The sequence below is a fragment of the Poecile atricapillus genome, chromosome 1 (assembly GCF_030490865.1).
Source record: "Poecile atricapillus isolate bPoeAtr1 chromosome 1, bPoeAtr1.hap1, whole genome shotgun sequence".
Classification (NCBI taxonomy): Eukaryota; Metazoa; Chordata; class Aves; order Passeriformes; family Paridae; genus Poecile; species Poecile atricapillus.
In genome coordinates this window covers 48846821-48965016 of record NC_081249.1, presented here as the reverse complement: position 1 = coordinate 48965016, position 118196 = coordinate 48846821, and the positions used below count along the sequence as shown (strand labels likewise).

Sequence of the window (118196 nt, the reverse complement as noted above, 5' to 3'; positions counted from 1 at the left end):
TCTAAAAATACAGCAAGGAAAAAGGCATTTGTCAGCTTTGAATTGCTAACAGAGTAAGCTAATGAAAGGAGTTGGCCAAATAGACTCTATTCCAGTCTTATAACTAAGAAATGATAATTTGTTTAAATGTAAGACTTTTAAAATTCACTTCTATTAGCATTACATGAGTGGATACAGCCTGTTAGAAAGAAATGCATTTGGAAAGGAAAATGCCATATATACATGTACCATATCCCTTTGGACAGATATAAAGCAGAAGTCTAACCATGTAAGTCTTTGGACCAAGTATTTATGTGATTATCATGAGAGCTTTTTGGGACTTCACAAATGACAGGAAGATAATACTCTAAAAATAGAGAATTTAAAGAGATCAGACTGATGAACATCAGCTAAAAATCTGAATGAGCATCTGTTGCTTCAGTAATTCTGAGGAAAAAAAGTAAAAAAAGAAAATCAAGGAATAGCTTTGATCAGTGGGAAAAAAGAGGTACGATCTTGAGATAAAAGTTCTTGAATAAATAATCTACTAAGAGTTGTTACAATCATAACAGCACAGGGAAGTGAGATCCCACTTGGGATGTGGAGTACATTTATGTACATCAGATAAAATGAAGAGAATATATGTGATTACGAGTGGGATGGAGCAGTCAAGTGGGTAACATTTTTCAGATTAGGTAGGAATTAATGCTTTTTCAAGGGGCAGAAGAAAAGACAATGTGCTGGAACCATGAAATAATAGTGGTGAGAAGGCAGATTAATTCATTTGTCCAAATTCCTGGCACTGATATCTTTATAAACCTTTATATCTATATAAATCTTTATATCTTTAGGTTGTATGGATGCTGCCAGGAGTCATCTTAAGCAAGTATGTAGCTACATAGCTTCTGGAGTAAAAATGAGAGCTCAACTGGCATTCCTTTTAGTGTACATAGCTATTGGTAACAGCCCACATAGGTACAGATAAATTGAATATAAGCAGACTTGTAGGCAGGATGGCTTTGTATTCATTACCCTTAGGTGATGTTCTTAGTCTTAGGTTGACAACTGAACAGAGGTGAGGTTCATTTCTTTCACTCGAGTTTTCGTTGAGGCTATACCAAAGATGATGGTACATTCTCAAACCTATGCAAGAGCAAAATTTTAGTCTAGATTAACAAACGATGGCAGCATAAGTTTCCAGGTCAGTCTTAAAGGTTTAAAATAGAAAAGAGGAAAGTTACTGTGCCATAATCGTGATAGAAAGGATAAAATTGTATTTTAAACATTTTAGGTGTTTTATCTAACACAGCAGGATAGGTTTTGATGAGTATTGTAAAAATGGTCTGATGTCTTAGTACACTAATGAAATAATAATTTAACTTTCATTATGGAAAATTAGTTCACAGATTTAGAATAGTAGGTAGATTGTATTGAAAGTAAAGTTTTATTTTGAATGGAAAAAGAAGAAAGAAGATACTACCTTTAATATTAAAAAAAAAAATAATACATGTAAGGGTATTCAAGCCCTCCAAATTCTCATAGAACATGTTGAACCTAATTGGTGTCATGGTGTAATCCCAGCTGGCAGCCAAGTCCCACATGATCACTCATTCACTTTCCTTTGGTGAGATGTTGAAGACAATTGGAAGATAAAAGTGAGAACACTTGTGGGTTAGGATAAAGACAGTTTAATAGGGAAAGCAAAAGCTGCACATGCAAGCAAAGCAAAACAAGGAAATCATTCACCACTTCCTATGGACAGGCAGGTTTCAGCCATCCCCAGGAGAGCAGGGCCCCAGCAGAGAACAGTGACTTGGGAAGATAAACCCCATCAGTCTGAACATATGACTCTGAGATGAGCTCAGATGGTCAGAACATGGTGCTAATAACACCAAGGCTGGGGGATTGATCCCTGTGTGGGCCATTCACTGAAAAGTTGGACTCAATGATCCTTGTGGGTCCCTTCCAACTCAGAATGTTCTGTGATCTGGAAATATTTACAGAACATGCCTCTCTTCCTCCTTCCCCCAGCCTTTTATACTAACATGAGGCCATATGTTGTGGGATATTGCTTTGGTCAGCTCTCCCAGATGTTCCCCTCCAAGCCCTTGTGCAGCTTCAGCCTCCTCGCTGGTGGTGTGGGTGAAAACAGAAAAGACCCTGACCCTGTGTAAGCCCTGCTCAGCAGTAACTAAAACATCTCCATGTCATCAGCACTGTTGCCATCAGAAATCCAAACCACAGCCCCATACTACTGTGAAGAAAATAAACTCTACCCCATGCGACCCAACACATTCAGGGGCCAGTGACTAAGGGTTATTTACCTGTGTTCAACCTGTGTTTGAGGTCTCCAGTAGAATATAAGCAATGTTGCATATTGTGCTTTTTAAAGGGGAACTACCAACTAAAAACAGGAAGATTGCTAATTTTTTTGCCAGTGAAAAACTTTCAGCTCTTCAGACATTGGCTTGCAAAGAGATAGAACAGAACGGTTAAAGTGAGGTGATGGACAGTAAGACTTGCTTGAGCTTGGTTGTGGCCAGTTGGGAAGACCTTACTGAGAAAGTGAAAGTAGAATAATATGGAATATGAAAATATGAAAACATGAATTTTGAAGTTCTTTTCTCTTAAGATGGAGAAAGCGACTAATATGATTTTTTTTCAGGAAAGCAGACTTCCATGAACCCAGAGACACTTCTAGATAGATAAGAAGCTAGGGAAAGTGAAGTTACAGGAACAAAGACCACAAAATCTGATCAATTCTTAAAAGCCATTTACGGGTCACAAATACAGAACTCAGTACAAATAAAGGCTAGAAAGTATGGTGTGTCATGAATTTAACTGGGATATGAACACTTCAGCAACCTCACCCATCAGAAGTGATTTATCAGAATTTATTAAGGGTGAGTATAAAAGAACAACATGAAATTGTAGAGACAAAATCAAAAACACTATAAAATGACATGCAGTTATCAGGATGCAAAAAATAGTCTGTAAACATATTGGTTTACACATTGGTCTAAACATTTAGAAGAGTAAAGAAAGATCTCTGCACAAAAGATAGGATATCAAATTCTGAGTATTTAATGTCTTTTTTTTTCATTCTTCAGGAAAATACCTAATTGGTTAACACAATTAAGACATATAGAAATAGAAGTAAGAACCACTGTACTATAAGTAAAAAAAGGAGGAAGATGAGTCATTTTCAAATCTGTTCAGCCAAGTAAAATTCCCAGCAGGAAATTCAGCAAACTGAATGAGACCATCTCAAAGCCGTTAGCATTTATATCTGAGAACTCATGCAGAATGGATGAAGTTCTAAAAAACTATAAGAAGCCAAAAAATAGTACGAATCCTTGAAAGCTGGAGGGGGAGGAGTAAACAAAGATACTATATACAACTAAACAACTTAAAGTAAGAGCACAACAACAACTAAAATTATTGAAAGCAAGATGTAAAGTAAGAGCTCCCATCAATTTGTCCATTACAGATAATGTCAAACCACATTATATGTCTTTTTGACAAGGTAATGGGCTGATGGGTAAAGAAGGAGCAGATATGATTTATTTTGACCACTGAAAGGCTTCAGGCACCATTTCACATGACAGTTTCATGCAAGAGCTAGGGATCAAAATAATCCTACTGTAAGGCTGCACAACTAGGTGCAAAAATGAAACTCAGGAGAATGGTTTCAATTGCTTACTGTCAAACTGTAGGGATGGATCAAGAAGGGCTGCACAAAAGCCTATCTGAGGCTGGACACTACTTAGTATGACTCCTAATGTCTCATCTCAAGGACAGAGAGGGTGTTTTCTACACTTGTAAGCAATATAAATTATATTATATATATATATATTATAAATTATTATACTATGTATGCTAAAGATAGCTCAAAGTGATACTGATTGACAGAAGTCAGTCAGACTGAAATAGTTATGTTTGAATTATATAATGAAGAATGAAAGGCTTTACATATTGATAGAAAAAAGCAAGTGCAGAAATATAACATGGAGATGACTGTCCTAGCCCTAATTTTTCTATTAAACAACTGGTTTGCTGATTAGAAACCAAATGTAACTTAATATTTTATATGTTAATTCATTTTTAAGACAATGTTAAATGGATAATATTCATGGCTGGAGAATATCTCTTTGTGCCCAGGCCTTTAGTCAGATATAACCTCTCCCCTCCCCTCCCCTCCCCTCCCCTCCCCTCCCCTCCCCTCCCCTCCCCTCCCCTCCCCTCCCCTCCCCTCCCCTCCCCTCCCCTCCCCTCCCCTCCCCTCCCCTCCCCTCATTTCATCATTCAGCAGTGGATGGACCATTTCTTCTGTTGTTTTCTGATGTGTGCCATAATATCATAAGCTTAATTTATCTTTTCTTCAAAAAAGGTGAAGCAAAATGAAGCAAAATCTTTTATTCTTGGATGGCCCTTCTTCACCAACCAAGAAAGGTAGCTTGTGTCAAAATTCCTGTTTATTTCTAGTTGATGGCTACAGTATTTGCTTGAACCTCAGGCTACTTAGCTGGTGATGCTTGTGAAGTACTGCTGTGAATATTACTACTTTTCCAGGACAGTGGGGCCACTCCCCTGTCAAACATGTAGAATGAGTTAGGCTTAGCTGATCATTTCTTGGGATATAGGAAAGGATTAGGCAGTTGCTCGAGGTCAAATCCAGGGACCTACCCCTCTATAAAGTTCCAGACCCTGGCCCTAAAAATGCATTTGTATAAAGAAAGAAAGAAACAAATAAATGTCTGCATATCTAAGTAATTCTAAGTAAATCTACTCTGTAAGTTTGTACAATTTCTAGACATATATGTATTTACATTTTCATATATTTGGCATATGCAGTGTTTAAAATTGAGGAGTGGGGTATCGCTAAATATCTGAACTGATTGAAATCTAGAGACAGAGTTACTCAGCAAAACTAAGCAAATTAATGACATTTAAGATGATTATCTGGAAAAATGCCTAGGGTTTGAGATCTATTGCACTACCATGGTCATTCTTAAATTAGACTAGACAGAGTAGGAATAAAAACATTTTAACAGTGTTGAATGCTTCAGCGTTAGGTCCATAACACATACATATGTACGACTAGTGAGAGGGTATGAGGGAACTGTGAAGTTGCCCAGCTGTCATTATAGTAATGAAAGTGGGTTTGCACCATAGATAAGCTTTCACAGAAGACAGACTGCCTATGATCTCAGACCAACAGACTTATAATTAAGCTAGATTTTTATCTATTTCTGGAATTAAGTCTGCTCTTATGAAAGCTGTCATGTATCTAAATGTCAGGCCTTTGATACATAAGCATTTTTACTACTTGTGTTGATGTTCTAGTGAGAGTTCTTCCTAGAAAAATTAGTTTGCTCCACTGTGAGTCACACAAGTGCCTGAGGAGTGTAAAATATTTAGTATGAGCATATTAGCTTTATATACAATGACATAAAGATGAAGGTGAACTGCACACAAATTATTTAAATTGTTTTAAGGCAAGTATGAAGTATTAGCATTTTCTTAGTTAGAACAGAGATTGTATTTACATAATTTGTCTTGATTATAAATCTTCATACAAGGCTTTAGGAAATAGTACTGAACCATCTTCAGAAATGTTTTCACTGTCCTAGTATTGAGAGGTATAGTGACAGTGTGAGAGTGTTCAAACAAGGTATAGCCTAGACAAGGACTCAGTGAGGTTTAAGCTTTTACTGAAGCTTTAAAAAATCTATCATCAAGAACGATCAAGATTGGCATATCTAAATAATGGACATTTCATATTCACACTTAATTCAAATGGAGCAATACTGAAAGTATATGCACTTTTAACTAGGATTGAATGGCATCTGCAAAGTCTGTTATGTTCCACTGATTTTCTTTGTAAACATGTTTTAGCTTAATTCCAATGGCAGATTTTTTATGAGCAAGACCTTTCTTTCCTTAAATAATGACATCATAATTAGGATCATATGCACATCAAGGTAGTGTTTCAATTCTGATATTCTTTTTAAACCTAACTTCTGTGTATAGTTACTAATAGTTTTTTGTGTTGACACTTGCCTGTGAAACTAATAAAATAAAATGCAAAAACTGAAATATTATCTACAGAATACTTTTGTTAGTGAAGTCTCTAAAGCACAAGCTTAACATTTGACAGATCAGTGACTTTTATGAATTTTAGAATACGACATGTAAGGAAAATTATGGTCCATTGACAGCTTTTTTGTTTCTTTGTTCTGTATCAACTCTATGCCCCTACATTTTCTGAAAGATCTGAAGAGAGAATAAGTTTTGTTTCCTTACAAGGAAAATATTCTAAGTATATTCTAAATATAAGCATAACTATTATGTGTGTAGAAATAATCCTTGTAGGTAATAATCAGTGCCATGAGCAATTGAGACTGTATTGTCCCAAGACTTGCTCAGCTCCTAACAAGGGCTGAGTGACATTTAATGGTACAAGAGCTCTTTAAAAAATGTGCTACCCAGAATTTACATGACTATCTAATTGAGATACTGGACTGTGAGGTCACTAAACTCTACCCAAGCCCCTTAGAGAAACCCAAGCATTCAAGCATTTTAGTCAAACTTAATCCATGCAAATTGTACTGAGGCATGCACAAAGGTCAGTGTTTTCATTCTCAAAAAACGCAGTGGGCACAACAGTGCCTTTTTTTTCCGCTGAAGGCTCATCACCGCAACACATACAAAAGAAATGGGAAACCTGAGCTCCTATCTTCTCCAGACTGAGGTGATTCATTTGCACATAGGTCCTTTCATGAGGACACCTTCACTCCTATCAAAGTGTCTTGGTTTGCCTGGGGAGTGGTGCCTCCATTCTTCTTGAAACCAGGACATATTACAGCCAAAAATGGGAAAAGTATAGAAGATGACATCTCAGTAATCCAGGGGCTGGAGGCATCTGTACAGTTTTTTAATCAAAGACCTATCTAAAGGAAAATGTACTGGTGGCTAAGTCCTTATGAAAAAGACTATATATATGTATATAATTTTATATATATATAAAATTAGCTATCTACTCTTTAAGAAAAGTCAGGTTTTCTAGGTTCTTAGTGGCTATAGGTGTCTAATGTACAGTGTGGAAGACATATTTTTTGTGTGTGCCTTTATCAGACTGTCTTTTCACTCCTGTGAAAGTTACTTATTCCCATCAACTGCACAGCACCCATCTCACCTCTGGCACCCTGAGTAATTCCAATTGATCAAGGTGCTTAATTGCTGGACAGTATTGTGCCAAAGCATCTCTGATCTCAGGCACACAAGGGAAAAAAATATGTGCCTTCTACATCTTAAAGGCTCTGAAAGGTTAATACATAGACACACACTATTGGAAACACTATACTGTTACTATAAAGCACTGTGAATCCCATGTGGATGCATGGGAATTCATGCAGAAAAGACCAGAGCTTAAAATATGCAGCTTTTTTTTAGGCTAGTTGGTCACTGCTCTAAATCCAGGCAGCTCTTCCTGCACTCTACATTGAGGTCTGAGCACTGTTCTACTTAAGGGTGACCTGCTGCACTGTAGCCCTTCCCCTAAATCTCACCCTAATCCCCTTTTCAGAATAGAAATAGAAATAGAAATAGAAATAGGAATAGAATAGAATAGAATAGAATAGAATAGAATAGAATAGAATAGAATAGAATAGAATAGAATAGAATAGAATAGAATAGAATAGAATAGAATAGAATAGAATAGAATAGAATAGAATAGAATAGAATAGAATAGAATAGAATAGAATAGAATAGAATAGAATAGAATAGAATAGAATAGAATAGAATAGAATAGAATAGAATAGAATAGAATAGAATAGAATAGAATAGAATCATCCTTTAAAAGAAGCTAGGAGAAGCACAGAGTCAGCGAGGCCTGTCCATTGCCTGAAACTGTTTCTAATTGCCTTTTAAAGTCAACAAGAATCTACATTGGCAGTTATCAGTTGCTCAGACGTTACTATTTTAAAAAATTCTCAGATGAGATAAAAAATAGATAAGGAATCTTAAAATATTTCATAGAATTTACCAGGGTTTCTAGTTCTTTAGGATTAGACAACAGTCTTAAATTAAACTGAGCACTAGGAAAACTACAAAACAAAAATCCATAAGGGTGAATACATGAAACTTTTCAAGTGTACTTTTCAAGAAATATGATTACTACTAACGATGCAGTAAGTGCACGCTGGACTTGGTGATGTATGAAAAAATACACGAAACACCTAGGAAATTAATTTGAGCCACACTATGGCTATCTTGTAAATTAGCAGCAAAACAAAGACATCTTTTATCGCTCTAAATTTTTATCTAGTATTTGGATTTCACAAGTTTAGTCTGGTGCTGGCACCTCTCTCAGTGCAGCCAGTTCTGTCCCTATTCCTTTGACTGAAAGAAGTGGTTGATTGTGTTACCCATATGAGCAGCAGGCTGAATAACAAAGATTAAAGGGCACATGATTGTGTTCTTGCCAATGATAACAAAAGAATAGTGGCATGTTGCCACCTTCTATCGTTATAAGCCTGCCTGTGATTCTCCCCGTGTAGTTTCGAAAGAGGAATTTTAGCTTTACTTAAAGCACAAGGTGAGTTTTTGTGGACTCATTCACTAGTGCCAAATAATAATGATGAATGTATTGCAGAAGTTACTTTATTTCTTTCCTTCAAATTAAAGATATTTTCTTACAGTTTTTAATCAATGTAAACAGAACATCCTGTTGGTAAGAGATTGAGCTGCTTTAACTGGAATGCAGTGCAAAGGAGGTGTGATTGGCTCCTGTAATCTGATCAAAGCAGGTGGAATTTTTTTAAGATCTTGTGGATCCTGTGGTAAAAGGCTGTAAGACTGTATGCATAAAATATGTTGATACTTGTAATAATTCTGCTTCTATCCAGCCTGAATTAATTTGAAGTCTCTCATGCAGTACCTACAGAATAATTTCCACAGTTTGTGAGATGGGACATAGCAGATTAGGGTGGTCTTGGCATGAAATGATATGCACATTCCTGGTGTGATATGTGCTTTGTAAAGTTTGTTAGGAGAAAGGTGCCATGGTGATATCAGATTAACTTCTTCTGATGATCCAAGTATCACCCTGTAAAATGAGTTGATATTTCTGTCTGCTATAAATAAAGGTTTGTGTTTAGTTAAACATTTTTGTTGCATAACAAAAAAATCTTTTTATTTTTCTCATGGTTTTATTTTATTAAAACATTCTTGGTTGATATTGATTTATATTTGTATTTATATAAACTGTCTTAAGAAATTAAACTTCAGATGAAATTACTTTTTTTTCTGTTGCTTATTTATAAGCATCATAATTTGCATAAGTGTATCAGTCAAGGTTAGCCAAGCTACTGCCAAATTTTCTGACTTGCTACTCATGATTGTCTATGATGTTGGCAACTCAAATCATAAAATGTCATTTTTGTTACCTAATTAAAGTCTCAGAAGTAACAAGGAGTTGCTGCCCACAATCAGTTTGCTCACACATGCTTTACTGCACTTGTGATTAGAGGACATGTCATACATACAAATACCCATTCTAGTAGGAAATCCTTCATGAAAAGCTTCATGAACATTGAACCATTAGATAAAAGCTTGACTGAGCAAAACATCTGTTGATGAGCGCCTTCTAGGTGCTTAAAAAAATATTTCACTGAGCCAAGCATCCACTGTGAGATCTAATTTGCAAGAAATGTTGTAAAATGTAAATAAGGCTGCAGTTTAATACGGAGCTTGCAAAGAGGCTGCTCTTCAGTAGCTGAGTAGAGTGAACAGACTAAATAGGCCTGTCTTCAGGAACCTGAGAAAAGGAAAAATTTTGGTTAAATATTTCTTTTCCTAAGTAATTTTTTGCATGAGTAACTATTTACCTAATAGGTAAATATTCAAATTATAAAATGTGTTTCTATCCAGATGGATTTGTGCTCTTCTCTACCATTTTCTGATTAGGTAAGGAAGTGATCCCTAATATCTAAAAATTTGCTGTGCTAATAATTAGTAAATAATTCCCTTTCACCTTTTATTTATGTAGCTCCTAGTTCAAGGGGATTTTAAAGAAAACTTGAATCCAACAATGTTAAGATAAATTATTTCCTATTACATCTTGAAGTTGAATAGACCAGAAAATACAGTTACTTATGTCTATTTTGTTATTCTATGTACAGGGCATATTCCTGCTGGGCTGGGAACTTCAATATCTTCAATAATTCTCTTGGAACAGTCATTGCATTAGCAGTTAGAAGCAAAAGGTGTGGAAGGAAGCTCTTAAGTACCCAGCTGGGGTGAGAAAATATTGAAGAGCTGAGCTGGGAGATTTGTGGGGTCCCTCAGGCAGTTCAAACCTGTATCTCCCCTTTTTAGGATAAGGTTCATAACACCCATCTAGAAGAGTGAGCAGACCTGTATCCCATCATAATCCCTGATTCTGGGTCATAATGACCTTTATGCTTAAGGATTTGCCTGAGGAGTCCATGTACTAAGAATTTCATGACAGTGCTGAAGTTTAGGAGCAGAGGATGTTTCAGAGTACATCTTTATAGCTTTGCCATTCCCATAGCTACTTCTTCTGAATAATTAGATAGCAGGACTTCATTAATGACTTAGCAGCTGGGTAGCTTGTACCTTTCTCTAGGAATCACATTAATAATGAAAAAATGCAGAAATTGTATACACAAGATGATACATATTTATATTTTATGTTTCAAATCTCTGAAAATCTGATGCCAAGTTTCAGCAGAGAAGCTGAATCATGTTACTGAAATAAGACTTTCTGTATGTGGCATCCCCATATCAAATAAAACAAACCCAAATGAAAATATAAAAATAGCTTATATTCAGAACCCTATTTACATTCATTTATGTTTGGTGAGAATTTTGCCTGAAGTGCAGCTAAAAAGCTGATCTTCGTGAATGGAAATCATTGGTCCCTACAGAGGAGAAGAGGAAGGAGGATCTTTGAAAGTGACAGCTGATTTCTTCAATCTATTAATGATTCCCTTGGAGAGTTTTTGAAAGCATCTTGGAGACAAATTAATAAAAATTACAGCATCAATAGTTTTTTCTGGGAAGGTACTCTTGCTGCAAAAATTTCTTGTTCAGACAGAGTGGGAGGTGTAATTTGCATTCTTACTCCTCAGGTTGCAGGGAGTAAGAATGTAAGCATTCTTACTCCCTGCAACCTGAGACCCCTCAATGTGGACCACATTAGCTGAGAGAGAATGCCCACATCCCTATGTACTGAGCTCATATGTCAGCAATGACTTCATTGCCAGTCCATTCAAGTTTGGAACATAAGTAAACAAGCAGATGAGATATCTGCACTTTAGTCAAGCTTGCAACTAGAGGCCACCCTACTAAGCATCCTTGGTGGAGCTGAGTGAACCAGTGTGAGGGTAACAATATGAAAATTCTGATTTAGTGAAAAAGTAAGATTCTTTTTCACACTCAAATTTATTACAAAGCGTTTGTAAGATATATCAAAGACCACTGCTAAAATCTGATTAATCAGAAACTATAAGAATGCAAAGAATGAGGTCTTTGGGTAAAAAGTGTATGTGGGGGGAAAGGCATATCTTTGTTGAACAAGTTCTGGGGTATTTAACTTCTGGAACTTTAATAAATAGATAATTATCACATCTTGTTCTTATCCATCCTCCTGAAAGGTATTGTAGTCTAAAAACTCATCTGCCCATCACTTGGGGAAATGAATTGTCACCTTTATCTCATCTAGTTTGTCAGATTTTGCCCTGTGGGTTTGTTACGAAGTTTTCCAGCATTAGTAATGAAATAATTTCATGGAGTATTTTTTTTCTGGGAAGTTTCTGACATGATGTTTATGCAACAAAATCACCTTGAATTATCATAGTCTGTGGGCAAGGTAACCTAAATAATTTCCAATTTATTTTCAGCATCTTTTTCAAAACTTGCAGATGTCTTCCTGTCGGTACTCTGCATTATGTTCTACAGCAAAAGTTTAAGAAATTTGAGCACCCAATCTAAAATATTTTCATGCCAAATCTGACAAAAGTAGTTTTAAAGCTCAGCTGAAATGTTCTGCATAGACCTAAAAATCTGTTTGGGCTATAAGATCATTTGGAACTGCATGGTTGAAATAGACATTCTGACAAAAGTGGTCATTTTTTTTGTACTATAACTGGTCCATGTAGCATAACCTGTCTTTCCCATTTTCAGAGAGTTTTAATGAAACCTATGTAATGATTCCTCCTCATTTTCAGCCAGAAACTTGAATTTAAAATTTATGTAAAATACAATAACTATTTTCCTTTTTTTAATGAATTCAATGCAGACAGTAAGACAGAGAACTTCTTGGTAACTGGAAGACCAAAACATCCACAGGATTAATTTATAAACCAACTAACCATCTATCTGTAATTTCTCTTCTAAAATGTAGGTCATATTAAACGCTTTGCTTGTGGTTTAAGTTCCAAGCTCTAATTCAATAGATTGCTTCACTTTTAAGAAGTTATCAGTAAATTTGAAATATGTTTTAAATATGCAAGTTCTTGCCTTGGGATTTCAATATTCATATTAAGACTCAAAATGGAAATTATTTCAAATACCTAATTTAGATCTATGAATATTTTAGAGACTAAATTAATGTGTAGGTTGTAACACAGAGCCTAAAAACTGTTTGCAAATGACTGAAGTTAAATGAGATGGTTTCTGTATTTTCATTTGAAGTAATTTTAAAATATAGGTAATTTTTATGGAGTACCACATGGAGCTTTTTAGCTTATTTTTTTTAATTATAGCATATATATAGATACATATTTAAATAATACAAATTACTGAGCATTTATTATTTTCTTAACACAGTAAACTGATGAATCATGACTACATGGGGCTTTGGTGTGCTGTTTCAACCAAAAATGTGCACAAAAGCACAGCCAATACTCATATAAAATATTATAAATAATTATCCATACAAAAATATTTAAATACTTTTTGACATTAACATTTTAGGAAAAGGTACAGGAATTAGGGAACATATTTTACAGGTTTTACTATGAAGGCCTCAATCATTCTCCCAGGTTGCTACTCACGCTGTCAATAAATTCATGTTTGTCTGTCACAGAAATTGTTAAAATTATAGTCCCAAGGCTTTCTTTCAGAACTGAAATAATGGTATATAATTACTATGATTGATAGACTTATTTAATGAAATAAGAAACAGAAATCTAAAGCAAGAGAACTGAATTGCAAATATTATTTAAATCATTTTGAATTACAGTTATAATAAATAATAATCCAGGTATTTGACTTCTTTGTCTGCACAGCTGTAAATGCTATCAATCATGATGACATCCATGTATTGCTGTGGACACAAGGAAGGAAATAATGATCAGCCACAAAACATGGGCTTTTCCAGCTGCTGAGCAGAGAAATGCCTTTATGGTATTTCTATAAACTTGACCATGCAGGTAACAGCACTGTGCTGAGTACAGCTCTGCTACTGCCTGGCTTTCCTCTCTTGGTCCAGAAAATGCTCTCCTAGAAAACACAAGAGAATAAAATGGTTTGGTTAAGGTGGTGAAAACTGTTACCACGCATGTCAGCCGGGAGGATGCTCTCAGCTAACTCGCCCTGCCCTAGCACCTCCTTTCAGTCCCATGGGGTTCTCCTTCCTTTGCTCATAAGACAAACACGATCATTTTCCATGATGTTTATTTTGTTCTAAGTTGAAAAGTTCTGAAACCATGAGAGTACTGCATTTTTAAAATATGAAACCAAAAGCATGAATCCAAGCAGTCCCACAGAAGGCTTTTCAAAACAAAGCAGCCTTCCAAAAGGTTTGTGTCTTACCTACCAACCTGACGTGGATGTAGCATATGCTATAAGGCATCGGAAATAGCACTACATGCTAATGATTGTGGGTTCAGTACCAAATTCTCTTTTTCTGAGGGAAAGCACATCTTCAAAACAGTGTTCTAAAAACTGGCATACTGCATATGCATATTCTTGCTGCAAATAAAAAAAAAAAAAAGAAAACAAGAGATAGCCAGTAAACTTTGTCTTTTAAAATAACAATGATAACATAGTCACTCACTTCATTAATCTTGAGATGTTAAAAAAGGGAGAATAGCTACAACTACTACTACAAAATTTGTTCTTAGAAAATCATTCTGATTAACATCCCATTTCAAAATTCTGACCAACCCTTCATCTGTTTTCTGACCAAAATTTGTTCATATAGTATATTAAAAGTTGTTATGGAGATTTCAAAGCTACAAACCATTTCAAACAGAGTGATTTAAACATCGATAATCTCATATCAAACTCAGATTTCTTCTGCCTTTGTGTTTGTACTCCAAGAAGAAAAAACATGGAGTGTAGCAAAATTAATTGAATGAGTATTGAATACTTTCTTGGTATTAACTGGAAAGCATACATAAGTACAAAAAAGTTTGGGTTTTTTTAAACTAGGTTAGATAAATACTAGGACAGTATCGTTGCAAGCAAGCCATACATATGATAAAGTGTATATTATGAGCAGACTTTCTTATTCTTATTTCTTATTATGAGAAGATTTTCTTCTTTCATTTGCATTAAATTTTCTTGTATCTCATCATATTTGGGATGCCCTGTTCTGAAATAATTCCAATTAAATATTTTCAGGTTTTTTGAAGATAACTATATATCATACCATTCCACCACAAAACAATTTTAAAGAAAATCTTCCATTTTTTTTAAAATGCAGGTATACTATTTCATTTATCTAAATGCCTACACATGTATTTCCTTACTCCCTACACTTTTCTCAAACCATCTAATTAGAAATGGTTTCCATTTAAGATGCATTACATCTAGCAGAATTTATTACCTTACTTAGAGGCCCTAAAAAATGGGTTGTCTTGTCCTTTGCATATCCACTAACACACAACTCACATATCAAAAGAGCTTTTGGAGTAGTTCCAACAAACATAATGAATCAGGCTTCTCTTAAAACTTAGTTGAAAATGTCTCATTTCTTACTGAAGAGAGCTAGAAGAAGGAAAGGAAATAATTCCTTTTGCAGTAGCCCAGAAGAATTGCCATCCACCCAACCTATGTGACTCTGACCCAGTGGTGTGCTTGAAGGAGGTAGAATCTATTTGTTTCATGGCAATGTCTTAACAACAGGCTCTAACCTGCCCCATATCAAACCTGAAAGTAGTTCAAAACTTTGGGAAGCAAGAAAATAGCAGAGAAAGTAACACTACAACATACAAATGCCAAGAATAATCATTGAATGTTCAAAATCTGGCTATTGTGATCTAAGGCTGACATGATTTTACTTTTAGCAGTCAGGTAAGTATGAGTCTTGTTGAGTAGTGACAGTGGCGTCACTAAAAAAAAAACAACTTTAAAAACTTTAAAGACTTTAAGAAGTCATTTGCAGTCATACAAAGTTCATTGAAATAAATAATGTGAAACTATATTTTCAAGAGAACGTTATGCAGATCAAAAGACCCTGAGCTTGAGCAATGGGATTTGAGATGTCTTTTAGTTAAGTCTAGACACTTGCCTGCTTAGCATGCTGGCTGTTTTCAGTTCCATTCTGAGACATCTCCCTTTACTGTGACAATGCAGGTCATTCTCGGGAGATGTTTTATTATCACATGACTTTTAGGCCTCTAAGTTCCTTCTATGGATTAATCTTAAACTGATCATCTCTGACCATTTAATGTGAATTATTATATGCAAAATGGAAGCTAAGCATCATTCTGAAAGGAATAAAATTGCTTTTTGCCATTCTACTTCAAATATAGTCTGTTGTACTGACAATCAGTTAAAGCTACAAAGTCCAAGGTATTTCTAAAAACAGCATGTATTTCAACATGAGGCAAAATAGCCTGTGCTGAACAGAGGTGCCATGATACCACCGTCAGAGATTCAGAGCTATGGGCTAAATGAAGCCTCATGAAGGACCTCAGTAATGAAACCTATTCTTGCTTTGTTTTCTACAGAAAATGCATTTCTGAGGAGGGGAAACTCTGTACCTTTATTCACAAATATTTGTTTTTTGAGCTTATGGGTTATGGACTTTCTGAGCTTAGCTTTAAGGGTTTGAGAGCATGACCATGTGTCCTGACAGCTCTGTCAGATGTGCTTTATGTTGGTCCCTCAACAACCAATGGAGACAATTCCACTTCACAGAATCATAAAATGGTTTGGGTTGGAAGGGACCTTAAAAATAATCTAGTTCCAAGACCTCTGCCACACATCTTTCACTAGACCAGGTTGCTCAGAGTCCCATCCAACCTGGCCTTGAACAACTCCAGGGATGGACCATTCACAGCTTCTCTGAGCAATCTATTCCAGTGCCTCACTACCCACACAGCAAAGAATTCTTCCTCATATCAACTCTAAACCTACAGTCTTTCAGTTGAAAACCATTTCCCTTGTTTCTCTCCATCTTTCTCATAGGCTCTCTTCAGGTACTGATAGGCCTCAGTTAAGTCACCCCACAGCCTTCTCTTCTCTAGGCTGAGCAATCCAAATTCTCTCAGCCTTTCCTCATAGGAGAGGTGCTCCATCTCTCTCAAAATCTTGGTGTCTCTCCTCTGGACTCACACCAACAGGTCTATGTCCTTCCTGTGCTGGGGACTTTGCTGGATCACATCCAGCCTCTCATCTACCAGCACTCCCAAGTCCTTCTCAGCAGGGCTGCTCTGCACCTGTTCATCCCCAGCCTGTGTTGAAACCAGTGGTTACCCCAGTCCAGGTGCAGCACCTTGCACTTGGTCTTATTGAACTCATGAGATTCCTGTGGGCTCAGTTCTCAAGTTTGTCTCTGAAGGCCATTCCATCCCTCAGGTGTGCCAACTGCACTGCTCAGCCCGGTGGCATCAGCAAATTTGCACTTGAACTCCTTGTCTATGTCATTAATGAAGACATTAAACAAGTTTAAACAGTATGGGCCCCTCAGGGACAACACTTGTCACTGACATCCATCAGGACTCTGAGCTGTTGACCACCACCCTCTAAATTTATTCCTATCCAAGATCTACTTACGATCTAGTTCCTATCAATGCAATATTTGTAAAATCATTTGTCTGGGCCTACATCTAATATTAGTGAAGTTCAGCACTTTTTCAATCCTCTGAGCCATGCCAGATATCTAGCAATCCTATGATTAAAAAACTAATGCATTGAAATTACTGTTTCATTTACAGCCCATTTTACCTGCAAAATGTTTATTGCAATACAGTAAAGACTTGCTTGGATATCTTAGAGAGTTAAGCATGTCTTTGTTTTAGCAAATAATTTATGATGTTGTACTATTTCTGTGAAATATCACCAGGAAAATAATTTATTTTTCACTTTTTCACTTTTCTATTACATCATTTATAAGCCTTTGTCTGTACCATGACCTTGTAACAAGTGTGGATAACTGCTGTCTGTTTTAAGTCCAAACAGTCCTTTGAAGAGTAAAAGCAAGTGTCTAATTTGTACCTCACTATTTATTAATCTGCTGTATTATTGTGTCAAACATATTTCTGAAATTTGTTAAGTGTTGTGGTTTAACCCCAGCAGGCAGCTCACCCCCACAGTGCTGCTCACTCACTCCCCCACCTGCAGGATGGGGGAGACAATCAAAGCTGTGAAAGTGAGAAAACTCATGGGCTGAGATAAGATAGTTCAACAGGTAAAGGAAAAGCCACAAATGCAAGAAAAGCAAAGCAAGGAATTGATTCATTGCTTCCCACAGGCAGGCAGGTGTTCAGCCATCCCCAGGGAAGCAGGGCCTCATCACACAAAATGATAACTTGGGATGACAAACACCACCTCCATACTCCAAATGTTCCCCTTTTTCTTCTTTTCCCCTGGGTTTATATGCTGAGCATGACACCAGACAGTAAGGGATATCCCTTGTGTCAGCTGGTATCAGCTGCCCCAGCTCTGTCCCTTCCCAACATCTCCTGCACCACCAGCCTCCTCAATGGTGGGGTGGAGTGAGGAGCAGAGAACGCCTTGGCTCTGTGTAAGCACTGCCCAGCAACAAAAAAAACATCAAGTTATCAATCTTATCAATCTTGTTTCCATCAGAAATCCAAAATATATACCAGCTACTACACTATCAAGAAAACGAATTCTATCCCACACAAAACCAGCACAATATGTTAAATTACAAAACTCAAATCCCAATTTCACCATATTTGTTATGCCTCCCTTAAGGACATTCTGACTTTTTAAAGCCAAATCACATATTTGACTTTGCAATTTAAATATAAATGTATCCAGGGTATTTCTTGCTGCAAAATCAGAATTGCCAGGTAATTTATTGATTTTTCTTCTCCCTTTTTTCACTAAATTTGATCAGGATTTGGCATCGTAGACTCCTATATTCTAAGGCACCTTTCCCTCAAATGAGTCTCACTGCCAGTTTAGGACAATGCAATGATAAAGCCAAAGTAAGAAGGTTTGAACTGGCAAGATATTAAAAAAAAACCAAAAAAACAACATTGAAGTTTCAAGAAATAAGACCTGAAATATTTATTCAGAGAAGTGTGCCAACTTTTGGGCTTTTGCTCCTCAGTCAGAATTGCAGGTATAGGTGGCACATACCCAGGAGTACTGACTTCTGTAGAATCAGAGTAGGCAAATGCAGCTGTAAGCCTGCTATCCACTCAATAAAGTACCTCGGTTTCTGAGGGCCACATAAATATGCTGCTTCTAATAAGCACCATTTTTAAAAAAAAATTTAGTTTCAGAAGGCTAAACATTTTCCTATAAGCAGCAAAGACTCACACTGTGATCCTTGCTACAAAGTTAGAAATGCTTAAAATAAACCATGTTTTTTTTTTAAATAGAATTTTGAGACACTATAAATGCAGAAAAATGGATCATACTTTCTTAAAATCAGTTTCAACATTTAAATGTGCTCTGCTAAGCTGTATTCTTTTCCTGGGTTTCCTCATTTTTAGTTTCTCTGTGCAACTCAACACCTCGGTATGATATATAACCTCACCATATATTACTGTTTTCCTTTTGTAATAATTTTCAGTGATACATAATATCAATTTTAATTTCTTCAAAATAAAAAACAACAAAAAAAATTATAATATTGACCTAATGGGTTTCATTTTGGTTATGGTTTTTTTTTGTAGAAAGGTAAAACATAAGTTTTGTGACAAATCAAATAAATTATTAAACAGAAGCTCTGGAAAGATTCAGCATAGCTGTAAAGGTAAAGGTATGCATTGTACAACTAGGAATAATTTGGTTCAAGATATGGTGAGGCTTCTGATAAACACTGGAACAATCTCCTGTACTGGATTTTTCAAATAATTTAAATTAAAGCAACAGTAATCTGTCAGCAGTGCCCCCATCCACAATAACTAATATATATGTGTTAAAATGACACTAATATATATGTGTTAAAAGGTTACATATTAAAATTGCATTTCAGATGAAAATATGTTCTTGGTTACAGATGAGTTATTATCGAGTAATTTGACTGGATGAAGACATTCTAATGAAAGCAGCTATAAAGTGGTTTCACAGGATATTGGCACCTGTTGTAAGATAATGTGAGACTTCCCATGTTTCTCCCTCCATCATTACAGTGGAGTTGAGAGGTGAGAAAAAGCTTGTCCACATAACAGATAAAATAGGTATAAAACCACGTTGCAAATGGAAAGCTCAGGGATTCAACTAATGGAACAAGTTCTCTACAAGAAAGGTTTTCTGTCTAGTTTGAGATATATTTATGTATCAATATATATTGATACATATCTTAAAAATTGCAGAGGACTTACTGTTGCACTTCCGTCCCAATTATTCTATGGAAGCTGAGTATGTTTGTGGTAGAGAGCAGCCTAGGAGACACACAATCAGGGAGCAGAATCAGAGCCTTATTGTGCTAAACAACCAACAGATGAATCAAGCTGACAATTGAGAGGCGACTATTTGCATTTGAAAACAGAGTGAAATGAATTTGCTACTCTGAGGTCTTAGTCTTTCTACTTCTAATCCTGCAGGTAGCTTAATTCAAGTCAATGGCATCAGTTGCCTGATTTAGCTCTTCCTCAGTGCTGTGCATTAATTAAATGAGGGGCAGAGAGCACTAAAACAGACATACAACAGGCTTGCCTTCAACTCCTTTGTGTTTGCCTGAGAGGAAGACAGACACTCAGAATTGCTGTGTTTCCTTTCAAAGGGCAGATTGTGCATGCTGTTCTTTTTATATTTTAGTCTTTCATCAAGAAGTAATGAAAGACACTGCGCTTTCCTCTACAAGGCTTGTTTGCAGAGGAAAATTCACTAGTGCATTTATGGTGGGATATAATCAGACCAGTGTAACAAACCATTGCTAATATTGTTATGCCAGAATAGTTACATCAGAAATTTCTCCATTTTAGACCTTTAGCAGCTTCGTTCTGAAAGTATGAACATATGACATGTGGCTGCACTGCTACACCTACAGAAGTCTTCACCCACTGCCTGGGATTATTTCCTACGTATTTTAAGTGTCCTCCTGCATGGTTGATGCTCTTGTTGCAATACTCAATTCTATATTTACACAAAGATCTCCAACAATTGCCATGAAATCCCCTCTAGTTGAACTTATCACAGGCATCCACAACGCCTCCTGATAACATAATTAAGGGATTAATCCCATCCAACAGAGATTTTGGAGTTGCATATGCCCACCATATAATCAGGGCAATTATATGACCATCAACCTTGACCTCTCTCCACTGTGATGCTTGTTAGACCTTTTTTCCCTTATCTCCAAAGCTACCACTTCCCTTCCGGCTAAGGGGCAGAACTAACTCAAATCTTGTGACAGTGATGAGCTTTTCCAGAGAAGCAGGTTTCTAGGAAGATCCCATGGGGGTAAGAGGTGAGAGAGGATGATCTGTAAGGCTCTAAGGAAATGACCAATAGATAGCAAGAGAAAAGGGGTATGAGATGTTGTGGAAAGGAAACTCCCTCATTCCTCTCAATGGCCACTGCTCTCCTTCGGACTTTTCTCATTTCTGCAGTAGTCTGGACAACTGTGTTGCTTATCTCTTTTTACCCTCTAGAGTCTCTGAAATTGTAGAAAAAAGCAAAGGAGGCAATGCTATTCGATGGAAGAAGGAAAGGATGTAAAGCACAGCAAAGCCAGAATGACACCATATAGTTATAGGTATATATTCCCCAGGTGGAACACAAGACTGTGTGGGAAGAGACTAAATTTTTCAGGGTAAAGAAGCTCCATCACTATCTCAAGAAAAGACAAAACAATCCATCCTGCCATAAAATAGCTGCAGGATAATATTGGAAAGTACTGGAAAGAAGCTTCGTGGAGAAGGACCTGGGCATCCTGGTGGACAACAAGCTGTCCATGAGCCAGCAGTGTGCTCTTGTGGCCAAGAAGGCCAGTGGTATCCTGGGGTGCATTAGGAAGAACTTTTCCAGAAGGATGAAGGAGGTGATCCTGCCCCTCTACTCAGCCCTGGTGAGGCCATATCTGGAGTGCTGTGTCCATTTTGTGGCTCCCTAGTACAAGAAAGACAAGGAACAAGAAGATGATCCAGTGGAGCATTATTTTAGAGAACTGGAGCAATTATTTAAAAAGTTATGAGAGAGCTGGGCCTGTGTAGCCTGAAGAGATGACCGATGAACTATCTTAAGGGCAAGGGTTGAAAAGGTGGGGCCAGGTTCTTTTCAGTGGTGCTGTGACAGGACAAAGGGCAAGGGGTAAACACTGAAACACAGGAAGTTCCATGTGAACGTGAGGAAAAATTTCTTTGCTCTGCTCTGTCATCCTCCGAGAGATCACGGAGCCTCTTTCTATGGAGACGTATAAACCAGCTCCTGGTCACAATCAGTGCAGCCTGCTCAAGGTAAACCAGCTTTAGCAGGGGGTTGTACCAGATGAACTCAGAGGTCCCTTCAGCCCCAACCAGAGCTTGAAGTATTCTGACGTACAGGGGAGCCAGTAACAAATCCTACTTGAAACCACAGGGCAAGAACTTCAAATGGAAAGATAAGAAAAAGTGAAAAGAAGAAAAGATCAACACCTTAGCTCACCCTTATTTATCTTGCCCACTCAATAATTTTCTCCTTGTTAATTTTTCCACTTCATCTGCAATGCCAACAAAATATCTCCAAGACAAGCTTCACACCTGCCATCACCATGATTCTCCCCTTTACTAGCTCCTTTTAAATCTCAGATTTGGAACAAGGGGAAGAGAAAATTAGAACCAACAGTAATTGCTTCTGGGCTGTTTCCTTTTCGAAGACGTAAATGCATAATACGAGCCCACATGTAATATTTTTTATTAATTTTCAATGTTATAGTAATTAGGTTAAAAACAATAAGCTGGGAGTCTCAATGCTGTTATCTAATGTGATGTCTCAGCCCTGTAATTCTAACAAAAGGCAGGGCAAGAGGTATTGTGAGTCATTTTAAGGCATCCTTAAATAGGAGTGGAAATAAAACACAGAATTTTTTTTTGTCTTGTCTTTTTTGTAGTAAACAGCAGAGCAAATGTTCTTCTAACCTAAATGGGAATGTAAAATGAGTGCTGTATCATAGCAACAGCCAGAGGTTTGTCTCAATATTTGAATGATTATGAACATCCTTGTTAAGTGTGCAGTGTACTGCTATGTCATAAGAAAAACCTAGTAAATTACTGCTATAAAAGTGAGCTATTGAAGCTGAGTATCTTATATTCCTTAATGATGGTATTTATTTAGCACTGTAAGAGTGAATTCCTATTCCCCGGCATCCTTTTAATGACAGAAGACAGATCATAAGAAGACTAATAATAAGTCTTGATATACTGGGAGCAAAAACCCTCAGATGTATTTTGAAATTGTACTTCACAATTTTCAAATCAATGTGCAAAGTAACATTTTCCAGGAATAAGTTTTCATGTCTACTGTTCAAACTGGGTGAATTGTCAATGAGCTGTAATGGGGAAAGCTTGTTTTATTGACGTTTGTGGCAAAAATAGCATCTTTTTTAGCATTTCATCTGTATTTGTCCAGAACAGGGTTTATGTGGTACGTTGGATTTTGTTTTTTAGATGATTTCTTGCACCAGGTTACTTAAGTCTGTTTTGTCCAGTTCTTAAATATTGTGTGTTGTAACCAAGCAACGCAACTAACGTTTTGAAAAGCACCTAACTAGGTTCTTACACCAGGGCTGCGTTCAAAGAAAAACGTGCTGTTACAAAACATGCCTTGCAAAGACACTGCTGGCTAGGGAATTCACCCTGCAGCACCATGGGATGAGAGCACCATGCATGCCAGGAAAGGTATTTCTGTGCTAATGTGCATGTGTGTATAGAATCAGGGCTTTTGAGGGGGAAGCATAAAACCTCATCAAGACAGATAAAGAGCTATTACAGCTGCTGGACAGTAAGACACACAGGGGAAGGTATCTTTAAAAGACAGTAACACGACCCTGCGTGAAGTGCTTGTACTAATCTAGGATCCAGAGTAATGAACCTAATTGGACAGCAGGCTTCATTTGTGTGCTGACACTCCCAGTCACAAGTTAGTTGTTTTATTCAAGGTAAAAAATATTCAGCAGGAGGAATTGAGAGTATTCCCTCTTCCCTGGACAACCTTCTTACTGCCTGAAAAATGGAAATGGTCATGAGGAACATGGAGAGTGCATCTGAAATCACCTAACACAAGTCGTTACCCTTCAGATGTATTTTAAGAAACAAGAATGTTTTTTGAGATATGCCCTTAATCTTTAGGAATCAGTAAATATTTCCCAATGGTGAATCCTGACTGGAAAAAGCCGCTTGTTCCAGCTGTGACCATGCATCTGCTTGTTCGAATTGAAGAACTGGCAAACAAGGTTATTGTTCTTCAATGGGAAGTTTGGAGGAAGAAAAAGCATCCTCTTTCTTTAGACCCAGCAGCTTAATCAGTTTTTCCCTAAAGCTTCATGAGAACTGGTGCTCTGAGCACATCAGACTAGTCATAGCTTGGCAGCACCCCCATGGTTAGACCATGAACACCAGTGTAGGAGGGGAACCTCACCACTTCATCCCATTTTGGTGTTGAGTGCCAGTCTCTAAATTCTAGTTTGTGGATAAGTCTATTTTGTGAAATACTGATTGCTGATTTTGGGGATTTATCTGCTTTGGCATGAACTGTCTGCTCAAGATTGGCTTTCTCTGTGGCAATTTTCTTTTTTTTAAATTTGATTCTAAACTAAAACATATTGATTTTGCTAATGATGTGGGCCAAAGTCATCTAATATGCTCCTTTATATAAGGTCTGACAAATACAGAGAAAATGTAGGGAAAGATAATAGAAAGGCTAAATAGGATATGCATGGAATATCTTAATTTTGCTACAAACTGGGCTAATTAACTCTAATTTCTTTTAATGAAAGAGTGATAAATAAAGCTATATTCAAGCTCTTGTCTCTTATCCTTTCCTTGCTCCAATGATGGTGTTACTCTATTGTATTTCTCCCCTAGTTTCTGTAAGTGTAAGAGAAGAATCTGGCCCTTTCATTTTAAGGAAGAAATTCTTGAAATCAGAACTCTGCTCTGGCACTAAAAACTAGTGCAGAATACAAAAGACAACAACTTCCCTGAGCTGGTTTCTGGAGGTACTTGAAGGTGTTACCCCACCTTGGAAACAGCTTGTCTGCACTCTTTGGAAAAATGGGTATGTTCATTTTTCCTGAAAATGAAAATTTGATATGTTTGAGTCAAGTTTATTTTTCCCGTGACCGTCCTCTCCCCTCAAATTGCTATCATAGAGGTAGATTTTTCTTTAAATTAAAATGAGACATTCAGAGTGCCCCGCTATTGTGTAATAGCAATGGACAACGGCCTGTAGTCCTTTGTTACTGAAAAATACATGCTTACTGCTGAAAAGATGCACTTTTCTCATCCTTGGTCTCCCCAGCCACTTTGAAATCTGAGAAATGATGCAGCAGATGCTGAGCTGAAAACTAGAAGATATATATGATTTAAGTGTCAGCTGCCTGGTATTCACTGCTCTTTTAGTTCACTATGATAGAAGACTGCAGCTGTGCAAATTAAAATAGAAATCTTAAAAAGATCACCATTTAAATTTCTTTTTTTTCCCAACTATTTTTTGCATTTTCAAAACTATATATTCTTCATCAAATAAAATCAATATGTATCTTACTATACTTTTTTACATGCTAATTTTATTGTTGCCAGGGGCAACTACAGAAGAAATAAACACAAACAGCCAGTGTGTTCCATGCTTGTTCTCTATTTGTTACTGTGTCATGGGCAAAACATTTGGGAGGATTAACTCATCGTCATAATTTTGCTCTGTTAAATTGGGTGATTTTTGGTTCTGTTCACAACAGCCTCAACAGATTCCAGATTCCAGGGAGAAAGGGCTGCTGGGCTACATTCTACTTTGTTTCCGCGTGGGAATTTTGGAAGGGGGTGGGGTTTTATAGTTGATAACATCATCTATATACCAACACAATGATCACCTGTACTGTTTAACCGTGGGCCATTAGCTATTGCTTAGGAATGTTTTAAAAATTAAAATTCTGGACAATGCTGCTATGTGGGTTTTCTTGAAACTCACCCTTCTATGTAAGGGGTCGTATATAATGGAGTCAAAATAAAGAATTTGGCTGTGTAACAGCTTAACAGTCTGTATGCTGCATAAGGGAAGCTTCCTGCACTGTTATGTACTTTGATGATTGCATTTTCTTTTAATCTGCTCTCCTAAAGCTGCTACAATCACTACATCAATTTGGTTTGAGTGTCACAATTCAGTCCTATAGCTCAAGAGAGAGACTCCAAGGAATGATGAGTTATAAAGCTGAAAATTCATTTGGATGTTTACCAGTAAATACTTTGTAGCCTTTGCACTTGCTGCTTTCCTGTTTCAGATTCGGTTTAAGGGTACAATCCAACCTGAATATTTTCCCACTCAATTCACCTTTTCAAATTTTGAGCACAGACTCCACTCCAAAAATGAGCAGCCCAACAGTAAATTTTACTAATATCAGAAGAGGCAATGCCTGAAGCAGTTGCAAAGATAAATGAAGAAGCTTTGGAGACATGACTAACAAATATTTCAACTATGGAAAGGAATGAAAACTACTGAAGAGGGAAAAACTCAGACTAAGGGACCAGAGACCTCTAAAACAAAAGGTTCAGCTCCAATTCTATTGAAAATACATTAAAGTCATCGTGATTTTTCTGTAGTCTACAAAGAAGGCTTAGGCTTCAGTTTGATACTTTGTTAATAAAAGTCACTCCTCCATGTATAAAGAATAAAATGTTTTAAGAAAGGTGTAATATTTTGCAATATTTTGGTGCTCTCTTCAGGCATTCTCACATCCTCCATGTGCAGATTGATTTTTGCCTCCTTTTCTTTACCGATCGCCTGATTGTTTTATCCATTGGATGGATTAGAGATTGTATTGCTGTGATGGTTAATCACTTGTAGTCGAGGATAAAAATATCACAGTGGAGCTGGATGAGTTAAATTTAACAGGTGTGTAACTGACAGGCATGTACAGGATAAGCACTTTTATTACGTATTTCTCAGCGCCACTCAGCTCACAGCGTGCTCCACAAATATTGGCAAGGAAATATGTCATGTGCCAGGGAATGAGTAATAGAGATTTGTGTGAAATATGGATGCCAGAGAATGACTAATTATAGCTCATGAAAGACCAAACAATAACCAATAATAAAACCCAACAGAATCACCCCCTCAAACCAAAGGTGGATTAATGATTTTTTGCAGACAACTGACAATACTAATAGTCACCGAAATTCCTACGTGGTCAAGAACCCATGGGTAAAGAAGTGGCCTGGATCTGTGGAAAAGAGGTTCTTGTCATGACAGAATGCAGGATGAAATCATCTTTACTTCTGCAAAAGGCACTCCAGCATCTTAAATATAAAACTGTGTGCTAAGATATGTTGGAATCAGTGAAGGAGCAGCTTTTCACCAACTAGAAAAAATAAATCTGACTTGTGCTTCCAACATTCAAAATAAGGCAGCAGATGGAGTTGCTAGGAGACAGAAGGCAAGGAACAAGAGCATGAATGTGCTCTAGTGTCTCCACACAATAGCAAAGAGTATATGAAATAAGCCAGAGCTTTAGATCTCACCATCAGCTATGATTGTTACAAGTGATGAAATGCAGTCTTTGTGCTAACCAGGTAAATGCTAAATCTGAACAGTTTTAATAAGAGGATCTATGAGAATTGCATTATGTGATATTTAATGCTGCTCTGCGGGAAATCCTTGTAACCACGGAATTACAGTATGATTCAGAGAGGAGGAACCTTGAGAGGTCTAGCCCTGTCTTCTGCTTAAATCATGACCAGCTCTGAGGCCAGACCAGGATGCTCAGGGATTTATCTCGTCATCTCTTTCATGAATGGAGGTGGCGTAACCTCTCAGCACAACCTTCTCCTCCTGACAGCATTCATGGGATGAAAGTCTTTCCTCATATCCTCTTTGAAACACCCTTTTATTAATTTGTGCCTGCTGCCTCTCAGCCTCACACCTCTCACCATGGCTCAATCTCCTTACTGACATCCCTGCAGATACTGGGGGCTTCTGTCATGTCCCTCCAGAGCCATCTCTTCTCCTGACTGAGCAAGCCCCAGTCCCACAGCCTTTCTTCTTGGGACAAATGGTCCAGCCACAATCATGCTGACTTGCCCCTACTGAACTCATCCCTGTTTATTGCTGCATCCTGTGCTGAAGGCCTAAAACTGGACACTATTATTCATGTGACCTAAGAAATTCTGCCTCTTCTCCTACTAATCCAGTTCTGGATGATGTCAGCCATCTTCGGCATCTTTTGCCAAGGTGCACTGCTGGCTCGTGTGTGGCTCACGCCTAATTTTGAATCCACCAACACAGCAGGTCAGCAAGAGCCTGCTGCCACTCAAGGGATTTTTGTTGACTAGCCAATATAAGTACAAGAAGATAGTGCAAGGTGGAAGAAGCAGCAGGGTCATGTGCATTGTTGATGAAATGTGAAGTGAAAGTGAAGCCTGGCTGAGAAGCTGTCTTGGGAAAGATGAAATGGATGAGGAATGAAAGAAATGTCAGCAGGCTTTGATTATAACACACTTAGAGTAACAAAGATTTCATAACAAATAATTTTCTTGTAGAAGAATCTCAGGTAATTTGACCACCGCTGGATAAGAAATCATCATGAAATGGGCTTTGTTAAATAGATTAGAGAACAAGTTTAGAATATAGATATTAAAACATCCATTGAATGCTTAATTTCTTCATCTACTTTTTATGATAATTCTAATTGGTGAGAAAAAAGAAAAAAAACCCATCTAGTTGTAGAAAAATACTTATATTTAATAATAAATATAAGATGAAAATAGTTTATCTGTTATAGTATTATGAGGTCATCAGATTTTGAGACAGGTGTCTGTAGAACAAAGAAATATGGTGAGAAATATTTAAGTCGGTACTTAATTGGTTCTATGAGTGGAGAAAAATTGTCAAAGAAAAAAGTTTGCTGGAAAAAAACCCACTAGGTAAAATGCATATGGTATAGTTCTTATGTGAATTTTAATAAACTACTTGAATATCTATCAATTATTACTTTAATATTTATTCCAAAAGCAATTTTCAATAAATTGTCACTTGAATAACAACTCACAAAACTACAAAGATTGCCACATTTGAGCAACTTATTGAATGTAGATGATGCAGAACTCTACTAGTCCTCTGTTGAGTTCAGAGTTATTAATGATCAAAGAAAATCCCCAAACCTTGAACAATGTGTTTGTGTTCTTATGCAATAGGTTGCAGGTAATCACAGAGCTGACATAAAGAAAAGCCAAAAAAAAAAGCCCTAACCAAACCAAACCAAAGCAACAACAACAGCGACCACCCCAAAACAAACAAACAAACATACAAACAAACAAACAACCCCCCAAAAACAAAACAAAACAAAACACCCAAAAACAAACCAAAAAGAAACCCAAAACCCAGTAAAAACGAAAGTAGATAAAAATAACAAAACATTTTACAGATCCTAGAAAATGCACATAATAAGGCATTTGGACAGAACCACAAGCAGGACAGAAAATAGAAAGAGGCAATTGGGGTGAAAGTGGACAATGAATCTGGGAGGAGTCACCAAACAAGAAAAAATAGGTTGTGCATGCAGGAATTTGTACACAGCACAAAGCCCCAGGGCAATGCTGGTTAACCAAACCTGATCTACAGCATTCAGCACAGTCTCTATCAGTGGTTAAAATAAAAACAGACAACACCTCCCCCAAAAACATAGGCAAGTAAGCATAGTAAGTAGGGCATTCAGTGCATGACTGGCTGATACTAGTTCTCAAGCTGAGACTTAGCAGGAAATGAGCTTCAAATAAGCTTCAGTAGTTGGCATAACCAGACTTTTCTCAGTTGCAACTTCTCTGTGTTTGGCTTGCACACAACCTCTGTCTGAAAGGATTCAGCAGTGAAAGGATGATTGTGTCTGTGCTGGTCCCACCACCTGCTCTAAGGATGGATTCCCATTTCTTCAATCAGTGAATTGTGTTCTACAACTTGCTTCACGCCCCCTCGAGCAGCCTGTCCCTATCTATAGCACTAGGATATGACAGATGCAGCAGCTATCCCTTGCAGCCACTTACTCCCAGGCATCTCAAACACTGGTGTATTTGTGCAGGATGCCAAGGGTGTGTTTGCATAAGGAGTTATGTATTATGACAGCTCACTGCCTGCTAGGAAGGGGTTTGAAGCCTGGGCCAGGTGGAGGTGATGGGAGCTGGCTTGCTTCCACCCATAATGCTTATTGGAGCAGGCTCTGAGATGGTTTTGTCATTGCAGCATTTCCAGGTTTTAGCTGGTTGGAAACCAAGTTTCTCCGTGAAGGATCCAGCATGTGCACGTGGGCAATAGAAGCAGGCCCAACTGACAGCTCAGATGTACCCAGAACTTGCATTTGCCAGGTACTTTAACTCAGTCTTACCACCTGGCAAGCCTTCAAAGTGAAAGTAGGCACATCTCATCTAGGAAAGCAAATGTTCACAGTCTTCACTGCAGAATGGAAACCTTCTTTCTACTGATTTTCAAGTCTCCTCATCCAGAGTATTATAAATATTTACAATGTTTTCCCATGTGCCTCTAGAATGTAAATACCAAACTTGTAGAGAAATTATTTAATGAGATTCAGACCTAGGACATGCCTTTCTAATACCAGTATAAAAATAAATAGCTGATAATATTCCCAGTCTTATTATCCAGGGACATTATATCTGTGCTTTAAAAGGCAGAAATTCTAGGATGAAATTAGATAAGAAAAAACATTGACTGAGTGGTGATAACACTTTGTGGTGTGAGCATACTTTGTGAATGGAACACAAAGTTGGTTCACCAAGTTAGATTTGAGGGGAAGAGCAAGGCTCTTTGTGTCTTGGCCTAAGGAAAGGCAGGAGCAGAAAGAAAAGGATGGACAAAAACTTCCCTTGTTGCACTGCAGTTCAAGAGTTCCTTGATGCCTTTGCAGCTGTGCAAAGGTGGTGTAGGTTTTCCATTACTTTCCTGAGGGTAACAGTTGTTCTCTGCATTGAGCTGGCATTTAGAGCCAGACTGGCTGGCACGTCATGGCATGGCAACACCAAGCCAAGGACAGCATCTGAATTGCCACAGCATGTGCTCTATGAGTCTTTTTGTGCCTTGCTTTTTTTTACAAAGCCTTGTGATGTACTACTAGAAGTCTTCTCCTGAAGACTTTTTTTTTTTTCCTTCAGGGTGGGCCCACTCTTAATTTTAAAAGTTGAAATCATAACATGGAGTGGTTCTCTTTGCTTTTTTCTTTATAATTTCAGCTCATGCTCAAGCATTGAAACCTAAGATTCAGATCACTACTCTGCTGATGGAGAGCTCAACCCCACCTTCTCCACATCCTAGAAAAATCCTTTCTCTGTCAGGCTAATTGGGTTCAGACATTCCTTCCTTCTGTTTCTGGATCTGTGCCACTATACATTGCTGCCATTCATTCCTTTTTCTGTATGACTCGTAGCCCCATGGTTAGATTACCTTTTCAGAGAAGGGAGATGTGGATTTGAGTCTTCATCAGCTTCAGGAGAAAAGGTGGAATATGTCCCAGGTTCTAGTGAGTGGCCCAATATTTGTATCATTTGACATAGAGTGGGTAACACCACTGTCTTTGCCTTTGGAGGTACATAAAGAAAAATGACAAATTTCATTTGCTATTTTTATGGAACCAAACTTTATTGCAGCTTGTCTTATTTTTAGATCAAGTACTGGATTGAGGTCTTTGTGGAGGTAAAGCAGATGTAAGGTATCAGGTTATGGCTGGTGAGACACTTGGGATATGTTTGTTAAGTCAATCATCATAAAGCAAATTAAAAGCAAACAAGAAGGTGATTGGTGAGTCTTTGTGATTTTAGGGGTAGGGTGCATAAAGCAGACTTGCAATGTTGGACACAGAGCCACATATTTGCTCCCAATACTGGTTCCACCCCAGGCCCGTTTAGGTAGAAAGAAACCAAATCAGTTCTGGAGAATGTCTCAGTTCATCTTTCTCTCCATTTGCACATCTCTGGTGTGTCTGTGGCACTTGGCACATTGTAGTCTGTCGTCATTCCACAACTTGGCTTCCTGTGGTGTGAAATCATTAGCTGATTTCGACTCATCAGGATTAGCTCCGCTCCGTGGTGCAGTGGGAAGACTTCCCTGTAGAGATGACTCTGAAAGCAGTGCTGCCACCTAGACAGCAGATGCCACGTCTAGTGGCACTGGAAAATTAGGACACAGACTTTTCTCTCCTCTGACCATTTTAGCACAACATTCAAGGTATCTCTACTATATTGTTAACTTCATGTGATTCTTGATGGAAACAAAATTTGCTTGGGGGCCCCTACATTCCTTAAATTCGTGTATTCTACATGTTGTTGTCATAAGTTGTTATATGGGTGTGGCAGTTTAATGAAGATGGAGTGAGGAGGTAATGGGTGAAACAACTATTTCATAAGGCAGTAAGAAATGCTGTAAGATGATCTGTCTTTCAGTAGAATCTAGTGTGTTATTTATCAGTGAAAATGCCATTGCAGAACAGGTCCACACAGGAAATGAAACTTCAGCAAAAGTAGGTGTCCGATAAAATCAACATTCAATTCAGTTCACTCTATGTAAAAGAAAAATACGCACATAATTTTGGGCTCAGGGACATGAAAAACCTTTGCTGGTTTAGGATTTAAATTAACACCTACATAAAATGGCTGTTAATATGCTTTAGTGATTCAGTGTACCAAAAGTAAATTTATCTTCTAATTAAATGAAATAGTCAAAACCTAGCATTTAATCTATCTTACTGAATTCCTAAAGAAGGGGTACTGTTTAATACCCTCTTTTGACTTAGTTGTGGTAAGAATGATAAAGGGAAGGAATTAAAACTGATGAGTCTAAATGAGGTTTTTTTTTCATTTACAAGTGCAATTGAAATAATCCTTATTTGTTTCAAAGTAAATTTGAAGGTGATAGAAACAGGTTTTTAACCTGGCCAATTGGATAATCTCAGAAAGGGGTAATGATATAAAATTGCCACTCCCTCCTCCAACACAAAGTAATTATTAAAATTTGTCAGTCTGACTTCTTGGGATTTCTTGCCTCTTACTGCAGAGGCAGTGAACCTTACCAGAAAATTCAAATTAATAAAGAGTTCTTATTTTTGCTGCTGAACTTGATGGTCAGCTTTGTCTACAGATAGAAAATTCATTTGAAAAATATTATAAAGCATGGTGATTTAGTAGACGTGCAGTTGCTCCTTTCCATTCAGCTTGATTAGCCTTTTATACTTCCCAATAGTTTATCTAAAAATAGGCAAATTTGAGGGAGTTTTCTCAGCATTTTGAATTTATACAAAAGCCCATGACATGGAAAAGCAATCTTATTTTGCTGTAATGCCAACAGCTCCCAAAGCCATGAAATATAGTTGACCAAGATACAAAGGAACACAAAAAAAATCTTGGATCTTGAAAATACTGAACACATCTGTAAACACTGAGGAATAAAAAAAGAAAACCATTGGACTTTTAATGTCAAAAATGTGCTGGGAGGAGCCCATTTCCTCTCTCCCCTCTGAATAGCATGTCCATTCTCTCCATCTGCTTTCCTCCCTACTCAAATCAGCATTACTGCTCTACGGGATATAAGCTGTTTTTCACCTCTCTAGGTCTCTCTAGGCACTTCCACAAGTGTTATTAATGTCAGGAGTCATACTGATTTCATCCCATTCCTAGTACTAAACACCATAGCTTTTTTCTCATCAACACAGGGCTATCCCTGTGTGCAAATGCAGCAGTGCCAGGATCCATGCTTCAATCCTCTCTGGCCAGCTGGCATGGACTAGTCTAGTTCTTACAACTCATAAACAAGCTTGCTACATCCCAGCTATCTATTGGGAAATAGTGCACAGCTTTTCTCTAACTCTGGGCCTGTACTGAGCATTTGTTTAGGAATTGGTTCAGGGCCTAAACCATACCAGGGACTGTTTTACTTTTTAACAATAGAGATGACAAAATCACAATGTCAGCATTGGTCTGCCAATGTAGATATAACCAGGTGGACGTCTTTTCAAGATCTTCCTGGCTCTCTTTCTGGATCCATAGTCTCTTCAGGAGCTGGTGGGGCACCTTCTTGTAGGGAGCCTTCATCTCACTGCTCCCAGCCCAGGCAGTGGCAGTACAAGCGCAGAGGGGAACCCTCAAAAAATATTTCTTCAATATCCTTGTCCCAACTGTGAAAAAAGGAGAGAAGTCTGACTTTTGTTGTACAGGGACAGTGTTGCCTCTTTTTTACAGACAGTGGCTTTATTGTCTGTCCCTTTTGGGAAATCAAAAATTGCTCAGGGGTCAGAGTCCGAAAATTTTTCAGAAGGGGAAACAGCACAGCACAGAAAGAGATTAATTTTTAGAAGATTCATTTCAACTAACACCTTTGACAATCTGGCAAAATCTTACATGTTTCCTAGTAAAAGATACTATTTATTTTATTTCAGAAAGACCAGGTTAACAGCCTGACATTTCCAGCCCAATGCAAAGAGAGCATTATGAGAGCTGAGGAGGCACTTAAGTCAAACGCAAATCTGACTCTCTGAGATTTATTTCTGTAAACTGACAGCCAAAACTCCAAATCATGAAACCAAAGTGTAAAAAAAAAAAAAAATCCTCTATTGCAGAATATCTTGTAAAATATTAAGCTTTCAAGATTTCTGTTTCTAATTTTATCATAGCCTTTTTTTTTTAAAAAAAAAAAAAAAAGAAGGGCAGAGTTGCCACATCCTTGCATCTTGTGATGAGGTATGTAAGTCAGCTGAGTCCTAGTGTGAAAAAGAAAACAAAGCGTTTCTAGTTTCCCCCAAACACTTATTTTAATTGTAGTAAATTTAATTAATCATGGTCCTGTCAGATTTCAGGCAACAGAATAAACAGGCTTTCAGAGATGCTGATGGATCCAAGTGTGACTTTTTTTTATTGAAACAGTTTTTAGTTCTACTAATACTCTTTGTTTGCTACAGAGTATTTTCCTCATGTTGTTTTTATGCTGAACTGAGACTTGGCAGTGTTTTCCACTGGAATGTAACACTGTCAACTAAGGTCAAAAGGAAAAATGCCAGTCAGTATTTCCCAGCGATTGTACACATGTAACCTTATGTCCTTTCACTGAACTCAGCTTTTATTTCTGAGAAATAACTATTATTGTAGCTTGCATCACTGCAGATATTATTAGTCATAAACCTATGCAGCTATTTATGTGATATGTTCAACAGTCAAAGAAAAATTAATTCCTTCCTTCCTTCCTTCCTTCCTTCCTTCCTTCCTTCCTTCCTTCCTTCCTTCCTTCCTTCCTTCCTTCCTTCCTTCCTTCCTTCCTTCCTTCCTTCCTTCCTTCCTTCCTTCCTTCCTTCCTTCCTTCCTTCCTTCCTTCCTGCCTTCCTGCCTTCCTGCCTTCCTGCCTTCCTGCCTTCCTCCTGCCTTCCTGCCTTCCTGCCTTCCTTCCTGCCTTCCTTCCTGCCTTCCTGCCTGCCTTCCTGCCTGCCTTCCTGCCTGCCTTCCTGCCTGCCTTCCTGCCTCCCTCCCCCTCCCCGCCCCCCCCCCGCCCCCCCCCTCCCTCATTTAGGATTTTTTCAGGAGATGGACAGATAGGGAGGAGTCTAGCAAGGCCTATACTTGGACTAAGCTTTGCCAGTGGCTGCCTGTATAACTGGTTCAAGTAAAGCTCCATCATACCTTTTGCTTCTAAAATAGAGATGGAAAATTCTTATATATGCAAACTCTTCAAGGAGTATCTCTATGCAAATCTATTATAGCCTCTGCTAGAATCCCTCCAAGTAGTGTTTAGAAGCCTTTAGAGAAGGAGAGGGTGGGATTCATTCATTCTTTGAAGTATTTTGAATCACAGCCATTTGAATGACAGAAATGCAATGCCCATTGCCTTGGAGATGGACACATCTGCAAATCTGTTAAATAACAGAGTACTGCTTGCACAAGCTGTAATTTAAAGGTTGAAAAACCTTGCATCATCCCTGAAATATAAAACCACAGATGCTCAGTTTCCCAACACTGCACTTTACAAAGCTCTAAGCCAATTCCTTAAGTAAGCCCTTATGTAGTCCTATTCAGTCCTTTTGAAGTGAAATTAGGTGTATCTTTTTTTTATTTCAGCATGAATTCATCTGAATGGAGACAAATTAAGAATATATCTCTTTTCTTCTGTTTGATTGAACTTCAGTGGGAAATGAATCTTCTTCATTACAAAATAATTTCCCTTTCACACATGACCTTGTCTGAGTACATTTTTAAGCACTTTGCACTTACCTAGTGCTATATCACCATAGGTCTCTAGCTGCAATAGCCTGTGGGTTTATATCAGAGGTGAGATGTCATAGGACTCTAACTCCCTCTGATAATAGTGAGGGTTTTAATTCTTTCTGAAATGTTCTTTAAATCCTATTAGAGACAGAGGTCCAGCTACAAAATTGAGTCTCACATCTCAATTCTTGATAAATGATCTTGATGTGATTACTCTTGGCATTCAAATTCTTGCAAGAAGAAATAAATTTGCTGCAGGAATGTCATTAACCACAGCTGAAGGAGGCTTGATTATTGTTTCTATTATGTTCAGGTACTATGTTTATACATCTGAGCAAACTCACCAATGAATTTCAGTGAAGCACAGTGCACTTGGAATGGGCAGGTATGGCCCAGTAAATATCCCTGTATGCACACCAGCTCTGGTCCTACAGGAATAGATGTGTGCTAGCATGGCAGTGGCCCAGGGTGAGTATTCCCACCTCTGAGGAAGGGCTATTCCCATAAGTGTAGTGCTACATTGAAACTGCATTATATTGCAATTAGTCTAATGCAAGCTGAAATATCTTTACACAGCGCTGCATTTCAGATATTGCACACCCAGATACGTGCAGCAGATACAAACTGCTCATTTCCAAAACTGTATTTATGCTACAACATTGGTGAACCTTGTGTTTATCCCAGCTTCTCCAACATCTTGTATTGTAGATGTGTTTAGTCCAATGTGGAGCAGAGTGGTTCCTTCAGGGTGATTTGGGATAGAACTGAGAACGGCTTTGCACTGCAGTCCACATGATAAAAAATGGATATAGGGCTGTCTATACCCTATCCCTGCAATACAGGAGCCTTCATGCATTGATTGGGGTAAGGGAGACAGATAAACTATGTCCACTCTGTGTTATAAAAAAGCTGTCCTTTGTTGGAAAGATTCTTGGATCAAACACCAATTTAATCTGCATCATGTGGCCATTTAAATTTTCTTTCCTCTGCCAAAAATAATCAAATTTTTATTTAGGTACCAGTGAGAGGTGGGTGGTTAGAAATACCTTGACCATTGAACAGCTTGCAAATGGAATACAAATAACTTTCATTGATTTGGATGGCAAAAGCCAGGACTCTGACTTCTGAAATTTAGCTTAAAACTGGAAATCAGCTTCTCTGTTGCTACACTTTGCAGTGAAGTCATAATTGTCTGTTTGACATTAGTCTGTTGCCATGGATAGTAGGAATCAGGGTAGGATGTGATGACATTAAAAGGTCACTTCAATCTCTAATACCTATGGTTCTGGAAATGACTAATGGCATTGTGCTGCTACAAATGTAGAGCTCGAGCAACATGATGAACTGTAACTGACTCTTGTATAAGCATAAATACCTCTGAGATTTAGAAGAAAGGATGACAGAGCCCTATTAAAAAGTGAATGGGTTTATTTTTCATCTTGTTCTTTCTGAGAGAAATTACTTACCTGGTCATTGGAGTGGGTCATTTCTTTGGTACAAAAATGTAACAGCAAAATGAGTGTATCAATAAATGTTATTTCTGATATAAATCTACGATTGTAATTAAACAATTAACTCTAGATAATTATTTATAGGGCATTTTCTTGGACCAATAAACATCACTATTTTGGTATCTTAGAAATTTCAAGACTCTTTTAAGATATGGCTTGTCTCATCTCATTGTAGGAAATAAGGCATAATGTTTATTTTCAGAAGAACATATTTGAAGTGTCTAACTGAAACCATGGAGTTCCTGCTTGATTTGGAACAGTTAGGCTTGATCTGGCAGAAGAACATGACCGAGTCATTCTGAATTGTTAACGCAGTCCCAGTGGTTATGTCAAAAAATCTTTAGGGGATGGGAAAGAGATGGAGCACAGATTTCTACTACAGCAAAAACTGTTAAAACAAAAAGAGACTCAGAATATGTCAATTGTAAAGGCTGTTTTGTAGAACTTTTGTGATTCTCTAATATTAACTTTTTATTTATTCATGTAGTTCATCAGGAAATTTAAAAAATAATTTAAAAGTATTTATAGTAAAAAAATCAAACACAAGCCTTTCCACCATCCCTCTCTCTTTTGTTTTATTTTTTCTTCCACTTCCCTTCCTTTTCCTTCCATTCTATTCCCTTTCTCCCTCCTTTGCTTGCTCCCTTCTTTCCTTCCTTCCCTAAATTTTTAAAAGTGAAGGCATTCTATAATCTGTCCTTCTATCAAGCTGGCTGTTTTACCACTTAGTTGTGTAATCAGATTCTAGTTGCAATGTGTTTATTAATCACCCAGTGTTGCCACATGTTTCATTGCACATTTTGCGTTCCTGAGAGCTGTTTGTAGATGGTTTCCTGTGTTTCCAAATCTGGGAAATCCAGCCCAAGCTGCTATTGACTGCTGCTGAGAAAAGGTGGAATCTCTTGTTCCTTTGCAGAGGCAGTTGCACCTTGCCTGCAGCAGGAGAATAAACAAACGAAGAGTAAATCCTTTCTTTAGTCTCAAGTGCAGAGGTAATTTTTTTCTCCAATAATAAGTTTCCTTATGAGGGTGCTCAACTGCACCATTGGAGCATTTGTCTTGTGTCTTGTCACATGCTAGAGATGATCAAAGCAGCAGCTTTTGTTTAAAGAAATAGAAAAGCAGAGCTGCAGAACATCCAGGGATGGATATAACACCACAAAGCAAGGAAGAGTTAAAAGAGCCAAAATGTATTAAATGAGCTTTTTTCAGCAGTCTGCCAGTGTGCAAAATGACAAGGTAGGTCAGGTGACACAGTTCTGAAATAGTTTAGTCACTTGTATAGAATTTGGGCATGTAGATTATTTTTGGTATCCATTTTTCAGTTCTGTAGATAGTCAGTCCAGCCATTAAAATAATGTTGCTATTTTCCATGGCAGTGAGAAGCAGCATTATTTTAGCAATATTTTTTTGTTACTTATAAGACAAATTTAAACCCTGCTATTAAAAAACAATGAATAAACCTAGGCATCTGTTCATGAGAAAAAAAATCTCAAAATGAGGCCAATTCCATTCATACTCTTTCTACTTTTATACAAACAGAACATTGAATCAAGCAAGGTGTTTCCACAGTATTTCTATAAATCATGAGTTAATTTCGTGTCATCAGTACAGAGAAGGGAGACATTCTCAATACACAAATAATTATTGAAATGCATGTTTTAGGCATGTGGCTTTTTCAGGAACTTGAGCTCTCAAGTATTGCTTGTGAGTTATCATCAGTATCAGTAATCTCCACATGATTTATTAATGCCTTGCTAAAAAGCACTGATGTAACTGTCCAGCACTGTTTTCCTTTTCATATAGGGAGTAGAAATCCCAAGCTCTATCATCATCATCTGGCTTGTGTCCAATAATTCCAAATTAATTTAAGTGATCAAGAACTGGGCGTTAACTTCTCTTATATGTCAGGAGAGTAGGTAATGAAATAAAACCAATCAGTCAAAGTGTAGCAGCTCTTTACTCTTTTCTAGTGGGAGGAGAGGGTGAGATCAGCGGTTCTGCAAAGCTGAAGTGACCGGCTGATTTCTTTGTCTGCTCGCCTGTGTGCTCTCCCCTGGCACTACAAGAGACAGCCATTGCTCCCTGCTACTTCGTGGATAAGGGGCTTTCCCATGGAGCCCCTCTGCACAATGAAGCTCAGAGACCTGCTGACAGTTTATGTCTCCATCATTTTATTTTTCTTACATTGCACCTGTAGAAGAAAACAGGTTAATTAATGAGAACATTGTTAATGAGTGAATTCTCATTGTTAAGACTCTGAGCAAGGCCCCGTGAGAACACTGGAAGTAATTACGTTATATTTCCTTCTGGTTTAGCTACCAGGCCTAGATTTGTTCACCGCAGATTTTACAATAATTTCTTGCCTCATTAAGACTGGCCTTGTCCTTTATGTCTTGGAATAGTTTAGGATGTGTCATTTCAATACTGAAGAACAGATTTGGGCATTTATTGCTGAGCTACCTTCTATGAAAGAAACAATTACACCTCCTGGGAGTTTTCAATTTTTTTCTCTTAAAGTTTCATGTGTCCATACTGTGTTGTAATGGACAACTTGATTTTGTGATTTCTTTATTCAAGACGAAAAGCAGTTAATTTCAATTTATATATAATATGAATTTTTATTATTTGTCTTCTTTACAGCGATAGAAGGCAGAGTACAGTAGATTAACATAAAATGCTATGAACTGAATTCTTGAAATACAAGTCACGCCTCTATATATTGTGTGTAGTGAGACAAGATTTCCTTTTTCATGTGCCAGATAGGCTTCTATTTAAAGCACAGCTATGAGAAGATATGCTATCAGTCAAAATTCAGCTTGGTTTTGGATTGTTAATCTAAAAAACATCTAAATGAATTAATCTAAATAAAACAGTGAAAGAGGAGTTGTGTCTACTTGTAACTTAAAGTTTGTTGTGGTCCTCAGTAACTTGAGGAAACACCAGTCAATGAGAATTCCTCAACAGTTCCCTTCATTTCAGCTGGAAAGGAAAGTATTTTTAAGAATCTCCATCTAGAAACTACAGAGAGAAGCATAATACACTGTAGTTACTCTGAATTAAGATTAAAATGTTGCTTGATAGACCCTGTCTTTTTTTAGTAGCAATTATTCTGAGTGCATGATAATACTTGTGACTGTGTGTGCTTTAAGTTCTCCACTCCTTGATATGCTCTTGAACTTGTGCCATTTTGAAAGGGTCACTGAATCAAAGGTTTTGATGGGGTGACAGAGGACTGACATTACAAAATTTACATGTCCTGAATTACTATCCAAGAAACACAGACTCACAGGCAGTGTATATTTTTAGAGTTACACTCACTGTTAACTGACATTAAATATACTCTTGTCTTATTAAAATGCAGTTAAGGCAGCTACTTAATGATTCACTGTGATTTTATGATGGCATATGCTAACAAATTTCTAGTTATGAACTAGTTCAATAGGAAAGGATGGTATCAACCTAATGTATTATTATATAAGTGGCATTTTTAGTACTGTTCACTGACCATTGTCAGATACTGGTCTATTTAGTTGTATAATATCATTACAGTTTATGATATCCAAGACTCCTAAGAGAAATTTGATGTAGAGAAAATTAAACATGAGTATGTTCATGCATGTGCACACCTGTGAATACAGAGCTTATAATTAATTGTTTTCAGTACATTTTAGTTACCAAGAGGGAGACCAGCATCCAAAAGATAAGCAAGCCACATAGATAAACTACTTTTTGCTTTAGATAAATCTTCAAGTTCTAAAAGTGTCCTACAAACAGCTCTGCATCTAAGATGCTTACATTTTAATCAAGTGCTGTCAAACTTTTTGATGACTAAGGGAGAGGTTACCCTGTAGCTGGTTACTCAAAGATACAATGGCAAATAACATTTACAGTGTTAAAGAATGATGGAAAACTCTCTGAGAACCATTTGAGAATTCTTTCATGCCCTGCCAGTTTGATGGCCTAATTTGAGTAATGAGCAAATTTTTTATGCCCTGTACATGGATTCTGCAAATACCTGTGTTGCAGATTTAGCATCACTGCAAGGATCCAGTTTTCTACTATCTGTGATAAATATATACTACAGTGTCTAATTATATATCCACTTTATCTTAAAAAAAATTCATTCTAAGATAAACAAAATTCAGAGCAGTTCACTGGGCTGATGACCTTGAATGACCATCCATTTACAGGATGCCAATGGTCTTTACAGGATGTCAGAGTAAAGCTCAAAGGGTTCTTTTTAATCCTAAACTGTTATATGGACAAAACCACACAGATTCATAAGTAGATATGTAGGTGATATAAGTAGCCTCTCATGGAGGAATCCTGACTTCACTGGAATCAGTCTTCTTATTTCTTTCTATCTTCATATCTCCTTGAATTTTCTTAATAAACATTTTAAAAACTGTGTTGATGTCTGTTTCTTCTGCTTATTAGAGATACCAGGATTAGGCAGAGACTGCAAAGAATATGGCCATTTATGTCTGTTTCTGTCTATGACCACCTTATTTCCAAACACTTGAAACACAAATTCCTCATGTCCTCTCCTGCAAAAGCACAGTAGCAGTTTGCTTATTGAATAAATTCCTTTAACATTTCATATATGTGTCGCCCTGAAAACTCAGCTTCTGAGCTTGCTAACATAGTTTTCTAAAGACTTTCCCAGGACAGTAACTGTAAACATAGATATGTGTACATTCTTTCTGTTACACGTCTTGTGATGGGCATCTCTCATGGCCAGTGCAGTGAGAAAGTGTTATCCTGACCATCCAATCCCTGGCTGTGGTCAGGAGCCTATAAATCCTGGAGGGAAAAATAAACTCTCTCTTCCTTTCACCACACCTTGACCTGTGTCCGTGTGATCTATTCATCTTCAGCGGCAACATATATGAAATTCCATTTTTACTGTGCTATTGACATAAGAGCTTCAGTGAATGACTACAGCCTACCTGCTGGTCACCTGCTTAAAATCCAGTCTGTCTGCAGAAGATAGTCTGCACTGCCAAGACCGTATGTGGTATGTGTGATATTAAACCCAGGAAAGCAATTGCTATCCTCCTGATGTGTAGCATAAAGACATACTCTAAAGAACTTGTCTGAATGACTCTTGCTTTAACACAGCTATTCACCCAGAAAAAAAATAGCAGTGTGTAAATATTCCAGATTACAGTATTAGCTGGAATTTAACTTGAACAAAACAAACAAGAATATAAAGGCAGCCTGTTTGAGGAAGCAATGGAAACAGGATGGGAAAATTTGTCATGAGGGGTTTTCTGGTAGAAGAGACTGGCTCTAGATGGAGAAGATTTAAAGATGTAGCCAGAACAGTACAATGGAGAGGAAAAAAATGGGTTCTATGGGAAGTCTCCTCCACTGATCTGCAGTGTTTTGAGGCAATGCCATTATTCTGCTGAGATAAATGGAATTTTTCTCTGGGCTTTACAACAGCCAAGATCTCACTCTTGATGCTTATCACTCATGCTTGACCTTGCAGGCAAGGAAGTCATCGCAATTTCCAGTGCCTCAAAAAAGAACCTGTGACACATGACTATTGGGCTGAGAATGAAGAGAGTCTTTATGTGTCAGAAAGGCAGAGATCTGAAGTGCTTTAAAGTCAGATTTCTGTATCAGATCACTTTGTTTACAGAGCAGGAGGAAAGCTGGGCATGTCTGGATTTATCCCACATGTTGACTCACAGCTATCCTATTCAGAGCCAAAACCACTCCTAGTAACACTTCCAGCCACCAACAGTAACTGCCAGCCAGCAAAAGCAGATAACACCAGAGGTAAACTTCCAGTCTGCTTTAGCCTGAAACTTGAATCTTGGTGGAAAAGGGATTTTAGCTGTTGGGAGTAGTAACAGACAGCACATCAGGCATCCTCTATTCAGTGGTCAAGTCTTCAAAGGCTTTGTGAGCAGTGGAAGTTTTTGCATCTGGAAAGCTTTCCTGAGCTACACTCTTCAGTGCCAAAATTGGTGAGTCCATGTTGTAGCAATAAGCTTACCTGAGGAACTTAAAATGGAAATTAATTTGAGATAAAAAAAAAGAACATCTGTGCTTGACTTGCAGTGTTTTCCTTATAATCTCTGTTTAATTTACAAGTAGAACTTCCCCTGTGTAATGGGAGAAATTTTCACCTCGTCTCCACGTGTGTAATGTGGGTTCTGATTGTACTGAAAAGTAATTTTTTTTCTCTTTATTTCAGAACCAATATGTGAATTCTTTAAGTTGCCATCATGAAACTGTTCAGTCATGTAGCTAGACTACTAAAAAGTCCCATTGATAGAAAATCCAGTGTCTAATATCTGGCAGATTTGGAATAATAGGATAAATTGAATGCATGCCAGTATATTCTGACACTATTTCAAGCAGAGATGTTAGTGAATGTACACAAGAACCAATTAAAGTCGTGTTTAACAATTCCTGTACTTTATTTAGGAATTCATCACCTTTCAGTTGTAAGTGAGTGACACTCTTTTATTATATTGCAAGGAGATTTTAATGCTATTTAACATGTCTTCTCTAAAAGATGACCATAATTATAAAGACTGGGATAACCACCTCATGAGGGAAAAGGACTAAGCTAAACACTCACTATTTGTCCTACGGAGTTTATTTATTTTTTAGACTATTTTCAAAAATCTTCAAGGAATACACAGTATCCCACTGGCAGGTTTTATTTAATGGCTACTGGCACTGAATTACTCAAAACCTTTCCAGAACCAAAGGTTTTACTTTACAATTGCATTTGTATCTTGACCTATCTAACCTTCATTGCACACATCATGCACAAACTTCCTTCAGGAGCGTGGACAGTAGGTTTATGCACCTATCCGATATTAGCACTTTGAGTTTAGCTTAGCTGTTGTTCCTATAGAGTTTAGAAAATGTATTTGAAATAACTTCATCTAACTTATTGAATATATTTAGCCAGTAGATAGAAGATTATATTTTCTTGGATCTTGAACAATAATCCTAGTTACCCCCAAGTTTCAACAGGTTTCAAGTTTGGTTCAGATTTTGACTTGCATTCCATCAGTATGAATACTTGCTCTGGCATCTGAGCCAATTGACTAAGTTACCTCAGGCAGTTGAAATCTGCTTCAATTCTTAAAATTGGCTTGAGATATGAGCTGTCTGGTCTCTTCTTGATTAAAAAGCAGTCATAGATGAAGAACTTGGACAATGATGCATAATGAAGTTGAGCAACTTATTGGTAATGACCAATGTTTTAGCTAAAGAAAAAAAAATAGAATTTGGAAGAAGTGAAAATGAAACAGGGTAACAGTCACAAATGAAACAGCATGTCATGAACTCTAAATAAAACTAGGGATCTCCCTTGACGTCCCAATAGTACCAGCTTCTCAACCCAGACCTTTCAAGCTCTGCAGACAGTACTGAAAAGGTGAGGCTAGGTGACTAGGTCAGACTCTTTTGAGGCTGCCTAAATTATGACTATATCCTTTTAATTGGATGGTCTTACACCATTGAACTTGAAAGTAAGATGAGAAGGCCTGGATGTCCCATCATGACCACAAATGCTTGGACCAGAACTGCTGTTGCGTGTGTCTCACTTCTTCTTTGTGGTTTCCGGTGTAATGCCACATCATTCCTCCTCGATTCTGTGGGCTTTTGCTGCAGTTGCACGTAGACTTTTCTGAAGCAAATTTTCCACAAGCAACATAATATATAAAATATGGCTACCATCCAAAGCTAAATATCATTCCAGTTCTCTTTCCTGAGATGAAAAAAAATCCCAAAAAACATTTTGATAAGGAGCCTCCTAGAACTGTCTGATAAAAGGAGCAAAAGTAGGGTAACTTTTCTAGCTCTGATTTTCTTGTTGCATAAGCAAGTGAAAGGAAAACATTACATTTCTATTTTCACTATTTTATTTGCTCAGAATCTGTAACAAGCAAATGTCAGCAGACAAAAGCAGCAGTATATGCTCAACATAAAATTTTGCAGAACTGCATTAGCAATAGAGGAAAAATTTCTATGTGTCTATTTTCCATGGAAATATTTGAAGAATAGCCAACATAAATGTATTTGAGCACTCTGAATAAAGTATCCCAAAAATTAAAGCAAGACAATTAAAAATCAATTTTAAGAAGACTAAGGATAATATTTTCTCTTAATATTGTGTGAAAGAAGAGAGAATGATAGAAGCCCCCCAGCAAATTTTAGCTTTTTAGCTGCCATTCCTCCCTTCTGGGATCTGTCATGTTTGTCGAGAAAAGCTCTTCCATTTGTTATGCTGAAGGGTTGAGAATGGGTCTAATTTTCATTTCTCTGTTTCCACCTAGTGCTCAAAATGCACATTGCACCACGCTGTACGTATGTTCTAGAATCCAGAATGGCAATTCGGCGCTCTCTGTTTTCAGGGAATCTGCTGTACAAATTTCATTAAGATTAAATATCATTTTTATAAAAAGCATCGGTTCCCACAATAAAGTCTGTCAAGTGTCTATGTGGTTTTCACTGCACGATCTGCACAGAAACAGGAGTGTCAGTTACTTGGTTTAACTCTCAGAATCTCTCCTGTGGATGCATTTTTTGGTGGTAGTTCTCTTGTTAACTGAAGACAAATGAATGCATGTGAATAAAAAGGACTACACCACAGTAACTGAGAGACATTCATTACTCTCACAGAAACAAGTGTGTGCTCAGGATACAGACTAGAAAGGGATAGCTAAGACTCATCTGGACTCATCTGGATATCCTTTCCCCATATAGCTTAGGTTATAAACCACCTTTCACATTTTATAACAATCATAACCTTTTATTAACACAACTGGGGGATTCAAAAAGTCGATGGTGTTGCAGAAAAAAAAGGAGAGATCTTGTGATGGATTATGAAATCTATATTTTTTTCAGGAGTTTGAAAAGAGCTAAAGACACAAGTTGTAGATTTACCTTGCCAAATGTAGAAGGAGGCTTATGGACAGATACAAGCATACACAGACAGGGCAAGTGATGTTTTAAATTGCTTTCAGGTTCCAAGACAACATTTTTACAGCATATATGCTTATAAAAAGAAAAATAGCTGAATAACTCTTAGCTGTACCACAGGCACGATCTGAAAAACACAGGATGGTTATTTCTTCTGGTGTCTGATGTGTGGGAAGATGGAACCTCTTTTTCTGCAATTTGTAGTTTTAACATTTTCTGTAGAAAAATGGCTTGAGTGCCTGCTTTTCCCTTGTGCTTTCTCTTTGAGCGTGTGCAAAATATGAATGAGTAAATGCCCAGACAAAGAAACTGCTATGTCCTTGGTTTAGTAACCTCTGGTTTAACAGGTAGGAAGCAGCACAGCTGTGGCCACCTTTTCCTGGGTAAAAGCAGGGTATCAATCACAAATGAAATAACATGCCATAAACTGTGAATAAAACAAGAGAGGCCCCTTTGTACTACACCAGCTGTGACAACATTTGTTTTATAATAAAGCTTCTGCATCTCCTCTGGTTTATTAAGTGCCCAGCACTGACTGCTTCATTAGGGCACCCTGAAAACCTGTGTTGCACCAAACTCCTTTTAGGTCTTCTGGATACTCCTCTCCCAGTTTAGATGTAAGGCAGACACCGAGCTATTTGCTTTAAGCCATATAGATACCTCTACAGAGGCATATACGTATGTTGGTAGGGAACTCTGAATACAGTGACCTCCCTAAAGAATTTACATTTTTCTGGGTAGATGCAACAGGTGGGCTGAGGTTTTTTTATACTTCCTGTTTTAGATTTAAATTTCATTTTGCAGAGTAGCTTGTTTAACCTTTCAAAAGACTAAGTGCATAGGACTGTATAGGTCAGCATTTTTCTAGCAGAAGCTCCTTATTAAAATACTGTATCCTTTTTACCATTGTGAACATTGCTATGAACTCTGAGCTACAGAATGGTTCAAATTTTCACCAGTTTCTGTTATGCAGCCTTCTTGCTTGAATAGTAAAATAAAAATTTATTTACAGTCAAATTCTCCTTATTAGTGAAATAATATTAATGAAATAGTGCTTTTAACGGAGAATGCATGGGGAGGTGTAAGTGAACAGTACCATTGTATTATATTGTCTGTACCTGAGGCCCCCATTCCTGAAAGTCTCCTGCATTGAAGCATAGATTTTCTTTGGTTTGAGTCCTTAAATGATCTGGAGGAAATGTAAACTAGGGAAGGGATTGCTGTGGATGCAACTCTGCAGTACAGAAGGCAGCCCTTGAAGAGGGCAGGGTCTGTATGTGGGGTCTGCGAGAAAGTCCCACCTGTCTGGAAGCAGCTGTTCTTGTCTTGGATCATAGTAAGGTGAGGAGCTCTTTTATTCTCTACAGTTGCCCAGTCAGGTGAAGACTATCTGAGTCTTTGTATTATTACAGACAGAGTGTGTCTTTCCAAGGGGATGGAATATATGACTTTGTTACAGGAGAAAGAAGTACTGCCTGCATCTGAAAGCAACTATAAAATGGTGCAAACAGAATAAATTAAGTTTTGAAAGAATGGGAAGCCTCAGTATTATCCAATATAATTAAAATTAATACTTTAACTTCTAAATAATATTTTGTAGTAATATCTTTAGTATTTATTTCTGTATCATCCTTCAAGGAACTGCTCTTGGCAAAATAAAAGCTTTTTTCCTTGGAGGACTATATTTATGTAAATACTTAATACATTGTGATTAAACTAAATTAGCACTATGTCTCCTCTTCAGACTTGTCTATATAGTCCTGTGTTGCCGCTGAAGATGAATAGATCACACGGACACAGGTCGAGGTGTGGTGAAAAGAGGAGAAAGTTTATTTTTCCACTCAGGATTTATAGGCTTCTCATCACGGCCAGGTATTGGATGGTCAGGATAACACTTTCTCACTGCACCGGCCATGAGAGATGCCCATCACAAGACGTGTAACAGAAAGAATGTACAAACAGAAAGAAGGGGCAACAACAGCTGGGGCAGATCCCACTCCAACACCTGTAACAATTCACAGGTGGGGATGCCAGACATGCTTACTAAAAATCCCTATCCACTGAGAGGGGTGAGCTGATATTTCCTTGTGTCTGTTACAAGGGAGTAATCTAATCCCTTGTGTTTGGTGCTGCTTTGTGATGATTTCAGAACTTGCACTTTTCTTGGTCTTAATATCAACTTTCTCCCTGAATTTGTAGGTAGAACTTTCAAAGGTCTCAACAATAAAATTAAAGAAGTTCGAGGGAGGTCAGACATAACCAGAGGGTATGTGACCTCACCACACCAGTGATGTGTCTGCCACTTACACTCAAAGCTGAGTCAGGCCATCTCTGCCTGTCTTAAATAATTAATGGAGCCAGAGATGCCTGATTAAGGAGCCACCTGAAATTCCCTTTCTCTTTATGAAGTCATCTAGGAGTGCTCAGTGCAGAATTACTGAGGGCAGAGTATGTCTTACATCTGGCTTGCAGGTGCCTTATTCTGTACTATACCCATCTGGAACTGGAGACAGGTGGGTGTTCACCACCATTTCCTCAAGGTAATGCCTAAGGACCACTCCATTAACTACAAATTGATGAGAAAATAATACAAGGGACGTGTGGCCACCTTGGAATCAGAGACTCTGCATGAACAGCCCAGGGGCCAGAACTGAGACTCCTCCCGACTGGATGGTGGCACACTTTTCGGAAAAACTATAGAGAAAGCTTGTCATGTGGAACTTTAATTTTGTACGTGACCATATTTAATCTCAGTAAACTAATATTTATATTATACATACATTAAATTTACTGTGAAATTAAAACACATAAAGTATTGCTTAAAGTTTCACTCATCTGCGTACTATCTATGAAGTCTGCTTCTACTGTGTGGTCATATATTTACTTGAATGCATATTCTGTACCTTGTTGATAAATCAAAGCAGTTGTGTACTTTACCTTCCATAGTAATACTGCTAATGAGATACAGTACATCTGTACTCAGATTAGCTTGGATGCTCGTCACAGAGCAATTTCTCTAGTACTTACACAAAACTGCAAGTGATTAAATACCTTAGTGGAAATACTGCAGTAAAACATGCCTATTTATTATGTTCATCTCCTTTGCTTCTAATATAAATTTATGCTTATTTCAACATCTTCCTGGGTATGAATTTGGGATTTTGGGCTTTTAATATTCTTTCTTTTTTGCAAACTTTTTAATAGTAATTTCTGTCACAACGGAAGAATGAAAATAAATAAGTACATTTTAGTAATTACAAGAAATTATTTAGAAGGCAGTAGTGAAGATGGTTTACATTTCATTGACTTTATAATTATAGAGTTGCCAATGTATGGGTGATTACCTCCTTCCTTCTTGTTTGTTATTAAATGAAGTGTTCAAGGAAGCCCTTAATTTTTTTCTACATGGTTGTCAGAGGTGGGATGTGGCAAGAATGGGAGAAAATGAGGAAGGAAGCAGGTTAATGCTGTCACATGAAAAGAAGATGTATATAATTAAAGAGAGAAAGCATGGGCTTCTTTTTAAAGTTATTAATTCTGGCTTGGTCTTCCCTCTGGGGTAGTAGCAATTTATATGGCGTACATGGTGCTTAGGGAGAAGAGAAATGGTCTTTCATCACAAGAAGCAGGATGGTCTGTGTTTTAGATGGCTGAATCTAATCTGGTAAAGCCACTAGTGCTGTATCCCAGGGCTTAGCAGTGGCTCTGATACTGTTCTCCATATTTATGAGCGATCTGGAAGAAGGAGCACAGTGCACCTTCAGCAGGTTCACCGATGATACAAACTGGGCAGACTGGCTGGTTGTGCCACCTTTCAGAGAGACCGCCACAAGCTGGAGAACAAGGCGGGGAGGAATCTCAACTTCAATAATGGTAAAGGCAAACCCTTATATCTGTGGAGGCATTACCCCAAGCACCAGTACATGCTGGGGACGCACTGGCTGGAAAGTTGCTTTGCTTAAAAGGTCCTTGTAGTGAAAGTTTTCAGGAAATGGAAAACCAGATAACCATGAGCTACTAACACACCCTTCATGGAAAAAAGGGCAGCAGCTTCCTGGGCTACATTTGTAAGAGAATTGCCATCATGATGAGGAAGAGAATCCTTTTGCTCTTCAACACTGGTGAGGCCACATCTGGAGTACTGTGTCCAGTTCTGGATTATCCAGTAGAAAAATGCTATGGTTTACTGCAGTGAGTCCAGTGCAGTGATGATTAAAGTACTGGAGCATATTTGACTACTTTGGAGGTCAGATGGTTTCTTTTAAACCTAAAGTGATAATAGTTTCTGTCATTCAAATCCCATCCTCAAATTTTACCCTTCCCAGCAGTGCCTGAAAGATATCAAAGACCATTGATATGAAAAAAAGTTGATATCAGACAAAGTTACTCCATGTGGAAAAGGACATGAATTGGTAATAATTGGCAAATTACCCATATACACCAAATTATGTTTTTACTAACCTTTCCCATATGTATGCATGTAGAGATCTGAACAAAGTGTGACTTGCAGATGAGAGCTAAGCTAATGCAGTATTTCAAGAAACTTTAGACACCTTCAGAAAGGCCATTGATGGTTCCTTCTAAGTGTTAGAAAGTCCTTTCAATTGAAATCCTGTGGGAGACCTCTTGTATTAAAAACACTGCAGCTGTTAGGGCAGGGAAATTACTACTAATAATCACTAATAACAATGTGACTGGATTTAGAGAGAGGTAAAAATATTGGTTTTGAGGGGATTTTTTTGTTCCAATAGTTACTAAATTAAGGAAGGTGTTAACTCAAAAGAGCTGGTTTCCTGACTGATGTAAACCACCCAATCACACTCTGGCAAGGGAATGGACTTGGCCTACCTGGAATATTTTTTTTCTCCACATGCTTTATTTCAGTTCTTTTGGTCATGAGACTCGAAATGAATTAAATCTTGATGTTTGGTGATCTGACCAAGGCAATCTACGGGACTAGATGGTCAAGGGCAGGACAGGCCAGGCACAAATGTTACTTTTGGTGGGAATGTGGTACTAGATCAGTTTAAACTGATAAACAAACCGCACCCTTGCTGTTCACTGCAAAACCTATTGTCAACACCCATTTACTGGATCACTGCACTGTACAGTTAGATAAATGATAGAGATACTGATTCATGACAATCTCTGTGGTGTTTCCTGAACATGTAGTCCTTGCAGTGATACCTTTTGCTGTTTAGGAGGCTGACCTTGCAAAACCCAGAGAAAAAATTGTATTGAGAGGCTATAACTGCCCTTGCCCTCATGCCAAAACTTTTGAGTTTTGCTTGTTTGTGGCATTGTCTTCAAATCACTTGGTTCCCTTGTTTGTAACTCATCAGCCCTCTTATCCTCTGTGTTTGCTTTTATTTGCTCCTTCTGCAGCATAATTCAGATATTCATCTGTCCCAAACACAAGCCATGTAGATGGAATAGCTGACATGCCATGCATTGTTCATGACATTGTTCTCATGCAACATCACTGCTCATCCTGTCTCTCTTAATTTGACTGCAGTTTTTCTAAAGTGTGCAATTTCCAGGCAAAGAATTTTCTGTTTTTTACACAAACATCTCTACCATTGCTTAAAAACCAGTAGGATACATTAATCTTCATTTACAAGGACACTGCTCTTGAAACTCTTCATGAACACTGCCATGGAGGATTTGCATTGTCAGTACAGGAAATCAGACTGATCTTTGACCTTTGAGATCCTTTCTTGCTTACTTCCATTTTTAATTTGACATATTTTTCCTTCATTATTATTTCAAATTCTCTTCAGTTACTTTGATACCTGCTTCCAAATTTCAGCTTTCCTCTGCTCCGTGTCTTCCAAACAGTGGCACTTGCAAATCATAACTCCACTCCGCTTTTTTCATGGACTAAGTGTTGTTCTGGCAAACACTGATTCGTGTGCATATCATGGTGCTCCCTTATTACCTTTGGAAGGGAGAATTTAAAAGATGTATTTGCTCAAAATGCTAAAGACTGAACAGGTTTCCTGGGAAGAGGTCATGACACAAAGCCTGCCAGATGCAAGAGGTGTTTGGACAATGATCTCAGGTACGGGGTGTGGTTCTTGAGGATGTCCCACGCAGGGCCAGAAGTTGGACTCAATGATCCTGTAGGTCCCTTCCGGCTCAGGATATTCTATGATTCTGCTGTACCTTTTGGTGTTGAATGCTATTTTATAGAATTTTGAATAGCACTGTAAGTACTGTAGCATAATGCCACAGGAGAGATAAATAAAATTAACAGATTTACCGGCTTTGAGGAGAAAAAGTGATTTCAAAATGTTGCCTAGAATCCTTCTAAACAAAGACCTTAGTGTTGTTTGCAATAATGGCAAATAGTTGTTTGTATATACAGAATTTTGTATATACACTCTTCTCAGCTGATTCTGTTCTCCTACACTAAACAAGCTATCAAAATGGATATCTCTTGTGAAATCTGTTTAAGAAAGTTTACTCTCATTTTCAGTTGGAATTATCCTTAGTTCCAGTAGGATATCCAGAAGAAGGAAATATCCATTAGGTCTCCAAGGCTCAAAATCAGTGCTATGTGTATAAAAGACTTAAAATTATGTCCATTCTCCATGTAAAACTTCTGAGAAACATAAAAGATTTAGGTTCAAAATCATGTGAGTTTTCCAAGGTTCCTGGGAACTTGCAGCCCAGACTTTATACTGGGGAGTTTCAGACCTTGAAGTGGTGGCCCCAGCAACACTACCAAATAACTTACTTCTCAAATAACAACTCTGAGCAGAGAAATTGTTTGATCCAGAAGCTGCTTGTCTTCACCACAGCTATTTTTTGCAGAAAACCACAAGATTTTACTGGCTGAACTCAATGGCACGTGTACTGAGCTCTCCAAGGAGTGCCAAGAACAGCAATTCTGGCAGTTTCGTTTCCCCACTGATGGCAAAAATAAAGACAAAAAGGGGAGCAACAGTGTGACACATAACTGCTACACTGGGTTTTGTGGTATTGCTTAAACAGAGAGTCAGTGTGCAGCTCAGCTGTTTGTAACCACAGAAACAGAAAATGTTATTTGGAAAGAGGGAGGATGTACACCAAATCTACTATGTCTTAAACCTGACAGTGTTTCTTTAAAATGTTCTTAAACCTGTTTAACACACCCCTACTTTTTACCACTCCCTGGGAACATGCACCACTTATAGCAACTTGTAAATCAAGAAAAACCAAACCCAGCAATTTATTCTCCAGTGCGCACTGGATATGTTCACACACCCAGCTTGGCCATATAATTAAGTTACAACAAAGCTCACTAGCTTGGAGCTTTCTGCTTCAACCTAAAATGAGTTCAGCACTCTGAGTTTAGAAGTCTCAAATATTCTGGAGCAGAATTGCTTATTTCAAAATTATATTAAGAAAACGAAGAAAATATTTAGAATTCAAAGATTGTGATTATGTACAATGCTATAGGTTCTATTCACAAATTCATAGAAGATGCCAAAACTCATTTATAGTGTTTTATCTGAAGATTAGGGATCTGAACACATTGAATATAGACACCCACAAGTAAAGCAGTTAAACTCCAAAATTCAAGTCTTACTGTTGCTATAGCTGGAGGACTTAAATACAGGAAAATATGAAATATTCTTTCTAAGAATAAAAGTAATATTTCCTTAGTACCCATGACTGAAATGGACAAAACTGTCAGGAAAGCAGTTTTTTGTTGTCATTATTTTTCTGTCTTCTCTTTTCTCTCATCTTACAGTTTCTTTGTGTGTCAGACTCCTACACAGACAGATTATAGTTTTCTAGATGCACTTTTTGTGTAAGGGGCCACAGTGCAGTAGGGGAGCACATTTTTACAGATGCAGTGCTGTTGAGGCTGCAGCATAATCTTTGCAACTTGAACTTTGTCCAGACAGAGAGAAAAAACTCTGCATCCTTGTTTCCTTTTAATTTGACAAAAAGCCATTGCTTTCTGCAAGAGGTAAAAAAATGGTTTGAAATCCTGCCATTATATGGAATTCATCTGACATGTATAGGTACCTACAGTGTAGATGCCTATATCTGACTTGTCATTTTTAGGCTTCCTTTCAAAACAGTGAAGAGAAATAGTAACTTCCACAGCCTAGTCCTCTGACCTACTTTGATCTGCATTGGTGTGAGATTACATTAGGGGTGTCTTGAGTGATAAATTTAGAGATAGAAGCCTAGCTTCTGATGTAGCCTAGCTTTTTTTGCTAAATGGGGCCTGTGATGGAAAGTCTCACCCAGCTCTCAGGAAACAAGTGTTTTGAAAATAGATGTCACTGGTCTAGCGTCTCCTTCATTGAGTATAATTCAAATTATTTACTTACACATGATTTGGCATTTAGCTCTCTCAGGATAATAGCCTGCATGGAGATCCAGAGAAGCCTACACCTGAAATTACTGTGTTCCTCACATTATGCTCTTACTGCACCATGGCAGAATCTGGAACCTGAGGAACTTATCTGGGCCTCTGTGATTACATCTAGATAATTATAATCATTCTGTTCTGATTCTTTCCCTTGTAATATCACACAAATTATTTAAAAATCATCCCATTTCAAAGCCCAGTCTTGTTTTCATTTCATTTAACAAGAGCAATAAAAACAAATGAAAAGCCTTCAGTTCTTTTTCATGTATTGAACATTAAAACGCATGTAAACGTTTTTTTTCTGCCAACATTTTTTCCAAAGTATTCATAGTTTGGAAAACAATTTTTAGAAGAATATAATTTACTCAAAATAAAAGGGAAAGAGAAGTTGATATTTAAAATGTACTGATTTCAATACCAGTCTATTGGCCAGTTTATATCAAAGGACAAGTATTTTGAAAAGGCAAGAAGAAAGCTCAGTTATTTCTTCAGCTTCCTAGCTCATAAAGCCCTGTTTACAGAAGCATTAATTTAGAAAATGTGTTCTCTTTTCCTTCACATAATTTGTGATTGAAATCTGCACCTGAAGTTTATTCCTTGGAAGATTCTTGGAAATGCTATTAAGCCTTCTAATTCTGTGGATAAGGGAGAGCAAGCTGAATTCTTTTCCAGAGAAGCTGGAAGGGGAATGTGGAGGGCTGATTCCACTTCCATTATACCATTTCCAGTTTTACTCCTGCAGATGAACTACATTTCAACACATATCATAAATCTGCTTTGCTATTTTTTCTGTTATTTGAACAGGTGAAAAATTTTACTGGTTTGCAAAGGCATTTATTAGTAAGGAAAGGGTCTTAAACATGTACTAACAAAGTAAAATCCTCTCCATGTTTACATATATGCATAGTCTCCACATCTGTCATGTAAATAGAGAATAAACTCTGAAAAAAGTAAAGTGACAAGGCTGTATGACTCTCAGTTGAGGGGCTGAATGACAACCCCTTCACTAAGGCTTATTTTAAAACCTGACGAATTGGCATTCCACAGAAAAATGGTATCACTTTGATTGTATTGCTAATTGTTTGCATTATCATCAAAGAATTAAGAAAGAATTTTAATGAAATTTTAGTTATGTGCCTTATAAAAATTTTGACCATAGGGGCATAACATGACAGTGTCACTTCTTAGTCAGCCTGTATTCTGTCTCCAAGAGTTGCCAAAAGCAAAATTCAGGAGTTCAGGAAAGAGTGGAAGAACAGGGAGAACATTTAAGTTGCTTTCCTTAAGTGTCCTTAGAGTCTCTATCAATTTGCTTGTCATGCTCTTCTTTAGCCCAATGGAGTTTATGTTTATTTAGTAATCATCACTGCTTTTCTCTTTAACAAGCTTGTGTCTCATTGAGATATTTGATGTGTGGGTACACACATACCAGTATAAGTACATACATGCATACACACACATATACACATGCACAAGTACAGACAGACACATACATAAATAAACTTGCATTTCATAAACTATTGGAAATACATCTTCCTGCAGAAAGGACAGCTTACATCCTACTTGTAGAAAGAAACATCTCTCCTTTTTTCCTTTTTCTCCTCTCCTCTCCTCTCCTCTCCTCTCCTCTCCTCTCCTCTCCTCTCCTCTCCTCTCCTCTCCTCTCCTCTCCTCTCCTCTCCTCTCCTCTCCTCTCCTCTCCTCTCCTCTCCTCTCCTCTCCTCTCCTCTCCTCTCCTCTCCTCTCCTCTCCTCTCCTCTCCTCTCCTCTCCTCTCCTCTCCTCTCCTCTCCTCTCCTCTCCTCTCCTCTCCTCTCCTCTCCTCTCCTCGAGTCTCCTCGAGTCTCCTCTCCTCTCCTCGAGTCTCCTCTCCTCTCCTCTCCTCGAGTCTCCTCTCCTCTCCTCTCCTCGAGTCTCCTCTCCTCGAGTCTCCTCTCCTCGAGTCTCCTCTCCTCGAGTCTCCTCGAGTCTCCTCTCCTCTCCTCGAGTCTCCTCTCCTCTCCTCGAGTCTCCTCTCCTCGAGTCTCCTCTCCTCTCCTCGAGTCTCCTCTCCTCTCGAGTCTCCTCGAGTCTCCTCGAGTCTCCTCTCCTCGAGTCTCCTCGAGTCTCCTCGAGTCTCCTCTCCTCTCCTTGAGTCTCCTCGAGTCTCCTCTCCTCTCCTCGAGTCTCCTCTCCTCGAGTCTCCTCTCCTCGAGTCTCCTCTCCTCAAGTCTCCTCGAGTCTCCTCGAGTCTCCTCTCCTCGAGTCTCCTCTCCTCGAGTCTCCTCGAGTCTCCTCGAGTCTCCTCTCCTCGAGTCTCCTCTCCTCGAGTCTCCTCGAGTCTCCTCGAGTCTCCTTTTTCTTCTTAATGTTCACTCCAACTAGCTCTTGTACTGGGAGGAGAACTGAAATATACCCTTCTCATACTGTTTGTGATGTTTTTACACTTACACCTCATTTCACCACACTAAGACAGTCTTACCTGATGCATTTGTTCTGTGTGGGGAGAAGTACTTATGAACCTTCAATCATCTTTTTTTTTTAATTCTCTGAACATTTTAAAGTTCAACTCCACCCCTTTTGATTCACATTTTTGGTCTGTGTCTTATTTTTGCAGGTATTGATTTTAGAACACATTTTCTAACAACTCTTCTACAATAAGCTCTTCTGTGCTAACTATACCACAGCCAGCATCTTCCAGGAACAGGGAAAAGCCTTCCTCTCTTCCATGCCCATATTCAGCTTTGATGTGGCTAGAGAACAGGATCACCATCTGTAATATTTGCCTATCAAGCACAGCAGTTAAGTATGCTGATAACACCAGTATGGAATGTACATCAAAGGAAGATTTCAATAAATAGGTGGGATATTGGTTCGTTGGGTTGTTTTGATTGGTATGGAATTTCTGTGTAGGTTTTCAAATGACAATCAAGTTCTTAGTCAACTAATTTAATCCAATTAATAAAAGAAAGAATTACAAGAGAAGGCTGCTTAGCCCTAGCATAAAATCCAAACACAATACCAGGGCAAGGAGAGAAGAACAAGTCTATCAGATAAGTGTAATGTGAACTTCCTCACATGGATATCATTCTATGGGGCAGATACATCTCCTTATCTGCACTATAAAAAAAACAGCCTGTGGGGGTTGTCTCCTATGTATTTACAGTGCCCATGACCAATTAAATGCTGTAAGAAAATTTCAGACAAGGAGCAGGAAAACCTTTCCTCCTTTTAACTTTGTCTCTTCTAACATCTTTTAAAGAGATGGCTTTTCCTGAGATCAGCACTGTTTGTTCTTTCCCACTGGGTTCTCTCAGTGGGGATTTGATAGAAATATTACAAAGTCACTCTTAAATGAAAAAAGCACATCTAATCATAATTCTCACACTCCCTCCATTACTATTGGTCACAATCTGATTCTCATTTCTTTAGCCACCTATGTGAACATTGCTTGTTTATTCAGTACTGGTAACAAATTAACAAATAAGCTATTCATCAATAACACAAGCAACACAACTGGTTACAGCCATTCAGCTGGTACCACACGGGTGTCATTTGACTTGGCCAGGTTTTCAGCACAATTTTCCTCAAATAACTGATTTTATCAGTAACTGATAAAGCTAGTAACTGTGTTCTTTAGCTAAGGCAGTGATGGCAGTGGTGCAAGATCAAAATATGCAAGTTTAGCATGCTATGGATCAGACTTTTGGGGGCTTCTGAAATATATTTCACTTATTTGCAGAGTAAGGACCTATTCAAATTGTGGGGAAATCAGGCCAAATAATATGTACCTCCATGAAATGTGTTGGTGCCTGCTATAAGCAGAAGACACTGCTCAGACATTTTCTATGGCAACTAGAAGATATGAAAAGTTTTAGACATTTTACATACTATTTATGGCATTTTTTCTTCCTCCTTTAGTTTATGAACTTTGCCACACCCTTTGGGAGAACAATGGACTGAAAATATGTCTGCATTATGACTAAGGTTTTCTTAGCATTCAAAAAATGCATATGAAAAAGCTCTGACAGTGCTCCTTCCTGTATTCAGAAAGGTGTGGTTAAAAAAAAGATTGCATGCCTTATTTTAACTGGTTGAAAGGATTTCCCCAGGATCAGCAACCTACAATAACTAAAGGAAATGGTTTGGATGGCAAAGGTTATTCCATAAAACACAGCATTATCTCTGGTGCATTACAGTATTTCATATCAGACTTCATGAAATGCTGTACTCACTTTGGCAGTAACACAACCGAGTGAAAGTGTTAAAGTTCTGTCTCTGCACAACACTTGTTGCTACATAATATTAAAAATAAGTATTATGTCTACCTATTTTAATCAAGTGATAAAATGCTGAGAAATTACAACATAAAAAGAAAAATGTGAATTCCATACCTAATATCTAAATATTCATTTTGACAGTAGTGAGGCCAATATTTGTATGCCATAGTAAAAGGGCTGTAGCATTATTCCTTCTCCAGTGACTACTTAAACTTTCAGGAGGTAGAAAACTCCAGGTAATTGTGTTCTCTCACACAAAAAATTATCACTCAGTGGTTAAGGTAGTCTGCTGGTAAAAATAAGCTGTTATCAAAAGGAGGAATGATTTGAACTTCAGTTTAGTCATATGCTAAGTGATCCAATTGGTAAGCTGTTGCTTTCTTGATCTGTTCTTTGAGAGAGTTAAATGTGTGTTGTTAAAGAGTACAGTTGGCTGTCTCAAATTCTGTAAGGCCTCAGAAGGAACTTGCCATAAGATAAGCCACCACAGTGCGCACAGAAGGGAGGAATTTGAGACAGGACAGCCCCAATTCCAGGCCTGGTAGAGGCAAGGTCTGGTTAGCACATCCTGGTTAATGGGTCTGAACAAAAATTATCACCATGGCAAATGAAAAGAAGCGATGGCTCATACGCATATCATCGGTCAAACAAGGATCATCCCAGTTATGGGACAAATAGCATCTGTGACCACCAATGGCCACCAGGGCCCCCCCAGATATGTCTCTGTGGATACCTGGAACTTGGGCTGTATAAAAGTGGTACTGTTGTCTGCATGTTGGAGGGTAAATTACTTGTCTGTAGAATGCACTAAAGTTTAGGGCTTGACAGGCTTCAGTGATCTCAGGTCTAGGGGAAGGTTAACAAAGCTTAGGAAGAAAAATGTATCACTGATTGCAGACACAAAGAATGCAGAGTTTACAGGCTACAAGGACATTTGGCAGAACTCCAAGTTAAGAAGAACCTAATAAATACAATTCACAGGAGGAGATCATGTCCACTGACCCGTAACCCACTGACCCAAGAAACCCACCAACTCCAGAGAAAGACTGGGCATGCAGACTAATTAGCTCCAGAGTCGAGGGAACCATTTAACCAATAGAAGATAGACTACTCATTAAAGAGATGTAAAAATGGTGAAAAGTCACCCCCCGCCCCCATCCCCTTGTGCCCCTCACTTCTTTTCTATTTCTTTCTATCACTCTACCTCATGCTCATAGTTCAAATAAATCTATTATTGACTTGGGCATGTGGTCTCATCTGCACCTAAACTTGGGCAGAGGCATCTCTGAATCATTGGATTGTAACAGCATGAGCCTGGTATGTGATTAGGCAGAAGAATTCTAATTTTTGAGCATGAAGGAAAGAACAAAATTGTTACAAAGTACCACAGGCACTGGGCACTGCCAGTAGTTGCCGTTTGCAAGGCAGCCCAGGACATTGCTTACCTAGCTTTAAAACCCATATCCTAGTAGGAGCAAGGCAGCCCATGAAGGAAGAGGCTTTCCATCTCACATTAGATCATTAGTATATTTTATTTTAAGAAGTTTATCTAGGAGCAGGAGGACCAGAATCTTCAGGGGGAATTTATAATGTTAGAATAACCTTCCCACGGGAAAAAGTCGTACTTCTGATATTTCCCTCTCCTCTGTGTTGCAGCCATGAATGCTTCTAGGATTCATAGAGACATTCATAATCTGGTTCTGAGTCACACATACCTCTTGGTAAGGGTGTACCCGTAGGCAATATATTCCCTTGGTCAATTATTTTTGCCATAGTGAAAAGTAACTCTGTATAAAGAGGTAGCACAGGTCCTGACCATCATCTTATTTTATGTGGGGCTGGACTAGGAATTTAGGGAGGACGGTGCCTTGTGCTATTCACCTTCAAGAGGAAGATGTCACCCTATGCATGAGCATCACTTTATTTTCTATTTGCTGCACTGGGTTCTTTTTTGCAGAAGTGACCCCTTCCTTTTTGACTTAACCTGTTGGAAGTGCTGTCTACATACACAGGTGAGCTTACACTAAGCTTAAGCAAGAAAAATGTGCAGGTGGCACAGATGTGGAACCTACCTCCCTGATAAAGATTACACTAAACAGCTGTGTCAGTCTGCTAAATGCTGCCTAGCAGCTGGGCACCATCCACTTCCTACACCTATCTATATGTTTCAGAGTGTTTAGTTTTAGTCATCTTTTGACATGAGCTCTATTGAACACAATTATATTTGGAGAAATCAAGGCAAATTAATAGGACCATACTAGTTAACTCAGTAGAAGTAGGATCTGGACCTGAGCAATATCCTCTGTTTGTCCATACTATTATCATGTACATTCCTTGACACAGTATTGTTCATGCTAATTTTCTGTCTCTGAATAAAGACTTAGGCATGGACAGAAGCTTTGGACTGCTTTCAGTAGGATGTAGATGAGGCCACACAGTTCTTTTTGAAAAACAACTTTAGTGATACAGGTAAAGAACATGCTGTGCTCCTTGTCCTCAGGCCAGATATTGGGCTTTGATATGTTTCACTTAATAACATAAATGTAGCTGCTTTATCCTATCATGAAACTAAAAAAATTCAACATTATTTGCTAGACTGTCTTCAAATCTTCTGGACATACCAGTTATACAATATTATAACCCATAACACCACAGTTAACCAGTGCTACTTGGGAAGTCTGAAGTATTACAGGAATTCTCTTTCAGAGGACTAAATGCATGAAGAAAATGTAGTTATTCAGTAACATATTCCTCCCTTTATGGGAGGAGTTACAGAATCATATTTATCCAAAAATTGTCTTCTGAGTCACTGCTCATTCCCAGCTCTGTGTTGTGAATCTACATAAAAACTCAATGGAGCTAGGCTACATTATGCTATTTTCATGATGCCATTAAAATAAAGGTCTTATAAACCTTAACAAAGATGGGGAGATAGCACAATATTTTGTGGTATGTTTTGTACTGAAAAATGGAAAACCAACAAAGATTGGCAAGAAAATCATGTAGAGAAAAATACATTTTACTAGCAATCTGGGGACATAGACTTTTTAGAAAAGTGTATAAGCTGAAGCTAAGAACACTGAATGCAATCATCTTGTTCAGAAAACTATGAGAGTTGGGAAGTATGGTAATGTATTGCCACTCTAGGGTGCTATAAGCATTTGACTTTAATAACACTGAATAAACCATTCAAATTTAAATTATGGCACTTCTGAAATACTTATGCTCATTTTTCTGCCAGTGCTACTCTATTTTAAAAGACAACATTCCCTATTGGCAGTTTCTTAGCGGGCATTGTGCAAATTCCTTGGATGGCAAATAAGGCTCCATTGTAGATGAGGTATTTAAAATGAGTCTGCTTGAAATGTCCTCCAAACTGTGTTAAAAATCTACACTGCAAGAGACAGTGGCCTCTGATTACTGATCACTAATGTGTCCCTATTGCTGGTTATTAATAAAGGATAAAGAGGATTTATTGTAGGGAGGAATTCTAAGATATGTCTTGTTTTCTATCATAAATTATGACAGGCCACACACTGTGCTAAATCAAGCTATCAGAATGATTTTGATGGGGTTATATCCAGTTACATAAGCCTAGGATGTTGCCAGTTATGTTTGTATCTGTTCTTCAGAGAACTTCCTCTTTTCTTCTTGAGAGAATGACAAGCAAAACCTGAGTATTTACTTAAGTCCCACCAAGTAGACTATTGATTGATAAATACGAAACAAGTCACTTTTTGCATCAAAGCACCTTACTGTTGAACTAAAAAGAAAAAAAAAAGTCCTTGAAATGTGATAAATCAATAGCAATACTTGGCCCAATGTAATGATCAGCTAAATCACATACTCAATTGATACTCATCAGTTGTCAACACAACTTGTTTGTATTTTTTGCACTGCTCTTTCCTGACACTATGGAAAAATCTGTGTCTAGAATACTGTCTGTCCATGCTTCAATTTGGAGGTTTTCTTAAGAGCGAGAAAGGTAGTAAGGGAGATATAATTCAAGTTCTGAAATAGTCTGAAAAATTACATTTTGCTGTATTTCACTTCTGTCCTTCCTTCAATTTAATATGGACCTTGTACTAGAGAAATAAAAGAGAAATGAAACCTGACAGCAGAACACTTTGGGCATGGCTGGATTTGTGAGTGTTACTTGTTATACTGAGATCCAGAGGCAAAGTTTGAGTTCCTCTGAATTTCTAGAAGCTGAATTTCTTTACAGTATGGGAAGTTTTTTCATGGAAAATAGCTATGGGTCATTTTCACTGTTATGGTTATGCTGAAACTGTTCAATTCCTGTGGAACAGCACTGCATCATATATTCTTTATTCACAGGGAAAAATGCTTGCATGTGGTTACAATACAGAAAATGAGACAGACTTTATCAGTAAGTCAGACTTGCTTTAGTCTAAAAAAAAGTTTAAATTATTTTTTACAGTTTTGAAATATTAAGTAGTCAGCACAGCTAACACGAAAAATTCACCATCCAATTAATATACTCATTGTCACAGACCAGTCACTAAAAGACAGCTGGCCTGCTTTATTCCTAGGCTGAGGTGAGCACCATTGTTGGAATTTCATATGTATGCATCTTCCTATAGACTGTCTATTCTGTCACATCAGACACCAAAGACTTAGCAAGGACTTCTTAGTGTAAGCCTTGGGCTTCTTTTGGGTAGCAGAACTGGCCTGTTCTGTTCTATAGTTTCTTCTCTGTGTTCAAAGGCCATAAATACAGGAAAATATCAATTGAACTTCTCCAGACTGTATTGTTTGCATCTCTATTTGTGTTTCTCAAACACTTTGGCTAAAGAAGGCAGTGTTGTGAGACAGGTTAAGTGTATTTCTGATTTACGAACGGGGCTTGTCTGGTTGAATGGAAAATGATAACAAATTCATATCATGTAGCAGCTGAATTTTGAAAGAAAAATGTTTCAAAAAAGAAGATATTCCTAGCCTCAGGTTTTATTATAAATAAAAGCTAGATGTCCATTTAAAATTAAAGTGTATGTAGATTTTTTTAAAGCTAATTCCCATATAATGCTAATTCCTTGTTTCTTATGAGGAAAGACATCTGTTTCATATGGGAGGCAACCAAACTCTCAAAATGTCTCAAAATGTCTGTAAGACATTTCTTCTTGACTGTAGAAAGATTAACACATAATACCTGAAAATTCTAGGACTGCCGTAAGTATTTTTGACTTTAAGGGACACAGAACTTGAAATGTACAAAATTTAGAAATGTATGTGTGCTTGTATTAATTAATTCTGAGATTTGTGGTAGTTAGTAGTTTATATGTGGTATTTTCTTGCCTGCAGCTCTGCTTCATCAGCTGTATTTTATCAGATAGAACCAATGTTTGGAGAATAGCTTCATATTACTAAGTACCAAGCCTATGAAAAGGTAACAATGAACAAAAATACAGGCAATTACTAAGTCAGTTCATGTCAGTTTGCTTTTTCTGAGTTGAAAGAAATTCTTAATTTTCACAAAAGACAATAGGACTAAAGGTTGGCCAGCATCTTGCTAAACAACCTCTCACATATTTCATTATAAATTTCACTACAAAAGTTCCCCAAATATAAAATAAGGTGGATTTGAATAAGATATATTAAAAACAACCTCTGTACCTTAAACAGAAGCATGGAGTTGTATATAGTGTTCCTATAAGAAAAGTATTGATTTCATACTACTGTATTTACTAATATTAAGGCAGTTCTTAGCCTATGAACTTATCTGCAGCCATTTTAAAGAAAGAAAAAAAGTAAATACAAGTTCTTCCCTCCTTTGTTTATTGCCGGCAGTACTGAAGGAGAATGCAAATGTGCAGAGATAAGAAAGATTTGCAACAAGATCTCGTGTGGGAGGGATTTCCCCCCAGATCTTTTGCCTCTGCCCACATACCCAAATGGCGCAAATACTTAATGCAGATCAGATTCCACCGTGTGTTCTCTACGTAACACTTCTGCAGAACTTCGGTGAAATACGGTGTTACTTCATGTTCACCCGTGTAAATACCTGCAATTCTGTAGCTGAGAGGCAGCCCTACAGCTCTGCAACATGTATTTCTGTGGAAAATCCAAATGACTCTAGTATATTTTTCCAAATGGTAATTGCTTGGTTTTCTGTTTAAAGGTCTGTGAAGGCAGTTCATTTTGTGAAACCCAACCCTACTGCACTTGAAAAGAACAGCAAGCAGAGAAGGATAACAACTCACCCGTACTCTTAATTGATCTGGTATTTCTACAAGGTGCCACCCTTTTCCACACCTCCTACCTCCTCCTTAAGTGACTCAGCCTCTGAAGGAGAAATCTCTTGACTTTTCAGACAGCTGGATGGGGAAGAACAGTTCAGCTCTCTGTCTGCTTTGATTGTGCCTCCCTTCCAGGCTGACTAACCACACTGAGCCACGCTAGGACACTAACTTCTACCATACCTAGGTAAGGATGTTTACTGTGCTGGTTTTATGCTGTTCCCTACCACATAGGGAAACTCCTGCATTTTCAGATGTTCTGTGATTTCTTAATGTCCAGTTCAGGATGCCATTTCAAAGGATCTGATTTTCAAGAAGGATGGAGAACTTGACTATGAAAATGCAGCTCCAAGAGTTTTAGAGTTTAGGCGTTCAGATTCCCTGGACCTTTCTGACTTCTTCTGTCCATACTGTCTTAATTATTTTATTATTCACATTATATTGCTAATTGTATTTTATTCTAGTGATAATTCTCTGATGATAAATTCACTGTTCAGACCACTTTTCATGAATAGCTGTTTTAATGTCATTTTTGGTCTTTGGTTCATTTTACTGCTTGTTTTCTTCTTTATCTGGAATTTTTATCTAAAATTAATGAGTATTTACTCTTTTCTCATTTTCTTGAATTATCTTTTCATTATTATTTTGGAAAAAAACCCAAACCCAAAACAACAGTTCCCTTGCATTTTCACCTTTGCAAAAATACCTATTCTACTTTAATGCAAGGACTTATCTATATAATGACCCGAACACATGTATAAATAGGAAGGGTTCTTCACCAAAAACCCAGTGAATTGAATGACAGAGCTGAATAAAGAAAATTAAAGTTATTACCCCATTTTCTACACTCTATAAAAAACCCCAAAAATTTACAACTGAATGTGTATTTCTAATTTGAAAACACATACAGATTTGGATTGTGATTTGGTTGATTTTACATTAGTGACAGTTCCAAAGCTTCTTTCAAAACAGAATCTCCTCCGCCCACATCTTGAAAAACCAGTTTTGAGAGCTCTTTCAGCTACAAATAAGTGAATGATTGCTGTCATACATTCACGTGTTCTCTACTCCTACCTTGCCTGTTTTCTTTCTTACACAAATACACATGTTATTTCTATTTTCTGTGTGAACTCTTTTCTGTTTTATTAGTTCTGTGGATAAAATGGTAGAGTAAAATATTTATTTAAACACAATGTATTATTTCCAGAAGTACACAAATGTATTATATGGCTATTGCTCTGATGTGTAACTCCTGAAAAAAAATCCATTTAGGAATACATTTTTGTGATTGTTTAATGTCTGTAAAATAAATGTAGTAATTTTCAAATGTAGTTTTCACACACACAAAAAAGACTAATTACCAAACAAACAGAATCATGTTACTGGCGGCAATTGTGTAGGGTAGAAATTAGAGCATCGGTTATACATATAGATCTGCACCTGACAGAAAAGGCCTTTAAGACTATTTTAAAGAGAACATATTTTTGTCTGTAGTAACAAGTTTGGATGTATGAAGGACTGTAAAGCCTTGAATGGTTCTGGCTGTGATGGTGATTTGCAAAACAGCCTTTATCTTCAATCAGGAGATTCTTATTTGAGTGTAAGTATAGGTAGATCTGACAGTGCCAGCCACAGCACTGTTATGTGAGGGAAGAAAGGATGGATATAGACAACAGCAAAATTGGTATTGACTTCCAAACCAGAAAGATTTTACCTCACACACACTTGCGGGTGCCTGTCTAGAAGAACAGATGCAATTATGTGTGTCCCCAGTGTCTTAGTTATAGGGCTGGGACATCTTTATCCTGGATCAAGTCAGAATTACTTAATTCAGTTGCTTGCTCACACTATTTGAGAGAAATGATGGAGGAATAAATGAAGTTTGCTGACTTGAAAGTTGTTAACTGAAAGCAAGGAAACAGTGTTGGGTGTTTCATAATTGTGATTAAGATCAAATGTTTTAATCAAATGTGCTTTTCTTTAAACTGTCATATTCTCCACATTCAGGTCACATAAATTAAAGATAAGCCACACACTATAGAATTAAGATTAATAATTACAAGAAAAACCAAAGCAAAACAAAAAGTAGAGCTGAAGTAAGTCTTCAGTTCTAATGGAATAATTCTAAAATTTTGAGCTCTGATTGCTCACAAGAGGCTGACTGTTCAGCTTACTTCAGAGCAGAATGGTCTTCAAGAACATGAAATTTTGGTGGCAAGCTTCATATTTGGGATAAAGGAAGAACAAAGTATAGGCCTATTTTCTTTTTCATGTGGCAAATATTAAACACTTTTAAAAAGCTGGAACTTGGTCATGTAGCAAACAGTAGCCAGCAAGATGTGACTGTGTAGAGCCATATGTGAAACCCATTTGCTCCAGCTGGTGGGTTCATGTGGACATGCCAATCTGAGCAACTTGTCTGCAACTTAGGTTTAGCAACACCGCATGAGAAGCTGGATGACAAGAAAATTCTGAAACATTGCTTTTGTTAAATGAGTTGTTCAGCTATCACTGTTTCAATCACCCAGTTAATAATAAAAGGAAATTTGACATTTTAGGCATTTGCACTTGGCAATGCTTTATATGAAAAATCTCACTATAAAAACAAATATTTACAAATATTTTGACTTTTAAGAGAAGAAGGTGTATCTCTCTCTCAACACTCCTTCAACATTTACTGTGCTGAATTCTTTATTTTACAGTGTGATGATAATGCAGAGGCCTCTTGCCTCTAAGCTGTGGAAATTAATATTGTTTTATTAGAAGCAATATACATATCAACTGACTACTTATGAATATGGTCTTAATCACTGTCATAGCTAGAAGCCAAAGAACAAAGATATTTTTTGTTGGAACTAGTTCAGTCTGATGTGGAAAACATGAATCTTAAAGGAAATGCTTCTATTATTATGTATTATTTTAAATACAGCAATGCATATGTGTGAAGCCTAATCACATAACTACAGCCAAGAGCAGAAGTACGGCAAAAGGGCTCTCTAATGGAGGAATGGGTGTGTTCAGATGATCTGAAAACTAGAAGGTCTAGCTTTCAGAATTTAGAGGCAGGCCTGAGGTATTCTGCTAACCAGTCACTGCAGGAGATGAAAAGGAGATGTAGAAGTGTGAATATAGGTATTTGTGATAAAAATAGTGTTGGAGACTTGTGCTGCTTGTGGAGTAATTTTTTGCCAGGTTAGATGGACTTTTGACTTTCCCTGAAGTAATGTCTGAAGTTTTTTCTGAATTTCTTGGGATAATGTTTGGATTTGCCACAAAATGTGTGAGGGTCTGAATCTAGGATTGGCATGTCATTAAACCATTTGGGAGCTGCTCACTGGACTGGCCAGGGCAGTTTTAATTTTTGTTTAGAGTTTCCTGACGCTGTTTTTAAATTCAAATTGCACTGGAGTTGCATTCCTGTTTGTTTTTGTTTTGCATTCCAGCTGAGTTGTTTTGCTTTGGTGGTTGGGATCTTATTAAGAAAGTCTGAACATAATTTACTACTCCAGCATAGTATAGAAAGCTATAACCCTGCTTTCTCACAGTCTCATTTACAAAGTTAAAAACTTTTTTTTATCTCCCTATGGTCTGAAGATGAGCCTGTGTGAATAATGTGACAGTTCCAGATCTTTATGAGCTGATATTTTTAAACTAATGTGATCCTCCTAATCTCTTGTCCCTTTTCAAAGGGACTCCCCTTTTCAAATACACAGATGCAAACACACACAGAGTTCAAAATAGCAAAGGCCTAGGAAAAATGCTTTGATGAGCTCCGTTCTGCCTTTTTATGCAAGATTCTTTTCATTTCTAAATCCTAAAATTTAAATCTCACTCTGATGATTCTTGATTGTCTGTGCTACAGATTAAAGTAATTTTTTTTTAAATTTGTATTTTAAATTTTAATGGATTAATCTTTGATTTAAAACTTGAAAGCTCAGAGGTAAGAAAAAAGCCTTAAGGACAAAATGTCAGTATTCTGTAGGACTAAAATGCCTGGGTTTGAAATTTCAGAATACCTGGCACATTTTCAGTGCTGACTTTAAAAGGGAGTGTACCTGTTTCTTATATTCATTTATGCATACTACTTTTGGGTAGGGAGACTGTGGAGCAGTTTATTCTAGATGCTGTACACATGTGCAGCAGAAATATTGTTTTGCCATAAAAATATTAAAAAAAAATTCAGGATGAGAAAAAACACAGTTTTAATTAAATGTTGGAAGATGAAAGAAACACGTTGGACTCTCATGCATACAAGAGGAATTGCAAACCTCTTTATAGTCGCTTTTCATTTGGTTTAATTTTCACAAAAGAACTCTCCTTTTTCAAAGTTTTATGATTCATTTCCCTTAGAAAATGGCTTAAAAAGTACTTAATAGAAAATAAATCCAAAATCCTTCTATACAAACTACTACTTGAGATGAAGAAGTGCGAGTTCTCATTGCTTAAAAATATACTGAAATATCAAACTTCCTATTATCCTGGGACTGACTACATCAGATACCAAGATGTACCTAAGCTGAAAAAGTAAATCAGAGAGTTCTCTATCATCCTGAGACAGTTCAGGAAAATTTATAGTGAAAGCGGTAACTATCTAAAAAATCTGATTGCTTGATAACCTACCTGAACAGTTTCTAGGAAATTCAGTTCACATACGCTTGAAACCTTATATAAATATTTTTAAAAGGTATTTTATAAAGTATTGCAATACATATATATAAGGCTCACCATAGCCCTGAGCATATTTTTATTGTGCGGGAACCAGATCCAGCAGTCACAGGTTTTCTACACATCCTGTGCCAACACTTGCTCAATACCAACAACTAAGGTTAAAAAAAAGCAATGCAGATAGGAGGCTTTCAAAATGCCAGAATTTTAAACTCTACAGAATATTTGGAATTTCAGAACTGGTTAAGATACATGCAGACTTTGGACCCCAGTATTAGTTTTATATCTTTACTTTTTAAAAATATCTCTTGTTGTTTAATGCTTCTTTTTGTTTGCTTGCTTGTTTGTTTGTTAGGATATTTTTGTGAGGTTCCTTTTGGCTTGTTTTTTTTGGGGGGGACAACTTGGGATTCTCTTTATGTTTTTTGTTGTGTTTTGGCATTTTATTTTGGGTTTTTTTAATAATAAGCTTTTTTCATTGTTGGGCAGCAAAAGCATAGAAAAGAAAAATCTGCTCTAAGTGCAATCCTTTGTGGCATCCACAATGTTTTATTGTCAGAATAAGCATTATTGTTAAGCTTCTGCCAGAATGCAAAATCTACACCTTCCATTAATAAAGAAACAGCCACAGGCCTTGGCATCTCCACTGTTTTAGGTGTGTGAGCAATACACTTTATGTCTGCAAAAAGAAAAAAAGGATAGCCCTGTCATCCAGAGAACCAGGAATGTTCCTGATTTTTAAGGGCTGCTTCTGTCACAGAAACAGTTTCCTGGTGCTTCTGTAAATTTCAGCAGACTGACAATGGAGCTGGTTATGAGCTTTCCAGCAAAACATCGTTTTCTTGGAAAATGCTGCTTTACCAAATGGAATCCATTTGCTAAAGAGGGTCAGTTTTGGCCAAACTCTTAAGTCAATGTAAGCATTTGGGGCTTCTTTAACTTAAGGGGGAGTTTTATGTCCTCAAAATGTCATTATGTTCTGCTTGATGCTTTCTCTAGCAAAGCCGGTATTCACAGTCCAGTTTCAAAGCAAAACATGAAATATTTTGAGTGGCTCAACTCCCAAAACTCACAAATAATGTGTGTGGGTTTTTTTTTTTTTGGTTGGTTTTTTTTTTTTTTTAATCATCAGTGTTGGAGGCTTTTGACCTGATTTGAAGTAAGGGAAGAAGTCAGTGACTGGAAAACTGTTGCAGGGCAGCAGGACTGCGTGTCTTGGCCCTCTGTATTAGCTGCTGAAGCCGTCAGCAGGGCTGGATGAGCTCACCTGAGCTCCAGGCGCTGTGCCAGGGACTGATACCGTCTTCCCATGAAGCTTATCACCTTAAGCCATCCTTCGGTACTCCTGAAGGCTCTCACCGCACCCATTGCCCACAGAAAGGAGCTCCCAGCAGGGAAGGGGCCGTGTGACAGGCAGAGGGGCAGGGCAGGAATGCACATCGTTGTCACCAGGCAGGGAAAAGCCACCAGATTCACTCTGAGGAGGGCTGCCCTGAGCCATTCCAGCCTGTCAGACTAAACTTGTGCAAGGAGATGATAGAAGCGAACAACAAACTTGACCTGTCTTTAGGGCTGATTCCAAATCTCGCTGTCAAAGCTCACTTCCCTTTTTTTTTTTTTTTTTTTGTCATGTTTACTTTTAGATTCCCGCAGAAGGACGGAACAATCCCGCGGAACAAATGTCAGCTTTCAGCATACGGAAACAGTCTCCTCACCAAAGCGGTAATACTGAGTCTCCTCCATTTCCTGCTCCAGGGGCGCTTGCCGGCTGAGGCGCGGCCTCCCTCCTGTCCAGGCCTCTCCATGGCCCAGGCGCAGCTCCCTCCCTCACGGGGCAGTGGCAGGAGGGTGATGAGAGCCACTGCGACCCTCTTCAGATGCCAAACTATCGGTTTTGTGCGCAACCTGTGGCTGGCAGGGATTCAGGCCAGGACATCCCCCCGGACAGCAGAGTGTGGTGGTGCGGGGAAAGGTGGCGTGGTTTGGGAAACCCGCAGGAGCAGGGTGGCTTGCAAGGGCAGTGGGAAGATCCACTGGTCTCAGCACCGTCTCTTTGACTCGCACAGGGAAAATGAGGAGAAATCGAGGAAAAATAGAATGGAGAAAATGGGAATGGGAGTGGGAAGGAGAGAGAAAAGCTGTTTAATCATTGTCTGATGGGATTGTTTACTCCTCTGGAGGAATAAAACTCGAGGAGGGCTGGAATTTGCTTTCTATGCAGAGAAATAACCAGAGGCAAACTAGAAACATGATGAAATTTTCCATTTCCCTTAGCCTCAAAAAGATTTCTGTAGACTGAAAGGTTTTGAGATGTATGGGGACCTGGTTCAGGTGGGATGTGGCAGGTTTAAGTGCACCAAAATTGATGTAGCCACAGCAGGGAGCTGCTTGGCTCTACTGTATTGAGAACATAAATATTTATTGTCAAATAGAGACAGGGATGAGCTGGATGTGCCTGTGCTCACGTGACCCAATCTGTTGTATCAGATCTATGTTTAATTTTTTAGCTGAAGCTCAGGAGAAAATTCATTAGGCCAGAAATGAGTACTGTTCTGCTAGCCCAGGGCCTCAGGCATTAGCAGATTGCTTGCTAATCTGCTAAACACTTGTGAAGTGTTTCTCGTGGCAATAAAACAATATATATTCCCTGTCTACCACCTTTGTGCAAGATTTCATGAAACATTCTTTGCACTTCTCCATTTAAAAAGCCACAATTTCTGAGAAATCCAAGTGATTTTTGACAACCCACTGGAGCTATTCAGGCAAGCCTTGGATGCCTTTGTATTTTTGAAGTCTTTAAAGTCAGATTTTAATAAATATTTTTAAGAGAAAAACTAGTGCAGTTGGCAGTGAAAGGGCTGATGCAGAGTTCATGCAGTGAGGATAGATTAGTTTTTGTTAATCTACTGTGATTGTCAGCTCATTTTTGCAAACAACATTTTTCCCGTTCCTGGTCATTTGTCAAATGGCTAGATCTATGCTGCTTAAAGAGAAGAAAAGCCAAACCTGGGTATCAAGGCCAAGAGACAGAAGCATGTATCTGTGCTAACACAGCCGTGGCTTCTAAAACATCTGCCACTCCTCTAGCATCTCAGTCTTGAAGAGAGCAAGTCCAACACAGAACCAGAGAACATTTGCAACTAGGAAACATCAGTGATGAGTCTAAACCTTTCATTCCTTCTCTTTCACTGGGCAATATGGACATATCTACAGGGAATTGAAACAGGCACAGTTTGAATTACAGAGATATATACATTTGTAGACTGAATTTTATCTCTTTTTACAGATCTCTTTTTATTCTTTTAACAGAATTTTATCTCTATCTGCTTTTACAAAAATATTTAAAAATTCACTCTTGGCTATTGCCACTTAAATATGTTGGTGCTTTATTATGATTTGGTCTTCCACTCACTATTGTTATTTGTAATTTTTAATGCTATCACTACAGGTGAAGTTCTTGTATTAAATGCAACATTTAATTTACATTTTCATTACAAAGTACATTTTCTTATAAATCAGAGCGGAATGCCAAAACACAGCTCTGACAAATGACATATTACTTACTGTGTGTGTTTTCTCTGGAGTGTGTTCTTTCTAGAGACCATGTTTACAGTGTAATTACTGAACACCAGATAGTGATGTCTCCTGAAATTTGAAAATCCTTTTGCGTGAATGCTCAGAGAGCGAGGAATTAATGGAGAAAACCATGAGGGTCTTTAGAGGAAAGCACAAGATCCTCTGTATTTTTCATCAATTTTTTTTTTATTAATTGGTTGTATTAACAAAGATTTTCAAATTTAATATTTCACCTTCTCTTCTCTGGAATAATTTGCGGCAAATATAGCAATTAAAAGATGAAATTTCTATTCAGTCTGAACTTCTATCTTTTCATTTTAATAGCCCATATTACAATATCACATCAATATTTCCTCTTGCCTTAAACAGGCTGATGATATATAGGTGTAGGTGGACTGAGAATACTGAATTGTTGCATATTTTTGATGGCAAAAAGGGCCAAAATCCTCATGAAAAAATAAAAAGAGATAAACATCAGCTTTCTAATACAGGGAAGAATCCAAATTCTCCTAAATCAAGTGAATATCATACTGTTATAATATTCACCCAATATATATAACAATTAACTAAGTATCAGCCTTGTTGGACAAAGTTATTTTAGGTTGTTTTCAAAAGTAAGGCTTCCATGTTTGTTCAGCATGTCAGTCTGTCTCTCCCAATAATCTTTGAAACTATACACTAATTTTAGTTAAATTTGATGTAAAAGTATTGCTTTAATGAAGGTTCAGTAAGACTAAGTAACTGACTAGAAAAGAGACTCTCTTTATTCAGCCTTTGAGGAAAAAGTTTCAGAGGGAATCTGACTCTTTGAGAAATATGAAAATCCACATCTTTTGAGTTGGGTGTAGTTGGAGGGCCAAGTGATCACCTCAAGATTAGCCTTCGTTTAAAATCTGTATCCTGTTATACATCTGTAAATACAAAACCCACAGACAACACCCCAGGAAACAGGAGTCATTAGTTTTACTTTTCTGGGATTATTGTGGTATGCAAGTATCATAATTCCTTTGTCAGATCTGTGAAATGTGTTTACATTAGAAACATGTGAAGCAGTTTCATATTAAGGATGAAACTGTATTTAGTTTGCTAAGCTGGGCTTCTGCAGGCCCTTCAAGGTGAAGCTGCAAACTTTTCAAGAAGCAATCTGGATTAAACAGGTGTGATAACTGAAAATTCAATCAGTATTAAATTTTTACCTATTTCAACCTATGTAATAGTACTTTACGTTTACAAAGTTTTTCTACATGTTCATTTTTAAGACATGTTTCTCTGAATTTTCAGATAAGAAGAGCCCCTCTGTTGCAATTAAAAGCAGACAACAGGCTACTCATGATATTAACAAACGACGGACCCTTTTGCAAGATAACAGCTGGATAAAGAAGAGGCCTGAGGAGGAAAGGTAAGAAAAATATTAAATGCATTTCTTCCATATTTATTTAAGTATGCCATGTACCTTTGCATGGAAAGTCTACTTTTGCACGGATGGTATCAGCCAAAATTAGGGGAATTCAATCAAATAGCTTATTTATTTATCCTTATGAGATATTTATTCCTTTTTGGAAGTATTGGTTTGCTGAATAGTCACTGACTGTTTTTCATTATGACTTTTTAGTGCTGAGTATTTAATGAAGTTCTGCCCTACAAGTAAAATCCCACATTTCACATGTCTAGGTTGCAAGACTATGATCTTTTTCTTTCTATAACCAAGAAGATTATAAATCTTGCCAAGTTCTTTTAAGGAGCCTAAGTCAGAATCAGTTTAGATTTACTCTAATGTAAACCAGGACTTAAATTACAGCAGAAACAATGTCTTGGGACCATGTTATCATTATCTGGTCCATGAACAGCTTGTAGGAAGAGATAATTCTTACTCCAAAATGTCTGGAGTTTTCTACTGCAGAGTTCTGCAGCTGGTGCAGTTACAGTGGTAGTGGGCAGCTCTGAAATCTGATTGAAGACAGAAATCTTTTGCCAAGAAAACGTTATTTATTTTTAATATTCATTGTTTTTCTTTTGCTTTAAGTGCTGATGAAAACTACGGAAGGGCTGTGCTTAACCAATACAAATCCCAAGATAGCCTACACAGGTATGGTAGAGTATCTAAAGACCTTTCCAATTTTATTACCAAAGAAAACCGGATATCCTTTCACTATGTCATGAACAAAGCAAAGAACTTGATTTGTTCAGTTCTAGTCTATACATATTTTCACTGTAAGTCTGACTCAGAAGTCAATAATTGGTCACTGCAGTGAATCCAGGGTTAGATCTGTTGACACCTGGATGGTCTAAAACCATGTATGATACCTTAATCTGAGACATAGTTACTCTCTTATTAATGATGAGTTGTTTAATAAAATCAATGACCAAAGTGGCATTTCTGAATTTTTTATTGCAGCAGTAGCACAAATGAAAAGGAAGATCAGAAAGCTGTACTTGGACGATTCAGATCTGACACCACCTTGGACAGGTAGGGCTTTTTTCTGGAGGGATTGTACATTGTGATTGTCATACCTGTGAGAGGTCTTACAAATGAAAGCATGAATGAAGTCAGTGCTGACCATGCTTGTGTTTGCAGATTCTTTCTGTGTCGCATCTTCAAAATCCAGCCACCATTAACATCTGGTACCCAGAACATACTGAGTCTATGAGAACCAGCACTTAAATGCATGCTGTGGGAAAAGTGCACTTTATTTAGTTGAGTTTTACCACTGTTATTTTATTTTATGATCCTTAATTCTCTTGTAGGAAACAGTGTGAAATTGTTACATAAAATTTGCCGTCTCCACAGAGTTTGAAAAAGAATAGGCTAGAGACCTGTGCAGTATCATCACCCTGCCTATTCTTCTACTGCCCAGTGAATCCTGTTGTGTTGGTTCACTCATCATGAGGAAGCCATTCTATAACTTCAATTTACCTGTTGCTCTTCTTTGTATCTTTTCTGTTTCCATATTGGATTTTTTGATCTGGGAATCCAAATCTCCATGTAGGCATTTAAGATGGTGCACACCTTGTATATACACAGAGGAGTAATAACAATGATTATTGTGAACAATGAGGTACATGGGGAGGAACAATGCAGTTCCTCCTCATGTACTTCATAACATTGAGTTTGCTCTTTTGAGTGCTGCTAAGAATTGAGTTTTAATTTTCACAATGTTATTTATATAATTCCAAGATTTATTTTCTGAGTGATAATTGCAGGTTTAGAGATCAATTGTTTCTCTTGGCAGGCATTACTTTGCATCCAAGAAAAGTGAACGTCATCTGCCATTTTAGAAATCTGACATGTTAGCAGATGACTTCTGAAAAGCTTTGCCAGTTGCCGTTTGTTTTGACTACCATGAAGTAATGACATTGGCAAGCAACGTCAGCCCACTCTCCTTTTTCCCAGATAATTCATGAATGTGTGGAAGAACACAGGTTTTGTACAGATCTCTCCTGTCACTCTGGAAACTTGCCGTTTATTTCTACCTTTGTTTCTTACATTTTAAGCAGTATTTCTCTATTACCCATGTGAGATCAGTTTACTTAAAAACAGGCTTCTGTGAAGATTTTTGGAAATCCAAGTAGCGTATATCACCTTTGTCGCACTTATCCAGATGGCCACTTACTTCAAAACGATTTTTAAAGTTTGATTTTTGTTCCTCGAACCCTGATTGCTAATTTAGAAGTCACAGGAGAAATCTACAGGGTCACTGAGGAGCTCTGTTCTTTTGTACTCTATATCTTTTTGGTTTATGCTGAGATCTTAAAGTATCTGAATTATTTCAGGTTGTAAGCTATCTTTGTCTTTTCATACAACAAATATCTAACATAAAAGGTTCAATATCTGCAACTGATGACAAAGTATACCAAAAAAGGATTTTAGGTGGAGAACATCCTTCCCAGAGGAAGCAGAAGTATTATTAGGAACTAACTAACTATTTGGCAAAAGTTGAGAGAAACCTTAGAAGTCAGGTAGGGATGAAAATTACATTGCTATTTTTCCATGTACTAAATGATTCTAAGCCCAGAAGAGCTTCCAGAAACACAAAATCCTAACTGCATCTATAGCAATTAGATCTGGATAGATGAGGCAGAAGCAAATCACATACTTTCATGTTTTGCTTTATTAATAATCAAATACTTTGGAAAGACAGAAATTAGTAGGAAAGGATCAGAGGGCAAACCAGAAACCATTGCAGTGTGTGGTATGAACCTGTTTTGCACATCTCAAACACTACATGCATCATTTTACTGATGTGAAGAAACTACAGTGGAATCGGAAAAAAAATATTAAAGGGGAGAGTGAGAAAGGATGGAATAGCTTTCATATGACAAATGTCTGAAAAGACAAACAGTTCTCAGCTTGGAAAAGAATGATATGGGGAAACTGAGTAATGAAAGAATATTTTCTGTTTGTTGCACTGTAAGAATGAAGACTATAAATGTTTGGATAATTGAGAAAAAATAATGAAACACCGAGAGAGAGAGAGAGGGAGAAAGAAAGAAAAAAGGAAAGAAAAGAGAAAAGGAAAGAAAAGAAAAGAAAAGAGAAAAAAAAGGAAAGAAAAGAGAAAAGAAAAAAGAAAAGAAAAGAAAAGAAGAGAAAAGAAAAGAAGAAATAAAAAAAACATTTATTTTTCCTTTAATGCATATATTAATTGTAGGAGTTACCACCACAATATACTGTGGAGATCAGAAATTTAACTTGGTTCAGATAAACATACATGTGTAAAAGGACCATTGATCCAGGGATGTCTGTTGGATACAGCGTTGTGGGTGTGAACAGAGGATATTCTGTGATTCCTTCTCAGAAGCTCAAAAGTTATACAAGGAGAAGTTAACATAATGCTTACCTTTCTTTCACTTTTTTTTAAAAAGCTTCTGCTACATTGGGTAGTAATGGAGTAGGATGCCAGATCGAACCCTTAAGGCTTTAAAATGAGAAAAAACCAAAACAATGCGTTGCGCTGGAATTTTGAAAATACACGATGAAATGTGACAGAAATGCTGGTTGCTGGCGAGTGGGGGAATGAGAGGGAATGCTCGAGTTTGCATCTGTAGCAACAGCAGCAGGGTTAGTGAGACCTCTAGTGACCTTCCCAGCAACTGTAGCTGCTGTCACAGTCACAAGCTTGCCTGATAAGAGAGGTCTCTTTGCAAAACTGCATTCAAGATTTGCGGAAGACACAGAGCACACCTGGTGCAGATTGTGTCCCAGAACTCCCTGGAAGGCTTTTCATTAAATACAGCAATATTCTGTGCTGCTTGAAGGCAGGATACAAAATACTTTGTATGTAACATCAGATTATAGTTCTAGGAGTAGTTGTTTTGCATCTATAGCTTCAGTTTATAGATGAGAATAAATAAATAATTAAAATTAAAAAAAAAAAAAGAAAAAAGTTGTAGCTCAAGATGTGTGGCATCTGATTTAATCAAATATTTAAGACCAAATCAAATCAGATCAAATATTTAATAACCCTCTCAACCTAGTATTTGTCCTCTATTTCAATGTATATCACTTTAAGCTTTTCAGAGTCCTCCAGTTCTTACTAAAGAATATTCCATATATAGGAAGTAAGCTGGAATAAAATAAGAATCTAATCTGCTTCAGTTATGATAGCTTCATGTGTTTTCTGTGAAAATTTTGAAGGGCTTTAGGCAACAACTATAGAATCCACAAAGGACTTGAAAAATCATGTGGTTGTTTCTTCATGTAAATTTCATGGCTCAATGAAATCAGTTCATACACAAAGAATCCAAATTCATTGATAGAAGTTACTCCTGTACTCCCATGCTTTGCCAGGGATTTTGCACTAGATTATTTTCACATCAAATCGAACTATTAAATCTATAAATAAAAGAAGACTGTTGCATCTCTAGGAATGGTGAGTCAGAGAAAAAGACAATGTGTGTACTGCTTGATTGAATATGGCTTTCTTTCTGGTATTTTGAGCTAGTTTAAAGGAGTTGTAATAAATTATTAGCAACAGTGATGTTTAATACAGTATTATTGTTTGAACATCATCTTGGAAAACTCTTTTTCAGTGAGCTACTTAGAGTCTTCAGATAATAAATGCAGTAAATTTATATAATTTCAGCTTCTATTATCTACCTTGTGTGATACTGAGATATTTGTGGTACTGGGATATCAGTACACAGGGCAAAATGATACTCCATATTTTAATTATATTGAAAATGGATTTTTTTTAAAAAATTAGAGTGTGTATTATAAATAATTCCTGTGTTTCTGACAGAATTCCAGCTGGAAGTGATATTGATAAAATCAATAAGTCCCCAACTCTGAACCATAAACAAAACAACAGGTATGAATTTCAGAAACTGTATAATCTAAGTATTATGTGTTATAATTTATCATGTATAATTTATCATGCATTACTATCTCATTGTTATATATTACCATAACTTTAGAATTCATAACATTTAGAATTCATTAGATTCATATAATCATACCAAGATTATACAGAGAAATTATTTGTATGGCATATGGCCTGCTGTATGCTTCATTTGACCACCTGACCTCTGGAATGTAGGCATCTATATTTAAATTATCATAGACTCTTTTTATAGTTGGTGAGGAGAAAAAAAAAATCATTAAGAACAATTCTCCTTAAAGAAAATTTTCAATTTCTCCACACAGTTTAAAAGGGAGACCAGCTCAAATTACACATTTACTCAGCATAATGATTATTTAATAATTATGGTATTTTAAATACAAAAAAAGAGAAAGAATAAGAGTATTTTGAAAAACATGGGTATGTTCTAGAGCTCTAGATTTTTCTGCATAATATCTACCAAATATAATACATAATTCTGAGGAAGGATAATGAAAAAATTCTATTAATGCTTTCAGTGGAAAATGCCATTGTACATTGCTGATTTTTGCAGTGGAAACTTTTTTTTTGTCAGAAGACCAATCTATTGATTAAACAGTTTTAATTTAAAATAAGTTAGGATAACGTTGTTGATACATTTTTTAAAAGTTGCTATAATTCAGAGGTGGCCACTCTATATATGTCAAATAATTCCACAACACTGAAAAATTATTTTCTAAAAAAACTTACACCTATTCCCTGACTGAAATGTTCATTTAAGAAAGGAAAGTCAGAAGACCTCAGCCACCATACTTGTAAATGCAAAGGGACAAATACATCACTTTGTGCTTTCATCAGTGTCAGTAGAATTCTGTCAGTAATAAATTACACAGAACATAGTTTCTAGAGAGCACAGCAATTAAAAGTCATCTTGTGGAGAATTGAGCTGTTACTCTGAAGAGCAAATAAGTATCTCTGGCATTTAAAGTTCAACTGAGGTCACTCTTTCAAATTATAATTTTGCACCACTATGTTGTAAATCATGGTGATGATGACACATGAAGCATCATATAAATTAGATTTTATGGGGTTTTTTTGAGAAGGTTTTTTAACAGACCAACAATTAATTCTGAATGGGACTTAGGAGAGATTTAAATTGAATATATTTTTTCCTGCCAGAGAGCAAAATGATTTGTAAAGTGCTATTCTTCAATTACTGTTATTATGAATTGCCGATTACTATCATTAAGAATTGCAGAGGATAAGACTATAACTTATGATAAATTTTATGAGAAATCACTGCCTTGGTTTTATATATGTCAGTTTTACAAGCATATCATAACACAAAGCATTCTAATTGAACAAGAAACAAAATTTAAAGTAAGAAAATGAAAGGTATTTTTATTAGTGTTTGGAGACTAAAGTGTATGTATGGAAGTCAAGATTTTAAGAAGTCAGAAGTGACTTTGGATATCAAGTAAAAATGCAGCTGTCTAAACATCAGAACCCCTTAAGGTCTCCTACATCTTGTGTCCTTTGAGGTATACAAACATAGTTACAGCATTTACCATATACATTTGTATCATTCTGATAGCAGAAATATGATATTTTTTAAAATAATTTAAAATTATACTCTTTCTGAAGATTAACTCACTAAGCATATTTCCTAACAGACAATCTTGGACTCCTAACGCAGTATCCACAAACACTGCAGTCACTTCTCCAATCAAGAAAAAGAGGTACTCATTACCACCACTGCTTGGTTGCCAGGGGGTATATTGTGTTAAGCCTCAGTAATGTACCACAATTGTGTTAAAAAATTACCAACTTTCTCCTCCAGCACGCTCAAACTCTTCAACAAGCTTCAAGAATCAAACTTTTAGATCCTCATGTCTTTTTCCATGGGATTTACAAGTTTTGTCTCTGTAGAGCCAGTTATGTGAGCCTGGTGGAGGTGGCACAATGGGTGCTAACACTTGGCTGCAGCCCCTAAATCAGCTGGTGTACTCATTTTCAGTGTCCAGTTTTAAAGCATTGTAGCTTGCTGTAATTGTGAAATCTCTGATGCCAAACTTGATCCTGTGCTGTTGCACTGCGTATGAATCACACAGTTTTCTGAATGATACACAGCTACCTTTAAAAATCTGGATTTCAGATAGCTAAGCAAGAATAAAAACAGGGTGTAGAACTAAATCCATTTTTAATTTAAAAGCTACAGCTGGTGATAGCCATACTTTTCTGCAACCTTCCCAGCAAAAATTCATTCATGATTTTCTATTTCATATTTAATGCAGAAAAATGTAATCAGTAGAATAATGAATGTAGAAAGGAAAATGTCATCGTATTTATATTAACAGACCTGTTTGGTGGAAGTTTATGATGTTTTCAGTCCAGTTGTTCTCTTCAGGCTCTTGGAAGATATGGAAGGCCATCAATGCATTGCACTGCTTCTGGTGTAATTGTTTTTACCTCACAAACAATTGCTGGATTGATAGTTTTGAGGGTAAAAAAAAAACAAACAAAAAAGGAACTGAAAGTGCTTGTGCTCTTTATGTGATCTCTGAAAGCCTGATTGTGTTTCTTGTGTTGATATCTGATACTCTTTGTGCATTTTATCTGGTTGTCCTTTCCATGAATGGTCCATTTATTTGTACCACTCAGATTGCAAAAAAGACCACCTAGCGTCCCAAAATACATTTTTCAAAATAAATAAAAATACTGTATTGTTTCCTTTTCTATTCAGTTTTCTATAAATGTGGTCTAAAAAGTATCAACATGCAGTCTTTGAAAATACTGGTAATTTAAGAAAAGTTCTAGGTATTTTTACATCAATTTTATTCCAGCATACACAGTATACTGTTCAGGACCAGAGCATTAAACTAATACTGAAAAAAATATTTATTAAAATTTACAGGCAATCTTGGATGCCTCCCCCAGTTTCGAGTAGTAAGACTCCAACAGAAACAGTGGAAAGCCAACGGTGCGTATCAGTGATTGCTGGTTATTTCCTAACTCTTGGCTAGAGCTAATTTTGGGAGCAAGAGAGCAGGGCAGTTCTTTGATGGACTGAGTTTGATGCAGAAGATGCCATGCAAAGAGAAAGCATCCCGTGCCTAAGTACTTGTTTGGACTCTAGGCAGCTTGATGCCCAGCATTGACTGGGGCCTGAGTATATGAAGTGCTGGCAACCTGAGGTTATGAGTGCTCCCAAAATTTTTCTATCATGCTTGCAATTCTTTCTTCACGGTTTCACTTTGGACTATTCCAGTTAATTCTCCTCAAGGTAAATGTGCTGTAGAGAGACTGACCTCAGGGCAGGGATCTGTTGGTGTCATTTGGGTTTGCAGTCCGGGGCTCACCCTTGGCCCTTTTGCGTATCACTGTGAACAAAACTTCAAAATCTACTAAGTCCCCTGTTAGCAAAGTATCCAAGAGCAAACAATCCAACTAAAGTTACTTGCAGATGAATGTTTGATTTTTATTTCTGAAGTTGTGGTTGTTTTCTGGCAGAATACAAAGAAAACAGGGAACATTTCTTGTGCTTTTATCTAAAAGCAGAATATGGATGGTTTAAAATTTTAATAAATAAACCTTCATGATACTCTTTGCTTATGTCCACTGGCTTTCTTCTTCCCTAGTTTTAATCTAGGAAACTTCCAACATGAGTCTCATGTGCAGCAATGATGAAAATTAAATGAAACAGAAATGAATGGATACACTGTGTTGTTAGATATAGGCCTTGGTGGACTATTGCCCAGGGAGTTTATGGAATGTCTGGCACTGGAAGACTTAAAACCAAGTTTAGCAATTATTTTTAATCTTATTCTGTGTTTACTACCCTCTGTCTGTTTGGCCAAGATTCAAAGTCATTCTCCACTCGGCAGAAAGACAGCTTAGAGATGTTAAAGTTTATTTTCTTTGAAGTTGGTCCTTACTAGATGGTCTCAATGTGCCAACTGAGAAGAATTTATCTGGCTTCATTTTAATATCTTGCTAAATTAATGGTAATTTTGAAAGCTTGGGTTAATGCTCTATATGGCGTCCACCCAGCTTCCAGTAGCAAGCCAGAATTCCTGTATTCTTCTCAACACTAATTATCCAGTTACTCTTCCAGTCTCACAGTTCAGAGAAGACTGAAAACAGGCATATTCTTTCTGAAGCTTTCACAACCCTTCCTGGATCCTGTAACAATTCTGCCATCATGAACAGCTGTTTAAAAAGTGATGGGCATTTAGTGATTACTCAGTTTAGCTTTTAAAAGTGGTTTGAAGATGTGAAAGCTATTGCAGATTTTCAAATAATTAAAAATAGTTATCAAAGGAAAGGTTTTTACTTGCCTGTGAGTTTTAGGAAATAAAGTGCCATGTGTAGATGCTAATAAGCACAGTTTCTAAAGGTCACTATCAGTCTTAAAGACTGAGCAAAGAGCTATGTCAGCTATGTCTTTTCTTCACATTTGAGAATGGCTGACTGCTCTGCTGTCCTCAGGAAGGGAGTCCAGCAATCATGGGTATGTGGGTTTTCTTGGTCAGGATTATTCATATACTTCCATGATTCTGAGATGTAATTCTAGTCTTTTATAGTTAAACATGATATATAAACTTCCAGAGTTCTTTGCCTGAGTTCCCACTGATTAAACACACTTTACAGAACACTTGAAAGAAATTGCAGTTGGAGCTAAGACCATAAGCAGCTCACTGTATTTGAGTTTTATGGTTGTGGATTGTGTGCTGAAAACAAAACACTATTAATCAAAGTGATTAACTGGAGAATGTTAATTGAAGAATGATTGTCTTAGTGACATAAACATTATGGTTTAAATTTAGTATATGCTACTTGAGTTAAACATATATTCTACATTTAAAAAAAATATATTTTTTTGGAAGGAAGGGAAAGTAAAAGTAATTGCTGTTGATTGATCGAAATCTTGCAAAGTGCTTCAATACTAGCATTTTGCTACTTGGTTTCTGAAATGTTTACTCTTTTCTTTCTCTAGAACCACTTCAGAAAATTCAGAGGCTCCAACAATGTACGTTTTACTTTGCTTCTTAGAAGATTTAGAAATGTAACACGTTCCTTTGCATAAATCTCGATTATTATTTTACATTTATTTATAATACAAACATTGTATAATTTACCTGCGAGGCTTCCTCTATAGTCAATGTTGAAGAAGTGCATGAAGTCTTCCTTCCCTGCAGAAATGCAATTATTTGCATATAGTTGAAAACACTTTATTGGATATTTACTCAAATTGAAAAAACATTAAACTGCATAAAACATTAAAAACTGCTTTGCAGTTTTAGTTCCACAGTCATATATGTTGCTAATGCAAATACTCTTTTATATGCAACTGCTGTTCTAAAGTCAGTGAAAGACAGTGTGAGCTATGCAAAGAAAAATAAACTGTTAAAGAGTGTAAGCAATGTGAAGAGAAAGACAGTTAAATCAAGAAGCTCTGCACATTCAAAGGCTTGTAATAGAAGGCATTAAGATGAATTGATGCAAAGTATTCTAAACTTGAATGTCTGCAACGGTTGCTCTAATTTTAGAAAATAAATTTATTAAATTAATTCATTAATTAAATATCCATTTCACATGGTCTAAATTAAGAAAAGATTACTTAACCATCCTGCAATTTCATGCCTTATAATTAAGAGAGCCATGCAACTTGTCATGGTTTAGTTGCCATACTATTAGAAAAATTCTCTAAAGAAGCAGGTAACCCTCATCAACTCTGTTACCTTCTCCTTTTCTTATAATTACTCATAATTTTAGTATCCCCGTAGTGACCAATTTGATTGTTCCCATAAATAAATAAAAATAGGAAAGAGTAAATGTTTATTTATTTAGCTTTTAAAAATTCAGAACTTTGCTGGTTAAATAAAAGTTTTGTCTTTACTAAATAAGATATATTAGGTAGGAGAAACAGTTTTTCAAGTTTTTTATACTACTGAAATAGTTCTTGAACAGTAAAGAAAGTCCACTTTATTGCTATGTCCATACTAGCAAAATAGCTAGTCTAGGGATATTATTTTTTCAAAAGGCTCCTTGGATGTAGTAATCTAGTGAACCAAAGCATTACATTTCTTTTTTTATATATGTATAATTCTTTATACACATTATATATATATTTATTTAAAGAGAAAAACAAAAAAAAATTAATTTCCTAAAGACAATGCAAACTCATTGTAGTTACACCTGAAAGCAATATAATATCTACAATGATAAACCATTTAAGTGATACAACATGTTTTCAAATATCTTCTTGAGCCTTAAATATGTTTTCACCTGTTGCAGGGCTGCCCTTCCATCAGCACAGGTGACCCCTCAGAAATCAAAGACTGATGTGGATGATCAAGCTACATCAAGGTAACATAAACAGTATAATCAAAACAATGTTTTCATAAGCATTGATAATTGGGATATTAAGTACTCAATTTGCTTTTTTTTTATTTGATAGCTTGTTTGGACATGCTGTGTGATTAATGCAGCATTTTTCCAGTCCTAACCATTGGCCTAGAAGTCCAAACTCTGAGTTCCCTCTCATTGATTTGCAAGGTTATCTCAACTGTTTTATTTTTTAATCTTTCAGTCTGTCCAGCCTGCATCCTAAAAAGCAGCATATGTGTTTTTTTAAGTTGCTGCAAATGTTTCGAAACAGAAAAATTGGGGTAGTGTGGATTATACAGTGCATTTTCTTTGCTCTTCAGGGAGAGGTAGTAACTACACTTTACTATGTATATAAAAACACCTCAACTTGAGCACTGTGGTGTTAGCATTTTGAATAGTGAAAACCCAAATATACCCTTTAGGGTGACAAAATTAGCATGTTTCAACAGATGGGCTTGTTTTTGAGGGATGAGTTAGAAGGCGTATCTTTGAAATCTTTGAAAATATGCAGAATACCATAAAAATTGTTGGAGGAAAAGACACAGACTTTTTTGTTGACATTTTTTAACTAAAATTTCAGCAAATTGAAAGGTTCTGTACTGATTGAGATATTGTATTTTTAAAGCAATCAGAGATAACTGCCCCATCCCTGGAAATGTTAGAGGAAGGGTTGGATGGGGCTCTAAGCAACCTGGTCTAGTGGAAGATGCCCTCGTGCAAGGGAAGGGGATTGGAACTGGATGATTTTTAGGGTCTGTTCCAACTCGAGGACATTCTATAAACATGCAAAAAATTTTACTCTGTGACCTTGACCAGAGTAAAATGCCTGAAAATGCAATTATAAAATGAATTAAATTAGAAAGAGATTCCTAGATATGCACTGAGAATTACAATAGCTCATTTATAGTTTTTATGTAGAAATATTAAATGGTGCAGACATTAAAATTAATTTAAATTAGCTAATCTTATTTGATTCATAAACTTCAGTTTTGTGAGATCTGAAGCTACAGTCTATACTATTTAGAATCCTGTTCCCCTCCCCCAAAGCCCTAAAAACATAAAATTACAAAATTACTAAGAAAGCATCCAAAAGATGTCTGACAATGTAATCCCTAGGAAAAGGAAAAAAAAATGCAGTGTTTCAGTGAAACATTTTTCTGTCAACAAATGTGGGAGATCTTAGAGAATTAAATATGCCTAGTATTAACTAGGGAAGTCACAGCCTTTCTTTACTGCTAAGGGCTTGTTAAGGTCTGACTTAATCCTCACCCTCAATCAGTTCACATTCATCATCCCCTGGTTGCTCTCATTACCATACCAAGCTCTGTATTCCTGTCCCTTCATTGGAGAAGAGGTGGAGGAATATTTTACTGGTCTACAAGTTTCTATGGCAACACTGCACTGCTATTTGTGTCAGTACATAAACTGTAAGTAGTCTGTAATCTTAGTAGGCAAAATTCAGCCCTCTCTACTGCTGCTATAATTCCTTTACATTTGGCTGGTGCTTCAGATGTCATCCATCTGCTACTGATGGGTTAGCTTCACAAAACTACAGATTTTTGTTACATTTTTGCTAGCCAAAAAATGTATTAATCAGCTGCCAGCAAAAGTTCCCTTTTGCTATTAAAGATGGCACATAAATTTTTTGGCAAAAATAGTTGTGTCACACAGGGTAAGTAAACAGTTACATGAAGAGTGTATATAGTAATATTAATTTGTATTAGAATACTGTTTTAATTTACATCCTTTAGTTACCTATATTTTTACTTAGAATAGAAAGATTTTCAGGTCATGCTTTTAAAGTCAGACTTAATTGATACATTGTCTGTCATTCAGGATTCTGATTGGAATGTTAAAGGAATAAGGAATTAATTTCAGTATAAAATAAGTGGAAAATGGCAACTGGCTTTCTAACAAACTGTTTAATGATACAAGGAAAATATTTCATACAGGATTTACCTTAAAAAGATGTCAGATACTCTCTTCTGGCTAAAATTGAAAAAAAACCCCAAAAACCAAAGCAATTATTGCAGCATTTTTAAGGACAACAGTTAAACCTGACATCCATCTTAAAATACAGAGTGTGTGTGTGTGTGTGTGTGTGTGTATACACACATCTCAGGTCTGAAAGCATGGACATACAGACCTTCACCTGTTGCATATGATTAAGACAATGGAATAGGCATCTCATGATTAGCTAGGGCATCTATAGGTAGTCTAAGCAGCATAAGTAGGCTAGGACACAGACGATATGAAGATTACTGCGTAAAAATTGTGCATCTTTCAGAGCATAACAGGTCAAATCAGGTCTCTTGGTATCTCACAAATGCAGCAGATGAGCACTACATTGGATACATACAGAGACATTTTTCTGATTTCCTCACTGGGCCTTTTGTTTGTGGCTTATCAAGTTGTTTTTGTGCTTTTTTTCCACATCAGTGAAGATGGAAAATTCTTACTCTGCCTTTTCCCCTTCCCTAATTGTAGTAACCGTTAAATGCAGGTGTTTAAAAACTAGCATTTTTTAAAGAACAATGTTCTGTAGAAAATCATGTTAAACCATTTCAAATATTCTGGGGGTGCTTAACACAGCTTTAGTCAGTCTTTAATGATTACAGTTAGGATACAAAAAAGTGTGTGTTTTTATAAAAAGGCTTTTATAATGAGGATCACGTGTATTGAACTACCTATTGTTACAGAAAGTGATGGTATTTGGCACAGTGAGCCACATTTACCAGGGCATTTACAAAGTTATTGCCACCAAAGAATGCCTGATAATCAAAAAGCTGATTTTTCATAGATATATCAGAATTAATTCATGTTGGACATACCTGAGGAAAACCTTTGAGGTGATAGTAACAGGGGCTATATAAGAAATTAGAGAGAGATCTCACTCAGCTCTTACCGCATCTGTAGTGAGATTGTCTGCTACCAGGGAAAGACTATTAGTCTGTAGGGGCAAAGGGCATATTGCAGAAACCCTAACATAAAGATGTCTTTTTGTTATGCCGGTGACAGAAGTTGTCCTGAAGAAAATATTTCAGCTGTATATTTGTAAGTATGTGGGTAATAGGCAATTTCTAGGGAGCAGAAACAAGGGACTAGAATTTTTCTGACATAAGTTAGAGAATCCTATATTCTTCTCCTGTATTAGTTTTTCCCCTAATGTAGAGGGTAACTCACTATTATTACTCCTCTCAGGTAGTAGAAAATTCAGACAATGCTGTAAATCTGTGTGTACTATGCTCCTTTTTAATGATGTTCCTATTTGACCCAAAATGTGTTCCCGGTTCTCATCGCAATAGATTGTGAAAGAACAACACATTAATTATCTATGCTTAAACTAACTCTTGTTATAAGGACTCACATTTCTGTGTCTATCAATGCCTGGAAACTTTTAGAAGTGGAAAAAATATAAGATACAGGGGTTCTATTAAAAGAAAAAAAAAAAGTGAATTGTTACTGACTTGGAATTTACCAAACCAATGGAATTAAAACAATGATGTCAGGTCTCCTAAACGAATATTTACTGACAAAACCTTTTTTGATCTAGAGCTGCAAAAAGCACAGAATTAAAAACATGTAGGTGCATTTTGAGACATTGGTAATTGTGTCTTCTCATTAGATTGCCATCCCTGGAAATGTTCAACGCCAAGTTGGATGGAGCTCTGAGCAACCTGGTCTAGTGAAAGGTATCCCAGTCCATGGCATGGGAGTTGGAACTGGATGGCCTTTTAGGTCGAACCCAAACCATTCTATGAGTCTGTACAGTACACAATTACAAAGAACCACAAGAAATATTTAAAAGAATTATCTTAGGTTGGACTAAAGTTTAGATGGCCAAAATTTAAAGGCATAGCTCCTCAAAGCGTAATTTCTGTATGACTTTTCCTTTGGGATGTCTTTTATATGCTTTGACTTTTTAGCTAGACCATCTAGAGACCTCTAAAACATTCTGGAGGACAGTCTGTGTCCCTCAAAAGTTGTTGGAAGCGAGGATACTGAAACAGAACTCACATAAGCACACCCACAATTCACTAGCTTGCTTTTGCTGCAATGACAGTTGTTTCTTTATGGTAAAGTGAAGTCACTTTACACTTCCTAAATTGTTTTTGATAGTACAAATCAATACAGTAATTTTTAATTTATTTTTTTGCATTTCAGCAGAAGGCTCTTCCAAGTGACAGGCTCCTTCTTATTTCTCAATTCTGATAGATTTGGCGTTCACTTTAACGCTGGTTTGCAGCTTTTCTGCATGTTGATACAAATGATTCACCGTTGCACAGCTTCTGTGAAGAGATCCAAGCCCCTTATTCATAACTGAAATTTTAACACAGTGTTTACAGGGTCATACATATACTTCCAGAAAAATTGAGTAAGTTTTCTTTTTCCAGTGATCTTTCCCAGTCTGTCTCCTATAAAACATTCTGATCAACAGCTTCTTCCTCCGTATTTAAATCCAAAGTCCTCTGGGCTAAGCATTACACTTGTTTTGGCACATTATAAATTGGTATTCACAGTTGACTGCAGTCCTCTTCTGTCCCTTAACTCTCAGATGTTATTGATGAAAGGTCTGAGCAAGGGCTCCTGGCTCTGATCAGTGAGCATAGCAGTGTGGAAGGAAATGCACCCTTCTCCAGGATAAATGCCAATCTTCTCTCAAAAAGTTCCTTTATTCATCCTCAGTTATACTTGAAAAAACATGATACAGGGACAGTAAAGCAGCCATAGCAGCAGATCAAAATTCAGCTGGGCCCATGATGCTAAATTTTACCCAGTAAGATAGCTGACTTGTTTAATATACTCTAGACCAACTCTTTTATTCCAGAGTTGGAAAGCCCACTTGCCAATTGGTTGGTTTTTTTTTTCTCCTGTGCTGACATGTCCAATTAAAAAATGTCCATATGGTTTTTGCCAGAGTTTCTTAGTGCAGTCTTACATATTCCATCATATCAGAAGAAGCAGCTGTTGATCAGAACGGTTTGTAGGTCAAGAGGGTGAGATCACTGAAGAAGGGGCATCAGATGCAAATTGTTTGGTATCACATTTAAAAATATTATATATATCTTATTATATCATATATTAGAAATAGGGAGTCATCTCAGTAGTTTTTATAATTCTGCTCAGGCCTTTTAATCAGAAAACAGAAGCAGATCTATTAAAAATACTGTGCATGATTCCTTTAATAGACCTGCCTCTAGATTGCTCATGATTATGTTGATGATGACAGAGTGACTAAATTCAAAACCTCACTGAGCATCCCCGGATTTGAGATCAAGTGCCCCAGTCATCAAAGGCATTCCAGCAAGTCTGAAATATGCATGGTCCTTCAGTTTTCTAGTTCATAAAATAACACAATATTGGTGCTTGGGTGTTATGTCAACTGTTGGTGTATCAGCAAAGATGGATGATAAAATTCTAGGCAACAAGGCAAGAATGCCTTCAATAATTAGGGAACATTTGGAACTAGATAGAGGCTCAGGACTTTTACAGGTTAGGTAAGTATTCACTGAATAGCAAGAGAGTCATGGGCACATACTCTGCTTCCTGATTGTTGAGGTTCAAGAGCTTAGCTGGGATCTGTTTAAAATTTCGTTTTTCACTCTCACATGTCTAGGATCAACTTCAATTTTACCTCAGCATTAAGGACAATCTATTTGCATTGATACTTTCTTCATTACCATCAGAATTTTCAAATACAAATATTAGAAAAATTTTCATTGCTTTCACTAAAGATTAACATCACTAATGCTTTTTATGTAGGTGTGATTCATGTTTCCTAATTGAAACTTTATCTGAATGTTTTCAAGATGAAAAAATCCCCAAGAAATCAGAAAGAAATATGAGAAATGCTTGAATGTGTGGATCAGATTAATATGTGTTTTTCTTTTTGATAGTGATCTGACCTGTCACCAGTTACACTAGGATTTCAGAACTACTGTCTGAAATAAGAGTGATTCATAAGCATAGATCACAGAGCAGAAGGACTGAAAATATTAGATCTCTATCTCAAGAGAACGGAGTTAGAAATTAAATGCAGACTGAAAAACAAAGCAAAATGTAGACAATTAAATTTCTCCAACTTTTTGATATAGAGCATAAAAGAGAAAAAAAATCACACTTCATGTGATTACATATTATATTAATTTTTCTACTTTCAGAGACTGCTTACTGAAAATGTCTATAGATCTTTCATACATTAAATCAAGGAAGGCAAGAGACAGCTAACATTAATAGAATCAGGTAATGCAAACCACTCTTGTTCCATAAAAAAGGAACATTTGCTGATATTGATAAAGGATCAGAGATATTAAAGTTTTAAAAATTCTGTAGATTTCTGTAGAGCTTGTCACACAAGCCTTATGTAATTTCCCATACTGTTTGTGTCTGAGAGGCATAGGAATCCAAGATATGGCGGAGTAGGAGTCCCTGGTTAAACTGAGCCATGCATTTTGCACACAGCCTGCTTTGGCAGCTTTTTTTAAACCTCCATTATTTATGTTCTTTGCTAGTCTTTTATTCTGCTGGACTGCCTTCATTAGTTGTCAGATTTCTAATCCTATTTTACACAAGCAGCTAGAGGCAAAATAGCAGAGAGCAGCAGCAAATTTCATGGCTAACAAGTCTATAGCATGAGGCCCACAGCAGCCCAGCTGCACATGAGTTTTTCTGTCCTTCAGCGCAGGACTTTCTTTGGATTCACAGTGCTATTTTGTGCATTTTTCTGCAAAGATGTTGTTAAAGGCAGAATAGGCTTGTTTTATTTTGTTGTTTGGCTTTTTTTAGGAGGTGGTCACATATAAACAGAAAAGTAAATTAATCAAGAGAATTGTCTTCCATGCTTTAAGAATAATGACCTTAAGGTCTTAATCCAAATCTTAATCTTTCTATTTTATAATAAATTAATTTGTTTTCTTCAGTAGTTGAGATCCTTTTGTAGAATATGCAATATACAAAATATTCTGTATTACAGTATAAAATATTTTTATGTGCAAAATTTATACAAAAATGCATATATGCAAATCATATATCCTGAGTTAGGTGTTCCAAAAAACTTTCAGTCATGTCCTGAGTCTTTATTAAAAGATTTCATCCTATTGAATTTGTGAGAAAACTATATATTCTCCTCCTGGCAGGCTGTCTGACCTAGCTCATTCTCATCCATTTCAAAAATACTCACCCTAGGCAGAATGTTCATAGGGATTTAATGGCTGTCTCAGAAAATACTATACTTGGAGGTGGCATCCTTTGGAATGACCTATGAAAAATGCCAACATCTATTACAGGCCACCTACCGTATTTGAATGATATTTCCCCTAGTTTGTCTAAATTGCTTTGTATAGAAGTTTCATGCTGCTGTTTTCCATCATCATCTATGTTCTAAAAAGTTGTTGACAAATGTAAGAAGTATTAATTCAATTCAGCCAGCCGTGGACACCAAAGTAGTTTATTTTTTCAAGGGAAAATTATACTTGCAACTGGAAATCCTTTTCCACAGGAGCTTTTCACTGCATCTGATATTCCAATATTCACAAGCTTTTTTATTGTATGAATTTAGGTTAGTCTTTTTCTACTTTAATGCTTGTCATCTCTTTTAGAGACGTAACAACTCTCAAATTAAACCTTACCTGAAATTCTGTTCAGGTTCTGTAATGCAGATCTACTCTAATTTTTAACATGAGTCTGGATTATGTTCTAATATCGACACTGGTTGATAGCGCTGTATGCTAATGCTAAAGTAAATGTAACTTTGCTAACAAAGAGAGATTTAAAAAGTCAGCAAAAGCATGCCCTGAACATCGATAAATTCTGAGTTATGCCCCATGTCCTATAGCTTGTCCTACCTTACATTTTGTCCTTTTATGAATAACAGCTCTTTAACTTTAGTTGCAAATTACCTGAACAATGCTTGAACCAGTAACTTGCAGTTGTGTATCCTATGACCTCTGCTTTGCGCTAAGCCAGCCACCTCAAAGCAAAGGACTTGCAGAATGTCACTCCTGGTTACTGGCTGCAGTCATGCCAAGATGCTTCATAAGGCTGAAAGTTCAAGAAGTGTACAATAAATTAATATCTTCTAAGGTTCTGTTTTACAGAACTTCTCTTTCATAGGAACCATAATGTGAACAAGGTCAGTCTGTATTTTTGTGCTGTCATCTGCAGCAGCACTTATTGGGACCCTTCAGGGTTGGTGTTCTATGAATCAGGCTGTAGAAGCAAAGAGTGCACATGTAGCCTCTCCTAGATAGCAGGTAAAATCTTCCTTGCAAGCCAGTCAGTGCACTGAAATACCTACAGCACTGATGAGAGCAAAATAATGTGAGAGGAAGTAACAAAATGCTGTCAGCTACAAAGTCATAATGGTTTAAAGATTAGAGAAGGGAGCTAACTCATCTATCTTTTGAGTTGCATCAAGGAATAAGGTAAGCCAGTACATGTGTTTCTGAAGGAATAAGCCCTAAAATATTGGAAATATTATTTCCAAACAGGCCAACTATTTTAGATAATTGTCATTCTTTTTTTGAAAACTCTTTGCAAAATGAACAGAGAAATTTAAGGTAAAGAAATCTGCAGTTCTGTGGGAAGAGTGTTAAAATACATGTGAAAACTTAAAAAACCCCTTGTGTTACAGCCAGAATCTTTCCTGCTTATCTCAAAGGAGTTTCTTCCTCCCATATTGACAGAAAGCTGCTACCTACAAGAACAAATATATAGGTGATACAACTTCCTGGTGTTCTAAAATACATTTCTATAACATTATTCATTCAATTATGTAGTATTTGATAGAATAATACTGAAATATTTTAGCATTCCTTACAAAGATTAACACAGAAAGTTCTTGTATTTGGGCCTTGTTGTGGGAGCATATTTTCTCTGCATTGTACTATTTTTAGTACATATATTTTTATAGGAAGGCTTCTTCAATTAAGGTATCTAATTCTGAAAGAAGAACCCAGAGGGATTATTAAAAATATTAAATCAAAAATCATAAAAATGTGAACAGATTATCTACACCACGAGTAAAAATTTCAAACATATCTGTATTATGGAGCTAAATCTCATTAGAAGCACATTGGGATTTGCTTCTGCAAATGCTTACATGCCTTTGACAATCAGACACAGGAGGGTACAGACACAGTGGCCTGCAGGGCACAGCTTTGCTACAGTCACAGCTTTTCCATTGCTCTGTGCTGGGAAAGGCAGCAGAAGTCAGCAGAAAGGCTACTGATAACTGTGCTGAGTAAACTGCACATAATCCTGTGACTGCAGGCAGAATCAACAGGAGCCCCAAAGCTGCTTCCTATGTTTTGGGTGAATATACAACAATGAGGCTGACATATATGTGCAGGTTGCACAGCACATAAAGATCATAATTGAGATTGCTGCAATTTCAAGTCAGTAGACTTTAGAGAAGACTTGAATATTTAAAACAGCTCTAAGAACAGAAAGAAATGGAGGATGCAAGAGGCAAAAGTAATAATATATATTTTACTCTAGCCAGACAAATGTGCAGCTGGGTTTGGTTGATTAGGATTTTTTTAATATAAAGGTTGCAAAAATATAAGTTAAGTAACTACCTGAGCTCTTATTTACACTTACTATGATTTTAGTGTTGCTGCCTCCACATACTGAGGAAACAGTTTGCCATCCAGTTCACCAAGGATATTTTTGGATAACTGCAAGGCTTCAGTTTCTGAAGGAATAGTCTGAAAAGTGTTAAGTCTGTGATAATATAAAGAGAATTTCCACAAGTATATAATTTATTAATGACTGGTATGGAATTCTAGCTAAATGGCAGTTGACTCTCCTTGCACTGAAATGTTTGATTGCTAAACAAATGGAGATTTTGATAATCTTATCAAAGGGAGTCCCAAATCTGGCAAGTACGACCAAGAAGAAACCTGAAAAGGCTACCTTTGTCTTCCATGGAGATGTTGTTTCATGATGGAACAGATCAGAATGAAAAGTCAGTAAAGAAACATATGGAACATTGTTGACTGCCAGGTTATATAACAGGTCCTATAGGAGGTCATATCATCAAAGGCATCAAAGGTATCATTCTTATCCCTTGCTTTCTTTTGAGGAGTAAAATTGTAATTTTGTAGTGAGCTAATGTTACTAGATGGTAGCTTTTTAGGTAAAGCTGCTGGAAAATTTTCAAGTAGAGAAGTTTGCATTCTGAAAATGCATTTTCACAGAAACTAATTATTTTATAGAAATGCTAACATTCAAAAAGTATAAAATACATTAATTTACATTTCTGTTTTTCATAGTTATATATAATACATTAATATATGTTTAGTATATTAATATTGAAGTATATTGAAGTATATATCAGTATTTTGAAGCAGTGATATATCAAGTATATTGAAAAAGGAAAATTAATTAACCAAAAAGATGTAATTCAAGGAAGATTTTTTTCCTTACATCAGAGAGTAATGATAAATGGCATTCTATCCCAGTGTGGAAGTACAAGAATCAGTGGATGTAACCAGATCTCAGCACCTCTCAGTTTAAATATGACATTTCTTGTGAGAAGGGAGAGTTTACTTGGAAAGAAGCTGGTCTAGATAGCCTACCAAATAGACAAAAGGACTTTTTATTTATTTATTTATTTAGACAGAAAGTCTTAGTGCATAATCACTTTTTTAGGTAAGATATGATCCACGTATCAGGAGTACTTGGTTGATGGTATTACTTGCTAAAGATTTTTTGTTGTGTCATAGCATGTTAGGGGTCAGACACTCTTCGACATTGCCCTCAATGCATGTTCAGCAAGAATTATCCCTTTTGAAAAAAGTACTAGGTATAACTTTTTGTTTCCGAAATTTGATCTTTTTGTTCCAGGAAGAGTATGTGATTAATGTGCATATGGTGAGCATATTGCTGTATCTATGAATACATTTGAATTACTAAAATGATGGTCTTGAGTTAAATTTTTCCTTCCATTAAAAATGTGTCAATTATAACATTTTTTGAAGTGAGTATTTAATTTGACTAATTGAAAGCTGGCTATTCTAATTATGATTTGGTCTGGGTTTTGTTCTGTCTCTAAAGGAGCCAAGGCCTTGATAACCTCAGCAAGGCGAATTCAAGTTCCTTCCCAAGTGACAAGGAGTAAGTGTTCAAAGTTTTTCAGGCCCTACTTTTCTAAGGCAGTGAGTAGTTTGTAACTATGAGAATGTCAGGAAAGGTAATGTTGGTAATGTTGCTAATCTGTAAAATTTTTATAGATCTATAAGTAGCATTCCTTATACAATAGAGATTAATTCACTGGCATGTGCACTGTCAGCTGAACAAGTACTACCAATATCAAGTTTCCATACCTGCCTTATATGCTTCTACAATTAAACTGTCACTGAAATATTTTGATATGGTTAGAGAAGGGGCAGTAAATAAAATATCTTAGAACTCATGGATACTAAGTGTTGCCCAGCAAGGTGTAACAAAGCATTTCAATCAGCTAGGGGAGTGATCCGTAGACAACAGCTTGAGCTTTCTTTTTTGAGCAGTGTGTCAGTTCAATGAGTTTCAAGCCGTTTCTGGAGGTCTGCAAGCAGCCTTTCAGCACAGAGAAAGGGAGGAACTGGTAGGGTACTCTGCTAGTGAGAGCTGCGTTATATTTGTAACACTGAGCACTGATACTCTGCAAATGAATTTCAAGAACCATGTTCTAAACAGTAGCAACAGATAAATGTTGCCAACCTGTGATCATCTCTTTTACAGTAGACAGTCTTGCATATATGCACACATATGCATACATATAGTTAGACATTTAGCACTAAAGTTGGGCATTTTTTTTTAATTTAATGTTAATTCAGAGAGAATTTATTAGAATAGAGTCCAAGGCTCTGAGACACTACTGAATTTTAGGAGTATCCAAAGTTCTAAGCTTATCATGGATTGAAGAGACCAAATTAGGAGTTTCACAGAGCTAAATTGGCCTTTTGTTGTGCTCTCTACTTCCACCCAAAGAGAACCATGAGGTTTTTCTTACAGTTCTTTTCATAAGTCATATAATTCATTGAACCATTTTAATATAGTAAAGAAAATAGAGGAAAACCCAGCCTCTAGTTTAATTGTATTTATGAAATAAAAAAAAAAAGTTTCTTTATGTGTAAAATATGTGAGTGTTCAGATACTAATATTTTCAATATAAATTAAATTATCATGATCTGTGCTTTAACTGTTAACCATGGTGACACACAGAGGTAATTTCTTGTCATTCCAGAAGCAAAATTTTGGACATTTGGCCATATATTTAGGTATTTTCTTCAGAAGCTGAAGTTTCTTAGTTTAAATAAAAATCCACTTTTGCAAATAAATGATGCAAACATAGATTAAGCTGTTTGGAATCTGTAAATTTAATCTAAATTCTTTGAAATTTCATGTTTCTTCTTCACTGTCTTTACTGGCAAGGAATAATCTTAAACTACGGCATTAATACAATTTTAAAAAGCATTTTTCTTTTCTTGAATGCACTAGATAATAATTTCTATAAATAAATAAATGGTACAGAACTTTACCTTGCTAGGGGAAAATCACAAACATATTTTCTTCAAGAACATAAGATTTTTGCAAATTTTGAAAATAAAATTAGCTAAACATTTACTTTTTTTTTTTCAAGTGTGTGCATAAATATATTTCTTTCTTTTATGACACTTTATCCCTTCCTAGATAGGGGGAATACCTTAACGGCTCTGTTTGTTTTTTTTTTCAGAGGAAAAGACCTTTCGGATTTGGCTGAAAAAAATACTGCTGATCAGAAAAATAAGAGGCAAGCCTGTCATAATTGGCCCCTTATAAGTTTATAAAATATTTATGTTTAATTGGACATTGGTATTAATAGGTTTTGTTCAGTAAAAATAATTAGATTTTTATTTGTTTTCAAATGAGGCTGACAGTTACATTTTTTCAAACTTAAAAAAAGTGTCAATGGGTAATATTTTTTTATTATAGAGCATTTTATGTACAATATTACTGTAAATTTATATTTTACATACCTGACATATGTTAATACATGAAATTTATTAAATTAAATCAGCTTTTTAACAGCAGCGATAGATGGGTTACTGGTATAAATGTGACCACATAGACATAGAGACTGTACAGAACCCTGGATAATAGCAGTTGGAAGTGAGATTTGGGCTGGATATGGTAACAGAGCAAGGGTTACACTTTGGCAGGCATTTCCATAGCTCATGGTACTGATGCCTGAACTGAATGCGAGTCTGTTATCAGGTTAAAATGACAGAGCCACAGTCAGTTTGGAAGATGTAGGCAGGACCTTCACCTGTAGCGCGGCACCAAGACGTGACACAGTGGTCATAAGCTGAAACATGAGACATTCTGACTGGCTTATGGACAGCTGTCCAGCAGTGGAGCAGCTTGCTTGGAGAGGTTGTGCCACCTCTCTCCTTGAAGATTCTCAAGACCCAACTAGACAAATACTTGAGCAGCCTAGTCTGGCCTCAGTGCTGCCCCTGCTTTGAGCAGAATGTTGGACCAGAAAGGTCCTGAAGTCCCAGAATTCCAGCCTGAATTATCCTATGATACTGTAATGGACTTGACATTTTTGAGTCATTTGAAATTCTTTTGCAGTGTCACATTGGAAAGAAACTGAAAAATATCAAAGCCTGAACAGATAACTTACTCATTGTAGTCAGGAACCTTACCTAGGAAATGCATACAGTTTTTTTTGTATACATACAGCATACAGTTTTTTTCTTCTTCAACATGAATAATTTAGATAATTTAATATGTTTAGATTAAATAAAATACTTCTATTAATTCTGAGGTCTTTCTCATTTTCAGAGATGAGGACCTTGGGGATCACACTGAAGTAAAGTCTGCTGATGACCAAAGTAAAAAGTGGTAAGAATCAATTCATAGTTCTCTCTAAAGTTTAATGATCAAATATCAAGGCTTTTAGCTGTTTAGTAGAACCAGAAAATATGAATTCCTAATACAAGCAGAGATAATTTGCCCAGTGTGAGTAAAATATCTGTATTATTTCTAAAACGTGCCTGATTAACCAAATACAACAATAAAGCTGCATGTATTTTGATAAGCAATGACTCAAACCTATAATCCCTCAAGGAGAATGAAAATGACTAGTGACGAGATACTTCTAACTGTTTTTGTGCTTATCTAAGTGTTCTGTGAATTCAGCTGCTGGCATCTCAAACAAATATAAGAAAAGGTATTCCTAGTATAAAAGCTTTACTGCTACTAGATTTCATTATTTACAAAAGCTTGGATCCATTTTGGTTAATTAAAGTAAGGTTAGTGGTATGTTTTTAGGTACCAATCTGATGGTGTCTTTTTTGAGTAATCCATTTAGTTGTATATCCACATAAAGAGGGAGAATGTAATTATCTGTGTATATATAGGCAGTTTTGCTGTTTATTAATAGAAAATATTTTTATCCCAGCAGTTCCAGGTCAACAGTCTGACCAGGGAAGCATATACTGAGCATCTCCAGTGAATGAGTTTCTCTTTCAGTTCTGACAGGGCCCTGCCCCATCAGCAGTCGGGCACAAAGGAGGTGCTGCTTCTTGCAGCACCACTCCGCATATAAAGCACAACAAGCACTGAGAGAGGGCTCAGCAGAGCCTCAGTCCTTGGCAAGCTCCCTGAAATAATCAAGCTTCAGCCCACACATCCAGAGTTAAGGCAGATAATGATCATGTTGTTACAGAGAATAACCTTTGGCAGAACCAAACAAGAGCAGCCTTCATCTGAGCTGCTTTGTAAAATCATCAAAAACATTATTAGCACTTATTCCTGAAATCCTATCATTTGTATGGCAAGTTCTATTTTTATGTTTGTTTGTGTGTTACGTTTTGTGGCAGGGAAAACTGCAGGAGGAGGTTTCTCTTGCTTGAATCATAGTCCTGCTTTTTGAAATGAGTCTATGTATCTGTTTAGTTGGTAATTTCTAATAAAAACATAACTGTAGTATACCCAAAAAAGAAAATTTGGAACTGAAATATAGTAAGCCTAAGAATAAAACATTATGGAATACTGACAAGAAAATGTGGAACGCTTTCAACAACTGAGACATTATTGCACAGCTGAAAACCCCAGTGGGCACTTTGAAGAAACTAGAGTTCAATTAAAGTTAAATGAAGTTTCCAATATGAATATATATGAATATATCAGCATAAAATGGAGGAATAAAAATTATAGGTCAAATGACTGCATTATTTTTCACCAGCAACAATTTAATGATAATAAGGTAAATTTGTTTCACCTGGTTTTTTTTGACCAAGCTTCTGCATTCATGACTGTAAGTGTAAATTGAAACTGTGTAGCTGAAAGAGATTTCTAAAAAGTGTTTATTTTCTTGTTGTGTGGTTTCTTTTTTACTTTAGGATAATTGAGAAAGGATATGAAAATCCTCCAAGGGCTCCAAATAGTCTCCCAGAAACAAACTGCTCTAGTGACAGTAAAAGAAAGAACAGGTACTGTGGAGAATTAATTTGGTACTGTGATGTCTAAAATGCCATTTCTTGAAAAAAATGCATAAAGAGCTTTTTTATGCAAGAAATTTCAGGAATGCTTAGAAAGCTCTCATTGATCTCTGGAATCATTCCACCCCCTTTCCAAATCTGCATCCAGGATCCCAGGCACAGGTCACAAATCCTAACTCTAGTGCACAGTGAGAAGCAGAAGACACACCCTGTGTAGCTCTAGAGATATAGCTGAAACATAAAATTTAGTAGGGCAGCTAAGCCAGAATTCTTATCCAATCAATAGAGGAAAGGCATTTCCTGAATGCTCTTATTTCCTATGAACTTGTTTATTTCTAAAACTGTAAGGAAAACATTACATTCTTCGCTTAAAGTGCCTTTCTAATTTCCTAAAACAATATGGGATGAATCTGAACCCACGTATCATCAATCCAATCACCGGCACTGTGGCAAGGGATTCTGAATTTTTGACCAAGAACAAACTATTTTAAAATCCATTTTTCTTACAGTATTCATGCTTTAGCTGGATTCTGCCTCTACAAACCCACATATTGCAAATCTGAGTGAAAAATGTGATGTAGGGATATCTAATAGAACTAGCTGTATACCAGGTACATTGGTATCAGGAAATAATTGAAATAAAAGGAAATATTACCTTGTTCTTCATGGTCAAAATTATTTTCACAAAATAAGACAACAAAAAGTTACAAAACAACAAAAATATATATAGTTCTTGAATAGTTCTTGACTTTTTTGGATTAAGAAGACCTCTCTTCTTTATCAATCCACCCATCTATATGGATTCATTTTTTATGTAGGAAGGCTTGCTTAAAGACATAACCTGTATGTTGTGTTGCTGCATAATAGCTGTGAACTGCCTGAGTCAGGGCTGAAGACTCAACAGGGAGAGGAGAAATCTATTGAGCCTTACTGACAGGGAAAGTAAAGGTCTGGTACTTTATGGGAATTATGGTCAATATCCCGATCCTTAACCTTAAGGTTAATTTGATTAATTGATTGCACACCCAATCATTACTGTGGATATGAATGGGCACAGGATCTTTAATCCCTCATATTCTTACATCTTCTGTTCGAGTACAGTTGAAACCTGTGTATTTTGAAAATTCTGCATGACCTTGAAAGACAAACCCATAAATTGTCTGAGAATAAAAACAAAGCCAACCAGCATATAATTTAAGATTTAAAATGAATATTCAACAGAAAAATTAATTAACATTTTTCAGAATTTTGTGTACATACAGGCTCTGAGTTGTAATATTCTGATTAACTTTGAAAGTTAAAATAGAGAACAGTAATAGAAGAGTGACAGGGCAAAGAATGTGCTGCAATATGCAATGTTACCTTACACTTGATAGACTTTATACCCTCCACCTGAAGCTCTAACCCCATTTTAATTTATGAAGACTTATTAAATGAATGGTCTTTGTAGGTTATTCTTTCAGGTTTTATGCAACAGATTCTACAGAGTATTTATTGTTGAGTACTTTGTTGTATGAACAAGTCATTGTTCATACAGCAAGTGAAGGAGTGACTGATACAAACCGAAAGAAGGGACGTGATAAGGTGCACAGCTCTCAGGCTATGCTGGGACTCAGTTTTCACTTGGTGTCTCATCAAGCTGTCAGACTATACATTTATTTAAATGTTCTGAGTTTCCTTGCACTTTCAGTTGACAAGGTTAAAACCTGATGCTTTGGAAATACTTTTGCTTTAGCTTTAGCATTTTTTGTTTTATGCATTCCAGTTGTGGTTTTCTACCTAAGCTGTGGTTATATATGTTTTTGTGTATTTCAATCATAATACTCCAGTCAGTTAGTAAAATCCAAGGGATGCTGTTCTCTACACTAGGACACTTGAGGAAAGTATTTTTCTCTATACAGCTTCCTGTAAGATAATGTTACTTTTAGGCATGCAGCGTGTAAAGACCCATATTATGTTGAGTGTGCCATGCACAGTACTCACTTTGCCCAAGATTGTGCAGTTAAATACAATAAGTTAAATGGAAGATTTGGGAAAAATAAGCTTAACAAAAAAAAAAAAAAAAAAAATTACAGGCTCACACTTTACAGAGAAATTATATTCCTTTTTTTCCACTTTTCACTGTAGCAAGAAACTTTAGGCAATTGCACTAATAATATACTCCACCCTGTGACATGTGCTATGCACATTTGTGGTCAGGAGAATTTCTCAGCCAGAGAAACTCTTTCAAAAGCTGATCACTTAGCTTTAGTTTGCATTCCTACTTAGTAAGCTTACTTTCATCTCACCTGAAATGTAAATGGAGCAGTGGGTGTTCATTTGAGGAGATATTTCCACTGTGGGGAGCAAACCCAGGTTTGTTACATTCTGATTAAATAACAAGCCCATTGCTATGTTCTATGAAATATAAATAAAAGATTTATAGTTTCAGCTTATCAGTAACTGTGCAATTTAAATATATTTCTGGTGTTGTATGGAAATAAGGCATATGTACTTTACGAAATACAGGTATGTAGAAAAGAGCATCTGACCTTCATAATGCCTTAAATGTTATCAATCTCTTATATTTTCCCGCAAAAAACCCAATGTTTGTTGAATACACATGATTATAAACAATTGCTCCTAACATAGCAGAGTATCATTCAAGAATGATATGCAACAAGTAATAATTACTATATACCTTAAGAATTTCTGGAGAATATGATTAATAAATCAACTCAGAAATCTTCAAAACACATGTGGCAAGATTACTTCTTCAACTGCCACATACATGTTAACCCCTTCCATGGAAACAAAACTGACATTTAAGTAACTTGGAAATGGGACTGTTCAAAATGGAAGATTTAACTTCCCTGATAATTAAATTCAGTGTAACCCTTTCTACTCTGATATAAGGAACAATACAGTTACTGTAGTGAAAACAAATCATACACTGAAAAGCCTGTATTACAAAGACCCTCACTCTAATTCTAAGGACATGTTGTAATTTTGTTTGGCTGTTTGACAGCTTTTTGAGGACAAGTGAAAGAAGCAGAGGAAAAAGAAAAAATGTAGTCTGTCACCATTTTCTGATATGTATCATTTAGGCTGAGATGTCAGCACAGGAAACCCAGTACTGTTATGTAAATTTGGCTCAATCAGCTTCTGGATTTAATTTTGAAATGCTGAAGAATCATTCAAAAATAGAACAGTCTAAAGACACTATATTACAAATATTACTATATTATTAATTTACACTTTTTATTTGATACCTTATTCTTGATGGTTGTAAAAAAAACAGAAAAAGAACTCATCACCAAGTATGATTTTTTTTGCAAGCATGTTGTCAGTTTATTTTGCATATTACCATCAATGTAGTGAAACCTTTACAAAAATGTACTGCTTAGTGATAGCTATGTACTCTCTGCTTCACAGCAAATCATCACTTGGTGTCTATGAAGAAAATATAACTGGAAATGCTATCAAAACTGTTTATTCTACTTCTGATCGGTAAGTACACATTAATAACATCATAGATTACCAAAGGACACACATTTACATAAGCATTCAAGTCTTCAGACAAAAGAGAGCAGTGGAAGTCACCATCATGAGACAGCTTTTCATACAAAGCTCTCTTTCAGTGAGATCTTGCCATCAAATCATTACCACAGTTCAGCCTAATATTATGTTAGGCTTGTCACAGCTGACATTTTAAAATATCTATAGAAACAAGAGCCAATGCCTTGAGTGACAGAGTTAGCTTTGTGATTCTGTAGGTTTCTATCTCAGGCAGCCACTTACTCTGCAAAATTTCCTTCCTTTGTGAGAACAGTAATGACCAATTTATGTACAAGTGTGGAGGAATAGATTCACAAGAGACTGCTGTTGAAAACCATCTTTTTTTCAGACAGCCCTACTATCTGGAAATACCTAATCAAAAAAACTTATCTCCTTTCCAACATAAGGATAAAGAACTCTGTGGATGATTAAATATTAGTACAGCAGTTTGTCACTGACAGGAAAGGAGCAAGACCATTGATTTAGTAATGATAAAACAACACCAGCAGTTGTATCCAGACAAAGTACAGTGATGTCACATAGGAGTCCAACAAGAATTGAGAAGAATTTTTAAAATATTATTATCACAAATACCTTGTAGGCTGTTCTCTACAGGTATTCATTATAATTGCCATGAAGGTATGAGTTCTGTCTGCAGTGCAGAAAGTCAAAAAAGTTTTCAGGCACTTCTGCATCACATAGAATTCTGGGAACCAGACTGATCTAATTATGGCTGTTTGATTCAACTACCAGTTTATTTTTGTGATTAAAACATTAAAATTATTCCCCTCCACTTTATCCCTGTTTAGTGTACATGCTCCCAGATATTCAGCAGCTTAATTCAGTTCACTAGAGAAGACCATTCTATCCACCAAAGTATTTTTGCTGCTTGACAATTATACTCAGTAATTTGCCCATCAGAGGAGCCCATGTATGACACCTGTCAACTGGGAGAGAGTACACAAATGACATTTTTCCATCAATGGCCATTGTACAGTATACAAATGTCTTTCCCATGCATTGTGCTAACCTTATCAATTTTCTGCTTGAGATCTCAATGGCAGCTCTTTTTCTGACAGCTGATGTTATATTATATACACAGGAGTATAATTGGAAAAGATATATGTACATACTGCAGGAAGCCCTTGGGCATAGATGCCAAAATGATCTTAGATGCCTTGCAAATTCACTGTCATTCGACTTGCTTCAAGGTAAGAAGATTTCACCTGCTACCAAGAAATAAAATTTGATAGTAATAGCTGCATTATAGTATACATATAATAAGAGATTATTTAGGCCTTAGGCCTTCTCCACCTGTGAGAATAAGAAGTATTGAGACTGGAGGAGAAGGTAAATGTAGGAAATACTAATCTCTCTGTTTCCCTCTCTTCCCTACACAATCCCTTCCTTTTTCTTTCTATATCTCTCCCTCCTCCTCTCTCTGCTCTCCTCCTTGCCACTCCTCCCTTGCAACCAAAAGCAAGATAAAGGATGCAGCTGAATGTATTCTTAGAGTCCTACACATTTATAAGCTTTCACTTCAAGTCTGATAAAGTGAATTATATCAACTTACACTTTCTTCATATTGTAAAATTTTATTCAGTTTTTTATGAAGTTTTGTAGATATTCTTGATTGGTGTCTTAAAGCAGTCTTAATTATTAAAAAGTAGGTAATTTTTTTTTCCTAGTTCCATTAAGAATGAAAACACAGCAGAAATTTCTTTTTTGTTTGTAATCCAAACCCTAAGCCTCAGCCTAAAATTTGCTCTTAAACTTTTCTCAGGGTATGCCTAGCAGTGCTCAGTCCCATAAGCTGTTTTCTTTCTGCCTCATTTGTCTTATTTCTGCTTGGAACGCACAAAGTTTGTTGTTCTAACAAACAATACTCAGCAAAATCACTGCATTAGCATAGTTCATATTTCCGCCCAGTCCTGCACAGCTTCTATTTCTGCTTCTGACGGCAGTTCTAGTCCCTATTTACTACATGAAAAGTAACACAAATCAGAATACAGCACTAAGGTTGCACTTCACATATATGAAGCTGCATGTGCTTTTTGTTCACTGTGGACTTTCTGAACTCTGTGAGCTCCAGAAAGGCATTTTCTGCCATGAGAACTACTATGTAGTATGTAACATGAGAACTATTATGTAATAGCTCCTCAATACTATTATTCCAAGTAAATACAAATCTGGTCTTCTTCCATTCTTTTTGATCAACCCACATAAAGAAGAAAGGACTTTTTGTTAGTTAAGAGTATTAACATTTTGGTAGTGGCTGAATTATCTGTTACATATTTATGCTTATTTTTAAAACTATATTTTTTTTGTTACCTACAATCACTGGGGACATGCCTGGCCATCAATATTCAGCTTAATTTTTGTATAACTACAATCTTATGAAAGCACTGTCAAAAAAACCCCAAGAATTTATGTAGGTCTGTGGTTCACGCTTGCAGTTATGTATTTAGCTAAGTAGTGCAATTTCTTAGCGTCAGTATTCATTTAGCTCCTTATAAATACCCTGTACCTATTAGAGAGTTGCACATACAGCAGTACACCATCTTCATATCCTTGTAAAGGTATATATCAAAAGTATAATAAGTAAATAACCCAAATTGTAGATTTTTTTTCTCTGTGTAAAAATTCTAGCTAATATTGGTGATCAGAGCTTTAAAGACAGCCATCCTTTTGCTGATTTAAACAAAGAAATATAAAATCAGTGAAGACAGCAGATTGTTTTAACAACACCTTAATACTAATCCTGATTTTCACTTATCAGTGGATAAAATATACAAGGAAGCCAGAATTCACTATTCTTTTATTAGATTTAAATAAATAAATGAAATTATCTGGATATTGAGATCCTAGTTTCTGTATCAAGTTACCATGATCCTTGATCCACTGTAGGCCTTCCTTGTGATCTTGGTAAGTCAGCTTCTGTGTGTATCTATGCATTTTCATATGTGAAACATGGGCAGTGCTTCTCTATCTCAAAAAATGAGCTTTTTTGAGACATTTGTGAAAGTAGCATCCAGATTTTGCAAGAATGGGAGACATAGTTAACTGTTAAGATAAGGTATCATAATGTATTTTTAAATAAACAGGTCTAGATTCTTTAAGATCTACTCTGAGTTGTATGATTATGTGTGATCATTCTTCCTTTATTCAGTAAAGAATAAAAAGGATCTCAAAATGGTGATACATCTTACTGTAGGATAAACCCCTAAGCTAAGAGAGAGAAAGTAAAAGTACCCTTTGGAAATGTCTGGGGGAAGGATGGGGTTGTTGAGTATAATGAGTATCTGGGCAACCAGTTGAGACAATGGTATCTGATCTTTAGATGCCTAAAGATGGGACAGTCAGATACCTAACTTCCTGTTGCCTAAAACTATTCTTCCAGAGTTCAGTTTTTATGATGTGGTACTAATAACTCCTATTCTGGTCTGGGGTTACTTGTTTTCCTAAAGGAAATCATGCTGGGTATGAGTATTAGAGAAATGTTTCATTTTAATTTTTTTCATTCTTTGACTTGTGTGTTGAAGTGTGAAGTATGTAAGAGACCTCTGGAAGATCTAAAAGCAGGAGACAGCATTTGGATTTATAAACAAACTGTGCACTGTGAGCCTTGTTATTCCAAAGTTAAAGGTAAGGCACAAGACATGTAATACTGAATGTGGGAAAAACCATTTAGTGAACTTCATTCAAAAGACTTCAGTATATGACAGCAGAACTGTTGCTTTTGCTTATTTGTGTGTACTTAAACATTTTCAAAGCATCTACTTCATAAGCAAGGGTGCTTAAGATGATATCCAACCCCAGGTTCTAGACACAATTATTCTGTACCTGTGAGGGAGATCTTGGTCGCACTGCAAGTTCATCTCTTCAAGCCTCTCTGTAGAGTTGTATCTATGCAATCAATAGAGGCACTTAGAGGGAGGCAATGGCACCTTGCTCTGGAAGTGAGAATAAATTGCAAGGCCATCTGAGAATCAGATTGTTCTATTGAAACAAATAAGCCAGGGAGAAAAGGTATTTTAACCTAGTGGAGTAATTGTGACCAGTAGAAGATACAAAATCTATGAAATCATAATGAAAATATTACACTGTGATTATTATTCTTACCTTTGTGAGGAGCAAAGTGAATGAAAAAATGTGCAAGGCATGAACAAATGAACATTTTGTTTTATTAATTTTTCTAGAAGTTACCAGATTTTAACTCTTCTCTTTTCATGGCAATTACTATTTTACAACAGTATAAATTAGTACCTCTGTACCAAATTAAGACAGAGACGTAGATTAAATTCTCTGATAAACTGGTTTTCAACTATGTAACTCTGAGATAAGATCATGTTAACTAAAATTATATTAAAAATTTGTTTCCTTAAAATATTTTTGTTATTAAGCCATTGCAAAATCTGATGGGAATGGGAAATTTTGCAAATAATCAGATTAGAAAATTAACAAAGCATAGAAACAATTATAAAACTGTAGAAAGATATACCAAGGGTCTCTGTATTAAGCACAATAAATTGTTATGTCTTATTTCATCAAGTTACAAGATAGACAGTTAGACTTCAGTAGATATTCTAAAAAAAAAATAAAAAAACCCCTGAAGTTTCCTTGTAGGACATTTAGAGCATACTGCTTTGCTTGGCATCTCTGACCAATCTTTTCTCTCTTGCAGAAAAATGGATCTACTAATTTTGATATACAGACTATATGATGAAGAAGTTACTATTGTTTAGTTAACTGTATTGGCCTGTTAATTCAAAACACTGTGGGAAATTATTCATTTTTACTGCTGGGAATTCTCTGAATGAAGTCCTACTGCATGGTTATCAAAGGAATTAATTTAATGAGAATTTAGATGCATTTTCATACACACATTGCAGGAAGCAAAACAAGATATTGGTCAGTATATTTACCAGATCTATGAAACCACTAAATTGTATGTGAAATCAATAATAATTAATTGAAATTTCCTGAATGTCAGGACATTCCTACACATTTTTTTGGAAAAGGCTGTATTCCCTCTTCCTCCAGTATAAAGTTCTGTGCTTAATAAAACTTGCATGGGAGTCACCTCATAAAGATTAGCCATTTAGAAGTCAGCTATTCAGTTTAAACTGCTGTTTTCATGCAGAAGGAAGTGGTTTCATACTGCACCTTCAACCTCCAGAGAAAGGTTCTTCCCAAGTAACTTAAATGATAAATTTGAGATGGAACAACTCATCTTTGGAAAATGCATCTCTGCAATTGCAGAAGGATTCTAGACAAAAATTGCTAGAGGGATTTAAATAAAACCACCCCACTCTATGTTTGTAATTCTGGTAACTATTTAATCACCATTTTTTAAAGAAGTGCTCACTAAATAGTTGCCATGAAATAATGAAATATATATTTTGCATGACATTATGTTGTTGTATTTATATTTCCTACTTTATTAAATTGACTATCTAAACACTTTGGATAGATTCATCCTCCTTAAATTTATACATCTACAGACTTCTTTTTCTGAGTTACTTGATCGATCCTATCTTATATAGAGAAGCAGACATTTTTTGGAGGCAATTCAATTGATCAGATTGCAAACATCTATTTTACTGTGACGTTAACCAATGTACATCTATCTTACTTCCATGGTTTGCAAAGGAACCTGGAATGTACAGCTCAGATTTGTAGACATCTACACTAGGTCAGATACGCTCCTTCCTTTGAGACTACAGTGAAAGCATTTTTTTTCCTTTTGGAGAGTGTATGTATATACAATTATAGAAACTGAAAGAAGAATTCATGCACTGTTATAATATGTTGCCTAAAATAATCAATAGTTCAGTAGCTTACTGGACAGACAAAGGTATTGACTACTAGTCTTTGTCATGAGAAGCTTTCATTTATGGTTACTCAGAACTGATTTTTCTGCCTTACATCTCAGTTTAAAAGGATTTCCTGGATATGACCATGACAGAGTTAGTGTTTGGAGGCTGCTGGACCTAGGCAAGAGCTTAAAGGCATACAAAGTATTAAAGTAATAGATTAATAATAGACTGGTGAGTGGCTGTCCCAGTCAAACTGTCTCTCCTTGATTGCACATTTCATAGGGGAGGCAGGAGGTATGGATGTCTGTGTAATTTAAATCACTGGGCCTGCTGCTGAGTAAGGATTTTGTCTGGCTTAAAGAGTGTTCAGACTGATTATGCAACGGAGACATGAGACAGTAGATTTATTTTTTTTCTGTTAATTTTATGAAAATCTTATGAATTAATGTCAGTTACTCTAATAAATCTTTAATTATGGATACTTTTTCTGTTTTTTCTGGTCTCTTGCTGATGACATATCCTAGTTAAACTGTAATTGTTAAAACTCTGTGCTTTACCAGGAAACAATGATTTGCACAATGGGTTGAATAAAGTAGTGGCAAAATTTTAATGTCCACAGATTTGGTCCTGTTGAGAGACCAGCATTTATTGCTAAAGCCTGGTTACAGTGGAAGATTTTAGACATTCATTTGAGCCAGAACATGAGAATCTAGGAATTCCTAGTGTTTGAGGGGATGAGAGATTTTAGTTCACTCCCCCAGAGACCAGGAGCTCTGGATGAAAATATCTGCTACTTAAATGCTCATTGATGGAGAAGTAGCAATAAGAAACAATAAATAATAATTCTATGCTCATTAAGTTATCCTCACTGAACAGCCCCGGTAATTGTGCCATGTGGCTTTTTTTGTTATTTTTCATTATATGTTGTAAGTTGGCTAAGAAGAAACACCAGGTTTGTGATTTACCATATAAAATCTGGCAGAGCAGTACTCATTAAGAAAAAATCATATTAACATCTCAATACCAATGTATCAAAACTTAAATGTTTTTTCTGCTTTTTGCATATCATTAGCCTGTGGTGTTTCATTTCCCTTTGACTAGTCCTTCCACAAAACAATCCAAATGAAGAGTTTGCTGGCAGCTGTTTTAATGAACGTGTTATTTTCAATAATGCATTAAATTAGACTGAAAAGCTGTATTGAGAGATGATGTACTAAATTATGTGGGGGTTTGTGATTCATCAGGCCCATTTTTTCAGTGTGTAATGGATACTTTATTTTACAAAGCTGGGGCACTGCTCTACAGGGAGGGGAATCAAGCAATCAGAGGAAAGGACTGAAATAATGCATAAAATGCATATTGATGCATTTAAATATGTAGATTGCTTCAAAGCTACTGATATTTACAAGAACAAGGAATGTCATAAGAACATCTTTGCTGTGTTAATATATTCTGTTGTATTCTCTGTAGGTTTCTACAGAATGCTCAGCCTGAGCATCCCTCCCTATCAGTGCTTGACACAGAATGACAAACGTCTCTAACATGTCCCCTCATCCTCTTTCCTCTTGAAAGAGGATGAGGGGACAGTGTCAGTTTGGCAAGACATACCCTCTGTTACTTCACACAGTCTCTTTAGCTAGGTTTGTAGAGAATATCAAATGGATCTTGCATTTATTCTGTAGGTCACCTCTATTCCTTGCTTCTTCATATAGGGATGTGTGTAATGTTGAGATAGCTTCAGGTGTTCAGTTTATTTACTCACAACAATAAGGTAAGAACTCTATTACTCCTTGCTTTTCTTGATACTTGGTATTTTAACATAATCTCATTGTTTACAATGAGAAGTACCCACTCTCTTGGTTTGTTTCTCTCTCTGATCATGCACATTGCTCATTGTAGTTACTGTTACACCAGGAGGTGGTTTCAGCTTTCAGACTAGCATATGCCAGACTAAGAGGGAGAAATGCCTCCTTTTCTTCCTTCTGCTGCATCACAACACCTCATTTTTCTTCAGAGCAGCACAGACATCCATCATTCCATAAAGACAGAGGATAAAGAGACTAAATACTTAGGTAGGTTTGATGTGCCAAAGTCTGAAATTGTTGACCAAAGTAGCTCTGTTTAGCTGCTTTATTGATGCAGAACAATTGAATTCTTAAACTGATAAGGTCTTTTTTTGACTTCAAAGGCCTCCTCTTCTGTTGTGCTTTTCCTGGCCTGAGCAATTAATCTCTAATATCCTGCATCAGTAAAACTAGGACTTAGAAACATTCAGGACTTTCAAACATTCAGACTTATATTTCAGAGAGAAGAATCTGCAGGTATTCTCAAATACGCTTGGCACAATCTGCTCAAATCAGACCTTCTTGAATACCTCAATTACCACCACCTTTTAAAACCATGGAGATGGTGTTCTGTGAACAGATGAACTGTGCCCAGAAAATGGAGTGCAAAGTTCAGTGTCTCTTCCAACATACGTAAGCAGGTTGTGTAACACAGTGGAACAGCTGGGTGTGTGGAATAAAAGAGATGTTCCCAGCAGTCTTTTTGCCACATTACCTGCCCAATGAAGGTTGGATCCTTATGGCCCATGTTCCACTGGATAGCCACACACTGCTTGCACATTCATTATATGCTTATTGATAACTCGGGAATGACTCCTGAATAAAAAAATAGATTGTCTTGGGAGCAAAGACCAAATCCTGGAATTTCATCATCTCATCCAAGTGGTCTAATTAAGAATTAAAAGCAGTGTGAATGATTAGAGGGGTTTTCTACAGTCAGATTTGGCTTGAGTAGGACAGTGAGAGAGTGAAATTTTGGGGGGTTTCATCTGAAGACTATTCTAAATATCTCTGAATATGATAATCTCTTCTAAGCCTTAGTATCTTTGTCTTTCCAGCCTCTGAGCCCTTTTGGACAGGAGCTCTCTCCGTTTTGTCCAGTGTCCAGTACAGCAGTGGCCTCTGGGTGGTACTGCTGCACCTGTATGAATGACCCAAGAAAAATTCAGTTCACCTCCCTTTCCAAGCAAGCTGCTTGGAAACAGAATATGTTTTTCGTGGGGTTTTTATAACTGTGTCAGTTACAAATTGACAGCTACAGCCTTGCAGGCTGTGCCAGGACTTAAAAGTGACTGTTTTGGTCCTGTTAGAATCAATATCTGAATATAATCATGCCAAAAGCACTTGTCTGAGTCTTGGCATTGCTGTGCAGTCATCAGGCATCTGTTTAGGGAGCTTAGACAGCTATTGCGGTCAAAACAATTGGCAGCCAACATTTTAAAACTACCTACTCAGGAAAAAAAGAAGACAAAATCAATTCTGGCAAGAAAGGACAAACTTCTGGCATTCAAGCCATTTTTTCCACATGTTTAAATACTAAAAGAAGCAGAAAAGGGAGACATTACAAAAAAGATGAAAGCATTATGCAAATAAGTAAATTAAGGAATTTTAATGGTACTAGTGTTGTTGTAAATAATGGTGCCATTGAAATTAATAGTCAAACTCAACTGTAAGATGAATATTCCAGAAAACATTGGTCTGTCCTCATATCTTCTGGTTCCTCCGGGGAGTTTCCACCATGGAACTTTGAATTATATTATCCCTGTATGTAGTTCAAATCTTGGAATTAAGAATGAAAATCCAGCTAACCATATTTGTAGCATTTCAATTTCAAATAGCCAAATGGTTAAATGATATTTGGGAAATCTACAGAAGTATGCAACTGATAATGCATTTGAACACTGTTTTTAGTTGTTTTCACAACTGACAATGCATTTGAGCATTGACTTTATCCATTTGCCCAAGTGATGTATGTCAAATTAACAGTAAAGCCTTTTGAACAAAGCATCAGTTTTCTCACAGCAAAACTCCTTCTGGGAACAAGCGTACCAGGTCTGACATGACCGACATCTGTGGAAAGCTGAAGGAGGAAAGCCAGGAAGGAACAATATTTTTTCTGCCTCTTCCATCTAGTGAGAGACATCCCAGATACCCAGTCAGAGGGGGGCACATTCTTTGAGAACTGTGGTTTCTGGGTTTTAATCTGGAGATCACCAGGACTATTTAAAAACTTTTCTGCCTTCTAATTCAGAATCAGAATCTCCTCAGTACGAAAACATATTAAACAGGGAGTGAAGATAGCAGGGACTTCTCATAATGAAATTGGAACAAACACAAGGAAAAGATCTAGCTAAGAAGAATACACTCTTTTCATAATACCACAATTAGTACACCCTTCATCAATCCAGTGAATGTACTCAAGAAATACCTTTGCTGTACTGCATTTCTTCTATTTCCAGATTGTCCCAGGAAGGGCTGATTCTAGACCAGCTCTTGCCCAGCCCTGGAAGTGTCCAGAACTGACTGCATGTCTCCAGGATGGACAAAAGGGACCCAGAAGGACTAAGATTGATAGGTCTATCACCACCTGTGATAGATCCATCACTACCCCAGACCCAGGAGTTCTGGCATAACAGGAGGAAGGGGAAGGAAGGTTATATGCCAGTCTACTTATGCAGGAAAGATCTCAAGTACTCTGCAAGTTATACAGTTTATGGAACAGCGGGTCCAGAAAAAAAAGTTTGGACTTAAGTTTTGTAACTGTACCTAAATTACCATTTTATTGGTATCTTTGCCATTTTATTGTATCTTTTGTGATTCAGTGGGTTATAGATTAGCAACAAGTTTTTACATGCAAGCTATTATACGCTATTTTTATAGGCTTTTCTTTTCTATCTCATCTGACAGCAAAAAATAAATTATAAAAATAAATTACATGGGATTTCCTGCAAAGATTCTTGCTTGACCAAACTGAATCTGAATGAAAGTTAAGGTACTTATTTTTTTAAAGTATTTTCTATCTGAAAAGCTAACACACCCACTTTGACACAAGAAAAGCCTTTCAAGCAAGGGCAAATTTTCCATGCTCTTTTGCTATGGTGCCACTCAGATGTGCCTTCTCAAACACTGCTGGACTGAGGGTTTTTTCAATTATTTAATTTTTCCTACATATATCACATAACCAATGCTAAGCGTATTGCTGTTTATTTTTTTAAGATGATGACTACTAAACCACTTTGCAGCATCATAAAGCCTTTAGTCTGTTGGCCTACACTTACTAACATTTTTGCAAACTGTAAAAATCACTTATGTATCCACACGATGGACTTGTTAACATGGATAGTAATTTTTTTCCACTTTTTTTTGCAAAGTTGATGAATTTCTTGAATCTCTTTCTCCAGCTATATGCAAATAGACAAAAGTAAAGATGACAAAAAAATAATAAAAGGAAAAAAAAATTGAAAAAATCATAACCAGGATTAGATGATTCGGTGGAATCACGTTATTATAAATAAGGCATTTTTCCTGAATCAACTGCCACTTTTCCCTGAAGTCAAGCTGAACTCTGGAGTCTTGGCAGAAGGTGTGTCGTGGATTTTTAGCCTCCTGGAGAGAAGCTATATTTCTGTCATTGTGATCTTCAGCACTTCACACTCAAACAGTGTTTCAAAAACTCTACTTCTAGATTATCAGCTCATTTTTTAACAACCTTGAACATCACATCTCCCCCTCAACCTTCTCTTTCTTATTCATCAGTGGTAAACCAAATTATACTCTCCAATATGCTTGTATACTGGAGACAATGTAAATATTCAAACTTCTTTGAAAGTCTAATTAGTCTTTGTTATCGATGAAGATCATTAGAAAGAAACCCAACCTGATTTGCAAGATTCAGGCTAATGCTTTCAGTTTGTAATAAACAGAAGGGATGGGAAGGGGGGAAGGGAGCAGGGTCTAAAGCATTTGAAAGTCAGAATAATTTGATAACAATCAAATAACAATGCCTTGAACAAGAGCTGTCATGGATAATTCTTGTAGATGGATCTATAAACTAGCAGACCCTAAGCTTAATTCACAGACAATATCTTTGGATACCATAAGCACTGGAGCAATTCGAGCTCACTGAAATGATGCAATTTTGGATTTGTTATCCATTCTAATGGTGATTACAATTTAATATTAATTAATATTAAATTCACTTTAATATTAATTAAATAAGGAAAAAACTTGAAGGAACCAGGGTAGTTCAGGGAAGGAAACAATATAAAAGAGAGAAAGTCAATTAGCATGAAATTAGTAACAGGAAGTCAAAATGTTTCCAAGAGACATGGGGAGTGAAGAATACATGCTGTAACTTCAGGAAAACGTTTAATTGCTCAAATAATGCAGAGTAAATATATAAATTTAACAATAACAAATTTCCAAGTCTAGGTAGTGTCTATGCAAAACCTCTAGGCCAACTCAGGTATTAGTCAGATTGTTGAAACAGTGAAACAATGTCAGAAACATTTACCTTACAATTCAAAGCAGGCTCAGTTCCAAACAAATTGGAAGCATCAGCTGGGGCAACAGCCTTGAAAAAAACATGAAAACTGCTCTAGGTAACTACATTTCATTTAGTCTTATTTTTTTTATCAAGCCAATTTGTACAAATTGGAATAAATAACAGAATACAGAAACATCTGGATATGTATGATATATTGGAGGAGAGTGCACAGATTTTTTAAATCAGGGCGAACATATGAATGTTTCTGAAGACACCATTATGCTTTTGGTTAAGCTGATTTCTTTAACTGAGATCATTTGGGTTTATAAGAAAACATGCAGTGAGAATAGAAAGAAAACAGTGGGTTTGAAAATTCCATTTTCATTATGGAATGAGACAGGAAACAATGGGAGGTTTGGCCTGACTTCTGTGGGGATAAGGCTATATAAATTAGGGCTTGTCAGCTGGGAAGAGAAGTATCTAAATTTTATATAGTCATGAATGACAAAGAGACGCTGAATAGAGAATGATTAATCATTCTGTCTTTCTCAGAAAACCAGAACTAAGGGGCACCCAATCAAATTACTAAGCAGCAGATTTAAAGTAGATAATAAGAAGTAGTTTTTCTAACAATACATTATTAAATTGCAGCTCTAATTGCCATAGGGGGTTGTAGAGCCCTGATGTTTAAATGGCTTAAAAATGGGTCTCAGTAAATGGAATATTATTACACGTTGGTTGCTATCAAAATTAAATGATCCAGATGTCCTGATTCAATGACTTCTAAAAGAGGGAAAATATCCCTCAATATTTTTCTTGTTTCTGAGATATTTTCCTTATGAAGCTACTATCAGCCCTTGCTAAAGGCAGAATACTGGATAGGAGGGACTTCTGGCATGATAGGGGCTCTATTTTTATAAA

The 118196-nt window shown here is 36.7% G+C and overlaps 1 protein-coding gene across 1 annotated transcript; it reads left to right on the top strand.

The window, feature by feature from the left end:
• Positions 1 to 43189: 43189 nt before the first annotated feature.
• Positions 43190 to 111383, top strand: SCEL (sciellin). The gene is made up of 18 exons (XM_058833024.1): positions 43190 to 43302; positions 71474 to 71552; positions 74688 to 74805; positions 75430 to 75492; positions 75802 to 75873; positions 79646 to 79714; positions 81397 to 81462; positions 82638 to 82703; positions 84720 to 84752; positions 86021 to 86092; positions 97172 to 97231; positions 98835 to 98891; positions 99929 to 99988; positions 101491 to 101580; positions 105004 to 105078; positions 106229 to 106337; positions 108669 to 108771; positions 109811 to 111383. Exons 2-18 carry the CDS (start codon positions 71510 to 71512, stop codon positions 109825 to 109827), a joined length of 1173 nt encoding a protein of 390 aa, XP_058689007.1. The 5' UTR covers positions 43190 to 43302; positions 71474 to 71509; the 3' UTR covers positions 109828 to 111383.
• The last annotated feature ends 6813 nt before the right edge of the window (positions 111384 to 118196 follow it).

Coding starts and splice junctions, on each gene's coding strand:
- SCEL (XM_058833024.1), top strand. CDS start 71,510: ATGTCAGCTTTCAGCATACGGAAACAGTCTCCTCACCAAAGCG. Junction 82,704..84,719: donor GAAACAGTGGAAAGCCAACG/GTGCGTATCAGT, acceptor TTCTTTCTCTAG/AACCACTTCAGAAAATTCAG. Junction 98,892..99,928: donor GCTGATCAGAAAAATAAGAG/GCAAGCCTGTCA, acceptor TCTCATTTTCAG/AGATGAGGACCTTGGGGATC.